Below are 144,179 nucleotides of genomic sequence, written 5' to 3' on the forward strand. Positions count from 1 at the left end.
AGGATGGGTAATCTCTACCAGAGTGCAGGTGCAGTAATTAAAAATTACTGAGCCACTGATTAACTCACCTGTATCAAACTAGTTAACACATGAAATTCTAGTATTTTGGTAGGTCCTGGGGACAAACTTGAATAAGCCAAGGAGGTTTTTTCATACTTCTGAAATATGTACCAACGGTAATAGCATATTTAGAAATGGACTTACCATTGTTGTTGAAGAGTTCGGGAAACTATAAATTATTATGAGTGTTTCCTATTACATTTATACTGTGTGAAGTAGCAGAGGTATTACTCAGAACGTCATATATTTAGAAAGGGATGAAACATATACTGAAATATGGTACCTAGATTAAACATTTGTCTGATTATACTGTATTTTTTCCAAATCAGTATTTGTATTAAAATAATAGAATAATCCAGCCTGGGATAATTCGTGGTGATGTGGTTTATATTGAAATTAAAATAAGAATGCAAAGTGGTATATATGACATATTTTAAATCCGCAAATGATGCATGTGTTTGTTGTTCCCGCCAGCACTAATCTTTGTTAATGTGCTGACTGTTATGGGATCTCATATGTAAGAGCACATTTTATATTGCTGCCTCACCAGGATCGTGCCAAGAGGGAAAACATAGCTCTCAGCAGCAAAATCAATATTTGCCCAACACACAATAAATCAGTGAGAACTATTTAGTATTGTTTCTGACCAAAAATGAGTGCCAAGGTCACATGTACCTAGGTATCTTCAATATATCATGTACAGATGGGATTCCAAATGTAGCATAATTAATAATATTATTATATATCTTATAATAAAGATCTCATTTTGTTTTTTTATTTTGCTTACTAAATTCATGAGCAATTTATTAACAATTTTGTGCTACAAGATGGATGCTAATTATAGATATCTGCAAGCATCCTAAAATTGTACAATGACAGAAAATTCTCTAGATGGATAGAATTCCTATGACATTGGCAATCCTTACATTTACTAAAGCCAAATGAGGTCGTAGTTCGGTTAACCCGAATGAATCTGCAGCAATCACCTGGATGCGTGTGTCCAGATTAAAATCAATTTCTTTCACATATGAATCCTATGCAAAGTATAACATTGGAACGATTCACTGAGCACCGTATTTAATAACATTTGGGACTGAATGCATCTGGTAGGATGCAAGTTATCATTCATGTACTTTCATTCAAGGCATGCAGGCAAATCGTTAAAACTCCTGCTGCAGTGCTAGCCAACCACTGCATTAAAAAGTAATATAAATAAATAAAAAGTCTATTGAGGGCAATAAGACCCCATGTTACTATAATGATCTTTCCATATGCCCCCACCTGCCATGTGGAATGTGGGGGCATTTCTACTAACATGTTTAAACTAGCAACTGGGCAAACAATGACAGGGAGGAACATTGTCATAGTCCCCATACCCACACTCATAGCCATTGAGTGGGGGACTTTTAAATGAGTAATGGGGGGTGGATAGATTACTATCCCCCTGTCCTGACCTGTGGTTAGTGGGTGGTGACTTGTCATAAAATAAACGGGTGGACATCCTTATGTGTGTTCAGCAGGTGGGGGCTATTATAAAATTCAGTGGGCAGGATCTTTTGCCCATCCCTGGCCTCCCACCCATTATCAGTGTGTGGGCACTCTAAATTAATAATAAATTGGAATAACCTACTTGGGTATGTTGTTAGACCCCAATCTATCTTTTGGCCTCCACATAGAAAAACTTGCATCAAAACTTTATCCAAAACTAGGTGCCCTGTACAGAAGGATATCCTGCCTAAGCCCTACAGTAAAGGAAAAGATTGTACAGCAAATGCTGATGCCAATCATTAGTTATGGGGATGTTTTATATGCACCTGCATAAGCGTAATACATTATATAACTCGTTCTGCCACTTTGTGCAATGTAATTACATGACCCACCATTGTGACATGCTAAAAGAACTAAACTGGTTGTCGCTGGAATCCAGACGCACCCTTCATCTTTCCAGCCTTGTGTTTAAGAGCTTTTCTGGGAAGCTCCCACCCTACCTGAGCAGAATGTTCTCCCTGGCTGTTCCCACCTCCGATAACCTATAAATGGTGGGGTGCTAGTTTCCAACCACTGGAATTTGATCCTGCCCATTTGTGAAATACTTTGCCTCTAGCCTGTTGGACTCTGCCAACTTAATTTGTTAATACCCATATTCTATCAATAAAATAGTAAGGTTGGTAATACTTACAGTGTCATGTAGTGGCCAATGTGTTTTATATTTTTAGATATTTTATAAAAAAAAAAAATACTTGTATGCTTCTGACTCTCATACCTTACCAGTACGTATTCCAGTTCTAGTACATTACTTTTCTTAAGATATTCAGCCAGCTGAATAGCTAGCTGAGTCTCGTGAAATATAGTCTGCAAGAACTGCAGTGCATTACTATTTGAGTTAATTACTATACAGTTCAGTACAATTTCTATATGCAGAGTATCAGATAAAGTCCTACTAGGCTGGGGATCAGTGTTCTCAGTTCCTGCCTGGATGAGACTGCAGTGGAGAACTGTCAGCAGAGGAGAGAATGAGGCATGCAGAGAGGGACTTAAACAATGCAGCAGGCATGGAGTAAAAATGGAGGCTATATCAGAGGAAATGTAGATTGGTCAACTTTACCCCCTGATGCTAGCAGCCTATTACAGCCCAGTAGGCAGGCCTGTATATTAGGGCAGCATATTTACTACCCAAAAAGGAGACTTTGGGAACAACAGCCAATGATTCTGATTCATAAAGATAGTAGTAGGATTTAATCAGAATTTGGGGCAAAAAAACATGAATATAGTCCAGGGGTAGGCAACCTTCGGCACTCCAAATGTTGTGGACTACATCCCCCATAATGCTCTTATACCCATAATGCTGGTAAAACATCATGGGGGCTGTAGTCCAAAACATCTGCAGTGCTAAAGGTTGCTTATGCCTGAGTAGTCATTTGTTACTCTCCCTAGCAGTAATAAACGGGGATAATAAGGGGGAATGGAGAAAAACTGCATTAATAATAATCAAAGCAACACATATTTGATCAGACACACCTGAAAGCTGTTAGTTTACACATTTTTTATTGCCGCCACCAAACAGAAAACATGCACATAGGATCGAAGATCCAGAAGTGAAAGGAGATGCCCTTCTTAACATAACCAGATTGGGACGCAAGTGATATAACATGCACTTGGAATCGAAACCAGAATAAATAAAAGAGGTGAACAGCCCTAAAAATTAATGACAATATACATATGAAGAAAGGACCAACTTCTAGTTAGTATATCTTAAAAAGAAAACAAGAGACAAATAATGGTGTAATACAGTAAATAGATAGTCAAATGAATACTCACACTTTATAGAGCTATATAAGCTGTATATTAGTAGGCCTGGACTGTATAATCCCCATCTATGGATATAGCAATGGAGGTAAGCAGAGCTTATTTTCAAGTGGATGTGGCCATCATATGAAAAGAGAAACAGAAAATATTCCAATGGTATGTTTTTTTAAATAAATTTAAAAAGGATAATATCCTACTTACATAACCTTGAGCAAGAACCTGCTCTAGTATGAAGAATTTTAGGTGGAACAATCCCCACCTGAGGATGTATGCAGGAACCAGACAAGCAGCAGGAACTGGGTATAGGTAAGTACTCAAAAGACTTGGTAAAAGTATTAAAAAAAAGTACTTTATTATAAAAGACAAAACTAGAATGCTATGGGTGCAGCACACTATAAAAATAAAGTAAAATAAAACCAGTCTATTGAAGAGTAAGTCCTCACTTGATGCGTTTTGTCGAATCTTTTTTAAAAGTAGAAGTAGATCAGTAGTACGTATACTCCCAAGTATGGTTAGGGGTAGGGGTAGGGTTATTGGGTAGGGGTAGGGTTAGGCTTAGGGTTAGAGGTAGGGTTAGGGGTAGGGATAGGGGTAGAGCTTGGGTTAGGGGTAGGGTTAGGGGTAGGGTTAGATTCCTTTCATCATTCCCTTAATTTTCCCTCCCTCTCCTGTTTTGCCACTTTTCAGAAATGTGAAGAACTTCGGCATTCCTGTTGAAAAGAAGGATCTAAGTTTTAATAGATGGAAAAATTTGTACAGACTAGCATTGTATTCATGCCAATGAGTTCTATGTGTAGAGACGAATGTTAGTCCCTTGTTTAATGTTATCTCCTCCTGTTCAGTAAGTTGCCTGTCTGAGATGTTATACATTAAGGATGGCATCTGGATGATGGGGGTATCCCCTTCATTTATTTATTGATACTCTTGTGGAAACCCCTCCTCCTGATTGCTCTACCTGCCGTGTCCCTCTCTTTAAAAAGGTCATCCCAGATGCTGAGGTGGCAGAGGAGTAAGCGCCATCAGTGTCTGAGCGCCATCTGGAGGTCTGTCTTTCACTAACCGCTTAATGTTGTCTATACTTATTGCGTTGGTACCACATATATGCCTGGTCTTTTTGATAGTCTATAGTATGTCTATGAAACTTTCTTTTTTTGTACTTGCTCAGTTTCTTTTTGTTATTCTTTAAGTTTATCCTTGATTTGTTTTGTGGGGGTCTCAAGCTCTGTTTGTTGGGTGAAAGCCTCTAATGCTCATTTAAGGGATGCAATTTCCCTAATCAATTTGATTAATTCCTTTTGTAAAGACTTTTGTGGTTAAGACCATAAGGTCCACTGAGCATTTATTGAGAATCTTGTACCAGGTTGTGCAGTGCTCTGTATTATTTCTGCACAGCATGGGATGCAATCTTACTCTCAGTCTTCTAAGTATGTCCACTATGAACAAATCTATCCTTCTATTCAGTGATGAAGAGATTGGCATAACTGAGTGCAAACCTGGTACCCATAGCTATACCATGTTTCTCTAGATAAAATGACTCTCCAAATCAAAATAATTATTCCTTAAAATTAATTCTATTCTGTCTTATATAAAATCTATTTGTGCTTGGTGGATATCTCCATCTTTTTCTAAAATACGTTTAACAGCATTACATCCCCTTTCATGTTGGATAACTATATGTAATGATTAAACATTGCATGTAATTAGTAGATATATATTGTTCCATTTAAAATTACTAAGCTTTTTCAAAAGGTCTATCGTGTTTTTGAAATATGATTTCACTTTTTTAACATATGGTTGCAGCATAATATCTATGTATTCAGAAATATTTGTATGGCGCCTATTCCTGATTCTATTGGTTGTCCGGGTGGATTGTTAACATCTTTGTGTATTTTTGGGTAAGAAATAAATAACTGTAATTTTGGGGTGTAAATCATTAAATTAATTACATTCCTGTATATTTCAAATCGTGTTAAGTTTTCCTTTCTCTAATAGCCCTGTAAGTTTATCTTTAATATCTTTAATTTAGTATTATCATTCTGCAATTCTTTTATGGCTTCCCTTTCTTTCTTTGTCTTAATAAATTTATCTTTAATTATTTTATCATTGCCTAGTTTGTTAATATCATTACATACTTTATTTTCAAAGATAGAAACACATTGTGACTCTCTCTCTAAGGAGTAATTCAATAAGAAACCCCTATTCATGAATTTTTGGATCATATCTTTCAATCTCCTATCAGCAAATTCCTCCTGTCTGTACACCTAATTTTTAAGAACTGACTTCTAGTCAAATCCTTCAAAAGTTTGCTTGGATTGGCACCATTATACCTCAAAATATAATTTCTGTATGTAGATATCGAATACAAATCTGTAAATAGCCTTGCATCCTTAATATATACCATAGTGTCAAGTAATGCCAATTTTGTATAATCAAATGTCGTGGTAAACTTAATGGTGTCCGAAAATATATTGAACAAATTAAACAAATGGGCCCTCCCTATATGCAAACATCCTATCAATATATCTATAACACTGCCTTATGTGCCTCTTGAAGAGACAGTGGTTATATATTTGATACTGTGGTATATAGAAGCAGCGTCTTAAGCAATGTCCTCCTATCCAATTGAGTATAGGGTAATATGAAGTGATAGAAAGACAATAAAATTAAATCTAGTGCAGTATTTTCATTGCTGGTGATATTAGATGAAAAGAAAGAAATACACTTACAATTTTCTGCAGCTTAAAATCAGCTCCAAATGTATTCACTTGGACGGTATGACCCCCATCTATGGGTATGCTGGTATAGGTACTGGTTCTCTGTTAGGTCATGAGGCCTGTCAGTGGTGGGCACCAATTACAAGTTGCTGGGGATATTTTCTTTCAGTGCGTTGTATTTCAGAAGCACAGAGAAATATAAAAACAGAAAATAGTGCTCTCTATATGGATGAAAAGGAAATAAAAAATAATAAAAGGAGGGCAAAGTGAAGTTCTGCTCAATCCTATAAAGCTTAGGTGGTATCTTTCCTACCTAGGCAATTGAAGTATGAGATCCTCCAGGTAAAATCTTCTGAGATAAAATCAGGAAGGTCCAAATAAAGTAAAAACTAGTTCTATTAGTAAACAAAATAATAAAATCAATAATATAAACTACCAATAAAACACTAACACGTTTAACCAACTACTAGGCTTTCTCAAAGTGTTACAGAGATAAGGACCAGTCCTGTTTAAGTGACCAAAAAATTCAAATAAAATGGTCAGATGGTTAAAAATGGTCCTCTATAGGAGTACCAATATGGCCGCTGCAGCCATCCTCTATGTGAGTACCAAGATGGTTGCGGACAGATGAAACATAGAATGGCACTTATAAAATTTCACTTATAAACATAGAATGGTACTTGATGATTGTTAAGACCTGCAGGGGTGATGGTACTGCGGTCCCTTGTTCCTTTCCCAGCTGCTGAGTACAAGTGATTATAGCTCCAGCAGGGGGTAGAGATGAATACAGCTTCCAGACAATCCTTCCCAGTAGATAGAATATTCCTTCCCCAAACATGAGCCAAGACTTCATGAAGGGTGTAACAGAACTAAAGCTTTATTGAAACAGACTGGCTTTTATGGGGGATCCTCATGCAAGAGGACCTCCCAAAACAAACAAACATATCACCAATCACAGTACAGTATTTTCTTAATACACGCCCTTCCTCTGCCTGGGAGATAGTGAGATAAGTTAAGGAGTAAATCAATTATCTCCCGGCAGAGGGCACACATTTTACCCAAACGTTGGAACACCCCTTTCCCCACAAGGTATCCCCACAAAATACATATCCCCTGATATCCCCGATCTGGGAGGTAAACATATCCAAATTTCACCCAGATCGGTTCAGGGGTTCTTAAAAAGTGTGGAAGTCTTGTTTTACCGACCACACACAAGGCTCCTGCCCAAAACAGTTCCACGAATTCAGTGTGTGTGGTCGGTCAATTGGAGAAAAAGGCAAAAGCGGTCAAAATACCGAAGATACCCTCCTGGCTCATAGGAGCGATTGTTCCCCTGGTCCATACGAACATAACTACCGAATGCCGCTCTTCTGGGTGTTCGGCAAGTGGGAGAAGCGGGCGTTCGGTAGTTCTCAGCGGTACTTCGTACGGTCGAGTGTCCGATTTTAGTTCCAGACACTCGACGACCAAGTCCCGCTGACTCGCCTCGTGCGAACAAGATGGCCGCCGTTTTCTTTTCCTCGTGGCGTTCGGCTATACGAACAGCGGCCACCCAGGGAACACTTAATTGCCATTGCTTTAGATCACAACAAGCCAGGAGGGAGGTCGGGGTTCGGTAGTTGCAAACTGCCGAACAAATAATGCACTATAGGCAGAAAAAGGAAACAAAAATGCACAGAAATAGACGAAAAGGTCGGATGAGGTATCTTTTCTTCACATTACTCCCCCTTAGTTCCATGGGTCGGCATACCCGCCTAGACCCTGCCGGGTTGGCTAGGGGATGTCCGGGTGGTATCATTAAGAGTCCAAGTCTGTCTGACGGGAAAGTCCATCAGCATTACCGTTCTGTTTGCCCGGACGGTACTGTAGTGTAAAATTGTATGGTTGCAACGCTAAACTCCAGCGTAGCAACCGGGGATTGTCTCCAGACTCGGTTGAGCCAAATGAGGGGGTTGTGATCAGTCAGTAACGTAAAAGCTCGGCCGTAGAGGTACGGTTGGAGTTTCTTTAAGGCCCATACCAACGCCAAGCATTCTTTTTCCACGGTGGCATAGCTGACCTCACGAGGTAGTAACTTCCGACTGAGGTATGCCACCGGGTGTTCCATGCCATCTTCCCCCACCTGGCTCAGCACGGCTCCCAGCCCAAACATGGAGGCATCTGTGTGAACGAGAAATGTCTTATTAGGGTCTGGGGCCGCCAATACTGGAGCTTTGCTCAGAGCTGCCTTAAGGCTTTGGAACGCTGCCGCACACTCCGGGGACCACGATACCTGCTTGGGTAGGGCTTTTTTGGTTAGATCGGTGAGGGGCTTGGCTAGAGTGTTATACTCGGGGACAAACTTGCGGTAGTACCCTGCTGTGCCTAAGAAAGCTAATACCTGGGTCTTAGTGCGGGGTTGGGGCCAATTTGCTATGGCCTCTATTTTGGCGGGCTCGGGCCGCTGCTTACCCGACCCTACCCGATGCCCTAAGTACTGGACTTCTGCCATGCCCACATGGCACTTCTCGGGTTTCAGGGTAAGGTCGGCTTCCTGTAACTTGTTAAACACCAAAGACAAGTGTCCCAGGTGAGCTTCCCATGTGCCGCTGTAGATGGCGATGTCATCCAAGTAGGCACATGCGAAGTCCTGCATTCCTTCCAGAAGTCGGTCCGCCATCCTTTGAAATGTAGCCGGGGCATTCTTCATCCCAAACGGCATAACCTTAAATTGGTATAGCCCGAATGGGGTGACGAATGCTGACTTAGGGATGGCAGCCGGGTCTAGCGGAATTTGCCAATAGCCTTTACACAGGTCTAGGGTAGTCAGGAAGTGTCCACTGGCCATGCGATCGAGCAATTCGTCGATCCGTGGCATAGGGTAGGCATCCGTGATTGTCCTGTCGTTCAGTTTCCGGTAGTCAATACAGAAGCGAGTCGTGCAGTCTCGCTTCGGTACTAACACTACCGGAGACGCCCAGGGACTTTGGGAAGCCTCAATAACCCCTAGTTCGAGCATTTCTTGGAGTTCCTTCCACATGCTCGTGCGTACTGCTGCAGGTATACGATAGGGCTGCTGTCTCAAGGGGTTTTCCCCCTGGGTCTCTACCCGGTGCACTGCGGCGGAGGTGTATCCGGGTAGAGAGGAGAATAGCCCACCGTATTCCTGCAGCAGGTGCTTAGCGTCTGCCTGCTGGGGGGGGTCTAGCTTGTCTCCTAACCCGACTTGTTCTACCGTCCCGGGGTTAGCTGCTAGTAGGTCTGGTAAGGGGAGTCCCTCACTATCATCCGTGGATGGGGCGCATATGGCAGCCACATCTTCAGAGCGTCCATGATAGGGTTTCAACATGTTTACATGAAAGGCTCGTCGTACCCTTTCATCTGAACATTTGGCCACGATATAAGTGGTGTCGCTAATTTTCTCTACTATTTTAAATAGCCCCTGCCAGGCAGCTTGGAGCTTGTCCTTTTTGGACGGTCTGAGAGCTAGTACCTTTTGCCCTATTTCCAGGTTCCTATCTCTTGCCCCGTGGTCATACCATTGTTTCTGGCGCTTCTGGGCCGCCCGCAAGTTCTCCCGAACTGACTCGGTTAGGGCCTGCAGGCGGTCCCGAAACTCCAGCACATATGGCAGGACTGGGACTCCCTCCTCTCCTGTGTTGCCCTCCCAGTGCTCCCGTATGAGGTCCAGGGGTCCCCGAACTTTTCTCCCGTAGAGGAGTTCGAAGGGGGAGAACCCTGTGGACGCCTGAGGCACTTCCCGGTAGGCAAACAGGAGGTGAGGTAGAAACTTCTCCCATTGACTGTAGGACTCTGTGAACGCTGTGAGCATTTGTTTAAGCGTGTCGTTAAACCGTTCACAGAGTCCATTCGTCTGGGGGTGATAGGGGGAGCTAAATAAGGGTTTGACCCCGCAGCTCTGCCACAAATGTTGAGTTACAGTTGCCGTGAACTGGGTCCCTTGGTCGGAAAGTATTTCTCGGGGAAACCCTACCCGGGAAAAGATCTTAACCAGAGCCTCTGCAACCGTCTCTGCCTCAATGTTGGAGAGCGCCACCGCCTCAGGGTATCTGGTGGCATAGTCCACTACCGTGAGTATGTAGCGCTTCCCGGAGGAGCTGGGTTTGCTGAGAGGCCCCACCAGGTCCACTGCCACCCGGTAGAAGGGCTCGTCAATTATAGGTAGGGGTCTTAACTTGGCCCTAGGGTGATCCCCCCTTTTCCCTATTCTTTGACAGGTATCACATGTTCTACAGTAGGACTGCAAATCGGTGGATACCCCTGGCCAGAAGAACGTCTGGGTAAGGCGGTCCTTAGTTTTCTTGATACCCAGATGTCCGGCTAGCGGGATATCATGGCTGAGCCTTAGAAGTTCTGCCCTGTATTTCCGGGGTACTACCAGTTGCCTTTTTATAACTTGCGCTGCCCCTCTCCCCACTCCCCCGGTAACCCTGTACAGCAACCCCTTATCCCATTGGAATCCCTCGTGGGTATTACCTTCCCTGGGTGTCCCTACTGCCTTCTTGTAACCGGCTAAGGTGGGGTCTGTTTGTTGGGTTTGGCCAAAGTCTTGGGGGGTACCCCAGAAGGGGATAGGGTTAGGGGTGGCTACGGGTTTTTCAGTTCCTACCTGTGGTTCCTCGGAGTGTGTTGGTCCAGCTCGGCGGGCTTGCGCCCTAGTAGTCACTGCGCAGGCTCCAGCAGGTTCGGATTGCACCAGCTGTGAAGTCAGGCACCCCAAATCATTCCCCAACAAAACTTCCGCTGGTAGTCCCGCCATAATGCCTACTTCCATCGGCTTTGCGCCATTGCCCCAATTTAGCTGTACCCGGGCGTTGGGTATCTTGTGGATGGCACCCCCGGCCACTCGTACTGCTACAGTCCTGTGGGTGCGGGCCTTGGCAGCTACGGTGTGGGGTTGTACTAGTGTCAGGGTGGCGCCCGTGTCTCGGAGCGCCTCTGCTTCTTGACCGTCTATGGTGACCAACTGTCTGTGGTGGACCCGGTTGTCGATTTCGGTTTGGGCTAGGTCTACCTCATGCAGCACGGCCCACTGTTCTGAGTCGGGTGATGGCTCTTCCACAGGGGTGTGCTGATAGTGGTGAGCGGCAGCCCTCGGGGTTTGTGAGGGCCGTTCCCAGCTGGTTCGGCTCCGCTGAGGGCAATGGATTTTGTAGTGCCCGGGCTGATTGCACTGGTGACATACCAGTGGAGGTCTCCGGGCAAAACCAGGCTGGGTTGTGGGGGCCACTGTGGGTGGTCTGGGGTTGGTCACAGGTCCTGGTGGTGGAGCACTGGACCTTACCAGAGGACGGTTCCCACTAGCTTCCCCCTTTCGTCCCTCATGATGCTCATCCGCCAGCTTGGCTGCGGCTTCGATGGTAGCCGGCTTTCGGTCTCTGACCCAATCCCTGGTGTCTGTTGGGGTGTGCTCAAAGAAATGTTCAAGTAAAAAGAGTTGTAGTACCTCTTCCAATGTGGTGGCCAGGCAGCCTTGTATCCAGTTTTGGGCCGCTCGATACAGCCTAAAAGCCCACTCAGTGTAGGAGTCTCGGCCCCCTTTCCGTAATGCCCGAAATTTCTTTCTGTAAGTCTCTGGGGTCACGGCATATCTAGCTAGCAGAATTTCCTTTACCTTGGCATAGTCATGTATGGCTGTGTCAGGAACTGCTCTGTAGGCCTCGACTGCTCGGCCTGTGAGCTTGCTGCTTAAGATCGATGCCCATTGCTCTGATTCCAGACCCTCCAAAGCGCATTGACGTTCAAAATCCTGTAGATATGCGTCAATGTCTGTTTCTCCGTCCGCAAAGCTTTTAAATGCAGCATAGTTAATTTTTCTCCGCTGCCCTCCATTTATAGATCCTGTTAGGGACGCGCTGTCTGCCTGGTTCAAGCTGGCCTGTAGGGCACTACGTTCTGCGTTCACTTGTGCCAGGATTTGCGTTATCGCCTCAGGTGGGGGGTTCGGCCCATATAAATTTAGCCTCCACATCACCTTCTGTTAGAATTCCGCTTCCTCTCGGCTGACGTCCGCTCTGCTGCTGGTTTGGTCGCCCTCCATCAGTTCTGCTATGAGGGTAGCTTTTCTCTTGTTGCTTGCCACCTGGCCTCGGGCTTCCAATACATCTTGTAGCGTCGTCTTTTTTAGTTTCTCGTACTGCTGGGCCATTCACCAGTTGTCTCTCTGCGTTCCATTCAATCCCGTCGCTTGCCACCAGTTGTTAAGACCTGCAGGGGTGATGGTACTGCGGTCCCTTGTTCCTTTCCCAGCTGCTGAGTACAAGTGATTATAGCTCCAGCAGGGGGTAGAGATGAATACAGCTTCCAGACAATCCTTCCCAGTAGATAGAATATTCCTTCCCCAAACATGAGCCAAGACTTCATGAAGGGTGTAACAGAACTAAAGCTTTATTGAAACAGACTGGCTTTTATGGGGGATCCTCATGCAAGAGGACCTCCCAAAACAAACAAACATATCACCAATCACAGTACAGTATTTTCTTAATACACGCCCTTCCTCTGCCTGGGAGATAGTGAGATAAGTTAAGGAGTAAATCAATTATCTCCCGGCAGAGGGCACACATTTTACCCAAACGTTGGAACACCCCTTTCCCCACAAGGTATCCCCACAAAATACATATCCCCTGATATCCCCGATCTGGGAGGTAAACATATCCAAATTTCACCCAGATCGGTTCAGGGGTTCTTAAAAAGTGTGGAAGTCTTGTTTTACCGACCACACACAAGGCTCCTGCCCAAAACAGTTCCACGAATTCAGTGTGTGTGGTCGGTCAATTGGAGAAAAAGGCAAAAGCGGTCAAAATACCGAAGATACCCTCCTGGCTCATAGGAGCGATTGTTCCCCTGGTCCATACGAACATAACTACCGAATGCCGCTCTTCTGGGTGTTCGGCAAGTGGGAGAAGCGGGCGTTCGGTAGTTCTCAGCGGTACTTCGTACGGTCGAGTGTCCGATTTTAGTTCCAGACACTCGACGACCAAGTCCCGCTGACTCGCCTCGTGCGAACAAGATGGCCGCCGTTTTCTTTTCCTCGTGGCATTCGGCTATACGAACAGCGGCCACCCAGGGAACACTTAATTGCCGGTGCTTTAGATCACAACAAGCCAGGAGGGAGGTCGGGGTTCGGTAGTTGCAAACTGCCGAACGAATAATCCACTATAGGCAGAAAAAGGAAACAAAAATGCACAGAAATAGACGAAAAGGTCGGATGAGGTATCTTTTCTTCACAATGATGAATATATGTGATGTTCCTCCATAACTTTCATGACAATGTTGTTAACATGCATGGGTGCCACATTCAAGCGTATGGAAGTCGGATCTACATATAAAATTTGTGCAGAAATGTAAAAAACTTTTTACTTATAACAATTTTCAGTAAGTCCATCACAAAATTATTTTGTTGAACATCAATCTCCATAGACTCAATTGCTATCCACACAACCTACAACTCCATATCATTAGAGATGGAGGCTAACAACATCAAAAGACACAAAAATAGTGTCCCTATCTAATTATATATCTTAGATCTTATTTAGAAAATCTGCAGTGTCTAATACATAATTGTCTCAACAAATATCAGCAAAATAACCTATCCAGAAGTACTAACAGTGGGGATAGGATAGAATCCATCGTAGACCTAATTCAAAAGCTGTCTCCACAATTCTCGGAATTTTAACATAAATTTTATCTGTTGGATCCCTATCTAACTGTACATATGTGTTACTGTCAGTCAAATTTCTCTCAATCTCCCCTATGTAGTCATCATTATTTAATACTACTATAACCTCCCCCTTGTCCACTGGTTTAAATGTCCTTGCTAATTTCTTATTTCTAGTTTTTTTTCTTTCCTTAATGGTCAAATTAGATGAACCTCTTGTGTAATGTCTTTGTGAGAAGGTCTCCTCTATCTCCTCAGTCTCCAACATAATGTACTGTACGTTGAATAGCAAAACAAATACTTTGTGGAGAAATTTTACTCTTATTTTTTAATCCAAAATTACTCAAACACATTCTACACTCATCTTCTGTTAAAGTAAATTTAAAGTAATTTTTTGAAAAAATGAAACAAATCAATATCTTCTTATAATTTATTAACTCTCTAACTTGGACAAAAAGAAAGTCCATCAGAAAGGGCATTAACCTCCTTTTCAGAAGTGACTGGCAAGAAATATTTACAATTAAACCAACAATCTGGATGAGTTGAGTTCACCCAGGAGAATATCTTCCCCTTACTATTCCTCTGTGTCACCTGTTTGTGCCTTCTGCCAGCATTCCTTAATTTTTGCTTAAATTGCATGGCTCTTGGCTTAAACTAAAAAAGATGGTGATGCAGAGGATATATTCTGAGTGCCCAAACTTATATCTGTACCCAAAGAGGATTCTTCTGTAAGTCATATCCTCTTTCTTTTAAATGCCTGATGGCGTGGCTTTTGGGACCCTGCTACTTGAGATCTATCCTTCTAAACTTGATGTTCCTCTGTGGACCAATTGCAGACACACCCTTCGGCATAATCTTCCTGGTCACTCTTGTAAGAATATGAAGTAGTTAACTTTTCTTGTTCATATGTATTTTATGCTTAGATAAGGTTTATAATCATTAGTGCTGACTGTAAGGATATGAAATAGTTAAACTCTGTTTGCTTTATATGCTTTAAAATAATGTTTGAAATAATTATGCTGACTTTGGCAGATGTATTTTGTACCAAGGTCTTCCTTCTAGAGGATGTGCGACCTTCCTCGACCTCAGGCTGTTCCTGCCTTGTCTTTATTCAAATGCTTATCTTTTAATGTCTGACAAGTATGTACTATTAATTATAAGGAAGTGATAAATCGTGCTGCTTGCATGACAAACTGTGTATAAATGCTAGCCCTGAAAATATACTCACTGAGAATCTTGTTAAAGCACATTTGTGGTGTCCGTGTTTTTATTGCTAACAATGATTCTCCATACGATTGATTATGGTGACTGGAGAATCGAGAATCGAGGGAAGTTGAGTCCAGAACAGCATTAACCCTTTCAGCTTGGTGTTAGACATGGGATACAGCAGAACCATTTGCGGTAAGTAGCCTTTTTGTGTCTTATTGACGCTGATTGTCTATGACCCCCTTTGGTTCAGTAAGTCTGTATCCAGTACATAGGAAAGGTGTAAGGACTTTAGGTATATTGAGACTGTAAATAGGTCTCCGGTTTATTAGACATTTGGTCTAAATATATAAGGTTTTGGTAACCCAGGTTAGTATCTAAGGTAGATACAGGTTTTGAGACCATAAGAGGTCTCCGGTTTATTAAGACTATAGGTGTTCTGAGGAGCACGGTTTATAGATCTATAAGTATACCCTAAACTTCTCTTTCTCCTGGTCACCTTTGTTTGTCTTAAGTGTTCTTTGTGGGTGATTGTCTATATTGGGGACACACTTTGGTAAGTTAGTAGTGTGTCTGCCCTGAGTCAGCAGCAGGGCCGGATTAACATAGGGGCTGATGGAGCTGCAGCTCCAGGCCCAGGCCCATGGAATAGGCCCATTTAAAAAAAAATATATATATTTTTTTTTTTTTTTTTTTTACCCACACTACTCTTGGGGTTTCCACCTGACTGGTATTTTACCAGCACAGCCAGTATTTGAGGCTGCCTGGCCGTGCCGGTATTGCAGTAATACCGGCAACACAAATGCAGATATTTTTCTCAGTATAAACTAATTTTACTCTGCAATACCAGCACCAGCCAGTAGGGGTCACTGTGTGTGGAGAGAGGCAGGGATAGGAAGTTACAGCATATCCCTCCCTGCCTCTCTCTACTCACTGATCCGCAAGGGAGCAGCTACACAGCACAGAGAGTCCAGACTGCAGCTCCCAGCCTGCAGAAACAGGCTAGAGCTCAGGTATGTGAAGGATGGGGGGAAAGCTGCAGGGAGACATGGGGACACTAGGGGACACTGAGTGACCTGGGAACACTGAGACACTTGGGAACACTGGAAGATCAGGGGACAATGAGACACTAGGGGACGCTGTGACACCCTAGGCACTTGGGGACACTGTGAGACATGGGGACACTGAGACACTGTGTCCCTAGCATCTGTGTCCCCACGTCTCTGTGTCTCCATATCTCCCAGTTAGTGTCCCTAGTGTCTCAGTGTCCGCATGTCTACCAGTGTCCATATGTCTCAGTGCCTCCCAGTGTACCCTAGTGTCCCAATGTCTCACAGTGTTCCCATGTATCTTAAGAGTCCCCTAGTGTCCAAGTGACACTGGGCAACATAGGGACATGAGGGGACACTGGGAGAAATGGGGCACTGAGACATTGTGATACATATGGACACTGTGATACATAGAAGACACTGAGGCATGGGTGCATGAGGCGACACTGCGACACATGGTGCACTGAAACACTGTGATACATAGGAGACACAGACACTAGAGGATACTGGGAGACATGAGGACACTGGAAGACAAGGAGACTAGGGGACACTAAGACACTGGAAGACTGGGAAACACTGGGAACAATCCATCTTTTATTCAGCAGAATAAATGTAAGTAGTTTTTTGGTGATTTTACAGAATTATCTCTCAGGTCACTCCTTGTGATTTACAGGCATACATAAATAATTATGCAAATTAGTAAGGCCGGTATTTTTTTCCAAGAAAGGTGGCAACCCTAACTATCCTTCACATACTCTTGCTTAAGTATTGAAACTTTAGAGGGATGTATGGGAACACAACTTGTGTGGACTGGCTGACAATGAAATTAGTTAAGGTAAAGCTGACTTTGTGCACAATGCAAATGATCTTGCTGCTTCAGTCTCTCTAACACTGTGGCATGTTCCCGTTCTTCCACACTCACTACATACAGCTTTTCTCTGTCACAGACTCTATACCAGGAGCTTCTGCCTGCTAGTAAGAAGGTTAGGAGAGGAATGGACCAGCAAGTGCTTAGAAAGCGTGGAGCAAACTCCTCATAAGACGCATTTATGCCAAGCTCAGGGTGCTGCCTGCATAGTATGCCCTTAGTTGGCCAGCTTGCGTGATTGGCAGGCAGCCTGACATGCATTCATGCCAGACTGGCCTTCCAATTCTTTAGTCAGACACGCCCCCTTTTTGGGCATGTGCGCCTCATTCAGCATTTCTGATTACATGATTTGCGTCAGTGGCCCACCCTTTTACCCCACCCATTGACTTTCTGCTTCACTATTGTTAGGGTTATGGATCTACTTGAAAGATGAAAGCATAAATTAAGGAGAGATTAGCATAGAGTGTTTGTTTTCTCATAGCTGCATCCTATGAGTTTCCCTTGAGCAACACTTCCGCCAGATACATGACGATTGGTAGGTATGACTGTTTTAGTGTTTTTTTTGTCGATAAGATTCCGTAATTAAGCCCATCATAATTGTCAGCACCAGGCCCACTGTGTTCTTAATCTGGCCCTGGTCAGCAGTATGGGATATGTGAGTTCAGGTCCTGATTGACCAATATATATACATATATATATATAAGATAGCAGTAATTTTAAACAAATGGAGGTTTTAAAAATGCATAGGGATTAAGGAGAGAGCACAGGTAACTTGTTTTTCTTTGGTTTTTACTATATATTGGGGCTGATGTGTACTGTAGTCATTGCTGCCGCCCAGTGATGGGAGTGAGCGCAGGACTTATCTTTCTGCAAGATAGCAGTACTGTATATTAGAAAAGAACTGACTCGCAGCTAGTACCTGATAGACCTACTTAAATCTTTTGCTTTATTCTTTCTGTCGCATAGAAGTATAAGCTTATTACTCTGTTTTATTGTAAGTTATTTCACATGGGATCTGTGTGCCTGGTATGATTGTTACTTTAATACCATAAGCCCACTACACTTTCTATCTGAGTGGGATAGTGTAAATGTGTTACATTGTTTGCATGATGAGCTCAGTATTTTTATACTGGGACAAAAAGTCACTTCATTAGTATTTGAAAGTTAATTCCCCATATGGGATAAATTGTATAGAACACCAATCAGCACATCTTCCCTGCCCTGTGTGTTTGTTGCAAAGGATCTGTTACGGTTACCCTTAGGCTTGCTGAGAGCTGGACCGCTTAGTCGTCTGGATTCCTAGTTGCTGAAGAGGAGAGAGCTGCTTTCCATAGTATTCCATATGAGTCCTGTAAGTGTAGAATCATCCCACTAGCTATAGCATAGCTAGGATACCTTTCTTCCCAAAAAACGAGTCGAGGCAGCGATTTGAGGGTCAAGTAAGAACTGAGGTCTGGAACACCCAGCCTGCTTTTTATTACAGTCAGGTACACACAGACCCCTCCCAGGGGGAGGTATAAAATAACCAATAACAGCATAGTACAGCCCCCTGGTGCCCTCCCCTCTGCTTGAGAGATAATTGAGTTTCCTACTGTATCTACTCAATTATCTCCAAGCTAAAACTTATACATTTTTATACATTTTTATAACTTCCTCATTTTACCTAGTACATTAATAAAACTTATATTTTTGTGAACAACATAAATTGGGAAACAACATACTCAAATTTCGTGAGAATCCGTCCAGTAGTTCCAGAGATATTAAAAAGTCCCTTTGGCCCGACCGCACGCCTGTTTGCAAGCCCAGAAACAGTTCCACAGATTCAGGCTGTGTGGTCGGTCAATGTTTAGCCGGAAAATCGGTAAAGTTCCATCCGAAGCCGGTGTTCGAATATTCGAACGCACTTCGGCTTGTGTCGAAGTGTCGAAGTAAATACGGTTTACACTTCCGCGATGGTCGCTAGCCGGGTGGTTATCGATTCCCATAAAAAGAGATGACAAAGTTCCTTTCGACGGTTGGTTCGAATGTTCGGCCGGGACTTAGCCTCTGCTGTGGTGTCGAAGTATCGGAAAAGGTACAGGTTACCGATGACCGCATTCGACTGCATTAAAATGGCCGCCGCCACGTGTTCGACTGTAATGGCGGCCGCTTCGACTACTTCGATGACTTCGACGGCTTCGGCACTTCGTCGGTATTCGAAGTGCCAGTTCAGAGATTGCAATGCTGTTCCCAAGTAATTTAAAGGTACATAATTAGAACTAGTGTTTCTGTAACAGGATCCATACTGTAAATATGATTTTTTTTTTTTTTTTAAATAAGAGAGCAACATTTATATTTTCAGCGGTCCAACACATGCTTCATTTTATGCTCTAAGCTAACCTTTTTATTGCTACAGATGCTTTAAATAATCCAGTGCAAATGTTTTGTGTCTTCTATGTCTCACATTATATGTGTTCTTTTAAATTGTTGTATATAGCCTGAATCAGAGATCATGGAAAAAGGTTTCTACCTGTGTTACTAAGGCTCTTGGAGACTGACCGGTCTAAGGTTTGCCATGCCTTTTAACATGGTATAGTATAATTTTTTTAAGTCTCTGAGAGTTCTGAAAGATTCTGGTGAAACCATGTCTTTGTAATCTGGTCCAGATGTTTGCTCAATTTCTATAAGATTTAAGTTGATGCAGCATCATCTCAGATTAGTTAATGGAAGTTTCATACAAATATTTGAGTTATGAGCGCGCTATATAAATGGATCCTTTCTTATATACAATACTATAGTAGATTAAAGTAATTAAGTTAATTAAGAAAAAAACATGTATACATAAGAATCCCTAAAATAAATCTAATACAAACTAAAATTGATATACCTTACAATAATATGTTCTGAGTACAGCTGTTAACTGTTTATTCTGTGTAAATGGTGATTGTGATAAGGTGTGAAGCGTGCAGCCTAACTGGAAAGAGGTTTAATTTATATGTTGCTGTGTTGTTTTAAATTATATTTGAATCAGTTTGTCTGAGTCTAGTGATACTGATAAAAATGGCAGTCAAATAACCTAGCAAATAACAAGCAGAGTGATTTGCATATCATTAACGCAAACATTTAGTTTTTTTTACAAAAGGTGAAATGCTGTCCAGCCGGCTGGAATGAAACAATTGTATGCTATCGCTCCTGGAGCAAGAAAAGCGCTTGTTACATCCCACGTGAAAGGGGCCCCGCAAACTTCTGCTGTTCAAATCGCGGATCCATGTTTCCATTTGCAAATTGATTAATCCTGAAAGTCATTCTTTTACTGATAAAAAGGATTGAATGGACAAGATGTCTCTCCCTCATAAAGGAGTTCTAATAGGGGAGTATTGTCCAGCTCAGAGTTAACTCTACTTTTAAAGTATATTGCATTGTTTGTGTCAAAGTAAGATTCATCTAGTATGCCTCATTGATTATGGGGTAATAATAAAATGGTATTTTTAATAGGGATTAGACAATTTCTGAAATTTATAAGTGAGGTAATTTTAATCTCCTAAACTACTGTATTATATTTGTATGGGTAAATTGAAAGCATTTTGCAGATCCAGAAGAGGATTAATAAATAATATAATAATCTCACTAGGTGCCAAATTTTGCACGGGTTAAACTTGTTTTCTTGATAAACATATAACATTTAGTTTTGTGTTTAGACTTTTGATACTCAGTTTGAAATATGTCCCAACTACATCCTTGCACGGCACCAGGTACAGGACGCAATATGCGTTTAAAAAATTTGCAAAGTCTTAGTGTTTTAGTTTTCAATATATTATAACAATGGAAAAGTACCTAACCACATGTCTGCATTACGCTCATGACACAGACTGTCAGTATTGCAAGCCCTATATGAAGGCTATGCTTTCATTGTCGACGTATATACCCCTAGACAACCTTGCTTTATATACACAATTTAACTATCCATTAAACCTTTAAAAGCTTATTAATATTATATCTGTGTGGTACACAAAGAGGGGTACACAAAGAGGGGGTGTGAGTTAGGTAATCCCGACATGCATATGGAATATGCTTCCTCCTTGTTCACTTTTGTTCCTTGTTGGTCTGTGACTGGCCCTTTTTGACCCCAAATTAATTTCTTGGGAAGATTCATGAGAAAGATACAGCAAGTTGTTTTGATAGAAAAAAAGAAGGAAAAGGTATGTTGTATCAGTCACAAGGATTGTGATCCTAAGCAGGCGAGACAAAGAAATTTGGGAGGTGATAGGAGATTGAATCAGAAAAGTTTTAAAGGCAGAGGTAGAGGATTTGGTCAAAGGGTCTAACTTTTGTAGAGGTAGCAACTTCAGCATTTGTGGAACACACTGTTCTAATTGTGGATAGCAGGGTCACTGGAAAAATGAGTGCTCAAACCCACCCCCACAGATTCCTCAATACCAACCACAGCTTCCAACCTATGCCCACACGCAACAACCCCAGCCTAATACACAGATGGTTCATGTTTTTAATATTTTATATAGTTTTAGGTGTTAATCCAAGAGTATTGAATTATTCGGGATTATTAAAGTAATTAATTTTGAGAATCAAATCAAGGTTCAAGTTTAGGAACAGACTTTTATTGGGAATTATTCCCATATGTATATGTTAGTGTTTTAATATTCATCCTAACAAGCATTTCTATAGAGTGAGTGCTTCTCTCATCCGTACAAAGGCATTCCAAAGGGATAATATGTAAAACTTCATGGGGTAATAGCTGCTTGATCCAAGGAGACATCTGACTGCTATTTTGGGATCAAAAAGGAATTTTTTCCTAGTTTGTGGCAAAATTGGAAGCGCTTCCGACTAGGTTTGTTGCCTTCTTTTGGATCAACAGCAACAACATATGTGAGGAAGGCTGAACTTGATGGACGCAAGTCTCTTTTCAGCTATGTAACTATGTAACTATGTAAGACAGATTGCATAAAATATAAGCAAATATAAGAGAAGTACATGTTACACAAGTTAAGGGTTTAACCTTAATCTCTAATTTAAGTTTTAGCCTAGGTAATTAATTAATTGATGTTGTATTCATCCTTGTGTTTGTATGATTGTAGAGACCGTCCTGGAGTGTTTGTGCCTCCTGATTTCTGGGACTACACACCAATCTCTCTGGCTGACCATGCAATAAGTATTTTGCAATTACATCTGTTTGGTCATAATCCATGCAGGCTGAAGAAACTGAGATACTTGCTTATGAGGACATAAACTTTGCACGCAAGAACCTGGAAAGTCCTGAAGGTGCAGTGCTGTCTAATACCGCTGGTTCTGTAATAACCCTTTCAACCATTGGGGTGTTGCAGAGAGCATTGTGGTGAAAATCCAGCAAACAAAAGAAGAACTACGTGGAAGCTGACATTGTCTTGTTGACAGCCATATTGCTACCTTTAGCCATTTTATGGAACAAAATGTCTGGTGTCTAAACTGATTTCTTTATACTTTGTGAAATACTTCTATTTTATTCTATTTTTCTGAACTATGCTGAACTATTGAACTATTTTTATTTTTATTTTTGTAGAGTTAGCCAGAGAGAGAGGAAGTGTTAGCTTCTTCAGCCAGAGTAATTGATGTCAATTTGCAGCCAATTAATTGTTTATGTTGCTTTTCCAAATCTCAAAGTTTTCACATGACTGTTTATGTTTAATGAGTGTTTATCACTTTAAGACATGAGAGCTGCATGTTGTATTTAAATGAAGAGATATATGTTTATTGAATTGTATTAAATTAATAATAAATGAATAATAAATTGCATCTTTATTGAAATGTATTTTAGATACACAATATGTATGATGCATGTGTGTTTACATTAATAGATTATTTTGCACTCATCTTGAAGAAGGCAGACTGGCGGAGGGAGTGTTATGCTCTGCCAATGATCTTCTGTGAAAACTTGGGTCCTGACATTCATGTGGATGTTAGTTTGACATGTACCACGTACCTTGAGATTGTTGCAGACCAAGTACAACCTTTCATGGCAATTGTGTTCCCTGATAGCAGTGGCCTCTTTCAGCAGGATAATGCACTCGCCACACTGCAAATATTGTTCAGGAATGGTTTGAGGAACATGACAAAGAGTTCAAGTTGTTATCTTGGCCTCCAAATTTCCCAGATCTAAACTCAACTGAACATCTGCTGAAACAACAAGTCCGATCCATGGAGACACCACCTTACAACTTGCAGGACTTAAAGGATCTGCTGCTAATGTCTTAGTATCCACAGATACCACATGGTGCATTTAGTGAATTTGTGGAGTCCATACCTTGACGCTTTAGAGCTGTTTTGGCAGGATTAAGGGGACCTACACTATATTAGTCAGATGGTTTTAATATTGTGGCTGATCAGTGTACAATGCTTTGATATGGCAATGAGTCTGATCATGTGATTCTACTTCTATTGCATTCCTATGTTAGAATAAGACTTACAGACTCATCGGTTAAGTGTCCCATGCACTTCATATTTGTGCTAATCAAGTCACACATAACATATCCTCTTTCATTGGACCACAGCAGCTAAGCTGAAAATAAATGTCCAACCTATCTTTATTTTCTACATGTTTATTTTTGCCTAAATTGCATAAATGTGGTTTTCAATTAAATATGTTTTGCTGCTTTAGTAAATAAACACTCTGTGGTTGCATTGATGCATTTCAAGAGAGATATAAAAATAAAGCCATATAAAGCCAGGGGAATTTAGTTGTGCAATCATATTTTGGGTGATACCTCATGAAAATACTTCCTGTTGATCCATTGTTTGACTTCCAATACATTTAGCAACTGAGTCATTGAATAAAACAGATTTAAACACACAATTTATTTTACAATAATTACCAAAAATATCCCAAAGTACAATAATGTTAACAATACAAAGCTGTATTCCTAACACTATAATGCACTCTGGCCTTACATCCCTTGCGCCCCCTTCCCCACCCCGTGGCACATAAAGGGTTAAAAAAAATTTATTCACTTACCCAATTCCAGCACCAATGTACCTGGGTGCTGGGTCATCTCTTATGGCTTCAGCACATTTATGGCACGCGTACTTGGCCTTCCTCGAAACATCAAAAACTGCAATGTTTTACAGTGGATGACTAAGAAGGACAGGAACACTGGCACTCTGACCACTTAAATGAGATGTAGTGGTCTGGTTGCCTACAGGGTCACTTTAAAGCATTGTTGTGAGTTTTATAGCTGTGCTGTGTACGTGAATTTCAATGTATACATTTCACTCCAGTGGTATTGAAAGGAGACAAGATCAATTAATCAGATCCATTAAGTGTCTGCTCAACTGTGAAATAGTTCCAAGATTAAATTTGCCAAGAATATCCATTCTGTGTTTTCTTTCTATGCTTTAGTTTAAAACAGTGTCTGTCCATTGCTATGGGTATCTGCAGAAATGCTGTAAGACGTCTGAAACATGATGCCAGTCTGTGCTTATTTGCATGTCAAGCTGGTAACTCTAGGATAGTTGCGGAAAGATTTGTTTCTATGCCCAAGAAGAACCCTTTAAAGTCCAACTTGAGATATGTAGGTGTTGCACAACTATATTTTTTTATATTTGAACTGTCGGGAATAGTATCATTTTTGGCCTCACCACAATTTTTTTGGTATCTACCTATATGCTCCCAGAGAGACTTCAACTTCCAGGGCCAGAGCCATACTGATGAAACTCACAAAGTCAAAACTGCAGTCCATGGTTTAAGATCACTGATCCTATTGTACTGTAGACCATTCTTTGGTTTGAAAAACTGTTTAAACCAGTGTTCATTAGTGATGTCCCGAATGGTTCGCTGGCGAATAATTTCTGGCGAACATCGTGTGTTCGCGTTTGCCGCGGACGGCGAACATATGCGATGTTCGGTCCGCCCCCTATTTGTCATCATTGAGTAAACTTTGACCCTGTACCTCACAGTCAGCAGACACATTCCAGCCAATCAGCAGCAGACCCTCCCTCCCAGACCCTCCCACCTCCTAGACAGCATACAATTTAAATTAATTCTGAAGCTGCAAAATACTTAGTATTAGTAAATTGTGCCCCTACTTGTAATACCGCGAGTAGGGGCATGTCTATTAAACAGTGAGCAGCCTGTGACTGCTCACTGTTAAAAAAAAAAAAGGTTCCCCCCTCCCTGAGCGGGTGGGGACCTAAAGTAAAAAAAGAGGGGGAGGACCTATTGTCCTCCTCCCGGACCCCACCCCTGAGCGGTGGGTGGGGGCCCTAAACACAAATTGGGGGGACCTAATGTCCTCCCCCCTGGCCCCCACCCCTGAGCGGTGGGTGGGGGCCCTAAATACCAATAGGGGGGGACCTATTGTCCTCCCCTCCGGCCCCCACCCCTGAGCGGCTAGTGGGGGCCCTAAATACCAGTGGGGGGGACCTATTGTCCTCCCCCCCGGCCCCCACCCCTGAGCGGCGGGTGGGGGCCCTAAATATCAATAGGGGGGGACCTATTGTCCTCCCCCCCATCCCCCACCCCTGAGCGGCAGGTGGGGGCCCTAAATACCAATGGGGGGGGACCTATTGTCCTCCCCCCTGGCCCCCACGCTTGAGCGGCGGGTGGGGGCCCTAAATACCAATAGGGGGTATTTAAATACCAATAGGGGGCGCGTGGGGGCCCTAAAAAAAATGTGTCCCCCCCAGGTGACTAGGGGTCCCCAAACTTATAAAGCCTTGCCCCGCCCTGCAATTAGGCTAAGAGCACTCTAGATTAAGTAAACCTAAACACACAGCCATTAATGTCTAAACCGTTGGCAACAAAAGTGAGTACACCCATAAGTGGAAATGTCCAAATTGGACCCAAAGCGTCAATATTTTGTGTGGCCACCTTTATTTTCCAGAACTGCCTTAACCCCTTAACCCCTTAAGGACCAAACTTCTGGAATAAAATGGAATCATGACGTGTCACACACGTCATGTGTCCTTAAGGGGTTAAGGACACATGACATGTGTGACATGTCATGATTCCCTTTTATTACAGAAGTTTGGTCCTTAAGGGGTTAAAGGACCACTATAGTGCCAGGAAAACATACTCGTTTTCCTGGCACTATAGTGCCCTGAGGGTGCCCCCACCCTCAGGGACCCCCTCCCGCCGGGCTCTGGAGAGAGGAAAGGGGTTAAAACTTACCTTTCTCCAGCGGTGTCCCCGCCCAGCTCTTCTCCTCCGATCCTCCTCCTCTCCTCCCATTCGGCTGAATGCGCACGCTCGGCAATAGCTGCGCGCGCATTCAGCCGGTCTCATAGGAAAGCATTATCAATGCTTTCCTATGGACGCTTGCGTGCTCTCACTGTGATTTTCACAGTGAGAATCACGCAAGCGCCTCTAGCGGCTGTCAGTGAGACAGCCACTAGAGGATTTGGAGGCTGGATTAACCCATTTATAAACATAGCAGTTTCTCTGAAACTGCTATGTTTCTAAAAAAATGGGTTAACCCTAGCTGGACCTGGCACCCAGACCACTTCATTAAGCTGAAGTGGTCTGGGTGCCTAGAGTGGTCCTTTAACCCACCAGAGCTTCACAGGTTGCCACTGGACTGCACTCAACGTCTTTGGTCGACCATAGCGAGGCCTGTTCTGAGTGGAACCTGTCCTGTGAAACTGCTGTATGGTCCGTGCTGGCCACCGTGCTGCAGCTCAGTTTCAAGGTCTTGGCAATCTTCTTATAGCCTAGGCCATCTTTATGTAGAGCAACAATTCTTTTTTTTCAGATCCTCAGAGAGTTTTTTGCTATGTTGAACTTCCAGTGACCAGTATCAGAGTGTGAGAGAGATAACACCAAATTTAACACACCTGCTCCCCATTCACACCTGAGACCTTGTAACACTAATGAGTCACCTGACACCGGGGAGGGAAATGGCTAATTGGGCCAAGTGAGGGCTGTACCCACTTTTTTGTCAACAGTTTAGACATTAACCCTTTAAGGACCGCTGACGGTTCAGGACCGTCAGCGGTAAAACGTGAGTTTGGACCGCTGACGGTCCTGAACCGTCATAACGGTTTTGGGCAACTTACCTGATCGCCGTCGGTCCCACGGCGGCGATCAGCTCTCCTCCCGGTCCAGGGGGACTGCCTGTCTGCCCGGGCAGTCCCCCCTCGGCAGATCAGGACCCCACGGCCATGTGATCACTCGATCACATGACCGCAATAGGTGTCTGTGTATCTGCCTACAGGGGGACTGTCTGTGCTGACAGGCAGTCTCCCTGCAAGTGTAAAATCATAAAATAAAGTTAAAAAAAAACAATCAGTGTAAAAAAAATATAATATGTATATATATATATATGATATATATACATGTATTATATCTATATATACCTATATATAATATATGTATATATATCATATATATAATGTCATACTAAGTGTATTTTTTTATTTATATATACGTATATTAATATAAAAATACACTTATATTTAAATTACACACGAATATATACAATATATATAATAACTATATATGGTATATATATATTATTATAAAATACAAATAATATGTTAATAAAAATAAATAAAAAATAAAAATAATTTTTAATAATTAAAAAAAAATTATATATATATATATGCAATTTTATTCTAACAGTATTTTGATATTGATATATATATATATATTTATATCAAAATACACTTAGAATGTAATGATATATATATCTATGTATAAATAAATAAATAAAAATAATACGAAATATACATATGTCCACATACATAATTACATAAATAATTTCATAAATATACACGTAGACGTCAAATATATAAATATGTATATATATTAAAATTATACGTGCATATTTATGTAATATTTTTACCTAATTAAGTAATTTTAATGATTGCAATTCGAGGGACCTGCCTGCCAACCCAGGCCGAAAGTCCAGATAATTTAATTTGCTAGCACTGTGTTTAACCCTGTAACTTTCTATGACACCCTAAATCCTGTACATGGGGGTACTGTTTTACTCGGGAGACTTCGCTGAACACAAATATTAGTGTTTCAAAACAGTAAAACATATCACAGCGATGATATTGTCAGTAAAAGTTAAGTTTTTTGCATTTTTCACACACAAACAGCTCTTTCACTGAGGATATTATTGCTGTGATATATTTTACTGTTCTGATACACTCATATTTGTGTTCAGCGAAGTCTCCTGAGTATAACAGTACCCCACATGTAGATGTTTTATAGTGTTTGTGAAAGTTACAGGGTCAAATATAAGGCTTGATTTTACTTTTTTTTTTTTTATTATTGAAATTTGTCAGATTGGTTAGGTTGCCTTTGAGAGCGTATGGTAGCCAAGGAATGAGAATTAGCCCCATGATGGCATACCATTTGCAAAAGAAGACAACCCAAGGTATTGCAAATGGGGTATGTTCAACCTTTTTTAGTAGCCACCTAGTCACAAACACTGGCCAAAGTTAGCGTTTTTTGCATTTTTAACACACAAACAAATATAAATGCTAACTTTGGCCAGTGTTTGTGACTAGGTGGCTACTAAAAAAGACTGGACATACCCCATTTTGAATACCCTGGGTTGTCTACTTTAAAAAAATATGTACATGTTAGGTGTGTTTCGGGCATTTATGACAGATAACGGTGTTACAATGTCACTATTGATACATTTAAAATATATATATATTGAAACAGCAATTTCCTACTTGTATTTATAGGCCTATAACTTGCAAAAAAAAGCAATAAAGCATGTAAACACTGGGTGTTTTTAAACTCGGGAGAAAATTTTGAATCAATTTAGCAGTTTTTTTCCTTAGCTTTTGTAGATAAGTAAAAGATTTTTCAAGTAAAAGTCCAAAAACATGTTTGTTTTTTTTAAATTTTCACCATATTTTTTTATTTTTTTTTAATACAATATATGACATAATACAAATAATGGTATGTAAAGAAAGCCCTTCTCGTCGTGAAAAAAACAATATATAACTTGTATGGGAACCGTAAATGAGAGAGCGGAAAATTACAGCTAAACACAAACACCACAAAAGTGTTAAAACTGATCTGGTCCTTAACGTACAAACATCGCAAAAACAGGCCGGTCCTTAAGGGGTTAATGGCTGTGTGTCGAGTTATTTTGAGGGGACAGCACATTTGCATTGTTTTACAGGCTGTAATTTCTTCAGTTTTGTCATTTGAAAAGATATAATATATATATATGTATAGCCTCATACATTAAATCATTGATATCGCTATACAGTTATGAATACCACATGGGTTGCTTGAGGTCAGGACAGTCAGGCTTTAATAGTAGCATTAGACTAACATTTACAGTTTTTCATAACGGACAAACTGAAATATAAATGTTAGTAGTTTTAATTTACACTACTCATGAGAGGTAGCCTAGATTGCTCTTATATGTTTGTTCTGCATATTCCCTATGAATAAGTTAAAAATAAATATTAAAAATAAGTTAAAAATAAATATGTCTGCATGTCACAGTTTAACCCCTTAAGGACACATGACGTGTGTGACACGTCATGATTCCCTTTTATTCCAGAAGTTTGGTCCTTAAGGGGTTAAAGAAAAACTATAATAGAAATGACATTTTAAAGCATGTATTAATTACTATACAATTAAGATGATGGTACAACTTCTTTACGGTTTTTGGCCTCTTTCTCTTTTTTTTGCCCTGTTTATAATCATAAAGCCAAACTCACAAATAGAGATAAAGATTCATTAGAAGCTGATGATGACAGGGCAGGAGGTTTAATGTGATATAACCCTAATATCTACGAGCTGCAGATTAACCCTCACAGGAAGTCACCAACCTTAAAACAGTCCTAGCGTTTCAGGATAAAATTAGAATGCCCGACTTCAGAAACTGGATATAAAAATACATATGTTATTCATTTTTGTGATACCTAGGAGGTTTGGTCACAATATGCTTTCTCAAAGTAGACATTAGAAAAAGTCACTTGCCATTTAAATGTGTATACACTGAAAAAAAGATATGGCTTGATCAATCTGATTATAAGCAGTGTAAAGGCTCTACCTTGTAAAATAATGCTTTAACCCCTTAAGGACAGAGCTTCAGAAGCTTGACTTACGCTTAATGACACAAGCAATTTTTGCATTTTCTTGCTGTTTGCGTTCAACTGCAATTTGCATCTCTCTCATTTATTGCACCGACACATATTATATACTGTTTTTTAAAGGACAGAAAGGGCTTTAATTTGATATAACATATATATATATATAAATGCTTACTTATTATAAAAAAAATACAGAAAAATGCAAAAAAAATGAAAAATATTGTTTTTTTTTACAGTTTTTGCAATCATAATGTGTGCATAATTAGTGCAGGTTAAGGAAAGTAATTAAAAATAAATTCATTTATTTGTTCTGATTTACAGAATATATAATGTGTCTGGGATTTTAAGTTTTTTTTGGTAGTTACAGGTCACAAAGCACAAGGAGTAAAATAAAATTTTAATGTGGAGCGATTTTAGAATTTGGTATGTTTGTCTTGTAAGCCTAATAGCCATAAAATAAAACAAAATTGCCACACAAAAGTATATATTTATATAAAGTAGACATCACAGGCTATTTACCTAAGGTTGTTTTGACACTTTCTACGTAGCCATTTTACCGCCAACCTCTGCTAAATATTGGAGTAAAATTGTGTTTTTGGGGGGTTTTCGCACACAAACGTATAACAAAGAACTTCTCATGTGTATTTTGTAAAGTTGGTGTGTGCTATTCCTGTACAAAGTTTTATTATGTGTTCAGTTACTTCTGCTGAGTACAACGGTACCCCCATTGTATGTCTTTGGCACTATTTTGTGAAGCTACAGTGCCATATAGGAGACCTGTCCTTTTCAGTATTCACAGTAGAATTTTGAGAGACGGATTTAATGAGCCTATGCTTCCATTTGGGGTATTATAACAGTTTGACTGTTCAAAAACCCCAACAAAGGCCTACCATTTGTAAAAGTAGACACTCCAGGGTATCTCATAAGGTGCATATTGTGCCTTAACATGCCCCCATTTTTTTACCATTACATGCCAAAGTATGTGGTAAAAAATAATTTTGTGCATTTTTTACATACGGATTGCATTTTTGCTGGGCATTTTGTATATTTCATATGTGCCACTAAGTTCAAACCCCCAAAATTATGCTCAGCTAAGTCTTCTGAGTAAAAGGACACCCCCATTGTATGTCTATGGCACTATTTCGTGAAGCTACAGTGCCATACAGGAGACCTGTCTTTTTCAGTATTCACAGTAGAATTTTGAGAGACGGATTTAATGAGCCTATGCTTCCATTTGGGGTATTATAACAGTTTGACTGTTCAAAAACCCCCACAAAGGCCTACCATTTGTAAAAGTAGACACTCCAGGGTATCTCATAAGGTGCATATTGTGCCTTAACATGCCCCCATTTTTTTACCATTACATGCCAAAGTATGTGGTAAAAAATAATTTTGTGCATTTTTTACATACGGATTGCATTTTTGCTGGGCATTTTGTATATTTCATATGTGCCACTAAGTTCAAACCCCCCAAATTATGCTCAGCTAAGTCTTCTGAGTAAAAAGACATCCCCAATGAATGTCTTTGGCACTATTTTGTGAAGCTACAGTGGCATATTGGAGACCAAGCCATATCAGTTTTTACAGAACTTTGAATTTTGACGCTGGGCCTATATGCAATTTCCAAGCATCTTCGTAAGTTTTAAATTCAAACTACCCCACAAAGGCCTACCATTTCTTAAAGTAGACACCCCAGGGTATTTCAAAAGGCATATTTTGAACCTTAGCGTGGGATAATTTTTCCGCTAGCTTGTACCAGGTGTAGTGGTAATAAGCGTTTTTTCTGCCTTTTTGACACACAAAGTGAGTTTGCACAGTATATTTTGCAAACCTTATGTGTACCACCACTCTATAATACTTTATATGTTGCTCAGCTATGTCGGCTGAGTACAAAAATACCCCCGTATGTACCTTTGCCAGGTATATGTGGACATCGGAGGGGCACATTTGGGACACAGCCATTCCATTTTTTTTCAAACTTTAAATTTTTACGCTGTGCCCATGTCCCATTTTAGAGTATTTTACCAGGCTATATAATCCAAATACCCCATAAAGCCATACCATTTCTTAAAGAAGACATCCCAGGGTATTTCAAAAGGCATATTTTGAAAATTAGTGTGGGATCATTTTTCCGCTAGCTTGTACCAGGTGTAGTGGTAATAAGCGTTTTTTCTGCCTTTTTGACACACAAAGTGAGTTTGCACAGTATATTTTGCAAACCTTATGTGTACCACCACTCTATAATACTTTATATGTTGCTCAGCTATGTCGGCTGAGTACAAAAATACCCCCGTATGTACCTTTGCCAGGTATATGTGGACATCGGAGGGGCACATTTGGGACACAGCCATTCCATTTTTTTTCAAACTTTAAATTTTTACGCTGTGCCCATGTCCCATTTTAGAGTATTTTACCAGGCTATATAATCCAAATACCCCATAAAGCCATACCATTTCTTAAAGAAGACATCCCAGGGTATTTCAAAAGGCATATTTTGAACCTTAGCGTGGGATCATTTTTCCGCTAGCTTGTACCAGGTGTAGTGGTAATGAGCGTTATTAAATTAATTTTGTAACTTTTTAAAACTTTTTTTACTTTTTAAAACTATTTTTTAAACTTTTGTTTTGCTTATTAATTTTTTTAAAGTTTCCTAAACTTTCGTAAAACTTTTTTTTTACAGATTTAACATTTTTCTAAGCTTTTTCTTTTACCGTTAACCCCTAACTAGCAGTAAGCAGCACTAACAGTAAATTCCCCATTTTCCCATAACTCCCACCCACCCCAGCTAGCAAAATATTTAATTATACAATATTTAAATTAGTTAATTAAATTAATTTAACCCCTGAGGGTTAAAAAATAAATAAAAGTTAATCGTCAGGGGTTAAAAAAAAATTAGATCACAGTATAATACTGTGATCTGTATTTTGATCACTGTAGGCAGTGATAGACTGGCAGGTAAGGGGTTAATTTTTATTTGGACTGGGTAAAGGGTTTATTTTTTTTTTATTTTTTACTTAAACGTTAATAAAACTTTTTTTTTACTTAATTTTTTAACTTTTTAAAGCTTATTTTAAAACTTTTTTTAACGTTAACCCCTAGTTAGCCTAACACTAAATCCCCCAATTCCCCACTAACTTCCACCCTCCCCAGCTAGCTAAATTTATCATTTTAAAATATTTAAATTAATTAATAAAATAAATTTAACCCCTGAGGGTTAAAAAAAAAAAAGAATTAACCCTCAGGGGTTAAAAAAAAAATCAGATCATATTAAAATGTAATCCCTGCCAATTGATCACTGTAGTCAGTGATCATTTGGCAGGGAAGGGGTTAATTTTTTATTAATATGGGTAAAGGGGGGTGGGATTTTAATTTAACTTTTTTTTTTAACACCAGGGGGCAGGATCATCACTGATCCGGCTCCCTGCACTTCACAGTGAACCCGGAAGTGCAGGGAGGCGGAGGTGAGTATACAGAGCACATGTGCCCGCTCTGACATGCTGTCAGAGCGGGCACATGAGCTGGGACAGCCCGATCCGGTGCTCCCGGTCTGCCTCTAATGCAGAGGCAGACCGGAGCACCATTAACCCCACGATCGCCGCGATTGCGGCGATCTGGGGTTAATTTTACCGCGTGACGGACGAGGTCCGTCACCCGTCGTTAAGGGCATCCCCAGGATGACGGACCTCGTCCGTCACCCGTCGTGAAGGGGTTAAATAATGAATTCTAAATGTCAGTTACATAAACCAAGAGTAAACAGTACAGAGCAGAACTTGTCAGGGTTATTTAGATAACATAATGTAAACTCGACTGCGGTGATTACTCAACATTATCTCATGACAAAGAAAGAAATTGAGCTAAATCTCAAAATCATTTCTTTAATGTTTAAATTGCCAATAGACAAATGCCAAAAGGAGTGGTTAAGGTAAATCACCTAAATTAAACCAACATTCTGTGTTGAAGAATAGTTTTTTTTTCTACTAATGTTTTCTATATTTTGATCTAAACTCCTGGTATGTTAAATCATTGTCCCTTTATGATTGAATCAATATGGCAGCTTGAAAATTTAAAGGAACGCTCTAGTGTCAGTAAACACAAAAATGTATTCCTGACACTAACTGTCTTGTAAAAAGATGTTTAAACCCATCTTTTTTGCCACGCTGACCTAGTTTCGCTGCGGCTGGCCCTGCCTCGCTCTGCCTCCATGGCTGAAATCATCTAAGTTGAAGAGAGATCTAATGTTAAACTTTATTTATTGCACATTTTGTTTAAGTTAGAATTTCTTATTTCTTACTCTGTTATTAGTCTTATTGACCCTGCAGAAGACTCACTCCTGTGTGTGATTAAGGTTCAATTTACAGAGCAAGAGATACAAATTGACATTCTCTTTACATTGTTGTAAACTGTACTGCTAGTAATGTACCCATGAACCAGTAAAGCTAAGGGGAGTGGGTCTTGAAATTGCAAGGATACAGGCATAGAATGATGTTGGTGTTATATATAGGTTATATATAAAGGGGCCATTTTAGGTCAGGGATAGGAGTTGGAAATTGCTCACCCTTTTACTAGTTCAGGAACTTGCCAAAGGGGGGCCTCAGTTCCTGTTTGGGTAGCTCCAGGAGGGTGGCAGACAGTGGGGTTATGGGCAACCAGGCAACAACTGGATCCCTGCTCCCACTCAACGTTCTTTAGTTCCCCCTGACAGGCAATTTTAGCAGAGCATTTCACTTATATTACCTCCCAGAATCACATCAGGGCAGATCTAGGTTTGGAGGAGGACCATAGGGCAGGAGTCCCATGCAGGTGGCCTGAGTTTGGAAAAACACAACCTAGTGTCCCCATTTAGGAGTGACAGTGATGGACAGCTTGGAGGGTTTTCCTCATAGGTGGGTGGAATATGCTGCACTCAGGAAGTTCCCTGGTAATGCTTATAGGTATGGACCCTGATGCCCCGTCTAGGAGCGGACATCATAGCTGAATTCACAGTGACAGCAGGGGGTCACCTAGAGGCAATGCCTATTGCTGGCATTCATGTTCCCCTGTTAGGATGGCAGACAGTAGGCGTAGCGGGTCCAAATATACTAGTGGAAGTTCTCCCTATAGAGGCGAGGCTGGTACATCTTCACATGCTCACGACCGTGGGGGGTCAGGACGCCAGGCACAGGAGTGGGTGTATGATTCACCGTGCCCACTCAGAGGTCAGGTAGGTCAGGACTTGTAAGGATGGCATACCTATGATGTTTTCACCTTACAGATCACCAACACGGTTGCCCATGGATTGGGTGAGACCACATGTTGTGGAACTGCAGCTTGAAGCACAAATGCACTTGGGCCAGGACAGCAGAGCTCGAGTTGCAGCGCCACAGCCTTCAGTGGGGCGATGGTAAGTTCCTTTCTTAACATCATTCGGGATCAGGATTCTTGTGCAGGAATGGGGAGGAATGTTAATGTTAGTCAGCTTTCGGTGGCAAGGTCTGAGGGTCAAGGGTCAGGAAAAGTGGGGGTCTCTGTAGCTGTGGGGAGGGGAGCACATGCATGGTGATACAGTGATGACTTTGGCTGTTTCAGTGGCTATTGACTTGCGGAGCGAGTGGGCAGATCTGCTAGGGAGCGTTCCAGATGGACCTTTGGGCTGTTATCTTAAGTCTGAAGTGAGAGCATTCAGCCAATGACGACGAGAAGGAGGAGGAGAGGAGGAGGAGAGTCCCCCGCCCGGCGCTGGAAAAAGAGATAAATTTAACCCCTTCCACCCCCTAGAGCCCGGCGGGAGGCGGACCCTGAGGGTGGGGGCACCCTCAGGGCACTATAGTGCCAGGAAAACGAGTATGTTTTCCTGGCACTATAGTGGTCCTTTAATCATAGCCTATCTGAAGCAGTAATTGATACTCTTCTGAAAGCAAGGAAACATTCTACTTTTTCTTGCTATTACATAATTTGGGAAACCTTTAAACAATGGCCAAAAGCTAAATCCTTTGAATTTCAACACCCTACTCACCTCCATATTCTGGAATTTCTACAGGCAGGCCAACGCCTAAGCACTTTGAAGGTACAGTCCTCAGCTTTATCTGCACTTTGTAATACTTCATGGGCATCTCACCCTCTCATCTCGAGATTATTTAAGGCTACAATACGTTTACGCCCTCCAGCCAGAAACACAGCTCCTCCATGGGATTTACCAATGGTACCGAATGCCTTAACAGAATATCCCTTTGCACTATTTCAGAACTTCAGGCATTTTCTAGGGATGATTCTCACACTCTTATATTTCATGATAGAGTGATCCTAAAACCTTGAGAAGACTTCCTTCTGAAAGTAGTATCTAGGTTTCATCTGCTTCAAGAAGTGGTTCTCCTTTCCTTCTGTTCTTCCCCATCTTCTCCAGAAGAAGAGAAATACCAGGAACTTAATGTGAGAGAACATATAATTAAGTACCTATCTTTAACCTCTGGCTTCATAAAAAACAAGAAATAATGTGTACTTCTTTCTGGACTTCGTAAAGAAGAAGCAGCCTCATCCTCTACCTTAAGGCAATGGATAGCTTCTGTTATAACAGAGTCCTGCCGAAGCAACAAGCTAACTCCTCCAGCCAAAATTAGAGCTCACACCACCAGATACCTGGCTACATCTTGGGCTAATTGGACAGAGGTTCCCCCGGATGACATCTGTAGGGCAGCTACTTAGTCCACTCCAACAACCTTCACTAAGCACTACAAACTGGATCTTCAATCTTCTACTACTTCCTTTGGGAAAGGAGTCTTATCGGCAGTTACTATGCATAATAAAAATGAGATATTTGTAGCAATTGGAGTTTTGTGTCAATTACATTTTAAAATGTTTCCCTCCCTTTCAATTATCAGCTTTGGTATTACCCATAAGGCATGCTGCCATGATTAGCCAGAAATAAGGAAAATTAATATTACATACTTACCTAGTAATTTTCTTTTCCTGGCTATTTATCATGGCATTTTCCTTATTCTCATTTAACATTATCCTTCTCCATTTAGAGTATATTTTGCATCATCATTATTATTATTATTATTATTAATATTAATATTATTATTACTAGCCACATACCCAGTTTCAGGCCTCAATCCACAAAATGAGCTCACAGCAATACCCAGACTCTTCATTTTGCCTCTCCATGTAACTTTCAAGTATTGAGTGAATTTTGGAAGATACTTTACCTCATTTATTCTATCCTTGGTCACCATATTGTTATTTTTACTATAACATTTTCACCATTTATACCTCTACTTTACCACTGTCGTTCTCTGTACATGCAGTTATTCATGGTTATTCAGTAAATGTATTTCATTCATATTTAAAGGGGCACTGTCATCCCACTTCCCCACCCCACACCCTGAGAAAATAGTAATAATTTCATAAAGATAGAATGATTTTGACTTTTTAGGAATCTCCCTGAATTTCACTGAAATTCCAAACCAGTCAAGAGATATACAGAGACAAAGTAGGGACTAATTTGTCTCTGCATATTTCCTTTGTCTGACTTTCACATGCGCAAGACTACTGCAGTGATGTCGATTCCTGATGCTGAAGTACCAGAAGCTGAAGACGATCTGCTGGAGCAAGATGGCTGCTCCTGCAAGTGACAGGTTCAGGTAAGTAAATCTTACCTTTACCAGCTCCCCATCACCACCAGACCACCAGCAGCAAGATCACCATTGGGAATTCTTTGTGAATTTGGAAAAGTCCCAAGAGGGTGATTGTGCTGCTTTAATGTAGATATAGTTATTAATATGTTATATACAATTAAAACATTTACAAACCTAGGTTGTAAACTCTTCAATTGTATACAATAAGTGTTTGCTCTACCCATTCCCTTTCTCACCAGCCTTTGCCCCTCCTAGCTGTAATTACCTTCATTTAACTGTGTCTTATCTCCATTGATGTTTTTTAGGCCTCAATCCACAAAGCAATATCCAGACTCTTAATTTTCTCTAAGCACTTCATTGCCCACTTATCCGCTTGAGATCTTGCTCAATTACCTCCTTATTCCCTTTACATTTTGACAGTAACTGCAACTTTCCTTTAAATTTCTCTGGCCATCACTTCCAAATTCCCCCTTCTACCCTTTGTCTCAAATCCCCTTTAAAGCATTTATATCTTTAGCTCACAGGCTATCTAATTAATCACATTGTATAAAAGAGCTTCAATAGCAATATCTCAACTCACGGGCAGGGACCTCTTTACCTTTGATATTGGTCTGTGTATATTGCACTGATTTTACCCCCTAATTGTACAATACTGTACTGTTATATTGGTGCTTGATAAATGCCAGTAATAAAAATAATAATCCAAGTAACCCAAAATACATAACTTTGTGTATACTGCATATCATCTGCTTAGTCCCTGGTTTCTCCAAATGTATCTCTAAAGAGCTAACGTAAAGATGGCATAATCTTACTTAACACTGCTGCTCAACTGGGCTGGAAATACTTGTAAGGACCAGAAGTGGAAATACTGCCAGAGCAGCCAGAGCTCCAGGAGTTCACCAGAAGTTCTGCCATTAGTAGTGATGTACCGAACTGTTCGCTGGTGAATAGTTCCTGGCGAACATAGCATGTTCGCGTTCGCCACGGCGAGCGAACACATGCGCGGTTTGATCCGCCCCCTATTCGTCATCATTGAGTAAACTTTGACCCTGTGCCTCACGGTCAGCAGACACATTCCAGAAAATTAGCAGAAGACCCTACCTCCCAGACCCTCCCACCTCCTGTACAGCATCCATTTTAGATTCATTCTGAAGCTGCATTCTTAGATAGAGGAGGGAAAGTGTAGCTGCTGCTCATTTGATAGGGAAATTGATAGCTAGGCTAGGGTATTCAGTGTCCACTACAGTCCTGAAGGACTCATCTGATCTCTGCTGTAAGGACAACACCCCAAAAAGCCCTTTTAGGGCTAGAACATCAGTCTGAGGATGTAGATAACAGGGATATATCTCAGGCAGGCAGCATTACACACATGGACGTACGGTGTGATGATGATGATGTTGTACCTGCAGCTGCTTCCTTTGCTGAGTTGTCAGATACAAGTGAAGCGGTTGATGATGACGATGCGTCCATGGATGTCACGTGGGTGCCCGCTCGGCAAGAAGAAGAACAGGGCGAAAGTTCAGATGGGGAGACAGAGAGGAGGAGGAGGAGACGAGTTGGAAGCAGGGGGAGGTCATCGCAAGGAGCTAGTGGCACAGTCAGACAGCATGCATCGGCACCCGGGGTCAGCCCGACAGCACGCCAATCAACGCATGCTGTGTCCACCACCAGAATGCCGTCATTGCAGAGCTCAGCAGTGTGGCATTTGTTTTGTGTGTCTGCCTCTGACAACAGCGATGCCATTTGCAACCTGTGCCAAAAGAAACTGAGTCGTGGGAAGTCCAACACCCATGTAGGTACAACTGCTTTGCGTAGGCACATGATCGCACATCACAAACGCCTATGGGATCAACACATGAGTACAAGCAGCACACAAACTCAAAGCCGCCATCCTCCTCCTGGTCCAGCATCTTCAGCCACGTCAACCACTGCTGTCCTCCTTGCCCCCTCTCAACCATCCGCCACTCCGTCTCTCGCCTTGAGCAGTTCCCGCTCATCTGCCCACAGTCAGGTGTCTGTCAAGGACATGTTTGAGCGTAAGAAGCCAATGTCAGAAAGTCACCCTCTTGCCCAGCGTCTGACAGCTGGCTTGTCTGAACTATTAGCCCACAAGCTTTTACCATACAAGCTGGTGGAGTCTGAGGTGTTCCAAAAATGTGTAGCTATTGGGACACCTCAGTGGAAGGTACCCGGACGAAATTTCTTTTCACAAAAGGCAATCCCCAACCTGTACTCGATTGTGCAAAAGGAAGTAATGGCATGTCTGGCACACAGTGTTGGGGCAAGGGTCCATCTGACCACTGATGCCTGGTCTGCAAAGCATGGTCAGGGCAGGTATATCACCTACACTGCGCATTGGGTAAACCTGCTGGCGGCTGCCAAGCATGGAATGCGTGGCTCTGCAGAGGAGTTGGTGACACCGCCACGACTTGCAGGCAGGCCTGCTGCCACCTCCTCTACTCCTCCTACTCCATCCTCTTCCATAACCTCCTCGGCTGAGTCCTCTTGTGCTGCTGTGTCTTGCTCCACATCAACAGCACCCCCCCAGCTCCCCAGGTACTATTCCACATCCCAGATACGGCAGTGTCACGCCGTCTTGGGTTTGACTTGCTTGAAAGCAGAGAGTCACACCGGACAAGCACTCCTGTCCGCCCTGAATGCACAGGTGGAAAAGTGGCTGACTCTGCAGCAACTGGATATCGGCAAAGTGGTTTGTGACAACGGAACAAATTTGTTGGCGGCATTGAAGTTGGGCAAGTTGACAAATGTGCCGTGCATGGCACGTGTGTAATCTGATCGTACAACGCTTTGTGCATAAGTACACAGGCTTACAGGACGTCCTGAAGCAGGCCAGGAAGGTGTGTGGCCATTTCAGGCGTTCCTACATGGCCATGGCGCACTTTGCAGATATCCAGCGGCGAAACAGCATGCCAGTGAGGCGCTTGATTTGCGACAGCCCGACACGTTGGAATTCAACACTCCTAATGTTCGACCGCCTGCTCCAACAAGAAAAAGCCGTTAATGAATATTTGTTTGACTGGGGTGCTAGGACAGTCTCTGGGGAGCTGGGAATTTTTTTGCCATGTTACTGGACGCTCATGCGCAATGCCTGTAGGCTCATACGTCCTTTTGAGGAGGTGACGAACCTAGTCAGTCGAACCGAAGGCACCATCAGCGACATCATACCATTTGTTTTCTTCCTGGAGCGTGCCCTGCGAAGAGTGCTGGATCAGGCCGTAGATCAGCGTGAAGAGGAAGAGGAAGAGCTGTGGTCACCATCACCACCAGAAACAGCCTTATCAGCATCGCTTGCTGGACCTGCGGCAACGCTGGAAGAGGATTGTGAGGAAGAGGAGTCAGAGGAGGAATGTGGCTTTGAGGAGGAGGAGGAAGACCAACCACAACAGGCATCCCAGGGTGCTCGTTGTCACCTATCTGGTACCCGTGGTGTTGTACGTGGCTGGGGGGAAGAACATACCTTCATTGAGATCACTGAGGAGGAGGAACGGGAAATGAGTAGCTCGGCATCCAACCTTGTGCAAATGGGGTCTTTCATGCTGTCGTGCCTGTTGAGGGACCCTCATATAAAAAGGCTGAAGGAGAACGACCTGTACTGGGTGTCCACGCTACTAGACCCCCAGTATAAGCAGACAGTGGCGGAAATGTTACCGAATTACAAGTCGGAAAGGATGCAGCATTTCCAAAATAAATTAAAAAGTATGCTTTACACAGCGTATAAGAGTGATGTCACAGCACAACGGGAATCTAACAGGGGAAGAGGTGAAAGTCATCCTCCTCCTCCCACGACCATGCCATATCTGCCAAGTGACCCTATGTAGGGGGAACAGTCTCTATTCTGCTCTGTGTCAGTGTGTATCATGGTCTCTGAGGACAGGTGTCAATCCATACCTGCCAAGTGACCCTATGTAGGGGGAACAGTCTCTATTTTGCTCTGTGTCAGTGTGTTTCAGGGATCCTTAAGATAGGTGTCAATCCATATCTGCCAAGTGACCCTATGTAGGGGGAACAGTCTCTATTCTGCTCTGTGTCAGTGTGTATCAGGGATCCTTAGGATAGGTGTCAATCCATATCTGCCAAGTGACCCTATGTAGGGGGAATAGTCCCTATTCTGCTCTGTGTCAGTGTGTATCAGGGATCCTTAGGATAGGTGTCAATCCATATCTGCCAAGTGACCCTATGTAGGGGGAATAGTCCCTATTCTGCTCTGTGTCAGTGTGTATCAGGGTCTCTGAGGACAGGTGTCAATCCATATGTCAAGGTGTCAATATGTCATATGTCAGGTGTCAATCCATATCCATTGTGATTTAGGAATGTTACGTGATTTCTGCCCTTTATGGATTAAAACCAGACTCTGCATCAACTGTGTTATTTTCCATGGGAGTTTTGCCATGGATCCCCCTCCGGAATGCCACAGTCCAGGTGTTAGTCCCCTTGAAACAACTTTTCCATCACTTTTGTGGCCAGAAAGAGTCCCTGTGGGTTTTAAAATAAAAAAAAATGAATGCAGCTTCAGAATGCATCTTAAATGGATGCTGTCCAGTAGGTGGGAGGGTCTGGAAGGGAGGGTCTGCTGCTGATTGGCTGGAATGTGTCTGCTGAATGTGAGGTACAGGGTCAAAGTTTACTCAATGATGACGAATAGGGGGCGGACCGAACATCGCATATGTTCCCCGCCGCCGCGAATGCGAACACATAATGTTCGCCAGGAACTATTCGCTGGCGAACCGTCCGGGACATCACTAGTGATCCCCTGAACACATGTTAATCAGTTTAGAATGGTACGTGAAAGTAAGTGGAAATTCTGCCAGAAAAAAATAAAATAATCACAAACAAGGGAATCTTTACTCTATATTTTGAACTTTAATATTTATATTAATTGTGACTTTAGCACTCAACATAGCTGTTTTATTTATCAACAAAGGTATTCAATACAGCTTTAATCATGAGAGTCTAATAGATTCAGAGAAGGCTTATTCTGGATCATGCTGAGCTCATCGTTAGCCAGCCATTCCATAGCGCTCGCACACCTTTGTAGGATCCTCCTTTTGTAGTACTTCCACGGTGCATGCATGCTTATCATACTTGACAAAGCATTTGCTCTGGTCATAGTTGGCAGGTCTACCATAACTGGAACATAATAGGAATAGTATAATTCAAAAGTGAGATATAGTCAAACTACTTTTTTTAATTGTGTGTCATGTGTGTGTGTTAATTGTGTGTCAAACCCACTAACCTACATTTTCTATTATTACTTATCTCTATCATATTTATCACTCTTTGACATATGTATCTATACAAAACGACTTATATTTACCCCTATTGAAATATTAAACCCCAAATTAAACATAACTTAAAATAAAAAAAGCAAAATGCATGCAAGAATCCAGTACTCATGTGGCCCTTTGCAATGGTGCTATTCAATATCTAGAAGCATATTCACAAAATTATTATTTTTATAAATATTTCCTGACACAACCATAGAAATGAAGCCGTAATTATTGCTCTAACATGATGTGTCTACTTTGGACACAGCAGATTCTCAAAACAGCAAACTTTCATAAATAAAACAGAGGGTGTTGATGGCCCTGTTCAAACAAGGTTACATTCTAGAGGGAGTGGGGTAAAGTGACTCAAGAGGTAATAGTAGGTTTTTTTTCTTCCATTTACAGGAAAAGTAGACTGCTAGAATAGTTTAGCAGATGAGGAAACAAGATGGGGTTCCCAAAGTGCAGGGAGGGAAAGCTTTTAACATATTTACTGCCACAGGGTGGAAAGAGTATAATACTTAAGAAGGTGGAATTACACAGATAATTCGGATTTTGTGTTGGAGCAGCACAGTTGGGAAAGATTCGGGTAAAAGTTTATCATTGTAAAAGATAGTAGATGGAATGTGTAAACTTGGATATTCACATGACATGAAATACAACTTTTACTCTGCAGCTGTGCAATAATAAATAGTTCCACGATTGAACAAAACAGAGCCAATAAGTGGAGCAATGATGTAGGATACAAGCTACGGGATGCGCCTACACTCATGTTGAGGGTGTGGAGACCTAGGAGGTGCATGTCAGCTAGATGCCATTGTCCACTCAAATTCTGGTTGGCAAACAATAAGCCTTCTGTCTCCCGACCTACCTCACGGAGTCTTTGAACAGTAAGGTTGAAAGTAACCTGGCTGCTGTACAATACTATACTGGGGCCTGTAGGCTTTTTTACCGAGTCAGTACAGTAGTACAGAAAATTGTTAGAATACGGAGAGAGTCAAGCCACTCTGGGTGGGAGAGAACTGTAAGCAAGCTGCAATAAGATTTGGGTGAGCTGAGTCAACATTGTTGTAGTATGTGCAGCCCATTATAATTTCTACAGTATTATACAGTTGTGTTCTAAAGTTTGCATACCCTGACAGAAATTGTGAAATTTTGGCATTGATTTTGAAAATATAACTGATTAAGCATAAAAAATTTTTTTATTGAAGGATAGTGATCATATGAAGCCGTTTATTATCACAAAGTTGTTTGGGTGATTTCTATTATCATTATGATTTTAAATAGGAGCCAAATGTGCCTAACCAAAAGTTTACATACACTTGGATGTTACAGACATATAAGATGACACACAGGTTGAAATGGCGATTAAAGGTTAATTTCCGACATCTGTGTATTTTTAAATGGCAATTCGTTTCTGTGTATTAATAGTCAATAAGTTGGATAGCTCTGCACTGAGCAAGTTAGATACTGAGCCATGGGTAGCAGAAAATAACTGTCAAAGACCTGCGTAACAAGTTAATGGAACTTTATAAAGATGGAAAAAGATACAAAAAGATATCCAAATCCTTAAAAATACCAGTTAGTATCGTTAAATCACTTATTAAGAAGTGGAAGATTCAGGGATTCAGAAGAATTGTTCGGGATACAAAAGAAAACAAAACTCAGGTATCCTCAGGAGAAATGTAGGCTGCTCTGGAGAAAGACTGTGTGGTTGTTAAAGGCATTTTGTCAAGACGAATGGGCAGCTATACCGCCTTAGACATGTGCGATTCGTTTTGTTCTGTATGTACATTAGTGCGAATTTCATGCCAAAGTTCTGAAGTGATGAAGTTCGGTAGTTCGGAGGTGCCGAAGCTCTAAAGTGATTTGGATTTCTGAAATTTGGCAAACCAAGAGAGGGAGGGAAAACTATGTGAATGATGACAGGAATCTAGACCAATAAGCTAATTCCTTTTGTGCAATGACATCATATCCTGTATGTGTCACATTGCGGCTGCCAGCGGACCCTGAAGGTCGTGCTAGAGACCTGTGCTGCAAGAGCAGTGTAAGTACTCTGCTCCCTCGTCGCCTGGCATTGGATGTTTGTCCCATGCAATCTCGCGCAGTCACTAGTGCGCATGACTGCATCGGACAAACATCCTTAGCTAATTATTATATAGGATATATAAAGTAGACATATGCAATTCGTTTCGTTCCGAATGTACATTCGTACGAATTTCATGCCATTCGGATGCTTCCGAATGTCCAAAGTGATGGCGTTCGGCAGTTCTCAAGTGCCAAACTGAACCGAATGCCATCGGTCCAATTTGCCGAAGCAGACACATTTTTTTTACTTACACGAATTTCCAAACCAAACCAAATTTTTTGCCCATGCACATCCCTATACCACCTGCAAGAATTAGGGGCCTCATAGACAACTATTACAAAAGACTGCACACTGTCATTGATGCTAAAGGGGGCAATACACAGTATTAAGAACTAAGGGTATGCAGGCTTTTGAACAGGAGTCATTTAATTGTATGCTTTGTTGCCATGTTTTGTTTTATGATTGTGCCATTCTGTTATAACCTACAGGTGAATATGAATCACATAAGAAGAGAGAGCGACATAAAACAAAGCTCTATTGGGTATTTATGAGTTTGTCTGTCTCTTTATATTTATCTATAATAAACATATGCCACTATATAATACCTAATGCGGTGAGGAAATGTTTGTGTGTGGTATGGTATGTAAGTTCTAGTGTCTGAATGATGAAGACTCTGAGGAAGGCTTGGGCAGGCTCAGGCACATTACTGATTCTCATAGAGAATCACTGGAGCATGGCCACTGGTGGACAGTCTGGTTGAAATACAGGAAGCAGGGAGAAAGCAAAGGGGATATGACATGCAACCAGAGGAGGAGCAAAAAAATCAGATCAAAATAAAGATTAAAAAAGGAACTTCTAAAGTTCATTTTTACACTCTATAGGGGGGAAAGCATTTTGTGACAGTAGGTTTACTGTTGGGGGGACAAAAAGGATATGTATTGTTTTACCTATTCAATTCCTTTAAGGTATCAGAATAACCTTATCTTCCAATCTATTGATTTAAAGCAACTTTGCACTGTGCAAGGAGTTTTGCCTGTATTGATTCACATTTTGTATTAAATTAAAGACTTTGGTGAAAGTAACCTCGCCACATGTACTTGGAGGGGTCTGCTTGACAGTCTCCTACCCACAGACTATGGGCCCTGCATGGAAACCTGTAAAAGACTACCGAACTTGACCTACTGATAGCACTGATTTCCCTGGAACTGTTTTGGGCATAGGACCATGTGGACGGTTGGTCAAAACTATGAAATCCAGGAAATCCCTGAACCGATCTGTGTGATTTTTGGATATGTTGTTCACCTAGATCGGGGTTATCAGGGGATCATGGGGTTTTATGTGTTTTTAAGGTACTTTTTGGGGTTTCATAAAATGTTATGTTTTTCTGTGTTTGGAGATAATTGGGTTAGATTAGTACAGTTCCTGATTCAATTATCTCCAAAGCACAGAGGAGGATTCTATTGTTTGTGTATGGGAGTGTCTGACTGTATGACTCTGTTTTTATTGGTTTATTCACTTAGTGTCCCTGTGCCCAACAAGGTCCACCTGGGTGTCACCCTTGTTGGGAAACTTGCATAAAAGGCCAGTGTGCCTCCATTAGAATTCTGTTCCTGCCTACCCTCAACATAGTCTCATCTCATGTCTGGGGGAAACGGCTGTATCTATCCTGGGGATTGCTATATCACTATACTCCCCAGGAATTATAATCACTAGCTCTTATAAGAGCTGTTCCTGCTATGCTCTCTGGGAGTAGGAGAGATCTGCCCACTGGAAGCTGGATGCCAGTCTTGGGTCCAGGGTGGGTGAAGGACGGCAAGACCGCGGCACAGCTGCATCGCTGGAAGTAGGGTCTGCAGTGCTTATGGTGTCTGGTGGAGTGCTGAAATTGCTCGGTGAGCACTCGGAGCATCGATTGGCGGAGGCACTCGGTTGGAGTGCCAGGCGGTCCGTTACAAAGAAGGAAAACGTTTGTCTTGTCCATGTTAGGGGATCTGCTTCACACCATTGGAGAATTCGGATACATAGTTATTTTGTGGATTGATGTTTAGTTTTATTGGTGTATCAAGTCCTTTGATACTTTTACATGGTGCTAAAAAATGATCCATAACAGTTTGTGCTCTTTATACTGCATTTATTATAGATATTTATGCGTCATTTTGCAGATTTTTTTTATTTATTTCTCATTGTCAATAAAGTGTTAGTTCTTATGTTGTCCACTTTGTTGTGATATTTGCAGTTTCCCTTTTGTTTTGTTATTGTTTTTTGTCATCTCTTTATTTCCCTAAACCATTTCTGTGGTTTTTATTGTGATAGTATTGGGAAAGGTTTTTTGGTGATCAGTTTTTCATAGTATTGTTTAGTAGATGATTCCTTAAGTGGTTCATTTATTTAGAAAAGTTTTTTTTCTGATTCTAGGGGTTTTACATTACCGTGATATTCAACCATAATTCCTCAGGAGGAATGCGATTGTGTAAAAGGTGTTCTTTTCTGGGGTTCCTGAGTAAGAATTCCTACTTTGTTGCAAACATTAGCTCTGACATTATTACACAGCTCACATCAGGTTATAGTATATGACACATTACAATCATACATCCCAATCCAAGTGGCATACACCCCTTAAATCCTCACATTCAGCCATGATGTATGCTATTTACAAGAGCATGAAAGAGCAAACAAGAAATTTGTCAACCCCCTCAGTGGATAGCCCACATTCTACACCCTGTGTAAGCACTCTGGTCTAATTGAATCATAAGAAATTATTGCAACTTACACTTTGCAGCAGTGCATCTCCTCAGTATCACAACTGCAGTCAAAGCAATTTTTCGTCCTCCACCGAGTATTAAATTTATGGAGCACGCCATTTTTATCCAAACAACCTTCAAAATAGAATTCATTTTAGCAATACTTTTAACACGTATATAAAGAAACTGGAGAAATGGTGAGTACATTCAGAAAAAAAGTAAAAAGATATCAGAGTTCAAGTACTCAGGTGAAGGAAAAAACTGAGAAAATAGCAGGGACATACTGAGGTTAACTACCAAATGAAAAAAGTGAAGTGTGAAAGAGAAGTATAAAATGACTGGGTAACAGTAATAAAAGGGCAAATGAGAGGGATAAGGAGAGAAAGGAAAACAGGCAGATGATAATGGGAAGGCGAAAAGATTATGAAATTACGGAGTGCACTCACTAAGAGACCAAAACTAGCCATTGGGCACATTGGACAAATACCAGGTGGGCCAAGATGGCCATGGGCCAGGGTCGGTGCAAGGATTTTTGCCGCCCTAGGCAAAAGTAAAGTTTGCTGCCGCCCCCCCATATGACATCACAATGCCCCACCTATATGATCTGCCGTTAACTAACGCAAGTGCTGCAGTGCCGCTGTGTTTTTCCTCAAAGCTTCTGGAAAGACTTGTCTTTACCCGTGTGTCTCATTTCCTCAATTCCAACTCTCTCCTTGACCCCCTTCAATCTGGCTTCCGCCCTCTCCACTCTACAGAGACTGCCCTTATCAAAGTTACTAACAACCTAATTGCAGCTAAATCCAAAGGCCACTACTCCATACTTATTCTTCTTGACCTCTCAGCGGCCTTTGACACCGTTGATCATGCTCTCCTTCTTCAAACTCTTCAATCGCTTGGTCTCTGTGACTCTTTCCTCTCGTGGTTTTCCTCTTATCTCTCCCAACGCTCATTGAGTGTCTCTTTTTCTAATGATACCTCCTCCCCTCGTCCTGTCTCGGTTGGAGTCCCCCAAGGCTCTGTCCTTGGTCCCCTTCTATTTTCTCTTTATACTGCCTCTCTTGGCAAACTTATTACCTCATTTGGATTCCACTACCACCTCTACGCTGATGACACCCAGCTATATCTCTCCTCCCCAGACCTCTCCCCTGCCGTCCTGCAACATGTCACTGCTTGCCTTTCTTCCATCTCTGACTGGATGTCCTCCCACTTTCTGAAACTCAATCTCTCAAAAACTGAGCTCCTTGTCTTTCCTCTTTCCTCTTTCACTCTCCCTTCAAGTTTGTGGTACCAACATCAGTCCATCCTTGCAAGCACGCTGTCTTGGCGTCATACTTGACTCTGGTCTCACCTTTGAGCCTCACATCCAGCATGTTGCCAAATCCTGTAGATTCCATCTTAAAAACATAGCCCGCATCCGCCCCTTTCTTGCACCAGATACTACCAAGGAGCTTGTCCATGCTCTAGTAATTTCCCGCATGGATTATTGTAACCCTCTCCTGATTGGTCTTCCCAAAAGCCATACTGCACCCCTACAGTCCGTAATGAACGCTGCTGCTAGACTGATATTCCTCTCTAGTCGTTTCTCTCACACCTCACCCCTCTGCCAGCCCTTACATTGGCTTCCTGTATGCTATAGGAGTCAATTCAAGGTACTAACTCACACCTATAAAGCACTGAACAACTCTAGACACTCTTATATCTCCTCACAGATCCATAGGTATGTCCCTTCTCGGTCTCTCCACTCTGCCCGTGACCACCTCCTGTCCGTTGTCCGCACCTGTACAGCCAACTCGCGCTTGCAGGACTTCTCGCGGGCGGTTCCCTTCCTATGGAATAGCCTGCCATCAGACTCACCCCTAGTCTTGCATCTTTTAAGAAGTGCCTTAAAACCCATCTCTTTAGGAAAGCTTATGGCCTCCAAGACTAACCCCTACCTCACATACCTGTCTCTTGCCCTCTCCTAAAGGGCAGCCCACCTTATTTGATTGCAAATTCCTGTCCTAATGTGTTTTATACCCCACCTCCTATAGAATGTAAGCTCGATTGAGCAGGGTCCTCTTCAACCTATTGTTCCTGTAAGTTTATTTGTAATTGTCCTATTTATAGTTAAATCCCCTCTCATAATATTGTAAAGCGCTACGGAATCTTTTGGCGCTATATAAATGGCAATAATAATAATAATAATAATAATAATAAAAATAATTAAAAGGCCTGCATGGACAGGCTATAGACACCAGAACCACTACATTAATCTGAAGTGGTTCTGGGGACTATAGTGTTTCTTTAACCCCTTAAGGACCAAACTTCTGGAATAAAAGGGAATCATGACATGTCACACATGTCATGTGTCCTTAAGGGGTTAATGTGAGGTAAATTAGAGATTAGTGCCACGAATAATATACTAGATTGCCTACTTACAACCAGATGAGGATGATGATGGGCTCTAGCTGTAGTCTGATTCCACTGGTCTGGTGTAGAACAGGCTCTCTGGAGGCTGTTTGTAACTGTGGTCACAAAAATCAATGTTCTGGGAGAACGGGAAGCAGCTTCATTTTTTAACGCCCTTTACACAGCTCAAGGTCTGGGTCCCAGGGTCCACCTTCATGTTCCACCAATGAGTTTGTTCACAGGAGGTGGAGTAGGGGATGTCCTGATATGTGTGTAAGGAATACATTGTGTGAATCTGTGTTTGTATGTGTAAGGGCTGCAAGGTGTGTTTCTGTGTATGTATGGGATGCAGTGTGTGCATCTGTAAGGGGTGCATTGAGTGTGTGTGTGTGTGTGTGTGTGTCTGTGTGTGTTTTTCTGTGTGCAAGGGGTGCATTGTGTGTGTGTGATGGATGTCAATCTCTCCCCCCCTCCCTTGTCACTCTCTTCTCCCCCTCTCCCTCCCTTTTCACTCTCTTCTCCCCCCCCTTGTCCCTCTCTTCTCCCCTGCTTGTCCCTCTCTTCTCCCCTCTCCCTTATCACTCTTGTCTCCCCCGTTATCACTCTCTTCTCCCCTCCCCACTCTCTTTCCCCCTTCCAACCCCGTCAATTCCCCTCCCTGTCAATTTCTTCCCCCCACCCTGTCAATTTCTTTCCCCTTCCTTTCAATTTATCCCCCCTCCCTGTCAATTTATTCCCCCCACCCTCCCTGTCAATTTATTCCCCCCACCCTGCCTGTCAATTTACCCCCCCCGTCCATTTATTTTTCCCCCTCCCTTTCAGTTTATTCCCCCCATCCTCCCTGTCAATTTATCCCCCCTCCCTTTCAATTTATTCCCCTCCCCTCCCTGTCAATTTATTCCCCCTCCCTCCCTGTCAATTTATTACCCCCCATCCCTGTCAATTTATTACCCCCCCTTTCCATTTATTACCCCCCTCCCTTTCCATTTATCCCCCTGTCAATTTAATACCCCCCCCCCTCCATTTCCATTTATCCCCCCTTTCCATTTATTCCCCCCTTTCAATTTATTACCCTTTCAATTTATTACCCCCCTCCCTTTCCATTTATCCCCCCTCCCTTTCCATTTATCCCCCCCTCCCTTTCCATGTATTCCCCCCCTCCCTGTCAATTTATTACCCCCCCTCCCTTTCCATGTATCCCCCCCCCTTTAAATTTATCCCCCCACCCTCCCCTACCTCTATTGTAGCGTGGCCGAGCCATGTATGGTCCGCGGGTACAGGGAGCTTTTGTTTCCTGTACCCGGCCGGACTAAAAGGAAGTGCACTCTCAGTGTTCACTTCCTGTTAGTCCGGTCGGGTACAGGAGACAGATGCTCCCTGTACCCGCGGACCATACAGAGCTCGGCCACGCTACAATGAGGGAGTGACAGGAGGGAGCGCTGAGCGGTGCACCCTCATGGACGCACCAGCCCAGGCAAAGCTGCAGCCACCTGAGGCTCTCTGCAGAGTGCTCGGGCGGCTGCAGCATGAGGGGGGCCGACGCTCCTGGCGGCGCCCCTTCCCAAGGGGCAGGGCCGGATTAAGAGCCCAGTGGGCCTGGTGCTGATAATTATGATGGGCCTAATTACAAAATTTTATTGACCAAAAACACTAAAACAGTCCTACCTCCTAAGCGTCATGTATCTGATGGAGATGGTGCTGGAGGGAAACTCATAGGATGCAACTATGAGAAAACACAAACCCTTTGCTAATCTCATGCTTTCATCTTTCAAGTAAACCCATACCCCCTAACAGCAGTGTCCAGTAATGCAGGAAGTCTTTGGATGCGGTAAAAGGGTGGGCCATTGACACAAATCACATAACCAGAACGGCCGAAAGGGCGAACATACACAAAAAGGGCGCATGTCTGTGTCCCCATGTCTCCCAGTCCCTTAATGTCTGTGTCCCCATGTCTCCCAGTGTCCCCATGTCACTAGGACACTAGGGGACATTGAGAGACATTGGGCCACTGGGAGACATGGGGACACAGATACTAGGGAACACTGGGAGACCTGGGGACACAGACTCTTGGGGACACTGGGAGACATGGGGACACAGGGTGACAGACAGGAGGGGACACTGGGAGACATGGGGCACTGAGACACTGTGATATATGTAGGGGGCACTGCAGACTTGATTAAGACCTGGGTACAGGTCAAAATGTTGCAGTGTCCAATAAACCTGCCTAAAGCTAATACAGTGAGTGCCTGAGATTTTTTTATTTTATACTAGGGGACACTGAGACACTACGGGCACTGAGAGACATCGGGCACTGAGACACTCTGATACACAGGGGACACTGATACCTAGGGGACATTGGAGACTTGATAAAGACCTGGGTACAGGTCGAAACGTTGCAGTGTCCAATAAACCTGCCTAAATCTATTACAGTGAGTGCCAGAGATTTTTTCTTTTATACTAGGGGACACTGAGACACTAGGAGACATGGGGACATTGGGAGACATGGGGACATTGGGAGACTAGGAAACACTAGGGACACTGGCACACTACAGACACTGAGAGACACCAGGGACACATGGGGATACTGAGATACTAGGGACACTGGCTGGGAGACGTGGGGACACTGGGAGTGCCCCATGTCTCCTAGGTCTCAAAGTCGCCCAGTGTCCCCATGTCTCCCTGTGTCCCCCAGTGTTTCCATGTCTCTCATTGTCCCCTAGTGTCTCAGTGTCCCCATGTCTCTCATTGTCCCCTAGTGTCTCAGTGTCCCCATGTCTCTCATTGTCCCCTAGTGTCTCAGTGTCCCCATGTCTCTCATTGTCCCCTAGTGTCTCTGTGTCCCAATGTCTCTCATTGTCCCCTAGTGTCTCAGTGTCCCCATGTCTCTCATTGTCCCCTAGTGTCTCAGTGTCCCCATGTCTCTCATTGTCCCCTAGTGTCTCAGTGTCCCCATGCCTCTCATTGTCCCCTAGTGTCTCAGTGTCCCCATGTCTCTCATTTTCCCCTAGTGTCTTAGTGTCCCCATGTCTCTCATTGTCCCCCAGTGTCTCAGTGTCCCCATGTCTCTCATTTTCCCCCAGTGTCTCAGTGTCCCCATGTCACCCAGTGTCCCCTAATGTTTGTATCCCCATGTCACCCAGTGTCCCCCAATGTTTGTATCCCCATGTCTTCCAGTGCCCCTTAGAGTCTGTGTCCCCATGTCTCCCAGTGTCCCGATGTCATTAGGACACTAGGGGACTCTGGGAGACTAGGGGACTCTGGGAGACTAGGGGACTCTGGGAGACTAGGGGACTCTGGGAGACTGGGAGACATGGGGACACTGGGACACTGGATGGGAGAGATGGGGACACAGACTAGTGGCCACTGCGAGACATGAGGCCACTGTGTCCCTAGTGTCTCAGGATCCCCATGTTCCCCAGTGTCCCAATGTCTCAGCATCCCCATGTCTCGGAGCTGCTGTCTGGACTCTCTGTGCAGAGCTGCTCCCCCGCGGATCAGAGAATAGAGAGAGGCAGGGAGGGAGATGCCGTAACTTCTTATCACTGCCTCTATCCACACAAACAGCGACCCCTACTGGCCGGCGCTGGTATTGCAGAATAATCTCTGTTTATACTGAGACAGACCGGCACCAGCTAGGCAGCCTCAAATACCTGAGAAATACTTCTGAGAAATACCTGGCAACCCTAAGAAATACATAAGAAATACCTGGCAACCCTAAGTGTAGTGTGTAAAAAAAAAAAATGTAAAAAAAAAAAAATTATTATTTTTTTTTTTTAAAATCAATGGGCCTATTCCATGGGCCTGGGCCTGGAGCTGCAGCTCCATCAGCCCCTATGTTAATCCGGCCCTGCCAAGGGGCATCCTAGGCGGCTGCCTAGTTCACCTTACAGGTAGCGCCGGCCCTGCCATGGGCCAAAGCCGACAAGGGTGATCAGAGCATGTAGTGTTGGCACCAGGGCCGGACTGGGAAAAAAATTAGGCCCGGGCATTTTTCAATCAGAGAAGAACGCCCCCTCTCAAAGTGAGCATGTTGGTTCAATGCGCAGAGCCCCACTGAAGAGCTCTAGCATTAGAAAAAGACCCTGTATTTGTTCTGCGCAGCGCAAGCAAATTTAATAACATGCTTGCGCTGTGTTTGCTTTTAAATTGTCTCTGGTGTCTCCACAAGTGGGATACCAGAGGACAAAAGGGCCAGGAAAGTGTATGGTGCATGTGTTTGGAGCCTGCTTGTGAGATTGTGTGTGTGTAGAGTGTGGTGTGGTATTGTGTATAGGTCAATTGCATTTGTGTTTGTGGTGTAATATGTGTGGCTAGGGGCTGTAGAGATTGTGTGTATAGGGGCATAGTGTTATAGGGGATGTAGCGAGTGTGTGCATATGGGCTGTAGTGTGTGTAGTGTGTATATAGGGTAAGGGATCTAGAGTGTATCTGGAGCGTCATGTGTGTAGTGGTGCAGTGTGAGGCGTGCTGTAGTGTGTGTGTATATATATATATATATATATATATATTTGGACGTATTGTATGTGTGAGGTGCGCAGCGTGTGTGTGTGGGTGTTTTTATCTGCCATCACATTCTAGGTTTCTAATTTTATTTGTCTGTTAAATCACTGAGGGTTATTTTATATGTTGTGTGTGTCTGGGGGTGCTGTGTGTGTCTGGGGGTGCTTTGTGTGTCTGAGGGTGCTGTGTGTGTCTGAGGGTGCTGTGTGTGTCTGGGGGTGCTGTGTGTGTCTGAGGGTGCTGTGTGTGTCTGGGGGTACTGTGTGTGTCTGGGGGTGCTGTGAGTGTCTGAGGGTGCTGTGTGTGTCTGGGGGTGCTGTGTGTGTCTAAGGGTGCTGTGTGTGTCTAAGGGTGCTGTGTGTTTCTGAGGGTGCTGTGTGTGTTAGAGCTCCCCGGGTCCTCTCTCCTGCCTACCTCACTCCCTCCCCAGCTGGCATAGCAGTGTTACAGTGCCTCTGGGCCGGTGAGGGAGATCTTTGATCTCCCCACCGGCCCATGAAGGCACACAGCAGGGCCGGCGCTCGGATAGCGATGGCCCTGCAGGGGCTGGCATGGGAGATCCTGTGATCTCCCCTGCCGGCCTCAGCCCCACAGCCATTGCAGCCCACCGGGCATTTGCCCGGTATGCCCGATGGCCAGTCCGGGCCTGGTTGGCACTATCAAAGCTATTTGCCTCACCAGCCTATTGGCACTTTGCTATCTATCTATCTCTCCATCTCACCCAACACACAAGCACAATATAGACCCTATACCACACCGCTCATGCACATACTATATTCCTGACATATACACTACATCCTCTATACACAGTCTGGATCCCCTATGCACACACTAGATTCCCAGTATGCAAACACACACTACATTCACTAAAACACACAATCGTCAGAGCCTGCATACATACTAAGTGATCTATAGTGGCTGGGGGGGTTCTTGGCCTTGGTCTTGGCCCCCTACAACATGCAGTGCTCCCCCTTGTGCCTCCCAATTGATGTTGAATCTGGGAGCAGAACTGTCACTGTGGGCCAGAGGGGGCACTGTGCTGGGAGGACTTCCGCCTGGGTCACAGAGAGTAGAGCAGGGGAGAGACAGGGAGAGGAAGTTCAGCTCTGTACAGAGGCATACAGGCAGCTGCTGGTAAGTGTGAGTCAGTTTGTGTGTTTCAGCCTGTGTGTGTGTGGGGGGGGGGGGTTGTGTCTGTGCGTGTGTGTTGTTCAGTCTCTGTATGTGGGGGACTCAGTCTGTGTATGTATGGGTCAGTCTGCGTGGGGGAACAGTCTGTGTGCATGTATGGGTCAGTCTGTGTGTGTGTGTGTCTGTGTGTGGGTTTATATGGGTCAGTCTGTGGGTTTGTATGGGTCAGTCTGTGTAAGTGCTTGAGATCAAAGAGAGATACCTCTCATCTTGTGACTTCCCCTGTACCCGATGGATAGGCAGCCTTCTCAACCACTATGGATCTGTGTGTGGGGGGGTGTATGGGTCAGTCTGTGTGGGAGGTCAGTCTGTGTATGTATGGGTCAGTCTGTGTGTGTGTGTGGGGGAGGTCAATCTGTGTATGTATGGGTCAGTCTGTGTGGGGGAGCAATCTGTGTGTGTGTTTGTATGGGTCAGTCTGTGTTGTGGGCAGTCTGTGTGTGTATGGGTCTGTGTGTGTGTTTCTGTGTATGGGTCAGTCTGTGTAAGTGCTTGAGCTCCAAGAGAGATAATTCTCATCTCGTGACCTGCCCTGCACCCGATGGATAGGCAGCCTTCTCAACCACTACGGATCTAATTGTGCCACCCCCTCCCTGCAAGGTAAGATCAGGAAAAGGGGAATATTATTTTTTTAATTTAAAAAACAATTATCAAAGGCATGGGGGGGCAGCTTACAAATCAGGAAAGTGAGGCATGGCAGGGGGCAGCCTACAGATCAGGGTAGTGAGGCATGGCGAGGGTAGCCTACAGGTCAGGGAAGTGAGGGAGGGGGCAGCCTACAGATCAGGGAAGTGAGGGATGAGTGGGGGAGACAGCCTATAGATCAGGTAAGTGAGGGATGGGGAAGACAACCTACAGGAAGGATCAGCTAGGAGCAGGAAGGTAAAGTAAGAGAAGGAGCAGAAAGGAGAAGGAACAGAAATGAGAAGGGACATCAAGGAGCAGAAAGGGTCAGCAATGAGCTGGAAGGGGCAGAAGGAGCACAAATGTAAAGTAGGAGAAAGAGCAGAAATTAGCAGGAAGAGTCAGCAATGCGCAGGTAGTGTCAGAAATGAGCAGGAAGGGTCAGCAATGAGCAGGAAGGGTCTACAAGGAGCAGGAAGGGGCAGAAAGGAGCAGGAAGGGTCTGCATGGGGCAGCAATGAGTAGGAAGGTTCTGCAAGGAAAAGGAAGGGTCTGCAAAGAGCAGAAAGGGACAGAAAGAGCACAAAGGTAAATGAGCAGAAAGAATTAGATGGAGCACAAAGGTAAAGTAGGAGAAGGAGCAGAAAGGATAGCAAGGAGCAGAAAGAGACAGCAAGGAGCACAAAGATAAAGTAGGAGAAGGAGCAGAAAGGGATCAGAAAGAGAAAGGAGCTGAAGGGCGCAAAATAAGCAGAAAGTAGCAGAAAGGTAAAGGAGCAGAAAGAGCCAAGGAGGAGAGAAGACGGTGTCAGAAGAAAAAGAGGACTGTGTCAAATGAAGGAGAAGAAAAGGAGTTTGGAGCATTAAGGACAAGTGAAGTGAACCCTCCACTTTATTCTGGATACCACATCATAAGGCTTTGGTACCTGGGCCTAGCAGGGAAACTCTGAACCTTTTCATCTCCCCAGGTAAAAAAGAATATCAGTGTTAATGTGTTCACTTTTATTTACTGAGTGTCAGGAATCACAGAGTGCTGCAGGGTAGGAGTGTCGCTGATTGGTTAGAGCAGTCAGCTGGCACTCTAAGTCAATCAGTAGCTCCCCATTCATAAAAAAGTTAAACATTTTTATGAACCGGGAACTAGCGATTGGCTTAGAGCGTCAACTGGCCACTCTAGCCAATCTGCAGCACCCATGCCTGACGTCAGTCTGCACTTCCTGACACTCCATTTCAGAAGCCGAATACCACTGAGCGACCTGGAGATCTGGAGCTGGAGGAACCATTAGGGTTAAACCATTTGAGAGCAGTTTAACCCCTTAAAGGAAAGAGAGCACCCAGGGGCTTCCTGGCATCATAGCATTTTCATTTAGATTAAGTTGTTATGGTGACCAAAATGTTCCTTTAATTTGCTTAAAGGAACACTATAGTGTCAGGAATATAAACATGTATTCCTGACACCATAGTTGTGAAAATGCTATTCACCCTGGCTTTATGTGATAATGACTATGCCCCTTCCCTTTCAAGACACTGTCAAAAAGGGACCAAGCATGGATGTCATTACAATTATGCCTGTGCAATTAGGGTCACCTGGTGGGCATGTGTTTTCAGGGGCCCAAAACTGCTTTGCACCAGCGCCCTCTCTACGTTGGTAGCAGCTTCCCCAGCACACAAGCTTCAAAACTTTTACATCTACCTGGCAATAGTGCCTTCTTCCTTACTTATGGTGTACTATCATACTCTCCAATCTTTGATTGTTTGATCCTAAAATGAATCAAATGATCAAAGACTCTTTTATGTCTGATGGGAAAGTGGTTTCAATTTTAGTATAATTATTTATTTTCTAAAACAATATAACATGAAAAAAAATTAATGTTAAAGTCAACTATGGCCATTTACATATTAAGTGTAGCCAGTGTTATAAATGCAGCCAGTAACATTCCTTAAACATCAAACATATTTCTAAGCCAGGACAATTCTTTTAAAGCTCTTTTGAACGTGAATGTAACAGAATTATAGTATCACAAATATGATATACTCATATGGAAACTAATTTATCTCACAGCTATTTGTTGTTTTACTTATTATACTTTTATTTATGGAAATAAATAGTATAAGAGAAAGCGGTTATGGTTTGGAAAATGTGACAGCTGACATAACATTACTTACCCTTGGGTTCAACACCATCAAGTGATGGCTTGTTCAATTTTGTGAAGCAGCCAGCATTGCATATTGTCACCAAAATGCCAAAGGCAAATACCGTAGCCAAAATAAAATTCTGCAAATTATAAATAAAGAAACGTAAGGTGGTTTATCAGTGCAGTATTAAAAATATAGCAGCAGGCAAAGTAGACCCTCTTCCTTTCTTTCTGACCGAGCAAGGTTCTTAGTTGGTTTCAGTAGGGTAGAAGCCAAATTTGGGGAACAAATTCTACTTTGCCTGCTGCCATATTTTTAAGGTTGTGTGAAGTAAAAATGTGTTCTACATCTACACCAGCCTCAAGTTTTCTGCCTACATCTCCTATGGGATCATTGTTTGGAAACTTTATAGTTAGAGCTGACCCTACACTTGTGCGTGTGTATCTCTATTTTTTTATATATTTTATCAGTTTTGAAACAAAATCACACTATATTTTTCCCCCTTTTTTATCTTGTACATGTGTATGGATATCGTTTTATCTCTTTAAGTGGTTTGAAAATTAACATTCTGAAATTTGTGGTCATTTTAAATATTTCCTTTTTTCTATACTGTATTGCACAGTGCACTTTACACTTGTGTGGCACTAATATTTTTTTTAAGTGTTGTATAAAGCATTATCAATTGCACTTTTTTTGCTGCACTTCATTGCAATTTTGCACAAAATAAGTATTGCATTTTTCACTTTAAAGATTTAAAGACACAGCACACTTTTTTATTTTTACTCAATGCTAAACATTGTTAAAAAATAAAGAAATCAATAAACATAAAAAAAAGCTAAATATATGGTTACAATAATATAGCCCTTTTTCAGCAATTCTTAAATGAAAACTAGTTCTCTAAAGAGACTCTTTGATAGTACCAATAGCTATGTTAATTTGCGTGTTAACTTGTCTTAACATTAGGAATTATATGGGAAAAGCGCAATTCTCTATAACATGTACAGCACTACGGAATCAGATGGCGCTATATAAATAATAAAATAATAATAATAATAATGTTAAAAAAGCTGAGAATGTACCCTACATTTTATTTAAAATTCCAAGTCAAACAAGAGCCAAGCTATTTAATTAGAAATATACACTAAAGAAAGAATCACCTATTCTAATCAATTAAAGATGTCAGGAAAAAATATTGCTTTCTTTGCAAAACAGGACATACTGCACTTACCATTTTGTTTTTTTTCTGGATATTACTGCTTTCAAAAACGTCCTGCAGTGGCATCTTGTATAGGAATGTGGTTGCACTTTAGTATGATCAATTCAGAATGACCTTTAATCTGTTTGCTTGGTTTTTGTTTTTCAAGATCTAACCTATGGATGTTAAAGGGATTCTCCAGTGCCAGGAAAACATATTTGTTTTCCTGGCACTACAGGACCCTCTAGCGCCCCATCCCAAGTTGCTGAAAGGGTTAAAAATGCCCCATAATTAATTGCATTTTGAGTATGTATGTGGGATTATATTAAATATATTGTCTCTCCCGGTACATGCTTGCCCAAGGTTTAATAGAATGTTTTTTAAATATATGATGATTCTTTTATTACTAACAACTAATACCCCAAGTACAGAGCAATCATTTACACAGATTATACTCTCATTTTAAGGGGTTCCCCAATTTTGGGGGTTTCTTTTTAGGGACTTTCCACTGTTTATACATATTAGGCCCTTATTTTGAGAATCTATCCTTGTATAAGACCCATTTTCTTTTCTTCTTTCAGTCTCTGCCCCTTAACTGTCCGTTTAGCTGACATCATCAGAAGTATTGATCAAAGCCAATCAAATGCTTTTCCATAAGAAAGCAAAATCATTTAATTGGCTGAGACTGTCAAGCAGGCTAATCAGGGGCACAGCCAGCACAAGCCAAACACAGCCCTGGTCAATCAGCATCTCCTCATAGAGATACATTGAATCAATGCATCTCTATGAGGAAAGTTCAGTGTCTCCATGCAGAGGGTGGAGACACTGAATGTCAGCACTACCACAGGAAGCACCTATAGTAGCCATCTGAGGAGTGGCCAGTGGAGGTATCCCTAGGCTGTGATGTAAACACTGCATTTTCTCTGAAAAACACAGTGTTTACTGCAAAAAGCATGGAATGATTATACTCACCAGAACAAAGCTATAGTTGTTCTGGTGACTATAGTGTCCCTTTAATAGAAGAGACTTCAACAAGGAAGAGAGTGTCAGCCTATCAGTAACTCCCAATTAAGAAAAGAGAATGAAAAAGATACATACCTTATGATGTTGTCAAGACTGAAATGTATCCCTTTAAAGAACAAACGCATACTTTTGCTAAATTTAAAAACCGCACAACTACGAGAGGGCACTCATTGGTGGTATTAATGTCAAAGGTTGGACAACCAGATGTTGCATGGTAAACGTGCATTTATGAACTCATAGTTTGGACATTGAGGTAAAAGTGCTCATGTGCTGAATATTTGAGTTTTTTTCAGCTTCCACTCAACCATAGATTAGCTAATGCACAAAGAACAATGACATGCACAGGTTATGGAAATTATTTAGTACATGAATACTGTCTGGGTTATTATTATTAAAGTGTATATTTAAAGTGAATTTTGAATTGAAGGCGAAAGTGGCCGAACAGGAAGCATAACGGACTCTTTTCTGTTTAGCAATTTTGACCTTAAATTTTGAAAGCCGCTTTGAATTCCCTCAGCAAGAGACACTAAACTTGGTAAGTTGAATACATGATGCCAAGTTTGTTTGTGTGTGTGTGGGAGGGGTGGGGGGGGGGCGGGGGGGTGCTATAACAGCCAGCTGGACTAAAAAAACACTCCACTGAACACTCCACTAGATATGCCTTAAATTAATTTATTTCTGCATGTTTTCATTTGGGGTACATCTAATAGGTTGAAAAAGCTGCAAACCTGCTATCTGCAGCCTTTGCTTACCCTCCCTTTTTTCCCAACTGGTCAAAACTCCAATCAGGGTCTTCTTATTGAGAAGCCTCTGTGTTGCATGTAATATAGCTAATTGAAAAGGGGGCTAGACATGTGCGCACTAGAACAACATACTTGCCATTTCTGTTAACTCTATGGGGCTAGCAGAAGAGTCGGTCCTTGCTGTGACTGACGACCAGGTGTTCCTGCTCCCAGTTATAAAAGTGCCAATTTGTATTGAAAGCATAATTGTTATAAACTATCACATATGTGACAGGTTCCAAACACATAGTGAACTTCAGCAAGTTGGTTAGTCTTTAGCATACATTTCAAATAAAATAGAGCATCTCATGAAACAAAGTTATTGGTGATTTTTAAAACACAGAACATTTAAGTGCAAAAGGAAGGTAACCAGGGCCTCAGTCACGTTAAAGGGACTATTTTGGATTTTAATCAATATCAATATTTATTTTCTATATCTGGAAATGAGACCTTGCCGTCCTCAGGTCCTAAGCACCGTGGAAGCCTGGAGAGTGTTGTATCTATTACTTTATTTACATTGACATATAACATTGCCTCACACTATGTAAAAAAAACATGTAAATATAAATTAAGAGTGTGGCAGTAGTAAACAACTGTCTCAAGTAAATAGGAGCTCAACGCTTGACCATGCTCACTCAGCCTTAGGGAAAACTTAAAAAGTAAATACATTAGCTACTCGATAAATTGAAGGGTTTAGGACTAAATGTTTACCCAATAAAACTTGTAGGGTTTCCAATCGTAATTTGCTGGCATGTGAAGCAAAGAAACCCCAGTAAATTGTTTTTATAGGTATTGTAAATTATGAAGTCTAAAGGATGAAAATCCCTATAAAATGTAAAATCAAATAATGGTTATTACACATGTAGCTTCAATCTTAAAAACATAACCACCATCTGCTCCTTTCTTACGCAAGATGCTACCAAGGAGTTTGTCCATGCTCTAGTAATTTCCTGCATGGATTATTGTAACCCTCTCCTAATTAGCCTATTGCCCCTCTACAGTCTGTAATGAATGCTGCCGCCAGATTGATTTTCCTCTCTAGTCGGTCCTCTCACACCTCATCCATTTGTCAGTCCTTACATTGGCTTCCTGTATCCAATAGGAGTCAATTCAAAGTGCTAACCCATACCTATAAAGCACTGAACAATTCTAGCCCCTCTTATATCCCCTCACAGATCTATAGGTATGCCCCTTTTCGGTCTCTCCATGCTGCCCTTGACCTTCTCCGGTCCGTTGTTCGCACCTGTATGGCCAACTCACGCTTGCAGGACTTCTCGGGGGTGGCTCCCTTCCTATGGAATAGCCTGCCTACCGCCATCAGACTCTCCCCTAGTCTTCAATCATTTAAGAACTATCTTAAAACCCATCTCTTTAGGAAGGCTCACCTTACATACCTGTCTCTTGCTCACTCCTAAAGGGCAACACGCTACTCTCTCCTCCAGCTTTGCTTCACTCCCACCTTATTTGATTGCTATTTCCTGTCCTTATGGGTTTTATACCCCACCTCCTATAGACTGTAAGCTCGTTTGAGCAAAGTCCTCTTCAACCTATCGTTTCTGTAAGTTTTCCTGCAATTGTCCTATTTATAATTTTAATATATACAAGCAGGGAAGATATGTCAGGTTGCTCATGAAGGTGGGGGGACAACCCCTATAAATAAGGATAGATGAAAATAATGAACCAAGGGGAGACTCGGATGTAGAGACAATTTAGCCCTCACGAGTCTGCCTTCTGGAGTGAGAAGAGGAACCCATAAATAAAATAGTAAAACATAAGTTTCTATTGAATTTCCCTAAAATCCCAACAAATGTGGGAAAATTCAGTCATTACAAATCTTAATAAGTGCTATCTGACGTGAATACAAGAGCTTTCCCTGCCTTCTCATTTTCAGCAATGCAGTATAGCAATCCCCTATCCCAGATAAATCGTTCCCCTTCCTTCCCCACCTGACCAGTGACTGACTTATCCATCTGGAGGGTAGGGTCAGATACTACCTCCCTAGGACTAGCATGAGTAGCCGGTCTACAGGGGCGACTACGTGGAACTGGGGTATGGTGAAAGGTACGTGTGTCTACCTGAGCCCAGGGGATCTACTTACAGGGGTGTCTGCATGCAACTGGGGTACAGGGATAGGTACGCGTGCCTACCTGAGCCTCAGAGTGTGAGCCGTGCCAGGTGGTGGCTTGCTGCCAGGTCCTTACTGAGTAGGTCTCATCAGGGATCCAGAAGGGTACGTAGGTGGAGGTAAGGTGGCCAAGGTCATTGCCGAGTAGCACCTCCACGGGCAGTTGGTCCATGAGTCCGACTTCCATTCTCTGGGCTCCAGCGCCTCAGTCGAGGTGGACATTGGCAGTGGGTAGGTGGTGTATGGCCCTCCCGGCTATCCGGACTGCGACTGTTCCCCCGGTCCTCTCTTCCTCTGCAATGAGCTGGGCTCAAACTAGAGTTAGGGTGGCTCCGGTGTCTCGCAGCCCTTGGACAGTGCACCAGTTCAGCCAAACCGTCTGTCTGTGGTGGTCCTGGTTGTTGGTGGCGGCCATGCAAAAAGGACCAGGCTTCCTTGTGGGGGTTCTGAAGTTCGGTGGGAGCAGCCTGGTAACAGAGGGCTGCTGCTTGCAGGGCAGAAGGGGCCACTGGGCTTGCCCACTGGGGTCGGCCTCGGAACTGGGGACAATTCTGCTTAACGTGACCGGGTTGGTGGCACTGAAAGCATTGGTGATCCACCCCGGCTGGTGTCCGCTGAGAGGGGTCTGAGTCGTTGAGCCTCGGAGCGGGACCGTTGTGGTTGGGGAAGGTAGTGGAAAGAGTCTTATGAAGTGAGGTGTTGGGGTCTCCGGGTATCTGCGTACTCGTCGGCCCGCTGGGCTGCTTCTGCTAAAGTCTTGGGCTGCCATCTCTCACCCATTCCTGCACCTCGGTCAGGAGCCCATTATAAAGTGCTTCAGCATTAACAGCTGGAGTATCTCCTCAGCAGACCATGCCTGTTGCGAGTTCCTCCTATGCTGGGTGGCTCGGGTGATGCAGAAGGCCCACTCCGCATGTCCTTCTCCCCTTTCTTCATCTCCCTGAACTTCCTGCGGTATGCCTCTGGGGTTATGGCATATTGGGCTAGCAGGAATTGTTTCACAAAGGCATACTCCCAGAGTTTGTCCTTGGGTATGGCCCGGTAAGCCTTTGCCGCCTTCTCTACTAGCTTCCGTGTCAGGATGGTGATCTGCAGGGCCGAACTCTTGTAGGAGGCACTGGTGCTTGAAGTCCTGTAGAAAGTCATCAATACCCTCCTCTGCTTCCTTGAATTCATTGAAGGCAATGAAGGGCAGTTTATGCTTTCGTGCAGGGGTTCCTGGACTCCCCGGGGATCTCTCTCCCGCACTTCATTTGTCGGGCTGTGTGGAGTTCGCCCCATTCTTCTGAGCCAAGGCACAGACTTGGACCTCAGAGAAGATCTTGGTCATGATTTCCTTGGAGGGGGCATCTTTAGTACGTCAGGCTTCGGGTCTATTTCGCCCTCCGGCTGGGGTACAGCTGCCCCACTGTTTTGCCGATCCATGAGGGATGCATGCGCTCAACAAACGGATGTACGTCACAGGAAATATGTTTCTGCGTTCCATACTGAAACGCACGCTGCCGGTGATCGGCATTATGAAGAATTGCAATGGGTATAAGAAGATCCTCCTTCATATGACCCTTCACATATCCCTGAAGAAGTCCCTGACAGTGTATCTGGACGAAACGCGTTGGATATATGGACTCAAGTTGTTCTTAAATTTTATTTTATTTTATATTGTATTTTGATCTCCCTTGGTCGTGTTACTCCCTTTTGGAATCGTGCTGTTTGTTCCATGCTGCTCTGGAGTTCCACCAAGAGTGGAGATATGCGCAGAATTGCCTTCTGTTTGTAAGTGTATCCAATAAATTCTTTTTATAATTTTTACTACATACTTCACCATGTATGGTTTTCTCTTATCCACTTCTTAAAGATACATACCTTCTCCAATTGTGCATCGGAAGCGGTTACCAAGGTTCATACTCCATATATACCCCAAGGGGGTGAGAGGCCTGATTTCCACCTTCGTTTGTGAGTGTTACATCACTATCACGTATTCGCTTATTACACATAACAGTGTTATGCTATGATTCTCAATTTGTGTTTTTCTAGATTCTAACATCATTGTATATAGAATATCTCACTCTGGTCTAATTCCCAGGTATACATATACTGTATGCTCATTAGATGTGGGTTCCACTTTGTTTGTTTTTTGTCGGCAATCAGCTCAGCCTTGGTACAAGTGCAGGCTGATAGCCCTCTGGCTTCCAGAAAATCTTGTAATGTTTTCCTCTTTAAATTCATGTAGTCCTGAGTCTGTTCGGCTGACGAACGCTGGTACCATATGGCTGGGAAATGCAATCCCGACGCTTGCCATCAGTTGTAGCAGACACAGGTAACCCTGTCACATCCCAAGATCCTCGGTTACCTCTGCTAATTCCCTTCCTTTAGCCGGTCGGGAACCAGTTCCCCCCCAGTAACTGGACGACACCCAGTCCTGGAGGTACAACAACACTTTATTGGCCACACACAGCTTTTATGCATAACCCCATGCAAGGGGCCTACCACACAATCATACAGGGTCACATCCCAAGATCCTCGCCCTCCCTGGGGTCCCAGCATGGTAAGGAAATCCTTTCCCTTTGTCCCCAAAGCCTGCCACTAAATCCACAGGGTCCCCCACACCAACCATCAGGGGTCTTCTTCCCAAGAGCCTCTGTGCCTTGGAGTCTAGGCGCAGGAAAAAGTGACTGTCTCTTTCTCTCCTAGGCACAGAAAAGCCTGCCTGCAGGAAAAGAGCTGGTTTCTTTGTCCCTCAGGCTCAGGAGAGCTTGCCAAACTCTCCAGTGCCCCAAAAGTGCCCAGACTAGTCTCCATTCTCGAGGTCCTGGTGTGAAACCCAGACAAGGGAAGCGTCTCCTTTCAGGGTGCAATTGCTCCCCCTGGCTGGCGTTCGTCTATAAGAATGGCAGCCACCCAGGGAAGCACTCACTAATTCTTTCCCTTGTGGTTTGCGGTTTTGACACATATGTTGCGAGGTGTGAACATTCTGATCCTAACATTCTAAATGAGGTATTGGGGTGATCCCCGTTTGGGAGGTGAATGAATTCCCTTCATGGAAGCACTCCTGAATGGGGCGCGGGCACAATAAACTAACATACAAGGGAAACACATGTAAAAGACAAGGGAGTTTCATGAACAGGCAGCGGTTCCGCCACATGCACCACCTGTTTTATCCTCTTATTTTTTATTTTTGGGAGTGTCAAAAATTACTTCTTCAAATATCTAATCATTTAACAGAGCAATTGGATTCTCAATGCCCAGATTGATTTCTGGCTTGTGAGGGCAATTCATTTAGCACATTAGGGGCTGATTGCCGAAACATGTTATACTATTTGATTCTCTTTTTCCTTTTTAAGTTTGCTGTATCTTGATATATATGTACAGCAAGCATGTCAAACTCACGGCCCACAAGGACCATCTTTGCGGCCCGGCGAGTTGCAAGTACATGCTGGTGTTATAGCGGAGTAGGCACCTGCTTTCCCCACATTGCAGGTGCCTACTCTGCTAACACTTACCCGGCCAGGGAGCTCAGTGTTCCTGCTCCTCACTGCTCCCTCGCGTGCGCCATCTGTAGTGAAGCTGGGCGCCGGAATATGACGTCATATTCCAGCACCCGGCATCACTAAACTGTGCGGGAGGGAGCAGTGAGGAGCAGATAGAAGGACCTCAGGGAGATGCCCTACATCAGCTCCAAAAGGTAGGTAGCAATAAAGAAAAGTATGTCTGTGCAAGAATGTGTGAGTGTTTGTGTGTCTGTGTCAGGGAGTGTCTGTGTCAGGGAGTGTCTGTGTCAGTGTGTGTATGTGAGTGTCTGTCAGTGAGTGAGTGTGTGTCTGTCAGTGAGTATGTGTCTGTGTGTGTCTGTCAGTGAGTGTGTGTCTGTCAGTGAGTATGTGTGTGTCTGTGTGAGTGTGTCTGTGAGCGTGTCTGTCTTTATGTGTGTGTCTGTCTGTGTGTGTGTGTGTGCGTCTGTCTGAGTGTGTGTCTGTCTGTAAGTGAGTGTGTCGGTGAGTGTCTGTCTGTGTCTGTCTGTGAGTGAGTGTGAGTGTCTGTCTGTCTGTGAGTGAGTGTTTATCTGTCTCTGAGTGAGTATGTGTCTGTCTGTGAGTGAGTGAGTGTGTCAGTGAGTATGTGTGTGTGTGTTGGTCAGTGTTGCATTGGCTGCGACTGGACAGTGGAGTACCTGGAGGTGCATGGAGGCACGCAACGCCACATCACATCGACATGCTCCACCTTCACAGGGTTTCAAGAAGTAGTGGGAGGATCAGATTTGGCACAGGGTGGTAGTGGAGGGTGATGTGGTTTAGTACAGTGGGATACTGTTTTTTTTTTTTTTTAATATACTGTACTTTTTAAAAGAAACCTATGTTTCTATGAAAATTTATGGTGGGGTTTTTTTGCGGCCCACATAAACTTAAACCTTGTTTATGTGGCACATGCTTGATGTACAGTGAGGGAAAAAAGTATTTCATCCCCTGCTGATTTTGAATGTTTGCCCACTGACAAAGAAATAATCAGTCTATAACTTTAATGGTTAGGTGTATTTTAACACTGAGAGACAGAATAACAAAAACAAATCCAGAAAAAACGCATGTCAAAAAAGTTATAAATTGATTTGCATGTCAATGAGTGAAATAAGTATATGATCCCCTATCAATCAGCAAGATTTCTGGCTCCCATGTGTCTTTTATACAGGTAACAAGCTGAGATTAGGAGCACTCTCTTAAAGTGGAGTGCTCCTAATCTCAGCTTGTTCACTGTATAAAAGACACCTGTCCACAGAAGCAATCAATCAATCAGATTCCAAACTCTCCACCATGGCTAAGACCAAAGAGCTGTCCAAGGATGTCAAGGACAAGATTGTAATCCTACACAAGGCTGGAATGGGCTACAAGACCATCACCAAGCAGCTTAGTGAGAAGGTGACAACAGTTGGTGCAATTATTCGCAAACGGAAGAAATACAAAATAACTTTCAGTCTTGCTCGGTCTGGTGCTCAATGCAAGATCTCACCTCATGGAGTTTCAATGATCATGAGAACGGTGAGGAATCAGCCCAGAACTACACGGGAGGATCTTGTTAATGATCTCAGGGCAGCTGGGACCATAGTTACCAAGAAAACAATTGGTAAAACACTACGCCTAAAAGGACTGAAATCCTTCAGCGCCCGTAAGGTCCCCCTGCTCAAGAAAGCACATGTACAATGTAGCAGCACCCCGATAGAGTGAGGGGTTTTCGCCACCAAAAGATGTCCTTTCTCCCCTGTTGTGAGAGGGAGGCTGTAGAGTAGAGAAGGAGCAGCTCTTAAAAGAGCTAGTGATTATAATACTCCAAAGAGCAATCCCAAGAGCAGGGATTGCAGCAGGTATAGCTTTTCCATACAAGCACGAGACGAGTCTCTGTGTTGAGGGTAAATCAGGAACTGGAGCATTAATGGGGCACACTGGCCTTTTATAGAATTTTCCCAACATGGGCACCACCCAGGTGGACCTTGTTGGGCACAGGGACACAAGATCAACAAGCCAATAAAAACAGTGTTTTACATTCAGACACTCCCATACAGTGTACACAATCCCTTCCCTCTGCTTGGGAGATAATTTAGTTAATTACTGTATCAACTCAATTATCTCCAAACGAAAAATACAAGTATTTTATCCATTTTTGGAAACACCCCAAAAACATAAGAGAACCCCACAAAACATACATTTCCTGATAGCCCCGATCTGGGGGAGCAACATACTTAAAAATCACCCAGATCGGTTCAGGGGTTCAAAAGTTAGCTGGAGGTCACATTTCTGCCTGGCCACCCACGAGGTTACTGCCCAAAATAGTTCCATGAATTCAGCTGGGTCGGCCGGTCTATTTCAGTTGTATGGAAACACATCAAAATAACGAAAGAACTGTTTGTGTCTATGATTCTCCAGTGTCTCTTGTTCGTAAGCTTCAATGTACTGAACGCCGCTGTGTTCGTATGAAAAGGAAACTAATTACTGGAAGTCCCAGCGGTGTTCGTGCGATCGAGTGCCTGAAAACAGTTCCATGCACTCGATGACAAAACAACACTGGCTGTTCGACAGTTTAAAATAGCAGCCACCACGTGTTCGTGTATACGAATGACGACCACCCAGCCGACCGCTCAGAACGTTAAAAGGTTTGCAGTTTCCCAAAGTGTTATAAAGGTTAAAAGGGTCAATAGGCAGCACATTCCACTACGGGGCGGTCGGTTGTTCGGTAATTAGTTCAGTTATTCAAACAAAAATCAGACTGTACATAGGAGAAGTTACAAAATCCAGCGACAGAGAGGTTTGTCATATACGGGCCCGTCTGAAGTTTGCCAACTAACATCTGAATGATTCAGTGGAGAACTGGGTGAAAGTGTTGTGGTCAGATGAGACCAAAATCGAGCTCTTTGGCATCAACTCAACTCGCCGTGTTTGGAGGAGGAGGAATGCTGCCTATGACCCCAAGAACACCATTCCCACCATCGAACATGGAAACATTATGTTTTGGGGGTGTTTTTCTCCTAAGGGGACAGGACAACTACACCGCATCAAAGGGATGATGGACGGGGCAATGTACCAGCAAATCTTGGGTGAGAACCTCATTCCCTCAGCCAGGGTATTGAAAATGGGTTGTGGATGGGTATTTCAGCATGACAATGACCCAAAACACACAGCCAAGGCAACAAAGGAGTGGCTCAAAAAGAAGCACATTAAGGTCCTGGAGTGGCCTAGCCCAGGCATAGGCAATTTTTGGCACTCCAGATGTTTCTAACTACACCTCCCATGATGCTTTGTCAGCAGGGTGTAAGAGCATTAAAGGAGAGGTAGTCCACAACATCGGGGGTGCGGAAGGTTGCCTATCCCTGGCCTAGCCTGGCTCCAGATGTTAATACCATAGAAAATCTGTGGAGGAAGCTTAAGGTTCGAGTTGCCAAACGTCAGCCTTGAAACCTTAATGACTTGATCTGTAAGGAGGAGTGGGACAGAATCCCTCCTGAGATGTGTGCAAACCTGGTGGCCAACTACAAGAAACATCTGATTTCTGTGATTGCCAAGAATGGTTTTGCCACTAAGTACTACGTTGAAAGGGTCAAATACTTATTTCAAACATTCAAACATGCAAATCAATTGATAACTTTTTTTACATGTGTTTTTCTGGATTTTTTCTTGTTATTCTGCCTCTCCTAAAATGACTAAAGTAAAAGTGTTACTTTTTCATATATGAACTACAGTGACCCGAAAATGAAGACACCTAAGGTATAAATAGGTGTACTTTTAAATGTTAAGAGACAGAGGAGAGACTTTTAGACAGGCGCTGCTCCATCTTAAAATGACAGAGAGGCTGACATGGTGAGATGTTCAGGAGGGTATGTTCATCTATTAATGATATTTACAAGCATTTAGTTTAATCTTATGAACTCTGCTATAAATTATTGTAATGGATTTTATATGTCTATATTTATATTTTATTTTTTTATAATGAATATCTAAAAAGACTAAACATTATTGCTTCCAAGACAATCCTTATTTTATATTGTATTCTCAATTATTTACATATGGTAAATAGAGGATTTCTTACTAATTATATAAAATTATGGCTAAGATATCTGTATGGTTCGCCCTGCTAAGTTCTATGCTTTAAGACGTTATAGTTGTAAATAAGGGAACCAGCCGCAGTTACATTATAGGCAGATTTACATATTGCCTGAAATTAAGATGGGTGCCTGAGCCTTTTTTGCCTAGTATTATGCTGATCTTGCATGGGGGCTAGTTACATTTATCTTCATGTGATTCATTGCATGATCAAGAATAAAGATTAGAAAGGGTTTGATGATATTTAATGATACTATGGTGGAGCTGGGCAATGGGGTGTGTGTCATTTACCTGGGGAAGACATGGCAGCATAATGCATTATCGGAAGAAGGCAGGCCAGTGGCGGCAGTGTTGTGCTCTAACAGCAATGTTTTGCTGGGAAACCATGGGTCCTGGCATTCATGTGAATGTTACTTTGACATGTACAACCTTCCTAGAGATTGTTGCAGACCATGTGTTCAGAGAGCTTGTGGAGTCTATGCCTTGAAGCTGTTTTGGCAGCATATAGGGGACCTACATGATAGGTCCCCTATATGCTTTAATGTTGTGGCAGGAGTCACAATAAATTGTCAAGCTTTACAAAGACCTCGTGTTGGTCAAATCATTGCCTGGTTCACTCTTGTCAGAATAAATACTGGCATTTCTATTGGACTAGAATTTTTTTAGGGAAACCTTAAAAGTCTGCACCCAGCTAATGCAATTAAGAGAGCTTGGCCTCCTTATTGCATTTCTGTAATTCAATATTAGGTCTACAAAACATTTTTCAGACATTGATTGTTAGTTGAACTTCCCTCATTTTACACATTCGGAAATCTTGGTTGTCTTTTTTAGTGGATACAATTAATGTGCCCACTAGCTGCAGGCACCTGGCGAATAGAAAAACCCTACTATAGCAGTGATGCCCTGATAGTAAGTATAGAATAGTAAGTGGGAATAGGTGGAACCTCTGGAAAAAAAAGAAAACATATACAAGGGATGCTTTACTCTATACTTTAATATTTGTATTATTGTGACTTTAGCACTCTACTATTTTATTCATCAACAAAGATAGACAATGCAGCTTTGATCGTCATTGTTCCAGTAGATTCAGAGATGATTTAAGGATAGAATCTGGATCATGCTGACCTCATTATTAGCCAACCATTGCGTAACGCTCGCACTCCTTTGTAGGATCCTTCTTTTGTAGTACTTCCACAGTGCATGCATTCTTGTCATACTTGACAAAACATTTCTTCTTGTCGTAGTTGACAGGTCTACCATGACTGGAACATAACAGTAATAGAAGAAATCAAAAGTGAGACAAAGTCATGTTCTATTATTACTTACAGCTATCATATGTATCACTCTTTGCATGTGTATCTATACATAGTGACTATTAGCTGGCTTATGTTTACCCCTATTGAAATATTAATCTCCAAATCAAGAATTATGTACAATTGCATGCATGAATGCAGTACTCCATGTGGCTGTTTGCAGTGGTGCTCATCAATATCTTAGCATATTTACACAATTATTATTTTTATAAATATTCCCTGACACATCAATAGAATAGTGTTACGCTGCCGATCCAGAGAGAAAGCGAGCCTGCGCCCAGTCGGCACATTCTCAAGCCCGCATCCAGTTGTGTGACAACGTGTCCGCGCCCGCTCAGCGTGGACACGCTACTAATAAAAATAATAAACTTACTTCTTTTTTTTTTTTTTTAATTCTTAATTTTTATTGTGCAAGGTGTACAAGTGTACAAAACATACTGCATCGTCACAACAACGTATTGTTTAGAAATGCACGTTTTTGTATTAATACAGGCTGAAATAAGTTATGTCCGACAGTGCGAAGGCACAATAAACGTACTTCTTGCTGGGCCTTCCTCCGCTTTCCTCGCTATATGGCAGGGAATTGCACTGGTGTTCTCATGAACGCCGGCCGCTTCCAAAGGCCAAAATTTAAAGACACAAGCTCAGTTTTTGATGCTTGTGATGCGGACGTGCATGCGTCATCACGTCATCAACGTGCATGCACGTTTTGGCATCACCAGGTCCCAGTAACCAATTAGAGCCCTTCCTGGGCTATTTAAACCATCTGGTCCATTTATTTTATGCACTGTTATGGTTTCTATTTGTTTGGTGAATCTGAGAGGCAATTTGTATTTCTTGTATTTCTGGAATTTTGACCTTGGCTTATCTTTGACTATTCCTCTTTCTATTGTCCTTGACCTTTGGCTATTCCTTACATCGTTTTTCTGTATCTTTGACCTCAGCTTGTCCTGTACTATTCTATTGGTGTTTATTCCGGCCATTCTAAGGTATGGTATTCCGCTTTCTGTTCCTATAGTATTTGCTGTCATTGTCTTTGCATATTGGATCCTATCTGTCCGTGACAAATAGAAGCAGTCATTATTGCGCTATCATGGTGAGTCTACCGCAGACACAGCAGTAATTAAAAGATGTTTAAAAGGTTTATACGTTTTCTAGCTAACTATATCAGGGGTACACAATGAATTTTTCCTGCGAAACCATTTGTCATAGTGTACCAACATCATGGAACACACCGAAAATGTTTTGCGTTGCAGCACAAACATTTTAAATTATCAGAGCGTAATGTTTTTGTTTTTGTCAAATTTTGTTTTGTTGTATATAGGCACTAATTTCTACACATAGTGTACAGATTGTAATACTTAGGAGCAGGCATGCTTCTGATTGTAGAGTTGGTGTTTGTATATCATTTTAGCATTTTAATACATGGGGTGTATTTTGTGTGTAATGTTTGCATTTGCATGCAGTTGTGTGTTTGGATATAGTGTTGAATTTTAAATGCGGATGTGTTCGAGTGTTTGTAAATTTTTGAGTTGAAGTTCAGGGGTGTCTTTGTATGTAATTTTTGTGTTTGCAGGGAAGTGTTACAATGTTGTGTTGGTGTTTGATTGCTGGAATGGCTGCACATACACTGCCACACACATACTTACACATATATACATGCACATTAACAAACAAACACACAGATACACACATATACACAAACCTTGACACACACTGTCTAACACACACATTGACACACAGATACATAAACTGGCACACACACACACACTGGCAGATACACAAAGACATACAGATACACACACACATTGATACAGACAGACACACACCTTGACACACATATACACATGCCGGTACATACAAGCACATATACACACACACACACCTTGACATACAGAAACACACACAGGCAGATATTGACAGGTACACACCCTAACACACATACACACACAATGGTACATAGATACACACACTAGCATACACACGTACACACAGATACACTGACAGATAACACTTTAAGTTGGAGATACATCCAGACTCCAGATAATTGTTAACTCTAACAAATTACTTTATCAGTATACATATCACGTTAAGTGTTAAGTGCAATTGCGTCTTTTTTAAAGATTTTTTTGGAGTGCCAAAAAGGGGGGGACCTACTGTCCCCCGTGGCCCCCACCTCTGGGGGCCCTAAAAATAACATAAGGGGGACCTACTTTCCCCCCCGGCCCCCACCCCTGAGCAGTGGGTGGGGGTCCTAAATACAAAGGGGGGACCCTAGTACGACAATAAACTCTTTAGGAGGTGAAATAATGACATGTTTAAACACTTGCTACTTATAATTAGTTAATGTGCAGAGAGCAGTTCATGTGATCAAAGGCATGGTGTGGAGGATCGGCTATAGTGGGACATGCTTGGCAGGCTGCTGTTTACTGCTTGTGCTCATCCGATCCCTTCTGGGTGCCAGGTGCAGACCCTGGGAGTCCCTGATACCTGGAACAACAAAGGCAAGTCTCTGGCTGAGTGCCGGGTTCGCGGCTTGAGGTGGTGGAAGCTTGTTTTGTGGTCGGATCTGTCCCGGTGGTGCTTCATGTCCGGTGCGGGATTGTGGTGGCTTAAGGTGGAGGTGAGTGCTTGACGTGGGGCAGGCTCTGCATTTCTGTTTGTGCCTCCGGTCCCGTCTTCGATGCCTTTTGCGTTGGTGGATTTTAATGGGGACTGCTTCGCCTAGCTGTGGTGGAGCTTGTTGGGACTGTGGTGGAGCTTGTTGGGGCTTCCTGCTTGTTATTTGCTTCCAAAATTGATTAAAGAGTCTGTCCAGCTTAGACTCGATATCCTGCCATGCTTTGCTGGTACCAGGAGGACACGCGGCTGCCGCCATATTGGGAGAGTCGCAGATGAGTATGTCAGCCTAGGCGGCTGTGTTCTGTGCATCCATTAGCTCCAGACAGCCTCTCAGGGGTGGACCGGGATAACCCCCACCGGTCCGAGGGGGGGGGGGTAACGGAGCTCCTGCCGGGAAGTATCTGCTCCTGGGCATGCCAGGATCGGGAGATCAGCTGCCTCTCACGCCCGGTGAGCACCAGACCACACTTGCCACACGGAGGTAAGTTAGACTCTGTCGAGTTGCTGACCGCTATTAAGCATGTCGGGTCGGTCGGGTCGGTCAGGTAGGAGCAACATTGCTGGGTCATCCCCTTCTGGGGTGAAATTCACTTGTTGATAGCTGCTTAAAGTGAGATATTGAGGGAGCTCACACAAAGTGCGTCTTTCCTCTATGACAGCTAGGCCCCGCCCCCCGGAAGCTGCATTCTTAGTGAGAGGAGGAACAGTGTAGCTGCTGCTGATTTAATAGGGAAATCGATAGCTAGGCTAGTGTATTCAGTGTCCACTACAGTCCTGAAGGACTCATCTGATCTCTGCTGTAAGGACAGCACCCCAAAAAGCCCTTTTAGAGCTAGAACATCAGTCTGCTTTATTTTTTTCCTGTGTAATCTAATTGCAGTTGCCTGCCTGCCAGCGTGTGTGTCAGACTCATAGCGTATACTGTGCCCACTTGCCCAGTGCCACCACTCATATCTGGTGTCACAATAGCTTGCATTTTAAAAAAAACAAAACATTTTTGACTGTAATTTAATAGCAGTTTCCTTCACACATGTGCGTTTCAGGGCCTGCCACAGCACAGTGTCACACCAGTGCAACTCATATCTGGTGTAACAGTAGTGTACATTAAAAAAAAAAACTAGAAATTTGACTGTGAAATAATAGCAGTCAGTTTCCTTCACACGTGTGCGTTTCAGGGCCTGCCAGGGCACAGTGTCACACCAGTGCAACTCATATCTGGTGTAACAGTAGTGTACATTTAAAAAAAAATAAAAAAAATGTTTTTAACTGTAATAGATTGAATAGCAGTTAGTTGTCTGCAAGCGTGTGTGTCAGGATTACAGCGTCTACTCTGCCAACTTCTGCCAGTGCACAGTGCCACTCATATCTGTTGTCACAGTAGCTTGCACGCATAGTACCACTAATCGAAAAAAAAATGACAGGCAGTGGCAGGCCACCCCGCAGGGTCCATCATGGTCGTGGTGCTGTGATTCCCTTTGGCCCTAGAATAATGCCCAGTGTTCAGAGGCCACGTACCCTGAACTCGAAAAGTTCTGAGGACATAGTTGACTGGCTAACACAGGACACCCAATCTTCTACAGCTTCCGCTCGGAACCTTGACGCACCATCCTCCTCCAGCTTAGCTTCGGGCACCTCTCAAGTTACCACTCGCCCGCCTGCTGCCACCACCAACACTAGCACCACAGCCGCTTCACTTGATCTGTCAGAGGAGTTATTTACACATCAGTTGGAAGAAATGAGTGATGCACAACCATTATTGCCAGAGGATGTAGATAACAGGGATATGTCTCAGTCAGGCAGCATTACACACATGGACGTACGGTGTGATGATGATGATGTTGTACCCGCTGCTGCTTCCTTTGCTGAGTTGTCAGATACAAGTGAAGATGCGTCCGTGGATGTCACATGGGTGCCCGCTAGAAGAGAAGAAGAACAGGGGGAAAGTTCAGATGGCGAGACAGAGAGGAGGAGGAGACGAGTTGGAAGCAGGGGGAGGACGTCGCAAGGAGCTAGTGGCACAGTCAGACAGCATGCATCGGCACCCGGGGTCAGCCAGACAGCACGCCAATCAACGCATGCTGTTGCCACCACCAGAATACCGTCATTGCAGAGCTCAGCAGTGTGGCATTTTTTTTGTGTGTCTGCCTCTGACAACAGCGATGCCATTTGCAACCTGTGCCAAAAGAAACTGAGTCGTGGGAAGTCCAACACCCACCTAGGTACAACTGCTTTGCGAAAGCACATGATCGCACATCACAAACGCCTATGGGATCAACACATGAGTACAAGCAGCACACAAACTCAAAGCCGCCATCCTCCTCCTGGTCCAGCATCTTCAGCCACGTCAACCACTGCTGTCCTCCTTGCTCCCTCTCAACCATCCGCCACTCCATCTCTCGCCTTAAGCAGTTCCTGCTCATCTGCCCACAGTCAGGTGTCTGTCAAGGACATGTTTGAGCGTAAGAAGCCAATGTCACAAAGTCACCCCCTTGCCCGGCATCTGACAGCTGGCTTGTCTGAACTCTTAGCCTGCCAGCTTTTACCATATAAGCTGGTGGAGTCTGAGGCATTCCAAAAATTTGTAGCTATTGGGACACCACAGTGGAAGGTACCCGGACGAAATTTCTTTGCACAAAAGGCAATCCCCAACCTGTACTCGATTGTGCAAAAGGAAGTAATGGCATGTCTGCACACAGTGTTGGGGCAAGGGTCCATCTGACCACTGATACCTGGTCTGCAAAGCATGGTCAGGGCAGGTATATCACCTACACTGCGCATTGGGTAAACCTGCTGACGGCTGCCAAGCATGGAATGCGTGGCTCTGCAGAGGAGTTGGTGACACGGCCACGACTTGCAGGCAGGCCTTCTGCCACCTCCTCTACTCCTCCTACTCCATCCTCTTCCATAACCTCCTCGGCTGAGTCCTCTTCTGCTGCTGCGTCTTGCTCCACATCAGCGGCACCACCCCAGCTCCCCAGGTACTATTCCACATCCCGGATACGGCAGTGTCACGCCGTCTTGGGGTTGACTTGCCTGAAAGCAGAGAGTCACACCGGACCAGCACTCCTGTCCGCCCTGAACGCACAGCTGGATCAGTGGCTGACTCCGCACCAACTGGAGATCGGCAAAGTGGTTTGTGACAACGGAAGAAATTTGTTGGCGGCATTGAATTTGGGCAAGTTGACACATGTGCCGTGCATGGCACATGTGTGTAATCTGATCGTACAACGCTTTGTGCACAAGTACCCAGGCTTACAGGATGTCCTGAAGCAGGCCAGGAAGGTGTGTGGCCATTTCAAGCGTTCCTACACGGCCACGGCGCACTTTTCAGATATCCAGCGGCGAAACAACATTCCAGTGAGGCGCTTGATTTGCGACAGCCCGACACGTTGGAATTCAACACTCCTAATGTTCGACCGCCTGCTCCAACAAGAAAAAGCCGTTAACGACTATTTGTATGACCGGGGTGCTAGGACAGCCTCTGCGGAGCTGGGAATTTTTTTGCCATGTTACTGGATGCTCATGCGCAATGCCTGTAGGCTCATGCATCCTATTGAGGAGGTGAGAAACCTAGTCAGTCGCACCGAAGGCACCATCAGCGACATCATACCATTTGATTTCTTCCTGGAGCGTGCCCTGCAAAGAGTGCTGGATCAGGCCGTAGATGAGCGTGAAGAGGAAGAGGAAGAGTTGTGGTCACCATCACCACCAGAAACAGCCTTATCAGCATCGCTTGCTGGACCTGCGGCAATGCTGGAAGAGGATTGTGAGGAAGAGGAGTCAGAGGAGGAATGTGGCTTTGAGGAGGAGGAAGAAGGTCAACCACAACAGGCATCCCAGGGTGCTCATTGTCACCTATCTGGTACCCGTGGTGTTGTTTTACATGGCTGGGGGGAAGAACATACCTTCAGTGAGATCACTGAGGATGAGGAACGAGACATGAGTAGCTCGGCATCCAATCTTGTGCAAATGGGGTCTTTCATGCTGTCGTGCCTGTTGAGGGACCCTCGTATAAAAAGGCTGAAGGAGAATAACCTGTACTGGGTGTCCACGCTACTAGACCCCCGGTATAAGCAGAAAGTGCCTGAAATGTTACCGAATTACCGCAAGTCGGAAAGGATGCAGCAGTTCCAAAATAAATTAAAAGGTATGCTTTACACAGCGTATAAGGGTGATGTCACAGCACAACGGGAATCTAGCAGGGGAAGAGGTAAAAGTAATCCTCCTCCTCCCACGACCACGCCGGCAAGGACAGGACGCTTTACAGACGTGTTGTTGATGGAGGACATGCGGTGCTTTTTAAGTCCTACGCATCGCCACAGCCCTTCGGGGTCCACCCTCAGAGAACGACTCGACCGACAGGTAGCAGACTACCTCGCCTTAACTGCAGATATCGACACTCTGAGGAGCGATGAACCCCTTGACTACTGGGTGTGCAGGCTTGACCTGTGGCCTGAGCTATCCCAATTTGCGATAGAACTTCTGGCCTGCCCCGCTTCAAGTGTCCTATCAGAAAGGACATTCAGTGCAGCAGGAGGTATTGTCACTGAGAAGAGAAGTCGCCTAGGTCAAAAAAGTCTAGATTACCTCACCTTTATTAAGATAAATGAGGGATGGATCCCGAAGGGACTGACAGTGGGCGATACATTCGACTAAAAAAGGCCTGATGAGGGGGACGTAAAAGGGATTAAACTGATGAGAATAGTACTACTTAACACACCACTCCTATCTGGTGGCACATTAGATTGCACGCACAGTGCCCCAAATTTGAAGTAGGAGCACAGACCAAGCATCTTTTTCCATCTCCCGGTTCCTAAAATCGATACACGTCCCCTGATAGGGGATGTAACAGGGATTAAACTAATAAGAATAGTACTACTTAACACACCACTCCTATCTGGTGGCACATTAGATTGCACGCGCAGTGTCCCAAATTTGAAGTAGGAGGACCGACCAAGCATCTTTTTCCATCTCCCGGTTCCTAAAATCGATGCCATATACACGTCCCCTGATAGGGGACGTAACAGGGATTAAACTGATAGGAATAGTACTACTTAACACACCTTATAATAACGCAGAGAGAGGCAATGCAGAGAGAGGAGTCAGAGGAGGAAGGTGGCTTTGAGGAGGTGGAAGACCAAACACAGCAGGCGTCCCAGGGGGCTTGTTGTCACATTTCGGGGACCCTTGGTGTTGTACGTGGCTGGGTGGAGGAAGAGACCTTCAATGACATCAGAGAGGACAAGGAACAGGACATGGCTAGCTTGGTATCCAACCTTGTGCAAATGGGGAGTTTGCAGTTTTGCAAATGGACTGTTTGCGGTTGTTTGCGGTGCGTTAAACGGGGAGTTTGGTCTGTCACTGTGAAGCGGGCGTAACCCTTACACTACCTGATCGATACAACATCATACCTGACTTTTTAAAGCACGTTATTCCAAACAATTTAGGAATGTTAGGTGATTTATGCTCTTTATGGATTAAAACCAGACTCTGCATCAACTATGTAGTTTTCCATGGGAGTATTGCCATGGATCCCCCTCCGGCATGCCACAGTCCAGGTGTTAGTCCCCTTGAAACAACTTTTCCATCACTATTGTGGCCAGAAAGAGTCCCTGTGGGTTTTAAAATTCACCTGCCTATTGAAGTCTATGGCGGTTCGCCCGTTCGCGAACATTTGCGGAAGTTCGCGATCGCGAACCGAAAATTTTATGTTCGCGACATCTCTATACAGGAGATTAAGTCTATTTTTCAAAGTTGATGGCCTAAAGTAGTTTAACTTGATATTCAGCCATATTTTTCCAGGATGAATGGAATTGTGCATGTTTTCTAGGATTTACAAATAATAATTCCTACTTTGCTGCAAACATTCAATCTGAAGTTACTATACAGCTCACACCAGGGTATAGTAAAAATAGAGCAAAGAGCATGGGAATATATTTGGTGGCCTGCCATTGGATACAAATATATCTTCTTGCACAGACTTGTGGAAACCAGCCAGGGATTTCTCCAAGGCTTACACCTGGCAAACTGAACCATGGACAAGAATCCATATTGATTTTGCAGGACCAGTGGATGGATGAATGTATTTAGAAGATGTGTATGCTCATTCAAAGTGGAAAGAGGTGGTTGGAATGTCAAGTACCACAGCCGAACAAACCATTGTCACTTTCCAGTTAATTTGCAAGGATGGACTGCCTAAAGCAATGGTCCACAATTCATATCACAGGAATTTTTCTGGATTCAAATAATATCCTACACTATAATACAGCTTCATATTTTTCAACCTTTAATGGACAGTTCGAACGATTTGTACAAACTTTTAAATGTCATTTAGCTGTCTCTCACAAAACAAAATTTAATCCAGATAAACTTTTCAATTTGTTATTTTACTATCAGAACAAACCACGTGCCACAAATGCCCTGTCACCTGCTGTATTAATGTTTGGAAGAAGCCAGAGAACTCCTTTTGATCAAGTTTGACCAGAACCTCCCAAAGAGGGGTTGAACATCACTTCTAATGTCCCAGAGTTAGACATTCATATAGATTATTGATTAGAAACTACCATGGACAGCATAAATGCATTCATAATACAATGCCTGAGCAGCAGAATGTTTAAAATTCAACAGATAAAACATAGATCTCTACCATTTAAAAACAATCCCAGGATTCAGATACCTGGTGAACTACAATGCTACCACTAGTGGTTGTCAGTCAGACAGCCACTATAGGCACTTCCTTCTTGCTAGGCAACTTTTGGTCACCTAACTGATGGTGGATGTCCTCATTGTAGCGGAATGGATGCCCTAACTACACTTTTATTCCCTTTCATTCGGCAGTCCGTACACCCCCGTTCGTTTACCAAACCAACTCTGTGTGGTCCCCTTGTTTGCATCTGCTAATCACGACCACCCCTGGCTGTTAACCACAAATTGATCAGTATTTCCCACCTGTGGCCACCGTTCATATAACAGTTCATATGTGCTCCAAGAATTGGTGTCCATTTTGTCTCCTGACGCAGGCAGCAGTACATGGTTTTCAACGGCATGGAACTATATCTTGGATATGCGACCCCGTGAACACCCGGGAAACTTGTACCTCTGCCCATCTTCCTGAACAGTTATGAGCACACCGTTCGGGAGGCATGAACTACCGAACAAGGGGAGCATTTGTTCCCCAACAGCCAGGGGGAGCATTTGTTGGTGTTAGTGTAAGAACCCCCCGAAAGAAGACCGGTCATTGCCTTGTTTTCTATGGAACTGTTTTGGGGCATCACCTCGTGGCCGACCAGTCAAAACTTCATTTGAATGGCGTTCCCGGACCACCAAAGGGATCTAAGTGTTATTTTGACAAAGTAGGCACTCAGACTCAAGCTATTCAATATGATTTTTGTGGAGTTCCTATGTTATTAAAATGTATTTTTATGAAAAAAATGTATATTGTGTATATCTCTGAGAAATAATTGAGTTATAGTTTTCTCACTTAATTATCTCTCAGAAACAGAGGCTCCTGGGAGGAAAACCCTTGAAATGTTGATGTGGAGACCCCATGCTAAGGGTCAGTGCATAAAAGCTGAGTGTGGCCAAAATAAGCTCAGTTGACTCCCAGAACTATGTGTCATCTAGTAGCTGGGGGTAAAGGGTCTTGGATTACTACATTGTTTCTTTCAGCTTCGAGGAAGGAATAGCGGAGATACTTATGTGTGGTATTGGAGCTCTGCTACACTCATGCTCTGCATTAAGTTATCCAGAATCAGTCAAATCCCTATAGGAAAGCATTCCAGCAATGCTTTCCTATGGGGAGGGCCTAATGCACTTGCTGCGCTCGCGATGCATGAATATTAGCACCCTGTAACGGATCACCTGGCACCCCGACTTGGTACCTCCGTTAATGGATGCTCCTAGTGCTTCCTGAGGGCTCCAAGCACTCTGGCAGACACCATAATCACCGAATCCAAGAAAACTTTAAATTCTCCCAAGCGTATGAATGCTGTAGACCATTGAATAGGAACCATACGAATAGGCTTGTACCCCTAGCAGTCAACTGGAACAGCATACAATAAATCCTTCCCCCAATAATGAGACGACACATCACTTTGAGGTTAAAACAGGAACTCTGGACTGGCTCATCCAGCCTGGCTTTTATTACACTAATCCACATACAGGCCACACCCAGGGGGAGGCATAAAATAACCAATCACATACATGGTTCAGCCCACACATCCCCTCCCCTCAGATAACATTAAACTCAATTATCCGGTACACTTTTTCAGCCAAGTTCTGGATGTACCCCAAATACATAGGCTACACCTCCAAAACAGGTATCCCCTGATAGCCCTTATTCAGGGGGACAACATATGCAAGAATCAGCCCATTCGGATAAACGGTTCGGGAGTTATGGGACTTTAAAGTATTGACCGACCGCATGGGTAAAGTATCCGAAAACAGTTCCATGCATTTTGGCCCTGCGGTCGGTCACAAACAAGGGAATGAAAACAGGCGAATTGCCTGTGTTATAGAGCCTGGAGAGGGTTTGAATGAATTCCCTTGTTTATGGGGTTCTTTCTACCGAACGGCGGGTCATTCGGTAGTTTCCATACGAATTTCTGGAAGTATGGAGGTCTCAGCGGTGTTTGCCTAGTCAAGTGTCCGATTTTAGTTCCAGACACTCGACGGCAAAACACCGCTGTTCGGTAGTTTAAGATGGCCGCCGCCACGTGTTTGTTTCCCGAATGGCGGCCACCCAGAGGACAAAGAATACATTACACTGATTGCCAATTACCCGTTTGCAACATTGTTGCAAACTGTAATTGGAGGCACACTTATTCCTGGGTGGTCTGGTTGTTCGGTAGTTTCACTCAATATAATAAATGGAGTGATTCTACCGAACAATCAGATGAACGCTGCATACATATCCCAGGTTAAACTTAACACACAAATACACATATAATATTACAGGCAGTACACTAGAATATGTATCACAGTCTTAAAGGGACAGTAGTCCCAAAAGTCCCAATATGTCCATAGATGCTGTTAAAAGGGCCAGTAGCAGCAATATACAGTACAATATGCCCCAAATAACCCAGGGGCCATAGTCAGCAGGTAGGAGGCTAGCAAACAGGCTTCTCCAGGGCCCAGTGGCGAGGTTGGTTTCGCCACATTTCTCCCCTTTTCCAAACAGACTAACAGGGTACCTGACCTCTTGCCGGTCAGTGCCCTTGTTAGTCCAGCAGCCCACCCACAAAACAGAAACAGCAGTACAGCCCACCCACAATAAATGGTTACTACACCTGAGTAAGAGAAAAACTTGTCCAGGTCCAGGTGCCTCACCATGGCTGTGTGGGGGACTGGTAGGCTGTTTTGGTGGGTTGCTGAGTGGGCAGAGCCCAGCGGTACTCTGCCCTGGTGCCAGCACTACCCCGGGAGTAGTCTGGTTGGAGCCTTGCTGGAGACCGACTGCCTCCCCTTTAGCTGCGCAGCTCTGCTGCTGGAGACCGACTGTCTCCCCTTGAGTTACACAGCTCTGCTGCTGGAGACCGACTGTCTCCCCTTTAGTTACACAGCTCTGCTGCTGGAGACAGACTGTCTCCCCTTTGGCTAAACAGCCCTGTTGTGGGGGGGCAGGACCGACCGTCCCTACCCCCTGTGCTGGAAGTGCAGAGACCACGGTCCCATCTGCACAGGTGTGGGGCTTACAGTCTCCCCCTGGTACATTAAGCTGTCGCTGGGGAGAGGTGGTAACCAGCTCCTCTCCCATTAGAACACTCTGCCCATCGATGATCCGTCGCTGGGGAGAGGTGGTAAAAATCTCCTCTCCCATGCCTACTTTCAGTCTTTGTGGAGGGAGACCGACTGTCTCTCCTCCCAATTCAGTGTCCTACTGCTGGGGAATAGAGACTGGGCTCTCTATTCCCAAACAATCATGCTGCTGCTGGGGGGTAGGACCAACTACCTCTGCCCCCTGTAACTCAGCCTTCCGCTGGGGAGGGAGGACGCTGCTCTCCTCTCCCTGCACTTCACACTGCCTTCCCGGCATATCACTCTGCTGCTGGGGGGAAGGACCAACTACCTCTGCCCCCTGTAACTCAGCCTGCCGTTGGGGAATGGAGACTGGGCTCCCAATTCCCTGTGATTCACACTGCCGCTGGGGAATGGAGCCTGGGCTCCCAATTCCCAACAAATCACACTGCCGCTGGGGAGGGAGGACGGCCCCTTCAGCTCCCTGTAACTTGGGCGCAGAGACCACGGTCCCATCTGCGCTGGTGTGGGGCTTACTGTCTCCCCTTGGTGTGCTAAGCTGCCGCTGGGGAGAGGGGGTAACAAACTCCTCTCCCTTACACACTTTCAACCGCTGGGGAGAGGGGATAACAGGCTCCTCTCCCTGCACCGTAGACTGCCGCTGGGGAGCAAGAACGGCACCTTCAGCTCCCTGTAACGCACACTGCCGCTGGGGATCTGGGCCGACTGCCCAGCATCCCTGTAGGGCCGGTAGAGAGACCGCAGTCCCATCTCCACCTGCCATCGGTGGGTCTTCCCAGGACCAATCCGTGAGGCCCCTCAACATTTGTGAGTAAGGGCCACCTGCTTCCCCACCTGGCAACTCTGGCTGCTGCTTTACCTCACACTAGGACGCCATCCCACCGCTTGCCACCAATGTAACGGATCACCTGGCACCCCGACTTGGTACCTCCGTTAATGGATGCTCCTAGTGCTTCCTGAGGGCTCCAAGCACTCTGGCAGACACCATAATCACCGAATCCAAGAAAACTTTAAATTCTCCCAAGCGTATGAATGCTGTAGACCATTGAATAGGAACCATACGAATAGGCTTGTACCCCTAGCAGTCAACTGGAACAGCATACAATAAATCCTTCCCCCAATAATGAGACGACACATCACTTTGAGGTTAAAACAGGAACTCTGGACTGGCTCATCCAGCCTGGCTTTTATTACACTAATCCACATACAGGCCACACCCAGGGGGAGGCATAAAATAACCAATCACATACATGGTTCAGCCCACACATCCCCTCCCCTCAGATAACATTAAACTCAATTATCCGGTACACTTTTTCAGCCAAGTTCTGGATGTACCCCAAATACATAGGCTACACCTCCAAAACAGGTATCCCCTGATAGCCCTTATTCAGGGGGACAACATATGCAAGAATCAGCCCATTCGGATAAACGGTTCGGGAGTTATGGGACTTTAAAGTATTGACCGACCGCATGGGTAAAGTATCCGAAAACAGTTCCATGCATTTTGGCCCTGCGGTCGGTCACAAACAAGGGAATGAAAACAGGCGAATTGCCTGTGTTATAGAGCCTGGAGAGGGTTTGAATGAATTCCCTTGTTTATGGGGTTCTTTCTACCGAACGGCGGGTCATTCGGTAGTTTCCATACGAATTTCTGGAAGTATGGAGGTCTCAGCGGTGTTTGCCTAGTCAAGTGTCCGATTTTAGTTCCAGACACTCGACGGCAAAACACCGCTGTTCGGTAGTTTAAGATGGCCGCCGCCACGTGTTTGTTTCCCGAATGGCGGCCACCCAGAGGACAAAGAATACATTACACTGATTGCCAATTACCCGTTTGCAACATTGTTGCAAACTGTAATTGGAGGCACACTTATTCCTGGGTGGTCTGGTTGTTCGGTAGTTTCACTCAATATAATAAATGGAGTGATTCTACCGAACAATCAGATGAACGCTGCATACATATCCCAGGTTAAACTTAACACACAAATACACATATAATATTACAGGCAGTACACTAGAATATGTATCACAGTCTTAAAGGGACAGTAGTCCCAAAAGTCCCAATATGTCCATAGATGCTGTTAAAAGGGCCAGTAGCAGCAATATACAGTACAATATGCCCCAAATAACCCAGGGGCCATAGTCAGCAGGTAGGAGGCTAGCAAACAGGCTTCTCCAGGGCCCAGTGGCGAGGTTGGTTTCGCCACACACCCCATGTCAGGTGACATCGGAGAAGGTGGAGCGCCGAGGTCTGGTACCAGGTGAGTACAGTAAGGGTTTATTAACCCTTACAGAGCCAGGGAGGAGGCGGGGGGCAAGGGAAGTATATTGCTAAGAATACAGATTTCATATTCCTAGCACTATACTATCCTTCCAACTATACAGATGAACTGTTCTAGTTTACATTTATGGATTACTGTTTTATGTATATTTCTGTTGAATCTTACATTGTTATCCAAAGTCTTTCATAGCAAAAGTGGAATGACTGCAGCTTTAAGAAGAGCAGGACACACCCCCTGGAATGTCTAGATCTTTGTGTGTGAAAGTTGGAAACCATTTTAAGTACTTACTGAGGAATCAGCTAGTGAATTGGATATGTGCTAGGGCTGAATAAAAGGTTTGTCTGAAATCCATGTTCATGAGTCTCAGTGATATTTGGAGACAGTTACTGACACAAGGTTATAACACAGTACTGAATCTTATAATCATGACCTCACAGGAACATGGCACTAACAACCCAATCATACATCCAAACCCAAGGGATGTTATTACATACACCCCTTAAATTCTGCCCTCACAGTTCTGCTTTTCCCATTCAGCCATGACGTATGCTACTTACGTATGCTACAATATCCTCATTGGATATTGGACATTCTAAGCCTTGTGTAAACAATTTGGTCTAATTAACTGAATCATAAGAAATTATTGCAACTTACGCCGAACAGCAGTGCATCATCTCAGTATCACAACTGCAGTCCAAGCAATCTTTTGTCCTCCACCGAGTATTAAATTCATGGAGCACGCCATTTCCATCCAAACAACCTTCAAAACAGAATTCATTTTAATAGTACTGTTAATAATCATATAAACAAACTGGGAAAATGGTGAATACATTATGTTAGAAAAGTTGGAAACCTTCCCAGAAAGTAGTGATCGATCACTCTAAAACCCCAGCCTTGCCATGGACTTTTTTTTCTGCCTGGACAGGAGCACCACCATTTCATGTGAGTCTCTCCTTGAAAACATTCCCTTAAAGGGACACTCCATGCAGCTAAACAAGTTAAGCTTAAATTTAAGCTAATAGGCTAAAATACCTGTGGTTTGTTTCTTTTCTTTCAATTCTGTGTAGTTTTCCTGCAGTGCTGTAAACTGTTTTACTTTTTTCAGCAGTGTAAAGCAGCCTCCTTAACCACCCCTCTCACATTTCAACTTTTACCTGATTCCCAGTGTCTAAAAGAAATGTACCTTTTGCAGCCAATGAAATCAGAGGCATGTCTTACCTAAAAAAAACTCTCTAAATTATATTCTAATGTGGGAAATCCTTTATTTCACAGCTACATGTTGTTTTGCTTATTATGGGTTTTAGGGAAATAAAAAGAATGAGTGAAAGTGGTTATGGTTCGGAAATGTGTCAGCTGACATAACATTACTCACCTTTGGGTTCCTCTCCACCAAGTGATAGTTCATTAATTTGTGTGTAGCAGGCAGCATTGCATTGTGTCACCAAAATGCCAATGGCAAATAATGTAACCAAAATAAACTTCTGTAAATTATAAATACATAAGTGTAAGGTGGTTTATCAGTACAGTATCTCAAAAAAGAGTTGTCACCCACAAAATCAGTGTATGACAATATAATCATCATGTAGCTAAATATTTAATCTATACATTGTACAAGGGAAATTGCGAGCAAATATATAATTTACAACATGTATTTTCTAAACCAGGAGTTGGCAATAATCTATCATAATGCTCTTATAGCCTAATGATGGCAAAGCATCAGGGCAGATGTAGTCCAGAACATCTGGAGTGCCAAAGTTGCCTATCCCTGCTCTACACGATTCCAGTGTTCTCCTCCAAGATTATCACTGCAAGTAATGAGATGACACCACACAAAGCCCAGAACACAGGCTACATGCCTGGACGTCCACAGAATTTATTTGGGGTGGGGGGAGGTGGACATAATATTAATGACATCAATTCTCTGCCTCTTTTTGACAATGTCATGATGGGTCATGATGGGTAGAGGCATTATCATGTAACGTGCAAGCATGCAAAGTTCAGATGCAAAAGTTTATAGAAGAATCAAGTTGCCATTGACTGATTTGAGTGCTGCAACTTCTAATTTGTTTTAATGTTAACACTATTCAATGCACCACATTAGTTATACAACCATGACTAAGGTATTATAACTAAATTATTAAAAACAAATGCATATAATCTGCATTTGCTGTTAACATGCACGAACAAATGGCAAAATATATGACTTATCACAGCTTGCACCCACTGTATCAGATTTCACTTGCCAGATTGCACACAAAGCTATTGACACATCACTAGGAAGAACGCAAAGGCAGTTGCCACAGCACAAGGAGACACCTCACAGCACCAGCTACAGCCGCAGATTGCACCCACAGCACCAGATTGCACCCACAGCCCCATACTGCACCCACAGCACAAGACTCTGCCCACAACACTTCCCACAGCAATTGAGTCTAATGGCCCCTGGAGAGGGGTCTCTTTAACAGTGTCCATTAGAGACTACAATGGAGTGTATGTGGCCCTGGAGAATGGTTTCTAGCACTGTCTCCATTCACAATATAGCATAGCTCTTTTATTTTCCAGCCCTAGTTGGCATCTTTCACCTTAATTACTGCTGATGTCTCCCTGATGTGGCTGGCTGGCAGCTATGACTGACTGGCTGCTGTGGCTTGCAGGCAGTCTGGTGTGGTGGGCTGGTAGGCTGCTGTGGCTGTTCCAACATTCAATGCCAAACAATGGGCAGTGGCTGTGCTTATTTCCAAGGTTCTTGACTTACGGTAATTAACTTGTAGGCCAGAATCCTCCTCTGCTTCCCCAGGCCCCATTTCCCCTCCTGAATAAGCAGCAGAAATATACACTAAAGAAAGTACCTGGGTTAATAAACAAAAAGATATGAGAGAAAATATTGCTTTCTTTGCAAAGCAGGAAATACTGCACTTACCATCTTGGTTTATCTGGATATTACTGCTTGCAAAAACATTCTGCAGTGGCATCTGGAATCATTTATATAGGGATGTGGTTGCACAATTATTGTATCAATTCAAAATGACCTTTAATCTGTTTGCTTGTTTAGTTCAAAGAGCTAACCGAACTTGTTTGCTACAAATGGTCAAATGTTACATAGAAATACCAGTAATAATAATAAAAGGACAACACCAGAGAGACAAATTCATAAGAATAAAGTTGTCATAGACACCCAGGTGCCGACTTACGTAAAAAAAATAAAAATAAACATTAACGAAAAGTTTAACTACAAAGTCTTCAAGTCGGCACTTAATGTAGTAGGGTTTAGTAAGAAAGCCTTGGGTCGAGTGCCACTAATAGGTTGAGAGTATTAGCCTATCCGTACCTCTTAATTAAGAAAAGAGAATGAAAAAGATACATACCGTATGATGTTGTCTTGGAGTGTCCCCTTAAAGTACAAATGCATACTGGTGCAAAATAAAATAATTTAAATCTAACTTCAACTACGAGCGGACATTCATACATCTTTAGCTTAAAGCGGCACTGTCATGCCGAACTTTCCTCAATCTCTTCCTCTTCTCCCCTGTTACGGTTGCCTCCAGGCTGGCTGGAAGTTGGACCGTAGAAAAGGATGCTCCTAGTGCTCACCAAAGAACCATCAGCACCGTAGCCACCATAAGCACTGCAGACTCCACGAACCACCGCTGCTGGGCTGGTATCTCGCCATCTGCTCTGCACCCTGGACCTACGACCAGGCTCCAGGTTCCAATAGGCGAACCTCTTCCTTCTGTCGAGCGAAGCAGGATCAGGAACAAGAGCTCTTACAAGAGCTCAGTAGCTAAGGGAGTATGAAGAGCATAGCAATCCCTGTAGTGATTATAGCTGTCCCCTACAAACATGAGTCAAGGCTGCAAGTTAGAGGGTCAGATGAGGTCTGAGGTGCTGGAACACCCAGCCTGGCTTTTATTGAGGTTACGTGCAAACAGGACACTCCCAGGGGGAGGCATAAAATCACCAATCACACATCTGGTGCAACCCATACATCCCCTCCCCTCAGATAAACAGTTAAACCAATTATTATATACAATAAAAATACAGTTTTCACACACACACTGTAACTTTAAACATAAACACTTCCAAAAATCAGCCAAATCCCTCCAGCGGATCAAAAGTTAGCTGGAGGTCCCTTTATGACCGACCGCAAGCACATTTTCCTGCCCAAAACAGTTCCATAGATTTGGGCTGTGCGGTCGGTCAATTTCATGCGAAAAAACGACCATTTCGAACGGGACTTAGTCTCTGGAGCTGAAAAACGAAGTGTAGGAGAAGGTAAGGGTCAGCGGTGTTCGGCAAAATGTGTAGCCGATTTCAGTTCCACAGAATCTTTAGCATACACCGCTGACCGCATTCGACTGAACAAAGATGGCCGCCGCCACGTGCAATTAACCTGCAGTAACCTCACAGCCTGGGAGGTAAATTGCCTGCACACTTTAACTTCTGGGTGGTCCGCCTGTGTGGTACTTGGTTCAGTAAGCCCTATTTACTGAACCAAGTGGGGGAAAGCCAGGTGCAAGTTATTTTACAGGTCTGGGGACATAGTCTTAAAGGGGCATTGTCCAGCAAAGTCACAATATATCCCCAGATGGTTCTTAAAGGGCCATACACACCCAATAAAAGTTAATACATTTTCAGGGGCACAATCTTCCAGGGGCCATAGTCATGAGGAAGGAGGCTGGCAAATAGGCTTCTCCACAATCCAGGGAAGCAGGGCATTTTTCCATTTAAAGGGCCAGTTACAAATAGCAGTTTGTAACATCCCCCTCTCTCGGGATCTGTTATTCTTTTCTACCTGTCTTCTTTAGTTTTCTTTAAAATCATAAGACAAAGTAGGGACTCTTTGCCTTATGGAGGATTCCTCCGCTTGACCAGCTCTGACCAGTGGAGGAGCAAAGTGTGCTTCATTTCCGCTGGTCAGAGCAATTTTCCCATGATCCCTAGCTTTCCCCCCTGTTCCCACAATGCTTCCTGTCAGTATTGCCAAACGTCCTGTCACTTAGACAGAACGCCGGCAAAACTGCCGAATTGCGCCTAACAGAATGAGAAGAGTTTCTCCATTCGTGTTAGGATGCAATTCGGTACTTTGTTCATATCGGAATTTAATTCTAATGAATGAAACTCCGATCCTATTCATTGCCGCGGCTGCATCTTGCAGCCGCTTAGTAGATAATGCCCTAATTCCCACGGTATTAGGGAGCTATCTACTAAAAGGCTGAAAGACCGAAATTGGTCTTTCAGCCAAATTTACTAATACTAAGTAAAGATTACTTAGTATTAGTAAATAATATGCCCCTACTCGCAGCCCCCCCCCCCCTTACCATTTTTTTTACAGTGAACAGGCTGCTCACTGTTTAGTGGACATGCCCCTACTCGCGGTATAGCGAGTAGGGGCATTGGGGAGATTTTAATCTCCCTTATGCTATTATGGGGATCATATTGACCCCCATAGAGTGAGGGCGGACCTGGGGGGCTTATAAAAGTGGTGGGGAGCACAGCTCCCTGCTGCTTCTGTCTTTACATATTACAAGGAGGGAGCTCCACGCCGGTAGCTCCCTCCTTGTAATAAACTGAACGAACAAATGAACACTGATTTTTTTCTATTCATTCATTCGTCTGTCTGATGAATGAATGAATAGGTGAAATTCCCGTTCACATGACCAGGTGTTTCACTGGGCATGTGCAGGAATCTCACAGTCTGTCTAGTGTGGGCAGATGACGTGTCCCACAGGGACTTCATCTACCCACACAAAGATGGCGGCGCCCTGAATAAAGATCGGGGCAGAAAATAAAGAATAAAAAAATAGGTAATGTGGGGGGCTTAGGGGCATTTGGGGGTGACTAGGGGGTCAATTGGATGTAGTGGAGGCGGGAGGGGGGTTAAAAAAAATGGGATTCGGCATGACAGTGCCGCTTTAATGAAGCAGTTTTGGTGTGTAGAACATGCCCCTGCAGCCTCGCTGCTCAATTCTCTGCCATTTAGGAGTTAAATCCCTTTGTTTATGAACCCTAGTCACACCTCCCTGCATGTGACTTGCACAGCCTTCCATAAACACTTCCTGTAAAATGAGCCCTATTTAGGCTTTCTTTATTGCAAGTTCTATTTAATTAAGATTTTCTTATCCCCTGCTATGTTCATGCAGGCTCTGTCAATCATAGCCAGGGGAGGTGTGGCTAGGGCTGCATAAACAGAAACAAAGTGATTTAACTCCTAAATGACAGTGAATTGAGCAGTGAAATTGCAGGGGAATGATCTATACACTAAAACTGCTTTATTTAGTTAAAGTAATTTAGGTGACAATAGTGTTCCTTTAAGGCCAAAGGTTGGACAACCAGGTGTTGCATGGTAAACATGCAATTATGAACTTGGAGTTCTGAATTTGAGGTAATACTGCTTATGTGCTGAATAGAGATGTCGCGAACATAAAATTTTCCGTTCGCGAACGGCGAACGTGGGCGAACCGCCATAGACTTCAATTGGCAGTTGAATTTTAAAACCCACAGGGACTCTTTCTGGCCACAATAGTGATGGAAAAGTTGTTTCAAGGGGACTAACACCTGGACTGTGGCATGCCGGAGGGGGATCCATGGCAAAATTCCTAAATTGCTAATAGTGTGCAAAAAGTGGAGCGCTACTTAATTTCCTAAGGAGGAGGGTATATATAATAGGAAAGCCTCTAGAAAAATACACAAATAAAACGTCAATAAAATTACTCATGTAATAAATGCAACAGACTAAATAATAAAGTCCAATAATAGTCTGTGCAAGTCCCTTTGTTCCCGATGTTTTCTTTTATGGTGTTACTCCATGATCAAATAAATATGAAAATGCAAAGAAAAAAAGGGTGAATTAGTGATATACTATTTCACTACAAAAAGGAAATCCTTTGTACAAATAAAAATATTAATAAATTGACTTTATTGGAATCTTAGCTGGAAGCTAAGTATCAATGTAAAAAACTTCACATAAATTAAAATTGGAATTAAAACAAACTCCAGATATCTTTAAATGAATAATAGTAAGGCTTCGTTACGGTATGCCTACTAGTTAGTACAGAAAGTGCTGGGTGCAGACCTTATGCTGTTCTCGGCGTCCCGAAATCAGCAGTTCAGATGTTAGTTTGCTGGTATGCATTAATCAGCAGTTCAGATGTTAGTTTGCTGGCATGCATTAAACCGGCGGATAAAGGTGGAGGAATCGTGATTATGACTAAAGAAAATTATTTAAAAGAAGCATATAGATTATTAAGAGATGGGGAAACTTATGAAAAGCTACCCAAGGATCCATTGGAAAAGATACAAAGAGCACTGAAAAATATGCTTATACAGGCTGAAGAGGTAGGAATCCTAAAAGCGTCAGAATACAAATTCCTGGACATAAATTTTCCGAAAACTCCAACATTTTACTTTTTACCAAAGATACATAAAAACCTGAGAACACCACCAGGCAGACCTATTATTTCTGGCATTAATTCCATCACTTCAAACTTGTCTCAGTACATTGACCATTTCTTACAACCATATGTATTTGGAGTGAAATCACATCTAAAAGACACAACGCAGATGATTCGGGAACTGGCCTCTGTGGTATGGAAGGAAAATCTCATCCTGGTATCCATGGATGTAACATCACTTTATACCATAATCGAACATGAATTAGGGTGCAATTCAGTTAAGAACACCCTGAGGAGGATTGGAGATCTAGAAGAGTCACAAATCACGTTTATCATCGAAAGCATTGAATTTATACTTAAGAACAATTACTTCCTTTTTGAAGACCAATTTTTCCTACAGAAGAGAGGGACTGCAATGGGGACAAAATTTGCTCCCAGTTTTGCCAATATATTCATGGGCGAATGGGAAAACAACTATATCTGGAACACCCATTCATGGAATAAAAATATCCATAGGTACAAGAGGTATATTGACGACATCTTTCTTGTATGGGAAGGGAGCATAGAAGAACTGGATAAATTTCTTGTATACATCAACAATAATACCTGGGGAGTAGCACTCAATACAATCCACAGCACTACATCTGTGGATTTCCTTGATCTTACCATCTATATTGAGTCAGGTATCCTGAAAACAAAGACACATTTCAAGGAAGTTGATGTCAACAGTTTCATCTTAAAGGAAAGTTGCCATCTTCCAGCATGGCTGAAAAATGTACCATACAATGAATTTAGAAGATTAAGGCGCAATTGTACAGACCAACAAGTATATACAGAACAGGCAGAGAAAATAAAAGAAAATTTTCTGGCTAAAAACTATGATCCTAAGGAAGTAGAACATGACTTACTGAGAGTGAAGGATATAGAACGCAGTAACCTGCTAAGAGAAAAGGAAAGAAATGACAGAGTAACACCACAGCAAACTAACCTTTTTCCACCCATCATTCTGGATTATAGCAAAGAGAATATACAACTCAAAAAGATCCTGATGAAACACTGGCACCTACTAAAAAGAGACAGATCTTTGACTAGTACCATACCCGAAAAACCCAGGATAATATTTAGAGGAGTTAGGAACCTCAAAAACAAATTGACAAATAATCATCTGAAAGGAAACAAGAAGGAAGAAAAAAGAACAAAAAAGGGTTTCTTCTACTGCAATGAGTGTATTGCTTGCAAAACCAGCAGAAACACTTCATTGAAAGGAGTACATGAAATCTCTAATAGAAAAGTCAATAATCGTAATGAAGTATTTAAAATTAAGGACTTCATCACGTGTCAAAGTGTGAATTTAATCTACGTACTGGAATGCCCATGTGGACTCCAGTACGTGGGCAGAACAAAAAGACAGTTGTATATAAGAATCAGAGAGCATATGCTAAATATCAAAAATAAATTTATGCAACATACAGTATCGGCACATTTTGCACAGTATCATGGAGCAGATATGAGCCTCTTGAACTTTAAAGCCATATGCAAAGTAAAGAAACACTGGAGAGGTGGAGACCACACGAAACAGCTAGGCATACAAGAGCTGAAATGGATATATAATCTAAATACACTACAACCAAATGGCTTGAATGCAGAATTTGAATTATGCCATTTTTTAGGATAAATAGCGATAGATAATAACCTATCACTTCCTAAAGAATAGTAATTCGGTCACTTACTGATCCAAAATAGTATTTATCTCGAATCATAATAATAATGATAGTGCCCCATAGGAGTACAATAATAATATATAATTAAGAGGTACAACATCATACTTATCTCCCCTCATGCAATTTATCCTTTTGCATTAATTATGGCATAGCTCTATCTATTTTCCATGATCTTTAGTCTTATAAGCTGTTAGATTCCCTATGTAATAGGTGATCTCACTTTATAACCCCATCCCGCATTCCAGTGACAAAACACAACTTTCCAATATGTATACACCTTTAAATCAGAGAATACAGATTTGTAATTGTATCTAGTAAACTACTTCTCTTTCTCATATTAGCATTATTTTTATGATTATTATTTTATTGTTGAGCATTTTTGTATTTTGTGGAACTATATTGTTGTGAATTAATATTAATAATTGGAAGAGAGTTATACCTACTTGTATAGTATTCACTGCAAAACATCGGATTGTGAATACCATTTTTAATACATTTATTTTTAAATACATTTATTTTTATACATTTAATTTCTAGTGCACTGGTATTACTCCCTTGGTTAGAAAGCACTAACAATAAAAAGTGTACCGATACATGACTGTATATTGTAGAAATGCCCTGTGAATTATGTCTATATAATGATAGTTGAAAGAAAGACAGTTACGTTTAAATTTGTATCCAGCGGGAGTAACCATGGCGACACATAGTAACAAAAATGTAACATTGTGAGCATGATCGCAAATAAGAATTTGAAAATATGTGTTAGACTATTCACATTGTACTATTAATGATTGTTATGGAATTCCAGAAGTTTGAAACACCGTTTATGATTAAGTGTTAAATGAAAATCAGAGTCCGCTATAAAAGCGGCAATTACCTGAAAAGTCCGCATCCATTGATAAAGCCGTTGGAACGGAGAAACGCGTTTGGAGGGACACAACTCACATCACAGAAAGCCAGCGCCTGGGGAGCATTCACCTTCACTGTTACCAGCAAACTAACATCTGAACTGCTGATTTCGGGACGCCGAGAACAGCATAAGGTCTGCACCCAGCACTTTCTGTACTAACTAGTAGGCATACCGTAACGAAGCCTTACTATTATTCATTTAAAGATATCTGGAGTTTGTTTTAATTCCAATTTTAATTTATGTGAAGTTTTTTACATTGATACTTAGCTTCCAGCTAAGATTCCAATAAAGTCAATTTATTAATATTTTTATTTGTACAAAGGATTTCATTTTTGTAGTGAAATAGTATATCACTAATTCACCCTTTTTTTCTTTGCATTTTCATATTTATTTGATCATGGAGTAACACCATAAAAGAAAACATCGGGAACAAAGGGACTTGCACAGACTATTATTGGACTTTATTATTTAGTCTGTTGCATTTATTACATGAGTAATTTTATTGACGTTTTATTTGTGTATTTTTCTAGAGGCAAAGGGTATACTTTTCACTTATTTGCAAAATTCCTAAATTGTTTGGAATAATGTGCTTTATCGATCAGGTAGTGTAAGGGTTACGCCCGCTTCACAGTGACAGACCAAACTCCCCGTTTAACACACCGCAAACAACCGCGAACAGTCCATTTGCACAACCGCAAACTCCCCATTTGCACAAGGTTGGATACCAAGCTAGCCATGTCCCGTTCCTTGTCCTCACTGATGTAATTGAAGGTCTCTTCCTCCACCCAGCCACGTACAACACCAAGGGTCCCCGAAAGGTGACAACAAGCCCCCTGGGACGCCTGCTGTGTTTGGTCTTCCACCTCCTCAAAGCCACCTTCCTCCTCTGACTCCTCTTCTTCAGACTCCTCTCTCTGCGTTGCCTCTCTCTGCGTTATTATAAGGTGTGTTAAGTAGTACTATTCCTATCAGTTTAATCCCTGTTACGTCCCCTATCAGGGGACGTGTATATGGCATCGATTTTAGGAACCGGGAGATGGAAAAAGATGCTTGGTCGGTCCTCCTACTTCAAATTTGGGGCACTGCGCATACAATCTAATGTGCCACCAGATAGGAGTGGTGTGTTAAGTAGTACTATTCTTATCAGATTAATCCCTGTTACGTCCCCTATCAGGGGACGTGTATATGGCATAGATTTTAGGAACCAGGAGATGGAAAAAGATGCTTGGTTGGTCCTCCTACTTCAAATTTGGGGCACTCCGCATGTAATCTAATGTTCCACCAGATAGGAGTGGTGTGTTAAGCAGTACTATTCTTATCAGTTTAATCCCTGTTACGAGCCCTATCAGGGGACGTGTATATGGCATTGATTTTATGAACCGGGAGATGGAAAAAGATGCTTGGTCGGTCCTCCTACTTCAAATTTGGAGCACTGCGCATGCAATCTAATGTGCCACCAGATAGGAGTGGTGTGTTAAGTAGTACTATTCTTATCAGTTTAATCCCTGTTACGTCCCCCTCATCAGGCCTTTTTTAGTCAAATGTATCGCCCACTGTCAGTCCCTTCGGGATCCATCCCTCATTCATCTTAATAAAGGTGAGGTAATCTAGACTTTTTTGACCTAGGCGACTTCTCTTCTCAGTGACAATACCTCCTGCTGCACTGAAGGTCCTTTCTGACTGGACACTTGAAGCGGGGTAGGCCAGAAGTTCAAATTGGGATAGCTCAGGCCACAGGTCAAGCCTGCACACCCAGTAGACAAGGGGTTCATCGCTCCTCAGAGTTTCGATATCTGCAGTTAAGGCGAGGTCTGCTACCTGCCTGTTGAGTCGTTCTCTGAGGGTGGACCCCGAAGGGCTGTGGCAATGCGTAGGACTTAAAAAGCTCTGCATGTCCTCCATCAACAACACATCTGTAAAGCGTCCTGTTCTTGGCGGCGTGGTCGTGGGAGGAGGAGGATTACTTTCACCTCTTCCCCTGTTAGATTCCCGTTGTGCTGTGACATCACCCTTATACGCTGTGTAAAGCATACTTTTTAATTTATTTTGGAACTGCTGCATCCTTTCCGACTTGCGGTAATTCGGTAACATTTCAGGCACTTTCTGCTTATACCGGGGGTCTAGTAGCGTGGACCCCCAGTACAGGTCGTTCTCCTTCAGCCTTTTTATACGAGGATCCCTCAACAGGCACGACAGCATGAAAGACCCCATTTGCACAAGGTTTGATGCCGAGCTACTCATGTCCCGTTCCTTGTCCTCAGTGATCTCACTGAAGGTATGTTCTTGCCCCCAGCCACATACAACACCTTGGGTACCAGATAGGTGACAACGAGCACCCTGGGATGCCTGTTGTGGTTGGTCTTCCTCCTCCTCCTCAAAGCCACATTCCTCCTCTGACTCCTCTTCCTCACAATCCTCTTCCAGCGTTGCCGCAGGTCCAGCAAGCGATGCTGATAAGGCTGTTTCTGGTGATGATGGTGACCACAACTCTTCCTCTTCCTCTTCACGCTCATCTATGGCCTGATCCAGCACTCTTCGCAGGGCACGCTCCAGGAAGAAAACAAATGGTATGATGTCGCTGATGGTGCCTTCGGTGCGACTGACTAGGTTTGTCACCTCCTCAAAAGGACGCATAAGCCTACAGGCATTGCGCATGAGCGTCCAGTAATGTGGCAAAAAAATTCCCATCTCCACAGAGGCTGTCCTAGCACCCCGGTCATACAAATAGTCGTTAACGGCTTTTTCTTGTTGGAGCAGGCGGTCGAACATTAGGAGTGTTGAATTCCAACGTGTCGGGCTGTCGCAAATCAAGCGCCTCACTGGCATGTTGTTTCGCCACTGGATATCTGAAAAGTGCGCCATGGCCGTGTAGGAATGCCTGAAATGGCCACACACCTTCCTGGCCTGCTTCAGGACGTCCTGTAAGCCTGGGTACTTATGCACAAAGCTATGTACGATCAGATTACACACATGTGCCATGCACGGCACATGGGTCAACTAGTGATGTACCGAACTGTTCGCCGGCGAATAGTTCCCGGCGAACATAGCGTGCCTTTAAAAAGACAAAACGTTTTTCACTGTAAGCTAATAGCAGTTAGTTGTCTGCAAGCGTCTGGGTGTCAGGCCTTCAGCGTGTACTCTGCCAACCTCTGCCAGTGTACTTTGCCACTCATATCTGGTGTCTCAATAGCGTGCCTTTAAAAAGAAAAAAAGTTTTTCACTGTAAGCTAATAGCAGTCAGTGTCCTTAAAGCGGGTGTCAGGCCTTCAGCGTGTACTCTGCCAACCTCTGCAAGTGCACTTTGCCACTCATATCTGGTGTCACAATAGCGTGCCTTTAAAAAGAAAAAAAGTTTTTCACTGTAAGCTAATAGCAGTCAGTGTCCTTTAAGCGGGTGTCAGGCCTTCAGCGTGTACTCTGCCAACCTCTGCAAGTGCACTTTGCCACTCATATCTGGTGTCACTATAGCGTGCCTTTAAAAAGAAAAAAAGTTTTTCACTGTAAGCTAATAGCAGTCAGTGTCCTTAAAGCGGGTGTCAGGCCTTCAGCGTGTACTCTGCCAACCTCTGCAAGTGCACTTTGCCACTCATATCTGGTGTCACTATAGCGTGCCTTTAAAAAGAAAAACATTTTTTCACTGTAAGCTAATAGCAGTCAGTGTCCTTACAGCGGGTGAACGATCAAATTACACACATGTGCCATGTACGGCACATGTATCAACTAGTGATGTACCGAACTGTTCGCTGGCGAATAGTTCCTGGCGAACATAGCGTGTTCGCGTTCGCCACGGCGGGCAAACACATGCGCTGTTCGATCCGCCCCCATTCGTCATCATTGAGTAAACTTTGACCCTTAGATAGAGGAGGGAAAGCGTAGCTGCTGCTCATTTGATAGGGAAATTGATAGCTAGGCTAGGGTATTCAGGGTCCACTACAGTCCTGAAGGACTCATCTGATCTCTGCTGTAAGGACAGCACCCCAGAAAGCCCCTTTTTAGGGCTAGAACATCAGTCTGCTTTTTTTTTTTTTTTTTTTCTGTGTAATGTAATTGCAGTTGCCTGCCTGCCAGCTTCTGTGTCAGGCTCACAGTGGATACTGTGCCCACTTGCCCAGTGCCACCACTCGTATCTGGTGTCACAATAGCTTAAGCTTGCATTTAAAAAGAAAAAAAAAATCTTCACTGTAATAGATTAAATAGCAGTTAGTTCTGTGCAAGCGTCTGGGTGTCAGGCCTTCAGCGTGTACTCTGCCAACCTCTGCCAGTGTACTTTGCCACTCATATCTGGTGTCTCTATAGCGTGCCTTTAAAAAGGAAAACTTTTTCACTGTAAGCTAATAGCAGTCAGTGTCCTTAAAGCGGGTGTCAGGCCTTCAGCGTGTACTCTGCCAACCTCTGCAAGTGCACTTTGCCACTCATATCTGGTGTCACTATAGCGTGCCTTTAAAAAGAAAAAAAGTTTTTCACTGTAAGCTAATAGCAGTCAGTGTCCTTAAAGCGGGTGTCAAGCCTTCAGCGTGTACTCTGCCAACCTCTCTCTTTTCCCTTAGTTAGGGGGATAAAGCAGACTTCTACATTATTATCTTGTTCATGCTTCATGCTGTGGTTCTCCTCCTGGTAGAACCATGTGAAACATGGTAGTATGTCCAGAAATAAAAACTTTTAAAGTGATCCCCAAAATCCCTGTCTGTCAGCTGGGAAAGGAAAAAAAAAACTGGAGGGTTTAGAAGGGAGGGGACCTTTATTACTATTCTTATTTGTATAATTATTCCTGTCCTGACAGCTGGGGAGGAGCTTACCCATATGTGATGCTGCCTTGATTGCCTAAAAAAAGAGATGTAGAGGGAGGATGAGACACATGCATTTCTAATGACATACAGAAATTTTAATGTTGGCTTACATTCCCTGTCACACTACTTGCTTTTGTAGTTCTTAGAGCTCTCTGTATATCTAGTTAAAAGAACACGCCAAGTACCATAACCACTATATCTTGCCTTCCCAGGATAAGTAGTCAAAACATCTGAGAATGGTTCAACCTAGTGCCATTAGCCTCCTCCTCTGGAGCAGGACGCTTTTAACTCCACTAAACTAAGCCAATTCATACTGGCTCATTAGTTAAACATATCATCGGACAGTTTCGGCTAGTGAGCACCTTCTTGTAGCAGGTTAATGCTGTGCAGGAAGCTTCCAGTTAAAGAGGAGATGGCAGCACGCACCTGGAAGACGACAGGCATGCCGTAAAAACTGTAAGATAAAGAACACTGTATGGTTTAACTATTTACCCTAACATAGTACCAGGTAATCTAGGCATTATAAGCACTACAACTGGTTGCAGTTGTTATGCTGCATTGGGTGTTCCATTAACAATAACTTCACGTATAATAATATAAATTGATAACTCACAATCATGTTGTTTTTTTCTGCTGTATTTTTTCTTTGGCAAAATTAGACATAACTTCAACATGTAAATTCAACTGTATATTCTCACATAAAATTTAAATGTCTTTGCATATATCTTGCATATGACCCCTTTTGATGGTATGATACTATTTGTAGAACTTAATTTAAACAGGAATCAAACTCTTCTAGCTAATAAGAAATCATGTGGGACTATATTCTGATCTTTGAACTTGTCAACAAAGGAAGCAGGTGGCTATGTGACCATGTAACTTTGGGTCATTAAAATAAACTTGTCATGAAAAATATGAATTGGTATCATTATAAAGGGGATGCAAGTTAATTTGTAGATTGCACTATCTAGTTTAATCACTTAAAGCTGGAGGCAAATGTACATGTTCTGATCAAAACAAAACCTGGAATTTAACTATATGTCTGTTCAACCATAATTTACCTCTTTCATATTAAAAGGGACACTAAAGTCACCAGAAAAACTACAGCTCATTGTATTTGTTCTGGTGAGTATAATTATTACCTTCAGGCTTTTTGCTGTAAACGCTCTCTTTTCAGAGAAAATGCTGTGTTTACATTACAGCCTAGTGATAACTCCACCGGCCAATCTTCGGATGGCTGCTCGAGGTGCTTCCTGGGGCAGTGCTGCACAGTGTAAAGCACTGCAATCAATGGTGTATTCTGGTTTTGTGCTGCCCTAGGCACCTCTCCTCCAAATTTTTCTTCCTAAAAGACACACACCCTCACTGATACATGCACTGACATAAACTCACTTACAGATACACAGTCATTGTCACACACACTGTTTAAGCAATACACACTTTCACTGAAACATACTCATTCACAGTTACACTCACTGACACACGCATTGACCGACACACATACACACTCACTGACAGAAATGCATACACACTGACAAACAGATATACAACACTCGCTGACAGACATAAATGCATTCAGAGTCAGACACACACATTGATTGACATACACTAGCTGACAGACACACAATGACAGACATACACAATCACTGACAGATATACACTCTCAGTGACAGACACGCATACATACATTGGCAGACACACACTGAAATATGTATACATACACTGACAGACACACTCCGTGGCAGATACACATACTGACAGACACATATACACACTAACTGAGGAACACATATACACTCTCACTGACAATCACACAAACACACTCACTGACAAACACATATACACCCTCAGTGACAGACACACACTCACTAACACACACACTGACATACTCACTAACAGGCACACACACTCTCACTCACGCACACTGAGACACACACTAACACTCACTAACAGACACACACTCACTAACAGGTGCACTCTAACACTCACTGACACATACACACTAACAAACACACTCACTGACACACACACTAACAAACACACACACACACAGACACACAGACACCCAATGTGGCGGAAACAGCACCGCCACTTGTGCCTGGAGAAGACTCCTTGCCATGTGATTATGGTCCCTGGGAGGTTTGGCCCTTGAAATAACAGATTTGGGCATATTGTATTTTATTATGCTGCTGCTGGCCCTTTAATAACCATCTGGGGACATACTGTGGAGTTACTGGGTGGCCACCATTTCATGTATCAGAGGCACATGGTGAGAACAATGAATGAATCACATGGTGAGAACAATGGATGGCAGCCATTTTAACTCACAGACACTGTTTGGACTTTTCTACACGGTGCCATCTCGCCGGTATTTGGTGCACAAAGACATCGTGCAGTAGTTTTAAAATATACAACAGGGGACACATTATACAGTAATTATTTTTCATATAGCCTGTATATGTTCTGCAGAATCTGTATTAAACTGTATCTTCCAAACTACTGAATGGATCTGGGTGAATTTTGGATATGTGGTTCCCCCAGATCCCCCGGTTCTGAGGATATATGGCGGTATTGCATGTTTTGGCATCCCTGTGATATGTTTTATAAAACTGTATTTCTCTGCCTGTGATAATTATATTACCCATTGTGTTCAGTAATCATATCACAGGCAGAGGGGAGGATTTTGTGTGGGAGTGTCTGTGTGTATTCAGGGCCATCTTTAAATTTGATTGGACCCTGGGCAAGCATTTACTTGGGCCCCCCTGACTACATATAGATACACACAAATACACTACCTGACACACATGCAGATACACACTGACCGCATATAGATACACACAAGAACATACAGATACACACAGACACTGACACACACATAGACACACACAGATACAAACAGTGACATACATGCAGATACAAAGGTACACACACTGACTACATATAGATACACCAACACACATACAGACACACAGATACACAACCTGACACATGCAGATATACATATACAAACACTGACACATACAGATACACACACAAACACAAATGGACAACATACAGATACAGAGACACATTCTGACAGACGTACTGACACAGACAGCCATACTGAACCACACAGACACTGACGGACTCACACACACAGACATACAGATACACTGACAGACATACTGGCACATATACACACAGACAGATGGACATACTGAAACACACATACACTGACAGACATATTGACAAACACAGACATACAGAACCACACGGACACTGACAGACTCACACATAGACATTCTGTCACACATACACACAGACAGACATACGGGAACACACATACACACAGACACTGAGAGACAAACACACATACAGACATTTTGACACTCACAGACAGCCATACTGAAACACACATACACACATACATACTGAACCACACAGACACTGACAGTTTTTTAGGGTGGATAATCAATTCTGAAAATATTGCCTATTCCAAAATCTAAACATATTGCGTTCTACCATTAATTCTGACAAAGTTAGACATCAGAATTAAAAATCATCAAAACGTATAACTGTGTTTAATGTTTATTATTGTCCAAATGAGTTTTTTGGTGGCTTTTTGATAACATCACAGGTTAATGGTTATCAGCAATGAATCAGATAATCTATCATCACGTACTGCAAAACTTTAAAATTAGTTCATTTTCAGATATAAGTTAATTTGTTGAAAAGAGTATCAGTGAGTTATCAACTGATTTTTGACAGTTGAATTTTAGAGAGAAATATGTCAATAAATCTTTTCCAAAATTATTGAGATTAAGCTTGTTTGCGTAACGCAAAATATAGGATCTGTAAGATCTTTATTTAATTTTTGTGAAACTAAAAATGCAAAAAGTGTTAAAAAAACAAAACACTTGGACGTGTGCGATTGTGATTTTGTTGACTATGTTAATAATTCATCAGCAACCATAAACATGCAATTGAGTCTGATGCCTCTGTAATATTTGTTATATATTTGGCAATACTGTGATTGGCACCTGTCATAAGCAAGAGAACATGAACGCATTACAAACACACACAGACATACTGACACACTGACAGACATTCTGGCACACATACACACAGACAGACAGATATACTGAAACACACATACACACAGACACTGAGAGACAAACACACATACACACATACACACATACATACTGAACCACACAGACACTGACAGATTCACACACACACACAGACATTCTGGCACACTAACAGACATACACACATACATATATACTGACACACACACACACTCAGACATTCATGCAAAATTTGATAACCACCCTCCAGTTTCTTACCTTTTCCTGGAGGGTGGCTTCCCTGGGGTCCAGTGGGCTGGCTGGGGTGGCTGGGAGTTAAGCTCTCGCTCTCTCCCGGCCTGGCCCCCTCCTGTACAGCTGATCCTCCTTCCTCCACGCGGCTCTTTTTTCTGTGGGAGGAAGTGACGCGCGGCTGCCACTTCCAGCCGGCTGCCAAAAAGCAAGGGCCCGGTCGCGCTGTTAAAGCGCCACAGCGCCCGACCGGGCCCTTGCTGACACAGGCCCACTGGGTGGCCCTAAGTGCATGGGCCACCCGATGGGCCCCCATAGTTTGCGGGCAGAGGGCAAACGGAGCAGCTGTCTTGGGCCCCCCAGCAGGGACAGGGCCCAGGGCAGCTGCCCCGTTTGCCCCGCGTTAAAGACGGCCCTGTGTGTATTGTACGGATTGATTGGTTGTATTTCAAAACCCTGTGGGCAGTACTATGTTTGTGGATTGTGAATAAAAGAGACTGTATGTGCCAGTACAGTCAGTTCTGCTTGACCTCAAAACGAAGTGTCGTCTCGTTATTGGGGGAATTGTATTGTATGCTGATTGCCAGGAGTGTAAGCTGATTGTATGCTTTTCCTGTTCAGCTTTTTCCAGTGTTCGTTTGTTACCTGTTGGAGTTGGAGGATTTGTGTAGTTTGCAGTTCGGGAGACTGGTGCTTACAGTAGCTGCCTGTGCATTGGAAAGGGGAATATCGCCTAAACGGTTTTTAACGTCTTGTGTGCAAAACGGTCCGTTACACTCACAAATTAAAATAAAAAATAGTTAGGAGTACTTCACTGTGGTTCAGTGGGGCTGGCTGCAGCTAGGCGCGTGGTCGGGTGGGCAGGCAGGCGCAGAGTGGAGGTGGGTAGCAAGGGAGTTCTGATCTTTCTGCTCAGCTCCCTCACGCACCTCTTAGTGATGCCGGGGCCAGAGTGACATCACCTTCCGGCTCCAGCATCACTGCGGTGTGCGCGAGGGAGCTGAGCAGGGGAGAGCACTCCCTCGCAGCCCACCTCCCACATAAGGTAGATGTCAGCCTCGGGGGGGCCCTGAGGTGGCCAACTGGCCAACTCATGGGCCCCCCAGGACAGGAGACTGGCAAGGCGTTTGCCAGGGTGTTTGGGGGGGTGGGGTTTTTTTGCCCCTGAAAGTGCTGCCCAAGGCAAATGCCTTGTCATCCTAGCGGTAAATATACCGCTGACTGCCATTCAGTGTATCCACCCTCTGCATGGAGACACTTAACTTTCCTCATAGAGATGCATTTATTTATTACATGAGGAGATGGTGATTGGCCAGGACTCTGTTTGGCTTGTGCTGGCTCTGCCCCTGATCTGCCTCCTTGACCACCTCAGCCAATCCAATGCTTTCCTATGCAAAAGTATTGTGATTGGTTCAAAACACCACTTCTGATTATGTCAGCCAAGCAGGCAGATCAGACTGGAATAAAAGTAAGATGTTACTATATTTAGTGGGGGAAGGGAGGGGCAGGGGGGTATTTGGTGATTTTAACACTATAAGGTAAGTGTTCCTGACCCTATAGTGTTGCTTCAACATTAGGTGGTTTATAACATATCCCAACCAATTATTACTGGAATTTCTATTGGACTAGAAGTTTGGGGGGAAAAAATAACCTTACAAGTCTGCACCAAGCCAATGCTAATAAGGAGCTTAGTCTCCTTATTGCATTTCTGTAATTCCATATTAGGCTTTTCAAACATTTTTCAAACACTGATTTAGAATTTAATTTCCCTCATTTTATATATACAGATCTTGGATTGTCTTATTTTAGTGGATACAATCTATGTGCCCACTATCTGCACACATCAGCTGTGTGTACCTGGTGAATAGAAAAAACATATTATATCTGAATTATCCCCTGAACCCCTGTTAATCAATATAGACTGGTACATGGCAATAAGTGGTATCTCTGCCAAAAAAAAAAAAATCACAAGCACTCAACATGACTATTTTATTAATTAACAAAGGTATTCAATACAGCTTTGATCGTCATGGTTTCAGTAGATTCAGAGAAGGCTTAAGGACGGAATCTGGATTATGCTAACCTCATCGTTAGCCAATCAGTCCATAGCGCTCACACTGCTTTGTAGGATCCTTCCTTTGTAGTACTTCCACGGTGCAAGCATCCTTATCATACTTGACAAAACATTCATTTTCATCATAGTTGACAGGTTCACCATGACTGGAACATAATAGGAATAGTAAAAATCAAAAGTGAGGTATAGTCAAACTACTTGTTTAATTATGTATCCTGAACACACTAACCTACATTTTCTATTATTACTTACCGCTATCATATTTATCACTCTTTGCCATATGTATCTATGCATAGTGACTGTTAGCCGACTTATATTTACCACAATTGAAATATTAAACCCAAATCCACCATTACTTAAAATAAAAAAGCAAAATGCATGCATGAATGCAGTACTCATGTGGCCCTTTGCAATGGCGCTCTTCAATATCTTAGAAACATATTAACAAAATTATTATTTTTATAAATACTCCATGACACAAATATACAATAGAAATAGCAATTTTTGCTCTAGCATGATGTGACTGCTATGGACACAGCAGAAACTCAAAGACAGCAACTTTCATAAATAAAACATATTCTCTGTTTTTATTAAAATGCCACATGACAAATACATGCAGGGCTGCCATCAGAAATGTTGGGCCCCTTACACAGCTCAAGGCCTGGGCACCCAGGGCTCACTTCCAAGTCCTCCCACAAGTATATGTAAAGTCAATGCAGTGTGTGTTTATAGTGGATGTAGTGTGTGTGTTTGTGTGTGTGTAGATTGGTTGCAATGTGTGATTGGAGAGTGGATGTAGTTTGTGTGTCTATAGTGGATGCAGAAAGAGTGTGTGAGGAAAGTTGATGCAATGGTAGTGGATGCAGTCTTTGTATAGTGGATGTAGTGTATGTGTTTGTTTAGTGGATGCAGTGTCTGTATTTGTGTAGTGCATGCAGTCTTTATGCAGTGGATGCAGTGTGTGTAGTGGATGTAGTGTATGTGTTTGTGAATTGGATGCAGTGTGTGTGTTTGTGGTGTTGGATAAAGCCCCTGGGGAGGAGCAGGGTTTTTGTTTTTTTTATGTATAATAATGTAAGCTTATTCCCCCTCCCTGCCCCTTACCTGTGGTCAGGGAGGGGGGTCACTAAATGCTGACTGGGTCTAGAACACCCAATTGTTCCTAAGCAAATCTATTCATATGAGATAATAAAACCTATTGGGTGTGTATCACCTACCGGGATATTTACTAGAATAACTGAACCACTTGTTGAGGACGTGATGACGTGAGACTCACGTGCACGCATTACATGTGGTGCAAAGCGAACAACCAGGGCGCGGATAGGAAGTCAGACGCGGCGGATGAGCTAAGCCTGAAAGGAGACAGGAGTGTTCCCTGGTGGATGGTAAGGCAGATGCGAAGTGACGTGGTGGAGGTACAAATCATTGCAGGCGGTTGAGCTAAACCTGAAAGGAGACAGGCGTGTTCCCTGGTGGACGGTGAGGCAGACACAAAGTGATGTCATGGAGGTGAAAACCATTGCAGTGGAACTGAAAGGGGAGGCAGACTGGATGAACGTATACAATGGTATACGAATCGTATGCTAAGAGCAGGGGAGAAGCTGAAGACCCCCAGAGAATGTAGATATAAATTAATTAATTGCTTATATAATTAAAAAAATAGAAATAGTAGTAATAGTACACGATATAGTAATGATAATACTGTTTAAATTAAGAATGATAGGATGTAACGGCACAATATAATACAGAGAATATCACAATGAGATGGTGCAATATACAATTAATTATTGATGAAACTCTATTATAAAACTTATAGTATGGTACGTAATTTAAGATACTTTACAGTATAGATTAAGCCCTTAAGGACAGCGGGCGTGCTATGCCGTCCTTGGAGACCCAGCTCTAAACGCCAAGGGCGACATAGCATGTCCCCGCCGTCCTATGTACTTACCCACTTGCCAGCAATCCCACGCCAGCGATCGTGGTGGGGGGACTCACCTGGCATTCCAGGGAGTCTGCATGCTGCCATTCTGGCCCTCCTGGGCCATGTGATCATGAGGTCCTTGCGAGGACCTCACGATCACATGGACGGCATTAGCCATCCACAGCAGTGCCAGCAAGGAGAGTGCCTGTAATTACAGGTAGTCCCCCTGCTGCCTGAAAAAAGTTAAAATAAAGTTTAAAACAGTTTAAAATAAAATTATATATACTTAGACTTACATATATATAATATACAAACATAATGTCTAAAGCCTATAGTTATTTAAGTCTAAAATATGATAATAATCATCAGGATATCAGGGAAAAATGGGGTAAAATTGGGCAGATGGAATTTAATTCTGAAGAATGCTCTGAGGCATTAAAAAGATATAATGAATCTATTCATAGCACTAATATTTTGGAAAACCAATTAAAACTGATAACATTTTTGTATTATGTTCCTGCCAGGCTGGCTACGTTTTAGAATACTTATAGGTCTAAATGTTGGAGATGTAGGAAAGCCGGGGGGATTATCTCCATATTTGGTGAAAGTGTAATATAATCAAAAAGATGTGGGATTTGGTTTTTGAAAAATTATATTTGATTGGCAATGTTATTGAGCTGTGTGGCGAAACCGACCTCGCCACGTGTGCTTGGAGGGGGCTGCTTGCCCGCCTCTTGCCTTTGGACTATGGCCCTGGGAGATTGGGCCCTTTTACAAAACGTATTCGGCCCTAACAGAGTGCATGTCACTCATTCTGGCCCTTTAAACACAGTGGGGCGATTCGGTACTTGCCCTGTGTGAGCAGTGATACCCCCAGATAGCTATGCCGTGGAGCCTATTCATATAATGAAAGACTATGGGAAAGACTTTGGCTCCATGGCAATTAAACTGTATTTGTGTGGTCTGCGTGCCATTCACCTAATAATGTGCACGCAGACCTGAGCTATCTGGGGATATGTTACATGTCTGTGTTTAATGTATAAAAAGTAACTTTATATATTTAAAACATAATCCTGTATTTAGGTCCCCACATGTGTAATGGAGTTTTGTCTTTGACCTGGGAGATAATTGGATTACTTCTCCAATTATCTCCAGGGCAGAAGGGAGGAAACCAGGATGCATTGTGGGGATGTTTTACTTTTCCTGTTTGAGCAGATTAAAATACTGCCAGCCAGGGGGAACAAAAGATACTTTTACTAACTTTTGAACCCCTGGTCTGATTCATGCCATTTTTTAATATGTTGTTTCCCTGAATGGATTGATTGTGGATATGTATTTTTATGAGAATGCGATGTATGGTTTTAAAGTTACAGAGTATGTGTGGAAACTGTATTTTTACTGTATGTAATAATTATGTTAATTGCTTATCTGAGGGGAGGGGATGTGTGGGTTGTACTGTTGCTTGATTGGTTGTTTTATGCCTCCCCCTGGGTGTGTCCTGTATGTGCACAACTGTAATAAAAACCAGGCTGGGTGTTCCAGACCTCAGATTCTGCTTGACCCTCAAACCGATGTTTCGTCTCGTTTTTGGGGGAATTGGATTGTATGCTGACTGCAAGGAGTGTAAGCGGATTATATGCTTTTCCTGTTTGGCTGATTCCAGGGTTCGTGTGGTTCCAGTTCGGGAGTTGGAAGATTTGTACAGTTTCCAGTCCGGGAGATTGGTGCTTGCAGTAGCTGCTGGTCTATGGAAAAGGGGGATATCGCCTAAACTGGGTTTTATCCTCTTGTAAGTGAAACGGTCCGTTACAAGCTGAAACCTGAAATTGTTTTATTGCATCTAAAATGGCCAAGGCTTATTAAAAATCAGACCCTGTTGATATTTCGCTAAAATATTAATAGCTAGAAAATGGGGTAAAACATACGATATTTAGTGACCACAACTGTGAGAACAGATACTCTTTCAGTGCCATTTTACACCCTCAGAAGGGTATCGCTAACACAACAGCGATTTGACTACTCTTCAGCAGTTGAATCTAAATTCCAAGGTGATTGCTACTTATACATGCTTGTATTCTAGGTTTCAGAAGATTAAGTATTTTTTTCAAAGTGGGTGACCTAAAGTAGTTCACGCTGATTGTGGAAAAAGTGACCTTGCCACTGGTTTTTGGAGAGGCCTGCTTGCCAGCCTCTTGCCCTGGGACTATGAGCCCTGTGATAACCCATGTTCAAAAGTACTGTTTCTGCCCCTTGGACTTTTAACTGGAACAGATTCAAACATGTGGTGGCGGCGGCAATCTTAAATTGTCCAGCAGTGTTTTGTTGTTGAGTGTATGGGCATGGGACCATGTGCACGGTGGGGCAAAAATAAGGCTTCCAGGAAATTCCTGAACCCCTGAACCGATCTGGGTGATTTTTGTATATGTTGTTCACCCAGATCGGTGATCACTTTTGTGGGGATATGTTGTATTTTGGGGGGTTTGTAAAAATATATGTTTTTTCTGCTTAGAGTTAGTCCATTGTCTTCGTTAATTATATCACAGACAGAGGAGAGGGATTGTGTACACTGTATGGGAGTAACTGAATATAAAACTATGTTTTTCTTGGTTTATGTTCCTTTTGTCCCTGTTTTCCATCAGGTCCAGGGGGTGTGCCTCTGGCCTGAAAAACTGTATATATTCCAGGCTGCGGCAATAAACCTTCTGTTCTACTTCACCCTCAATCTAGAGTCCTTTCTCTTATTGGGGGGAATCTGCTACAAGGGATTGCTATGCTCTTCATACTCTCTTGAATAATCACTAAGCTCTTGTAAGAGCTTGTTCCTGTTCCTGCTTCACTCTATGGGGAAAGAGAGGTTTACCCACTGGATCCTGGAGCCTTGTCGTAGGTCCAGGGTGGGTAGGAGACGGCGAGACCCCAACCAAGCTGCGGCGGTTTGTGGGGTCTACAGTGCTTATGGTGTCAAGTGGAGTGCTTGGAGCCCTCGGGAAGCACTAGGAGCATCCATCAATGGAGGTACCCAGTTGGGGTGCCAGGTGATCTGTTACACTGATATGCAGCCCTGTTTTTCCAAGACAACTTAAACTGTAAAGACTCAGGCTGTCTTTTCTGTGGTTCACAAGTCATAAATCCTACTTTGCTGCAAACGTAAGCTCTAAAGTTACTACACAGCTCACATCAGGCTATAGTAAAAAAATAAGCAAAGATCATGGGAATATATTTGGTGGCCTGCATTGAATACAGATATTTCTTCTCGTGTAGCTGCTTGCAATGCATGTGCACAGATTTACAGAATCTGACCAGGAATTCCTGCAAGGCTTGGCCATCATCAACTGATCCTTGGACAAGAATCCTGATCAGTGGATGGATGAATGTATTTTGAAGCTGTGGATACTCTCTGTGTAGCCAGAAGGGGTTTGAATATCAGGTACTGCAACAGAACAAACCAGTGTCATACTTTCCAGCTCGTATGCAAGATTAGACTACCTAAAGCAACTCTGGTGCACAACTCTGGTGACTCTGGTGCACAATTTGCATCACAGGAACTTTACGTGATTCAAATAATATCCTACACTATAAGACTCTCCATATGTATGAGCCTTTAATCGACAGTTTGGACAATTTGTACAAACTCTGAAATGTAATTTATTTGTCAATCACAAAGATAAAATTTATTCCAGAGACACTTACCTTTTTTTTTTTTTTATTATTTAACTGTTGGAACACACCATGTCCCACAATTGTGTTAATGTTTGTAAGAAGTTAGAGAACTCCTCTTAATAAAGTTTGTCCAGAACATCCTAAAGAGAGTTTGAACACTTCTAGTGTTCCAGACTTATACATTCATATATATTATTGATTAGAAACTACCATGGGCAGGATAAATGGATTCCAACCATCATAATACAAGGCATTGGTAACAGAATGTTCAAAGTTCAATAGATATGATATACATTTCTACCAATTAAAATACAATCCCAGGATTCATATACCAGAGTATGGTGTCCACCTGAGTGCCATAAGGATGAAAATGCTATGTCCAAAAAGGATACAGAACAGCATCAGAATGATATCATTCAGCAACAAAATGCACAACCACCGGTTACTCCTCCAGAGACCAGATTCCTGCAAACACCTCTGAACAAAATACTCTACGACGATCTGAGCAAAGAAGACCACCCGCAATATGTCCATGTAAATCTGGACAACACCCTGGATTACATGAACGTTAACTATACAAATGATCTGTTCTAGTTTACGTTTGAGTTACTGTTTTATGTATATTTCTGTTGAATCTTACACTGTTATCCAAAATCTTTCATAGTTTTTATTTTATGTATTTTTTTATATGCAGCTTTAAGATGAGCAGGACACATCCTGGAATGTCTAGGTCTCTGTGTGTGACAGTTGGAAACCATTTTGAGTTGTTCCTGAGGAATCAGCTAGAGTATTGGATATGTGCTTGGACTGAATACAATGTTAACTGAAAGCCATGTTCCAGAGTCTCAGTGAAATTTGGTGACAGATACTGACAAAAGGTGATAACACAGTACTGAATCTTATAATCGTGACCACACAGGAGGAACATGACACTTACATCACAATCACACATCCCAACCCAAATTATGTTTTTATATACACCCCTTTAATTCTTCCCTCACAGTTCTGCTTTTCCCATTCAGCCATAATGTATGATATTTGCAAGAGCATGAAGGAGCAAACCTGAAATCATCAACTCCCTCAATGGATATCCCACATTCTAAGCCCTGTGTAAACAATTTGGTCTGCTTAATAGAATCATAAGAAATTATTGCAACTTACGCTGAGCAGCAGGTCATCTGAGCAGTTCCACAACTGCAGTCCAAGCAATTTTTCGTCCTCCACCGAGTATTAAATTCATGGAGCACGCCATTTTCATCCAAACAACCTTCAAAATAGAATTCATTTTAATAGTACTGTTAATACTTATATAAAGAAACTGGAGAAATGGTGAATGCATTCAGAAAAAAAGTGAGAAGAAATATGTTATCTCAAATAAAACAGTGAATTACAGATGCATATGTATTTCCTGCTATAGTATTAACAGCTGGCCAAAATCTTTTACGTCTACCTGGCAATAAAAAAAATACCTTATTCCTTACAAACATACTCTCTCCTAACAACAGTCATCTTTGATTGAGATTGATTGAGATCTAATGATCACAGCAATTGGAAAGTTATTTAAATTTGAATAGAATTATCAAAAGAGGGCTTATAAAAGGGTGTTTTATTTCACCTATTGTTTAGTCCTATGCAATTAAAGTTTTATTATTTTGTGCCATCGGTTTGGAAACATTCTGCAGTTGATGGTGTTACTGTGAAGGTTGTGGTGCCAGGAACACCCTGGTTCCCATCTAATTTAAAGGGACACTCTAGGCACCCAGACCACTTCTGCTCATTGGAGTGGTCTGGGTGCCAACTCCCACTACTCTTAACCCTGCAAGTGTAATTATTGCAGTTTTTTATAAACTGCAATAATTACCTTGCAGGGTTAACTCCACCTCTAGTGGCTGTCTATTAGACAGCCACTAGAGGGCACTTCCTGGTTTCTAGCACAGGAAACCTGTGCTAGAGCGTCGCTGGATGTCCTCACGCTGTGTGAGGACCTCCATCGTCGCTCAAAACCCCATAGGAAAGCATTGAAATTATTTTTCAATGCTTTCCTATGGGGAGACGTAATGCGCATGCGCATTGCCGCGCATGCGCATTAGGTCCCCTCTGCCGGTGGACGAGATCAGTCTCAATGGATAGGAGGAGCATCGCGGAGGAGGAGACAGCGACGAGGGACATCGCCGCTGCCTCAGGTAAGTCACTGAAGGGGTTTTTACCCCTTCAGTAACCGGGTATTGGGGGGTGGGAGGGAGAGGGACCCTCCAGTGCCAGGAAAACAGATTGTTTTCCTGGCACTGGAGATTCCCTTTAAGTAATCAAACCAGGTGCAGGGCAGAGCTTTGCTCAGCAATCATCTGATGATATCAACTAATGCGCTTACTCGGCACAGTAGGGTTTATCTCAGGAGAGCTAAGTGACCAGCACACGGTGGACCTCGGGTAAGTTGTAAAACCGTTAGCAAATCATTTGACTACTTACATTGGTGGAGCAACAGGACACTCCTACCACCATAACAACTACAGTGTGCTACAGTGTGAAGTGTTCTTTAATAGGGGGAATATTTTCAAGAACAATATAACATGAAAAAATAAATGTTAAAGTTAGAGTCAACTATAGCCATTTACACACCATAAAAAGTGTAGTCAGTGTTGTAAATGCTGCTAGTAGCATTTCCTTAAACGTCAAAATATTTCTAAGCCAGGACAATTCTTTTATATTCTTTTTTACTCTTTGTTTTTGCTGTACAAAGAAACACACAAAATGTTTGTGATGCCCTAACAGCCTTAGTAAGTACAACTTTATTTTTCGATTAGGTATTCAAACATTTGAGCATGAATGTAACAGAATTATAGTATCACAAATCCTATACTGTTCATCTTCATAGCAACATTTAAAAAAGTATTCAAATAATTTCAAAGACTAATTTTGACATCATGAAAAAAATTCTTAATATGATATTCTTATGTGGGAAATCCTTTATTTCACAGCTATATGTTGTTTTGCTTATTATGCTTTTTAGGGAAATAAATAGAAGAGAAAGTAGTTATAGTTCGGAAAGGTGTCAGCTGACATAACATTACTCACCCTTGGGTTCCTCTCCATCAGGGGATGGTTCATTCATTTGTCTGTAGCAGGCAGCATTGCATATTGTCATCAAAATGCCAAAGGCAAATATTGTAGCCAAAATAAACTTCTGCAAATTATAAATAAATAAATGTAGGTGGTTTATCACATCCACAAAATCAGTGGATGACAATGTAATCATCATGCATGTAAATGTTCAATCTATACATTGTACAAGGGAAATTGTCAGCAAATATAGATTTTACAATGTATACTCTCTAGACCAGGAGTAGGCACCAATCTCTCATAATGCTTTTATAGCCATAATGATGGCCAAGCATCAGGGGAGATGTAGTCCAGAACATCTAGAGTGTCAAAATTTGCCTGCCCCTGTTCTACACGATTCCAGTGTCTTCCTCCAAGATTATCACTCCAAGTGATGAGATGACAAAAAAGTTAAATTTGCAAAGAATCTGCATTTCCTGTAAACGTGCACAAAAAAATAAAAATTAAAATGTATGACTTCTACATGGGATGCCTGAATAGCCTGCACAGGGCTGCCATCAGAAATGTTGGGGCCCCTGACAAAGCACAAGGTCTGGACACTAATACACTAATTTAATTAAAATGTTTCTCCCCCCTCCCTGCTTACCTTTGTCCAGGGAGGGGGGAGATTCCAGGGGGGGGGGGGGGGGAGGCCCGGCTCCCTGTTTCCGCAGAGGGGGCCCAGCACACTGCTTCTCCTCTTCTCTTCTCTCCTCCAATAACTCTCGCGAGACCCGCGGAGCGTTGCCATGGCAACCGGGTCTCGCAAGAGTTATTAGCAGAGAGGAGAAGAGGAGAAGCAGTGTGCTGCCTGGGCCCCCTCGGCGGTAACAGGGAGCCGGGGGCCCGCGGCTGCACACATAGATCGCGATATTCGCTATGTATGTGTGCAGAGAGGGAAAGTCATGGTTGTCACCCCCTGATGGCGGCCCTGAGCCTGCATCCCTACCTACTCTGATTCCTAACAACATCGAGAGGGATCCAGCAGACTCCATTGGGCAGGTCCTTCTCCGGTCAATCTACGGCATGCCTTCAAACCAGTGAGCCGATGGGCCGACAATGGGACTCTCACGACTGGGCTCTATGTTGTCCCCGCGGGGCATTGGCTGAACTTGGCGACGAGCCATAGAAGAAACTCTCCCTGGCTCAGAACTCTCCTTAGGACCTCCGTTACCACTGCAAGTTGTGGGGGAGTGAATTTTTTTCTCCTCTGTTTTTTGTTTATTATGTATATTGTAGGACTCATGCCTGTTTCCTGTGGACCTCTTACATGGTTTTTCACAATCTCCTGTTCTCTTGAATATGTCCCCCAAGGTTAAACTGAGGAACTACCGTAATTAGTCTAGTTGGATTTTATTTTCTTCTCCATAACAGCCTACACACCACTGATGCCTTTAACACAATTGTCTACTCATGCATGGTTGGGCTGACCTGATATTTCTAGTATTGATTGCTCAGTTAAACGAAGCTTGTACAAGAATTTTACAATCTACTTATGCATATCTAGCCTGATTCACTTAAAGGAACACTGTAGGCACCCAGACCACTTCAGCCCATTGAAGTGGTCTAGGTGTCAACTCCCATCACCCTTAACCCTGCAAGTGTAATTATTGCAGTTTGCAAGGTTCTTGATTCAATAAATTTTTAGGCAAACTGAGTGGATCATTCCCGTTTGCCTTAAAGTAAATCCAGGCCCGTGCTGATGAAGGACATCAACGTCAGTACATGACATAATGTTGCAAGCCTCAGTGCACTGAGCCACACTTCTTCTCTGCTCCTCCAGATCCCATCTCCCTCCTGGAAATCAGAAATGTAGGTTTGCCACACAGGGTGGCAGGGCGGCGGCCACCCTTCCTCAGCTGGACCGTTGGACTCCGTCCGAAGTGCCGACTGCTCAGAACAATTTTTAAAGGGCATTGAAAAATCCAGGGGGAGGGGGGCAAGCTCCCCTCTTCCCCCTGCAGATGCCCATGGCCACATCTGTAGCTCTTTAATTCTAAGCCAACAGCAAATTGAAAACAATAATGATAAATGTGCAGGTAAATTAATAAGTGTGCAGAACTTAAAATATACAATTACAATATTATTTAACCCTTTATCAGCAGTTCTTAAATGATAACAATTGTCTTAAAAAATACTCTTTGATAGTACCAATAGCCCTGTTCATTTGTCTTTTAACTTGTCTTAACATGTATATGTGTAAAGAGCAATTCTCTATAACACTTATATTACAGAAATGCTGAGAACAAAAATTCCAATGCAGTTTTACTCTCCTAAAAATGTATTCCTTCCTCTCATATTTCCTTTATATCTCAATACACTGCTAGCACAATTTTACACAACATTTACTTAGTTAAACTTAGAGTCAAACTATGCTAATTCGAAGTATACACTAAAGAAAGAAGCACCTAGCTTAATAAATTAAAAGATGTCGGAGAAAATATAATTTCCTTTGCAGAATAGGGCATACTGCACTTACCATCTTGGTGTATCTGGATAACTTTGGTTTATCTGGTTTCAAAAAATATCTGAAGTGGCATCTGGAATCATTTATATAGGGATGTGGTTACACAATAATATTATCAATTCAGAATGACCTTTCCTCTGTTTGCCTATGGGTGTTAAACGTGTTTGCTTTGCTACAAAGGGAAACATTTTAAATAAAACTTCCCTGTAATAATAATAATTAAAGGAACAAGCTAGAGAGAATAATAATTCATTGGAATTAAGTTGTCATAGGCACCCAGGCACTGCCTTGCCAGAGGGGATTAAACCATTAACGAACAGTTTAACTGCAAAGTTTCCAAGAGGGCACTGATAGGGTATTAGCCTATCAGTAACTCCCCATTAAGAAAAAATAATAAAAAAATATATATATACCTTAGGTCAGGCATAGGCAACCTTCGGCAGTACAGATGTTTTGGACTACACCTCCCATGATGCTTTGCCAGCATTATGGGTGTAAGAGCATTGTGGGGGATGTAGTCCACAACATCTGGAGTGCCGAAGGTTGCCTACCCCGGCCTTAGGTTATTGTCATGTCTGGAGTGTCCCTTTAAATGCATACTAGGGCAAAATGAATGAAAAAAAACCTCACTACAACTACAAGAGGGCAGTCAGTTGTGGCATTAATGTCAAAGGTTGGACAACCAGGCGTTGCATGGGTGTTGAGAGAGGGGCTAGAAAGGCGCACACTAAAATTGATAGCGTGATTGCCACTTCCGTTCATGGAGCTAGCAGAAGAGTTAGACAACCTGCCTGGCTGCCTGCTTGACTGTCAGGATCGTGACCGGGATCCAACACGCAGAATGCAAACAGGAGTAGGTACGTTTACCGGACCTTAGAATGTCCAGACTAACTTAAGGAGTAGACAAAGAATGGTCAGAGACAAACCGAGGTCGAGGGAACGAGAGAACAGGTAAGCGAGAGACAAGCCGAGTCAAAAGGATAATAGAAGTAAGCAGGATCGAAAATACAAAGCCGCATCAATAACCAGATACACAAGAGAAGTAAGAGCACTGAGTGACCAGACAAGCTAGAACCAATACAGGGCAATTAATCATTGCAAATACATCTCTTTTATACCTTGGTTCTTTAATTGTTAACCACACCCCCAAACTGTCCTGATTTGCGGTTTCTGGCGGGTACTGACGTGATTGACGTCATGACGTCGGCTATTGAGCACCGCATCATAAAAGGAGGCGGGGCTATTGCGGCCGGCATGTAAACGGCCGGAAAGGCTGAAGCGATCGGGTGTACCAGCCCCCTTCTGAGAAACCACGTCTAGGTGTCTAACCTCCTCTGAGGTAGACACCACAGGTACCATGACAGTACCCCCCCTCTCAGAAACGCCCACCGGGCGGAAGGGACCGGGGCGAGACGGAAATCAAGCATGAAATGCCCAAAGGAGACGAGGGGCATGTACATTTTCATGAACCACCCATGACCTTTCTTCAGGCCCATAACCTTTCCAGTCAACAAAATATTGCAACTTCCCACGAGAAATACGAGTATCAAGAATGGACTTGATTTCATATTCTTCCTGACCCTCAACCTGGACCAAAGGAGGGGAGGACACAAGGGAAGAATATCTGTTACAAACAAGAGGCTTCAATAAAGAGACATGAAAAGAGTTAGGGATGCGCATGGCATGAGGAAGGGCAAGACGATATGCAACCGGGTTAATCCGTCTCAGGACCTTGTAAGGGTCTATGTAGCGAGGAGCAAATTTCATGGAAGGAACCCTCAAGCGGATGTTTCTGGTACTCAACCACACCCTATCACCTGGGGCAAAAACTGGAGCAGCCCGTCTACATTTGTCAGCGTGCAGTTTGAACATCGCGGAACTTTGAACAAGAATTCGTTGAGTCTGATCCCACAACTTTCTCAGATTGGCAACATGAACATCAACCGACGGTATACCTTGGGAAGGGGAAACCGACGGAAGAATGGTAGGATGAAAGTCATAATTCAAGAAAAAGGGGCTATTATGAGTAGAATCACAAACGAGATTGTTGTGCGCAAACTCCGCCCAAGGAATCAGACCGACCCAATTGTCCTGGTGTTCAGAAACAAAACAACGTAAATATTGTTCAATCTTTTGGTTGGTGCGCTCGGCTGCCTCGTTGGACTGGGGATGATAGGCAGAGGAGAAATTCTATTTGATACCCAACTGGGAACAGAAGGACTTCCAAAACCGGGAAACAAATTGGGAACCTCTATCAGAAACGATCTCAGTAGAAATACCATGTAAGTGAAAAATTTCCTTCGCAAATATCTCAGCCAATTCGGGAGAAGAAGGCAGTTTAGGCAAAGGGACGAAATGAGCCATCTTAGTAAACCTGTCGATCACTGTGAGAATAACAGAATGTTTCTTGGAAACAGGTAAATCGACAATAAAGCCCATAGCTAAACTGGTCCATGGCTTCTTGGGTATTTCTAAGGGTTGCAAAAACCCACATGGGAGTGTATGAGGTTGTTTATTCTTCATACATATATCACACGCCCTGACAAAATCCCTTATATCCTTACGTAAAGTAGGCCACCAGAAGTCTTTGGAAATCAGAGAATATGTTTTGTGTATGCCGGGGTGCCCAGCAACTTTACTGTCATGAAAGCAACGAAGCAGGTCCACTTGGAACTTAGGAGGAACGATGTACCGACCCCGAGGAGTAAGTGCAGGAGCTAGATATTGTTCTTTCTCAATATCAGAAAGCAATGGCGAGTGTATCCTGACACTCGTGTTGGCAATAATATTACATTTGGGAGCGATAGAAGACAAAGAGGTTTCCGTAACAGTAGTAGGTTCATGTTGGTGGGACAACGCATCCGCCTTGGAGTTCTTAGAACTTGGTCTGTATGTGAGTACGTAATTGAAATGAGTAAGGAATAAGGACCAACGAGCTTGCCTGGCGGACAGTCGCTTGGCTTCCCCTATATAGGACAAATTCTTGTGGTCCATTAAAATAGTAATCAAGTGTAAAGTCCCCTCTAACAAATGTCTCCATTCCTTTAATGCCATTATGACCACTAACAGTTCTCCAATGTCATATCTACCTTCTGTCTCCGACAATTTTTTAGAAAAGAAGCTACATGGATGTAACAGTTTATCCAAACCTTGTCTTTGGGATAAGACTGCCCCTATACCTGACTCCGAGGCGTCTACTCCGAGGATGGACCAATATTGGCGCTGAGGCAAAATGTTCCTTGAGTGTTTTAAAAGCAGATAGAGCCTCCGTAGACCATGTTTTGTTATTAGCACCCCGTTTAGTCATATTAGTAATAGGAGCAATAACAGAAGAGTAACCCTTAATAAAGCGCCTATAATAATTGGAGAATCCGATTAATCTCTGAATGGACTTGAGTCCCCTGGGCAATGGCCAATCTAAAATCGATTTAAGTTTAATCGGGTCCATCATAAACCCGTCACCGGAAATTACGTAACCAAGAAAATTTATCTGAGATTGATCGAAGCTACATTTCTCCAATTTGCAATACAATACATGTTGTAAAAGTTTACGCAATACCCTTCTGACTTGTCTGTGGTGAGTCTCAATCTCTCTAGATTGTATTAGTATATCATCCAAATATACTATAACGCATTCATGATGAAATTCCCTAAGAACCTCATTAATTAGATCTTGGAAGACCGCTGATGCATTGCAAAGCCCGAAGGGCATTACCTTGTACTCATAATGGCCGTAACGGCCGAGTATTAAAGGCCGTTTTCCATTTATCTCCCTGCTGAATTCTTACCAAGTTATATGCTCCCCTCAAATCTAACTTGGTAAAAATCTTGGAGCCCTTCAGTCTATCAAATAGCTCTTTAATCAGGGGAAGGGGATATGCATTCCTAATCGTCATCTTATTTAAGCCCCGATAATCTATGCAAGGACGCAGAGTGCCGTCTTTTTTATCTACAAAGAAGAAACCGGCCCCAGACGGAGATGAAGACCTCCTAATAAAACCTTTGTCTAAGTTTTCTCATATATATTCCTCTAGGACCACGTTTTCCTTAGTGGATAGAGGAAATACCGTACCCCTCGGAGGCATAGTACCAGGCAAGAGTTTAATATTACAGTCGTAAGACCTATGAGGAGGTAAAGTATCAGCCTTCTTCTTGTCAAACACTGCATTTAAATCCAAGTACTGAGAAGGAATCTGTATGTCTGTAGATTGGGAAGAGTTAATAGGAGCATTTACTAAGCAAACCGGTGAGACTTTCTGTAAACATCCTATCCCTATATGCTTATACTCAGGTCGATTTATACTCGAGTATATACGGTATTTTTTCCCCAAATTATTAAAAGCTAACTTTTCTTTTTACAATTTTCTTCATTTTTTTGCTCTGACTAACAAGTGTAATGCACTTTTCTGTTGCTTTCAGTAGTGCAACTTTTAAATAATTCCATTTCTCCTGAACTCCATTTAAAAAAGCTCCAGTCTCATAATGACTCATTACGCATATTCTAATTTCAGAAAAGTCCTATTTTTCTAACACTTTTGTTTTTGTGTGGTCATTTTTCTTATATTAAACAACACTGACTGGTGATCACTAGATCCTAAACTTTCACCTACAGTAATATCTGATATTAAATCTCCATTTGTTCCTCAATGACTTGTTTCAGAGATAATCCAAGTAGGGAGTTTAGAATATGTGTACTCTTAGCACAAGCAGATATTTTGGTTTTCCAGTTTACATCAGGAAGATTCAAGTCACCCATGATGATAACTTCCCCCTTCAATGTCAGTTTAGCTATCTCCTCAACTAGTAGATTATCTAACTCTTCTATTTTTCCAGAGGACCTATAAATCACACCTACATGAGTTACTGTGCGATTTCTAAATATTACAGTAACCCAAACTGACTATGTTCACCTCACTAATTTGTATTAGGTTATATTTTATGCCATCCTTCACCTACAGGGCTACCCCTCCCCTTTCTGGCCTTCTCTGTCTTTTCTACATAAAGTATACCCTGGTATTGCTATAACCCAGGGAGGTGTCCCTGCTCCCAGTTTAAAAAAATGCTCATTTGTTTTGAATTCAGGCTTATAAAGCACTTTAGCAAATCAGTCTTTGATATGTATATATATATATATTGTGAGAGGAAATGTGGTGTGGTAGTTGATGGCATATATATTCAGCCTGATTTACTGAACAGCAGCCTGAGGTTTGAGAGTTAAATGTCACAGGGAGAGATGTTGGGTTTGCAAGATGCATTACTGTTACTCTGCAAACCACGGTATGGGTCCCTGGGGCGGAGCACTTGGAGAGCAGGGTGGGCCAGTGCTCCAATAGCACCAGCTGCTAAGTAACAGTCAGACCAGAACTTTTATTTTGCTTGATAGTTTCACTTATGCCTAATTGCACCTCACCTGTATCTGATCAATTAGCTAGCAGGCTTTTAAAAAGAAGGGATCAGCATGCTGCAGGGTGAGGAGAAAAAGTCAGAGTAATGGTGTCTTGAAGTTATACTTTTTGTAAATTGGCAAGTGGGAAAGCCACCCAATTCCAGATAGGGATTTGCTGTGTATAGTAAGTGCTCAAGCAAGAGCAAGGAATTTTGTTTTGTTTATTTTTCACTTTTTGAAACACTTGTATATAGATTTCACCAAATAAATCTGAAAACAGAGCTGGATGTGTCCTGGACTTTCATTACCCTAGAAGGCATGGTTACAAGATCTGTGACAAAATCCTACATGGAAGAGAGGTGGTGTGTTACTATATATATATTATTTTTTTTATTATTATTTTTTTTAATTGAGCATCTCAACAAAAGGTGTAGGTGATTTTAAATGTGTTTCATTTTTAATGATATAAATTCCTCTTTAAGTCAATCAAGTAATTTTAGACCTCCTGGTAAGTCATTTTTAGACCTCTTGGTAATATGTTTTCCAGTGAGTGAAGATTTCCTTACAAAAGTATATTTGAAAGGAGATGTGAGAAAGTTCAATTGATGAACAGAAAAAAGGCAAAATAGCAGAGGCAAAGTACACTGAGTAGGTAAGATATATTACAATACAATAACCAGAATACATTGCTCAAAAAAATAAAGGGAACACAATAATAACACATCCTAGATCTGAAGGAATTACATATTCTTCGGAAATGCTTTGTTCTTTACATAGTTGAATGTGCTGACAACAAAATCGCACATAAATTAAAAAATGGAAATCAAATGTTTCAACCCATGGAGGTCTGGATTTGGAGTCACACTCAAAATTAAAGTGGAAAAACACACTACAGGCTGATCCAACTTTTATGTAATGTCTTTAAAACAAGTCAAAATGAGGCTCAATAGTGTGTGTGGCCTCCACGTGCCTGTATGACCTCCCTACAATGCCTGTGCATGCTTCTGATGTGGTGGCGGATGGTCTCCTGAGGGATCTCCTCCCAGATCTGGACTAAAGCATTTGCGAACACCTGGACAGTCTGTGGTGCAACATGACGTTGGTGGATGGAGCGAGACATGATGTCCCAGATGTGCTCAATTGGATTCAGGTCTGGGGTACGGGCGGGCCAGTCCATAGCAATGCCTTCGTCTTGTAGGAACTGCTGACACACTCCAGCCACATGAGGTCTTGCATTGTCTTGCATTAGGAGGAACCCAGGGCCAACTGCACCAGCATATGGTCTCACATGGGGTCTGAGGATCTCATCTCGGTATCTAATGGCAGTCAGGCTACCTCTGGCGAGCACATGGAGGGCTGTGCGGCCCCCCAAAGAAATGCCACCCATTACTGACCCACTGCCAAACCGGTCATGCTGGAGGATGTTGTAGGCAGCAGAACGTTCTCCACGGTCTCTCCAGACTCGGTCACGTCTGTCACATGTGCTCAGTGTGAACCTGCTTTTATCTGTGAAGAGCACATAGCGCCAGTGGCGAATTTGCCAATCTTGGTGTTCTCTGGCAAATGCCAAACGTCCTGCACGGTGTTGGGCTGTAAGCACAACCCCCACCTGTGGATGTCGGGCCCTCATACCACCCTCATGGAGTCTGTTTCTGACCGTTTGAACAGACACATGCACATTTGTGGCCTGCTGGAGGTCATTTTGCAAGGCTCTGGCAGTGCTCCTCCTGTTCCTCCTTACACAAAGGCGGAGGTAGCGGTCCAGCTGCTGGGTTGTTGCCCTCCTACGGCCTCCTCCACGTCTCCTGATGTACTGGCCTGTCTCCTGTTAGAGCCTCCATGCTTTGGACACTACGCTGACAGACACAGCAAACCTTCTTGCCACAGCTCGCATTGATGTGCCATCCTGGATGAGCTGCACTACCTGAGCCATTTGTGTGGGTTGTAGACTCCGTCTCATGCTACCACTAGAGTGAAAGCACCGCCAGCAGTGGTGTATTAGCCGCGAGGCAAACAAGGCATTTGCCTTGGGCGGCATTTTCCAGGGGGCGGCAAAAAAAGCCGCCCCCCAAATGCCCAAGGCAAATGTCTTGTTAGCCTTGCGGCTAACAGACATGCTGGGCTGCTGGGCGGTCGGGCGGCGCTGGTGGGCGGCTAGCGAGGGAGCACTTCCCCTGAGCTGTCTGATCAGCTCCCTCGCGCGCCGCACAGTGAGGCTGGGAGCCGGAATATGACGTCATATTCCGGCTCCGCCTCCCAGCCTCACTGTGCGGCGCGCGAGGGAGCTGAGCAGACAGCTCAGAGGAAGTGCTCCCTCGCCAGCCTGCCGCCCGCCAATGCCGCCCGCCCAGCAGCCACTGGACCACCAGGGAAAAAAGATGACCCCCCCAGCATTCCCAAAGGTAAGGAGGCTGGGGGGGGGGGGTTAAAGTAAGTGCCTAGGGCAGCACAAAACCAGGATACACCACTGACCGCCAGCATTCAAAAGTGACCAAAACATCAGCCAGGAAGCATAGGAACTGAGAAGTGGTCTGTGGTCACCACCTGCATACCCACTCCTTTATTGGGGGTGTCTTGCTAATTGCCTATAATTTCCATCTGTTGTCTATCCCATTTGCACAACAGCATGTGAAATTGATAGTCACTCAGTGTTGCTTCCTAAGTGGACCGTTTGATTTCACAGAAGTGTGATTGACTTGGAGTTACATTGTGTTGTTTAAGTGTTCCCTTTATTTTTTTGAGCAGTGTACATTTTTTTTCTTCCTGTACAAATAAACAGTAAAGTTTGCCTTCAAATATTTGATTTTGTTGAATGATTTACTTTACTATTTCAGCACAGGCTTCTTTGGAATTATGTTAGCAGATGGTATATGGATAAAAAAAAACAGTTGTTACAAAATAATACTCAAACATTTCAGCATTGTTTTTCTTTATTACAGGTTCTACACAACTACAAGCTCGATTCATTTATGTTATTATCAGCAGGGTCTTAACCCCTTCAGGACCGGACTGTTTTCACAATGTTTGTACGTTAAGGACCAGACCTGTTTTAACCCTTTTGTGGTGTTTGTGTTTAGCTGTAATTTTCCTCTCTCTCATTTACTGTTCCGATACAAATTATATATTGTTTTTTTCAGGACAAAAAGGGCTTTCTTTACATACTATTATTTTTATCATGTCATATAGTTTAATTAAAAAATAATAGAATATGGTGAAAAATAAAAAAACACTTTTTCTTTTACTTTTACTTAAAAATGTTTTTACTAATCTACAAAATCGAATTAAACAAACTGCTAAATAGATTCAAAATGTTGTCCTGAGTTTAAAAACACCCAATGTTTATGTGTTTTTTTGCTTTTATTTGCAAGTTATAGGGCTATAAGTACAAGTAGGAAATTGCTGTTTCAAAATGTACATTTTTCAAATGTATCAATAGTGACATTGTAACACTGTTATGTCATAAATCTTCAAAAAAACACCCCACGTGTATATATTTTTCTTAAACTGGATAACCCAGGGTATTCATCTAAGAATATTTTGATACTTTCTATGCAGCCATTTTACTACAAACCTTTGCCAAACTTTGCATAGGTAGTTTATCTTTTTTATTTTTTTTTCACAGAAATTGCAATTCAGGTATAAATTTACAGATTCTGTTAGGTGTCACTACCAAACAAGACCCCAATATGTGGTCATCAACATCTCCAGAGTACAGGGATACCCCCCATGTATACGTGTGTCGGGTTGTCGGGGGGCTAAAAGGCCACATTTGGCAGGTGCGCATATCAGTTTCCCAGCTTGGAATTTTGACATGTAGTCAACCTGCATGCATGTCCTACTTGGGACATTTTTGAAGCCGGCAAATTTATTTTAACCCCATCAAACCATATATTTTTGAAAAGTAAACACCCTAGGGTATTTCACATGGTGGTATTTTAACACTTTGCACACACTAATTCTACCACCAGGCTTTGTCAAACATTGAGTTAGTAACATTTTGTCTGTTTTTTTTCACACATATTGTACTTTAGGCATGAATTAACTGATCCTGTTTTGTGTCACTGCCAAACAACACCCCAATATGTGTTCAGCAACATCTCCCGATTACAGGGATACCCTCCATATATAGGTGTGTTGGGTTGTTTGGGGGCTAAAAGGCCACATTTTGCAGGTGCGCATATCAGTTTCCCAGCTTGGAATTTTGACATGTAGTCAACCTGCATGCATGTCCTATTTCGGACATTTGTGAAGCCGGCCAATGTATTTTACCCCCATCAAACCATACATTTTTGAAAAGTAGACACCTCCCTAGGGTATTTCACATGGTGGTATTTTTACACTTTCCATGCACTAATTCTACCACCAGGCTTTGTCAAACATTGAGCCAGTAATTTTTTTTCAGTTTTTTTCACACACATTGTACTTTAGGCATGAATTAACAGATCCTGTTATGTGTCACTGCCAAACAACACCCCAATATGTGTTCAGCAAGATCTCCTGAATACAGTGATACCACCCATGCATAGGCTTGTCGGATTCTTTGGGGGCTAAAAGTCCACGTTTGGCAGGTGCGCTTATCAGTTTCCCAACTTGGAATTTTGACATGTAATCAACCTGCGCCCATGTCCCATTTGAGCCAATGTATTTTACCCCCATCAAACCATACATTTTTGAAAAGTAGACAACCCAGGGTATTTTAAATGGTGGTATTTTTACACTTTCCATGCACTAATTCTACCACCAGGCTTTGTCAAACATTGAGTTAGTAAATTTGTTTCTGTGTTTTTCACACACATTGTACTTTAGGCATGAATTAACAAATCCTGTTATGTGTCACTGCCAAACACTGCTCAATATGTTCAGCAACATCTCCCGAGTACAGTGATACCCCCCATATATAGGGTTGCTGGGTTGTTTGGGGGCCAAAAGGCAACAATCAGAACTTGTACATGTCAGTTTTTCAACTTGATATATAGGTATGCTTGGTCTATCTTCAGTTTTACATATTTTTGCACCCCCCCCCCCCCCGCCCCCGTTAATGTTACCATCATGACAGTATATATAGTATATATTTTTATAAAGTAGACATAAAAGGTTATAGAGGATGGGGTGTTTTGACTTCTTTCCCCCAACCATTAAAAATAAAATAAAAATTCAGGAACACTTCTTACAACTGTTCTGTGTGGAACAGCTTGAAACATGTTCCTACACACAGTCCTGGTTTCGAAGGGCAATCAGGACACTGAAAAGGTGTGTCTGTCCTTTTCCCGTTTTTAAAACAGACCCTGCAACGTTTCTGGGGGGGGGGGGGTTCTAGCAGTTGGCGGTAACTTAAAAATAAAATGTCTGGACTCAGCTTGCACCGTTGTTGGAACTTGTCCATCTCCATAAATTGTTAAAGAAATTATTTTCAACTGAAATTGGAGAAAGGTGGTTTCCCCTGGATTATTTTTTTTAAAAAGCAAAAATGAGTTGTCGGTTGCTATTTGCATCAGATAGATAGCCACCTTTTTATACCATGCTTTGGTTTTTCGTAAAATAAGATATGACTGCATCAGCTGATCAGCCAAATCAACACCCCCATGTCCTTATTATACGCCCTGATGCAAACCGGTTTGGACTCTACTCTGCCCTGGACAGAGACGTCTGACATGCGTTCGTCATGGATGGTGGTTAGCATGTTGACATCCTTCCTGTCCCTAAATTTTAGTGCAAGCACTTCAGCTTTGCGAAGTGCTTTACATTCGCCTTTTTTAATTTTGCATCTATGAGAGATCGTGGAAAGTCTTTGGAATTTTTTCTGGCAGTGCCGCAGGCCAGTGTCTGTAAACCATAAAGTGTTTTAAACAGACGGACACTACTATAAAAATTATCCACATAAAGGTGGTAACCTTTATTAAATAATGGGTTTAGTAGGTCCCATAAAAGCTTCCCACTTGTCCCCAGGGAGTCAGGACAGCCAGGAGGGTCCAGTTGACCATCTTTCCCCTCATATACACGAAAGGCAAATGTGTATCCACTTTCGCTCTCGCACAGTTTGTACAGTTTTATGCCATACCTAGAGCGCTTTGAGGGGATGTATTGTCTGAACCCTAATCTCCCTTTGTATTTAATTAAAGATTCATCTATAGATAAATGTTGTTGGGGGGTATAAACATCCGAAAATTTGTCCTGAAAATGGTCAAGCAGTGGGCGTATTTTATAAAGCCTATCGTATTGGGGGTGATCTCTAGGGTGACAGAGGGTATTGTCACTGAAATGTAAAAATCTCAGAAGTAACTCGTATCTGGCTCTAGGCATGGTTTGGGAGAATACTGGACTAGACATTATTGGGTTGGTGCTCCAGTATGAGCGAATCGATGGCTTCTTTATAATCCCCATGAGCATTGTAAGAGCCCAGAATTTTTTAAGCTTTGGGACATCTGTGGGATGCCATTCATGCTCCCTGACTGTATAGCTACCTGGATTGTTATCAATAAATTGGGTAGCATACAAGTTAGTCTGGGAAGCAATCCCCTAAAAATAGTTCTACATACTGCATTGGGAGACGCCATCCACATTAACATTAATGCCTGCGTTGGCACTAAAAGGGGGGATGTTGGGCTCGGCTAACTGTGGAGGTACCCAGTCCTCCTCCACATTCGGCGTAGCAGAGGAAGCACAGCTTCTTTCTTCAGCCGGCTCACACACAGATGACATGTCGTCTTGACTAGACGTGTCAGAAAACTGACCTGGGTCAAAATCTGACGCAGTGTCAGTGGCGTCAGAGTCTGACGCCAAGAAGGCAAATGCCTCCTGCAAGTTATACATACGCTGCATGTTTTACACACGACTAAAACAAATTACAAACACAAAAAAAAAAAGTATACTTTTTTTTTTCCTTTTCTTTTTTTTACTAAAACAGACTAAACAGCAATCCCTAAACTAACTCCTGTCACAAATATCTAATGGAGATTTGGGGGAAGGAAACTGACTCAGTAAGACAGACCAAGACACACCAAAACAGACCAAGACAGACCAAGACAGAGATTTTTAAAACAAATTTAACCCTTTAAGGGCAAAAAAAAAATACAGACAGTACAAATGCACTGCTGTAACATATCTGGCAGAGAAGGGGTTAAAACTGATTTTGTATTCACTTTAGATACTGTATAAAGCTCTGGAACACTTCTGCTGCAACAAACTATCACAATCTCTGTCTCTCTTGCCTCACAAAAGCTACAGAGGAGAGAGGGGCAGAGATTTGACAGCAGCCAATTGTGAGCGATCACGGATCGCTCACACACCGCAATTGGCTGTTACTATCTGCCTGGGATGTCTGGCAGATAGTTACAGGGTTATACCTGGGGCAGCGATCTTTGATCGCTTCCCGCAGCCTGTTTTTCGCTATGATGGTTCAGGACCGTCAGCGGTCCAAACGCACGTTTTACCGCTGACGGTCCTGAACCATCAGCGGTCCTGAAGGGGTTAAAATAATGTAGACCTCCATTTTAGCTCTTCAAATGATCACAATCACAAACTTGTCAAATGATTTATCTACAGAAGTCACTATAAATGTCTATGTGGATTTTTTGATCATTTAAAAATCTTATCCAAAATAATCAAATTGAAGGGGAATGGCTATCTGTAAAAACTGACTAGACTTGTTGGTGAGGAGCTCCGACTTCAAACACCACAAAACTGCTAAACTGTCACAAAATCGGAGAACATTTTACTCATGTAATATGATTTTGAATCCCTAACAGAGAGATGGGATGCAAACATCACACATTAACCCACTCAGAGGGTTCCCAATTAGCTGACATCAGTTGGTACTTATTAACAAATCAATGGTGGGCACACCTGGTTGTCAGCCATATGCAATATATTAAAGCAATTAATACAGATAAGGGTACTCACTCATAAAGCCCTATTTCCAAAAGGCTACTGATACAATAATATAATACGGAAAAGAGGAGCACAACCGTCTAAAATACAAAATACTTTATTGTACAGGAAGACACAAAACAGGTATCAACACTGTCAAATGAAAGTATCAATATAGTCAAACACATACAATGATATGCAAGCACTGACTAAGACCAAAGTAAGAGATCAGGAAAAATCAATCTGAAATATGCGAACTGAGTGGTATAACCACAAATATAGAAAAACATGTTTTATGATACCTGTATGAGAGTGTAAACCAAAAAGTACATACCGAAAATAGAACCTGTTAATGCTCATGGGAAGAGGGTGAAGCCGTCAAAAAAATAATAGCCCCCAATGTTTCGGCACTATCCGCCTTTATCAAGGGAGCATGTAGTGAAAAAGAAAATATCACCTTTATATACCAACACTTAATAACAAAATAAAAGACACCTGAGTGAAATGGGTGGCCACCCACAAATGATTGGAACTCTCACAACCATAGTCAAGGTAATCAATAAAAAGAAAATGCACTCATCACATTATGATGTACATTAAATACACTTCATTGAGCCACAAAAAATAATACAGAATATAATTAAGGTATAGTATAGGTTCAAAACCAAAAACAAGCATTGTCCCCAGTGATATAATTTATCTTGATTCAAGGCTCAAACTTATAGGTGTCATATTATGATATACTATATTAAAATTGGCTAACTTGGACTCAGGAAATGCTTGATGCTTAAAACGACACTTAAGACCATATATATATAGTTCCGGGAGCAGATAGCCCCATCTGAGATGTCTCTTCTCAAATTATTCTATTCTTTCTTTTTCTCTGAACTTATTTGTTATATGTACATGACATTTATCCCTATGTCTTATCTATACTCCTTTCACCCTTTCACTCCCTTCCTACTACTATCCAATAAGTATTTGCACATAAGCACTTTTTAATGTATAAAAACCCAACTGAAGAATCAACGACAGAGGCTTATTTTGAATACCAACAGTTGTCTGGTTTCTAATTCGCGCTCCATTCCAAGTGCACTTTTAATAATAATTTAGGCTTCCTCTGAATATAACAAAGATCAATATTTGGATCAATATCAATTTGGTGCTGTGAAACCCGGGATCAGACGAGTCCAGTCCATCCGGACCCAGAAGGATTGACTCGGAGCCCAAACGGTTAATCAACTGCAGCGGGTAAGAATAAGCTCTTATTTTTCTAGCTATAATTGTCTTTGACTCTCTGGTGCTCTTTGAGACCCCTGTTCGGCTGGGTAAGGATTTTAAAAATGTCTGATCTAAAGAACCTGTTTTCTGTGGTATTATGGTTATATTCAGGTGGATGTTGTGTTATGTCTTGTGAAAGGAATCTTGAGATAGTGGAGTTTTCCTTGTCATTTGTTTTATATATGAGTTGGAATCCTCCAAAGGCAGATCTCCTGATCTGTGTTTAGAATAACGAAGACAAGACTGTGAAAATCCCACTGCAGTGGTCCTAAGTGTCTAATACACTGTTTTTGTACAGTTTGTCTTTAGGAAGTAATTAACCCTTACAAGTTTTAAGATGGGTAGCTCTCAAAGCACTCAAGGGGGATTTACGGCTTTGACTATTGTCAAGCATCACAAAGGACAAGGAGCAATTAAGAATATTAAGTGGTTACTTAAGAAAGCTGGCATGCCCTCAGAGGGCACTCTAGTCCCACATATATGGAGAGAATTTGTGGCAAATTACAGAGGTCCTGATTACGGCCTCAAAGTTCCAGCTGTTACTTTATCTTTCGTGATCCTGATCACGGCAGTCTGACCTACTCTCTGCTGAAAATCGACAATTTTTCACATATCGGGGGGGTGTGGACCGGTTTGCTCCTCTACCCGGCTTCTGGCGCGGCGAACAGGGTAAGCTAACTCGGATACTCCCTGAGCTTTTTCCGGCTTGCGAGGTTTCTCAGTACACCCTTAGCAGGGCCTTGATGGCCGGAGGGGTTTAAGAGCTCCATGTCCCACCCGCCTGGTTGAATCACGCATGCATTTACTTTTTATTTTTTAAACTCTGAGAATTCCATTTTTTTATATATATCTCTATATTATTCTGAGTATTTTTATATACTGTTTTGTTCCTACAAATATAGTTTGTTCCGTGGCTTATTCCATACCTCTCCAGTGAAGGGGCCCCTCACTGGAGATATTTAGACATTTTCCCGGGAATTGGAATTTCTTAGATATTATGTTCTACTTCATTGTTCAATAAAAGTCCTTTACTTAACTTATCAATGTATATTATATTTGTATTCGGGGCCATTTCAGTATAGTATGAAATAGCTAGTGAGTATACTTATCATAATAATTAAAAGTCAGGAGAGGTGTGCCGAAACCGCCGTGTGTGGTAGGCCTGTAAATAAGAGGGCCCACCTTAAATAGTATTTGAATAGAGGGAGAGGAGGGTGGGCCAAACTAGCATCTGGACCAGAAGGTGAATGAGGTAGGAGGGGGAGTCCCTTTTAAAGGGATATAGCCCCTCCCCCAACTTCAGGCCCTGCCTTCCAATTTGTATTTGGGGCCATTTCAGTATAGTATGAAATAGCTAGTGAGTATACTTATCGTAATAATTAAAAGTCGGTAGAGGTGTGCTGAAACCGACGTGTGTGGTAGGCCTGTAAATAAGAGGGCAAAAAAGTAATACCCATATAGTGTTATCAAAGATATTTATTAACGAAAACAAAAGACATGGAGTTAGCATATTTACGATGACATTTTCACAAACGCATGCCTTAATTCTTGTGTTGGCTGTGGTATGTAAACAGCATAAGCGGACGACTTCCAGCGGCCCAAGGTTTTTATGATGTGAACCGGGATGTCTAGGCCTGAGGCCGTGGAGGCTGCCCCTATCCAGAATTAATGCCCAGAATAGTTTGCAGCGTTTAAGCCGAGTCTGGTCAATAGTAAGCGAATATACATCACAAACTTGGCAGTAGTGAGTGTTGTGCCGTGCAGTGAAAGGAGAGGGAGTGAGGTTTGTGTAGGTGATGACTGTAGATAGTTGTTAAAAACTTTCACCGGGCACCATACGTTGTTGGTGGGGTAGTATTGAATAAGAACCTAGTGCCCAATCTGGCTGGTCTTAGTTGAAGGTAAGCTTAATATGTAGTGGTCCTGCTTTTTGTACAAGTTAGAATACAGGAAGCAATGCTTGGACTCGTGTTGCCTAGTAATGGTAAATTATCTGGGTCGTAAGAAAGCGTAAAAAGCCAAGTATATGGCAGTTTTTAGAGTGGTGTTAGTAAGGGGTTCGAACAGTGTGGTATCTAGTAGGTTTGACAAACGTTTAAACAGTTGTATGTCTATAGGCCACCTACGTTGCGGTGTAGGTCCTTGCGATTTGAGCATACCCCTAAGGAGGGTTTTAATGGGGTAGGAAGTGAGAAACCCTTGGTTGTTAGGATGTTCTGTGAACATATGATGTTGGATACCTGTGATGTATAGCTTAGTGGTATTATGCAAACATTTTTAACTTAATGTGGCAAAACGTGGCAAAAGCCACCAAAGTTACATTGTCAAACCAATTCGTGAGATGATGGTCTGCCATGAATTTCTTGTATAGGTAGTAAGCTCTATCGTATACATTATGTGTGTTTTTAGCGAGAGCGAGTTTTGTAAGTATCTTGCTGTGTTGTAATAATTCCGCTAGTCCATGATTAGATCCTGGAGTTGGGGGGCGATCGTGGCTAACGGTGGCGCTGTTGGTAGAGACACCCTGAACGCCTGAAATTGAAAGCGGGACAACTGGTCAGCGGCTGTATTATATATACCTGGTACATGGTAACATACCAGATGAAACTGATGACAGGCCGCCAACCATGTAAGACGTCTGATAAAACTCATGATGGTTAGAGAGGTAGACCGGCCTTTGTTTATGACGTGGCAAATTGCCAAGTTGTCAGAAAAACATTGAACTGGTCTACCTGCCCAAGACTGTCCCCATGTGACCGCTGCTGCTACTATGGGGTACACTTCAAAGAGTGCAGAATTCCTAAAAAAAAACAACTTCAATTTGATTAACTTCTTCCGGCCATCTACCCTATAGCCAGTTGTCCCCAAAAATGGCTGCAAAACCTGTGGAGGCTGCTGCGTTGGTCCAAATGGTAGGGGATTCCTCTGTGAGTTAGTGGAGGAACATGCTCCTGCCATTCCAGTTTGACAGCAACACGTTCCACATGTGTAAGTCTGCAGTGGCATGCAAATCAAGAGTGGTACGCTTGTGCTCGTCAGTTAGTGTCGGAAGAAGGCACAGGAGTCTGGAAATGAATGCTCTTCCTTGGGGTATAATATGGATGGCAAAATTAAGAGAGCCAATCAGCGACTGAAGCTCTTTCCTATTGCATGAGCCTATGCGTAAGTACTGCTGAATGGTCTGAGTGATGTTGTCAATCTTATCTCTAGGGAGGCTGGCTTCCATAGTTACGGAGTCCAGTTGTATCACCAGAAACTGAATGATCGTATCTGGACCTTCTGTCTTGGTGGGAGGTACTGGAACCCCTATGGTGTTAAATAAGTATGGCTTTGTGTAGACTGTTAGGGGGGGTAGAGTTATTTTCTATGAAAAGGAAGTCATCCAAGTAATGAATGACGCTATGGCACCTGCTGGTATTCAGGAGCAGCCAGCACAAGGTCTCTGCGAAAGTGTCAAATATTTTAGGACTGCTCTTGGATCCGAATGTGAGCCTTGTGAAGAAGTAATACTGGCCTCTCCATTTGATACCATGCAAATGCCACAGCGACGGGTGTATGGGGAGTAGCTTAAAGGCGTTAACTATGTCTGTTTTGCTCAACCATGCACCTACGTCTGCTGAGATGATGGTGGATATGGCGTCATTTATGGTTTTGTATTGTAAAGAAAATGCCTCTGACGTGATCAGGGAATTTAGGCTGGGTGTCACCGAAGCGTGTGGTGCGGACAGGTCTATAATGAGTCTCTGTTTGTTAGATGTTTTCCCTTTGACCAGTCCAATGGGATTTGTTCTCCAGTTAGAGAATGGAGGGTCAATAAACGGACCTAAGACAAATCCTTGGTCTTGTTCTATTTGTAGTAGGTAGTCTACTGCGTCTGTGTCACAAAGGGCGGACTGAAGGTTATTGGCTTCCCATATACCCCCTGGTATGTAAATGAGGCCAGTATGAAACCCTTGGGAGAACCAAATACTCCACAAGATGTGTAGAAGGGTGCTTGGAGAGAAGCCCTGCCAGAACATCAATATTCAAGGTAGTCAGGTAGGGTTTAACGTGCATTGTATTAGGGCACATAGCCTTTGCATGTGCCCTGAAACAATGGGAGCAGATATGCAACAGACGGCAAGCACTATAGGAGCAAGCCCCAACATTAAAATTATTACATATCTGTGACTTGCCCAAATATACGATAGGGCGACCCAGCTTGTCTCTGCCCTGTTTCTCCCCCCTGGAAGTGCTTGGTGTGGCATTGTTTGGGGCATAGTCTGTGGAGACCGGACAGAGATTTTCAGCGAGCGAGGTAGCCGCACATATTGCACAAACTGGAGACCTTAGCCCGGCAAAGTGCCTGAGGAACAGTTCTGTATCCATTAGGCTCCAATCCATTCTTAGAGTGAGTAGGCGTATTCCCTAGCTTAAAAAGCTTCGGGAGCGCCAAGAAAGGGAGTTCTGCAGCTGTTGTACTGCTTTAAATAATGGTCTAAAATAATGTAATCGTGGGTATCATTGAAAATATGATCCCTAATGAAAAATAAATAAACAAATAAAACTTAAAATACCACAACCATAATATACACACTGGGGTGGGTCTGCACAATATATTAGTGATATGAAGTATAACTGGTGCTTTAAGAGGGACAGTTCAGCTGCTTGCGTTATATTGTGCACTAAGGACTTGTTAACCTGAGAAGCACAAGCAGATGACAGCTAACTGTGTCCCTTGGCATCAGAGTGTAGAAAAACCTTTTAGAAATAGGTAAATCTGTCCCAAGTATCCGCTGGTGGGAAACAAAGTATCTCTGTATAACTAAGGGAATACAGAGTTGCAGCTTGATATGCTGGAGATTCAGTGTATCAGCCCAATGGTAATTAAGGACTGGCAGAGTCAGTTGTTGCAGTAGATGCCCCTATTCCAGTGGGGACTCTAATGAACCTGCTGGAGGAGAAAAAAGATTTCTACACTTATAACAGCCCAAATCCTGTTGAGGGCTGACTAGAGTAGCTTGCTGCAGTGATTGCCCCTAATATTACAGGAGCTGTAGTAAGTCTGCTAGGGAGGAAAAAAGATTTCTACACTGTTCACTTGTGAAAACTAAATGTGGCTAGCTCTAACGTCGGTTAGGCATGACATAGACCCACTACCCTCACCCAGTGGTCACATCAAACCGTGCTGGTGAAATAAAAGAAAGAGTTACGACCTAACGTACGTTTCGGCGCTATTAGAGCGCCTTTGTCAAAGGTGAACGGGCTCCTGTTCCTCGCTGGGTTTAAATACCCGGACCGGCCGTGCATGTAACCAATCACGGCGCTGGGCGTGTCTTGCCTCTTCGCGCCAAATTTACAAATGACGTGTAGTCTGTCATTTGTCCGTGCATCCGCCCACGTGGGTGTAAGTGGGGCGGGTCTGCGGACGTAGGGAGGGTGTCAGTCATTGGCTGACTGAAGGAGGACTCCTCCCCCATATGGAAATAAGCCTACGGCTAACAGTGAACCTCACAAAGCACTGTGCGTAAAAACGCTTTGTGCATACAGACGGAAAACTCGTCTAGGGGGAATCATTGATGCCAACCACTTAAACCACATATAAGTCCTGAATAAAGTCCCCTAATAGACGGCATCTTAAGCATAGACACCCCTAATAGACGGTGTCTTAAGCATATCAGCTGGCATGTACCGATAATCCTGTATTGGGATTTAAGAGAGCAGGATTGATATATAGTTAACCCTTGCAGATATATGGAAGGGGCCGTGCAACAGAAAGAAATACGGCTCCCATAGTCATCATGGGCATGTGAAGTGGGAAGCACTGTTATTGTGGTTGCACTGGGTACCACTAAAAACTATAATATGGAGTAGACAGTATTAGCAAAACTCTTCCTGACGGGAGGTCAGATGCAATATATGCATAGAGAGCCCCTATTTCATACAGTGTAGGAAAAATCCTATTAGTGGGGGGAAGCTATAATATCACTTATTCTCCCAATAGGGCCAAATAGGAAAAAAGGGGGGGATACTAGGAATAGTGGTTTAGTGGCATAGGTAATGAGCGGTCACTTGTTATCCAGTCAAATGGGCACCCGGTAGATCACACTTCACATGTACAGAAAGAGATATCTGTTAACAAAAAGACATAAGTTAAAGACTGGACAACACAAATCTATATACATATATACACAGTGGGGATCATCATGATTCGATAAACGGGGGCTAGTGTGTCAAATTTATAAATCCAATAACACTCCCTTCTTTTAAGGGTTTGATCTAAATCTCCACCCCTTTTGCCGAATTGGATTTTTTCTATTCCCGCAAATTTGATACATTTAGGGGTGTCCATGTGGTTGGTTCTGATGTGTCTGGCAACTGACGTGTCTCTGTTAGAGGTTACAGAGTGGACATGTTCCATAATGCGTCGCTTAAATGGGCGTATAGTTTTGCCCACATATTTCATGCCACACTTACACATGAGTAAGTAAACCATTCCCTGGGTATTACAGTTGAAGAACTGTTTTATGGGAATCTCTACAGAGTTGTTGTGGTTAGTAAGGGTTTTTGACCCTTTGGCTATATATGTACACGCAACACATTTCCCACACTGGTACGTGCCGTGTATAGTCATCCAGGTGGTATTCGTTTTGTTAGGTGTAGAGAGGTAACTGGGTACAAGCATTTCTTTTTACCTCTTCTCGCTGTGATGGACACCTTAGTGGAGATGGTATCCTTTAGATGTGGATCTTGTGTTAATGACGGCCAAAAACGGCCCATCACCTTCTTTACCTCGTTCCATCCGGCATCATAGTTTGCTACACATCTAATTAGTTTCTTTGAGACCTGCTTAGGCTCGTCCAATCCATTCTTGCATTATACTGGGCGAGAGCTCTTGCCGCTTTAGTTTAAAAAGAACGGTGGTAGTCGTAAAATGATGACCCACCAAATTTGTTGCCCAGGTCTACCAGCTTGTGCATGTACAGGTCTAACTCTTCCCTTCTCTGTGGGTAAACTGAGCACAGTACATCCTTGTAAATGCCGAATGTGATAACGAAGTCTGGAATTGCTATTTTTTTGCTTAGTCTAGGATCTCTGGCCTTAAGGATCACAGAAATATCGCCATACGTATATGCGTGGTTTTCTGTGATATCCTGGAAGGTAATAAGCAGAGAGACTAGATTTACATCCTTGCCCTCCAGGGTGTCTTTTTTAAGGTTTGCTGGTACTATATGGGCTGGGTTGATCACTTCTGACCCAAGGATGGTGGGGGTATTATGATTACCAGGTTGGGCTTGTGATGGCCCTGGGATATCGGTAGCGGGTGGCTCTGGTGTCACAACTGGACCACTACGAGCTTCCAGTCTTTCCAGTCTCTCATTAATCTGCCCCATAGAAGACACTAGTGAGGCGACCATGGTATGCATATTAGCATTGCTTGAATTACTAGTGCCTTCCCCGGCATCAGAATTGTCCTGATTGGCTTGCATAAGTCTGTACAATTCTGCCTTGCGGGCCGTAGCTGGATAAGGAATACTACGTTTGCATAGTTCGGCCGTGATCCGTGGGATGGTCCATGATCTAATAGATGACGACGGGCTGCCGATGTCCCTTTTGCGTGTGGGGGTGGCAGTCCTGGTCGGTGTACTAAGCATTGATAGTTCATCTCCTTCTTCATGAATTTGGGACATGCTGAAACATATATACGTATGTAACGTGAATTTCATTATGGAGGGTGTAAAATGTTGTTTAACTAGTGCCAAATAAAACAAACAGAACTGTGTGTAGACAATTTTCACAAATGTGAAAAGACGACACACAGGGGTCAGAGGTGGTGGTACCAGCTCCACCGAAGGGCATAAACCGATATTTATTAAGAGAAAAACAATAAACAAATAGAGTCTCTACTAGATATGGGACTCTAAACCTGGTTTTATACACAAGGTCAGAGAAAGTAAGTAAGATGCAAATAGTGACTCATCAGGAAATAAGCTCGGAGTATAGCCCAAATCGTCGGTTACATGTAACCCTAAGAAGTGCCAACAAAGGCACAAAAATAATAAATGCTTTATTGGTATATATAAATAAAAGGCACTATACATGAGGGACGATTACTTTGTGGCAAGGGGTATATAAGTCATCTGGAGGTCTCAGTGATGCAGCACAAACCTTTTAACTACTATATATGTCCAGGTTGGTAAGCGCTAAACTCACTGAAGGGAGAGCCAAATAGGAAGAAAATTCAGAAAGTAGTTAATTAAATGCTACCTGGGCTCATCCCAAGGTAACCTAGTCAGCTAACCAGTAGGGAGGTCTGTAAGTCATGCACACTAGCTAACTATTAGCAAAGGCAGGGACAGCAATCCTTATAGACAGGGCTCGAGTCCTGCAGGAACGCGTGGGAACGGCGTTCCTACACTTTTTTCATGGCAGGAACGCCGTTCCCTTTGCTCCTGCAGGACCAGGGCAGCTGCCTCTTGAGCCCAGCCGGTGCTCCTCCTGAGCAGAGCCTTCACTATGCAAGCGAGCGGCATCGCATAGTGAAGGAGTCAGGACTCAGGAGCGGACAGAGGACTTACTTCCGGGTTGCTCCTCCTCCGACCTCCCCTGCCCTTTGCGTACGCGGGAGTGTCGTGACATCACGCAGAGGCAGAGTCACGGTGTTGTGTCGGCAACACTAGGGTGAGACCGTGACGGTGAGAAGGAGGGAGAAGAAGCCAAGCCAGCCAGCACCCCTGAGTCTTCAGAACTGTAAGTACATTTTATAAGGGGAGCTACTATTACTTGTTTGATGGAGGCTGGGTGATTGGAGAGGGAGGGGTAGGGTGGATGCAGATGGAGGCTGGGTGATTGGAGAGGGGGGTAGGGTGGATGGAGATGGAGGCTTGGTGGTTGGAGAGGGGGGGTAGGGTGGATGCAGATGGAGGCTGGGTGGTTGGAGGGGGGTAGGGTGTATGGAGATGGGGGCTGGGTGGTTGGAGAGGGGGGTAGGGTGGATGCAGATGGAGGCTGGGTGGTTAGAGGGGGGAAGGGTGGATGGAGATGGGGCTGGGTGGTTAGAGGGGGGGTTAGGGTGGATGAAGATGGGGGCTGGGTGGTTGGAGAGGGGGGATAGGGTGGATGCAGATGGGGGCTGGGTGGTTGGAGAGGGGGGTAGGGTGGATGCAGATGGAGGCTGGGTGATTGGAGAGGGGGGGTAGGGTGGATGCAGACAGGGCCGGTGCAAGGATTTTTGCCGCCCTAGGCAAAAGTAAAGTTTGCCGCCCCCCCCCCCCATATGACATCACAATGCCCCATGTTAACTAACACAAGTGCTGCAGTGCCGCCGTGTTTACATTAAAAGGCCTGCAGGGACAGGCTATAGACATCAGAACCACTACATTAAGCTGCAGTGCTTCTGGGGACTAAAGTGTCCCTTTAATGTGAGGTAAATTAGAGATTAGTGCAACGAATAATATACTAGATTGCCTACTTACAATCAGATGAGGATGGTGATGGGCTCTAGCTGCAGTCTGGCTCCACTCGTCTAGTGTATAACAGGCTCTCTGGAGGCTGTTTGTGTTCTGGGAGAACGGAAAGCAGCTCCATTTTTTTAAAGGCCCTTTACACAGCTCATGGTCTGGGCCCCAGGGTCCACCTTCATGTTCCACCAAATAGTTTGTTCAAAGGAGTAGGGGATGTCCTGATATGTGTGTAAGGAATGCATTGTGTGAATCTGTGTTTGTATGTGTAAGGGCTGCAATGTGTGTTTCTGTGTATGTACGGGATGCAGTGTGTGCGTCTGTAAGGGGTGCATTGAGTGTGTGTAAGGAATGCATTGTGTGTTTCTGTGTGTGTAAGGGATGCATTGTATGTAAGGGTTGAATTGCTTGTGTGTGTGTGTCTGTGTGTGTAATGCATTGTGTGTTTTTCTGTGTGCAAGGGGTGCATTGTGTGTGTGTGATGGACGTCGATCTCTCCCTCCTCCCTTGTCACTCTCTTCTCCCCCTCTCCCTCCCTCGTCACTCTCTTCTCTCTCCCCCCTTGTCCCTCTCTTCTCTCCCCCCCTTGTCCCTCTCTTCTCTCCCCCCTTGTCCCTCTCTTCTCTCCCCCCTTGTCCCTCTCTTCTCTCCCCCCCTTGTCCCTCTCTTCTCTCCCCCCCCTGTCCCTCTCTTCTCCCCCCTTGTCCCTCTCTTCTCCCCCCTTGTCCCTCTCTTCTC

At 43.0% G+C, this 144,179-nt stretch overlaps 4 protein-coding genes across 5 annotated transcripts in view; all 4 read right to left on the minus strand.

Annotated features, from left to right (window-relative positions):
• The window catches only part of LOC134575832 (beta-microseminoprotein-like), a 5,934-nt gene extending 5,716 nt beyond the window's left edge, over window positions 1-218 (minus strand). The window contains exon 1 of the mRNA XM_063435266.1: window positions 205-218. Within this exon, the coding sequence (XP_063291336.1) occupies window positions 205-207 (3 nt within the window). The 5' untranslated portion in view covers window positions 208-218. The remainder of the gene's footprint in view (window positions 1-204) is intronic.
• A 42,146-nt stretch (window positions 219-42,364) lies between these two features.
• On the minus strand, window positions 42,365-63,756 carry LOC134574767 (beta-microseminoprotein J1-like). Its single transcript, XM_063433855.1, has 5 exons — window positions 63,607-63,756; window positions 59,688-59,741; window positions 58,490-58,598; window positions 47,650-47,755; window positions 42,365-42,653 (listed from the first exon to the last, which is right to left on the minus strand). The coding sequence occupies exons 1-5, from the start codon at window positions 63,754-63,756 to the stop codon at window positions 42,524-42,526; spliced, it is 549 nt and encodes a 182-aa protein (XP_063289925.1). The 3' UTR covers window positions 42,365-42,523.
• LOC134575831 (beta-microseminoprotein-like) lies at window positions 42,365-90,108 on the minus strand. 2 transcript variants are annotated; one of them, XR_010085758.1, is made up of 5 exons: window positions 90,055-90,108; window positions 88,507-88,615; window positions 87,789-87,894; window positions 72,179-72,426; window positions 42,365-42,408 (listed from the first exon to the last, which is right to left on the minus strand). XR_010085758.1 is itself a non-coding variant. In XM_063435265.1 (4 exons), exons 1-4 carry the CDS (start codon window positions 90,055-90,057, stop codon window positions 72,297-72,299), a joined length of 348 nt encoding a protein of 115 aa, XP_063291335.1. In that variant the 5' UTR covers window positions 90,058-90,108; the 3' UTR covers window positions 72,143-72,296. The 2 variants fall into 2 exon arrangements, 1 of the variants encoding a protein (XP_063291335.1); XM_063435265.1 differs by lacking the exon at window positions 42,365-42,408 and having other exon boundaries at window positions 72,143-72,426.
• Window positions 90,109-108,216: 18,108 nt separating this feature from the next.
• On the minus strand, window positions 108,217-117,082 carry LOC134575914 (beta-microseminoprotein J1-like). Its single transcript, XM_063435365.1, has 3 exons — window positions 116,978-117,082; window positions 115,064-115,169; window positions 108,217-108,464 (listed from the first exon to the last, which is right to left on the minus strand). The coding sequence occupies exons 1-3, from the start codon at window positions 117,045-117,047 to the stop codon at window positions 108,335-108,337; spliced, it is 306 nt and encodes a 101-aa protein (XP_063291435.1). The 5' UTR covers window positions 117,048-117,082; the 3' UTR covers window positions 108,217-108,334.
• Window positions 117,083-144,179: the final 27,097 nt, after the last annotated feature.

Source organism: Pelobates fuscus, chromosome 10 (assembly GCF_036172605.1).
Source record: "Pelobates fuscus isolate aPelFus1 chromosome 10, aPelFus1.pri, whole genome shotgun sequence".
Taxonomy (NCBI): Eukaryota; Metazoa; Chordata; class Amphibia; order Anura; family Pelobatidae; genus Pelobates; species Pelobates fuscus.

Excerpts from the sequence above, each read along its gene's own strand:
- LOC134575831 (XM_063435265.1), bottom strand. Across the intron at positions 87,895-88,506 it reads TGGTGGAGAGGAACCCAAAG|GTTGTTTGGATGGAAATGGC; the intron begins GTGAGTAATGTT and ends TCTGTTTTGAAG. Across the intron at positions 72,427-87,788 it reads ATGATGCACTGCTGTTCGGC|TCATGGTAGACCTGTCAACT; the intron begins GTAAGTTGCAAT and ends GTTATGTTCCAG.
- LOC134574767 (XM_063433855.1), bottom strand. The coding sequence starts at position 63,756 with ATGGACCAACTGCCCGTGGAGGTGCTACTCGGCAATGACCTTGGCCAC. Across the intron at positions 58,599-59,687 it reads TCCAGAAAAAAAACAAAATG|AATTTTATTTTGGCTACGGT; the intron begins GTAAGTGCAGTA and ends TATAATTTGCAG. Across the intron at positions 47,756-58,489 it reads TGATGGTGTTGAACCCAAGG|GTTGTTTGGATAAAAATGGC; the intron begins GTAAGTAATGTT and ends TCTATTTTGAAG.
- LOC134575914 (XM_063435365.1), bottom strand. The coding sequence starts at position 117,047 with ATGACAATATGCAATGCTGCCTGCTACAGACAAATGAATGAACCATCC. Across the intron at positions 115,170-116,977 it reads TGATGGAGAGGAACCCAAGG|GTTGTTTGGATGAAAATGGC; the intron begins GTGAGTAATGTT and ends TCTATTTTGAAG. Across the intron at positions 108,465-115,063 it reads CAGATGACCTGCTGCTCAGC|TCATGGTGAACCTGTCAACT; the intron begins GTAAGTTGCAAT and ends ATTATGTTCCAG.